Raw genomic sequence first — 144179 nt, forward strand, 5'->3', positions numbered from 1 at the left:
AGACCCGTCGTCTACGGCCCGAAACGCCAGAGGCTTAAAGCAGGCTATCCAAGGGTGCCTATCGGCAGCACAGACCCTCAGTCCATCGGCTGCCACCTCCACCCTGGCAAGGAACGCAGGAGGCTTGCGTCGGTAATCCAAGGGAGCTCCACGGCAGCACGGACCCAATGTCCGGCGGCCGCCACCTCCACGCCTGAATGACCCGATCTCCGCTGAGGCTGTCTCCCTTCACACCTCGGGTTTCTGACACCTCAGCTCTCCGCTCCTCGTGCTCGCCACGCTCTTCGCCGCCGTCCTCTCGCACACATCATGCGCAACGCTGGGCTGGCACGCGCAGCGCTCCGCTATCCGAAGCACGACTGTCGACACACCGCGTTCAAAAATCCCCGATGATTTGGTGTGCACCTCACATAGAGGCACTGGCGAGAGCTGCTTCATGCAATGATCATAATACGCGTTCTCGTCAGCATATGCAGGGCACTCAAGAAGGATATGTTCCACAGTTTAGATAGAACCGCACTTGTCACAAAGCGGACTGTTCATGTGACCGAAACGGTATCGCAAACCATTTGTAAGTGCATCGTTCGGGCGCAGTCTGTGATAGTGTTTCGAGATGGCGAGGAATTTTAGGTGGGAGTCTAATAATAATAATTGGTTTTTGGGGAAAGGAAATGGCGCATTATCTGTCTCATATATCTTTGGACACCTGAACCGCGCCGTAAGGGAAGGGATAAAGGAGGGAGTGAAAGAAGAAAGGAAGAATAGGTGCCGTAGTGGAGGGCTCCGGAATAATTTCGACCACCTGGGGATCTTTAACGTGCACTGACATCGCACAGCACTCGGGCGCCTTAGCGTTTTTCCTCCATAAAAACGCAGCCGCCGCGGTCGGGTTCGAACCCGGGAACTCCGGATCAGTAGTCGAGCGCCCGGAGTTCCCGGGTTCGAACCCGACCGCGGCGGCTGCGTTTTTATGGAGGAAAAACGCTAAGGCGCCCGTGTGCTGTGCGATGTCAGTGCACGTTAAAGATCCCCAGGTGGTCGAAATTATTCCGGAGCCCTCCACTACGGCACCTATTCTTCCTTTCTTCTTTCACTCCCTCCTTTATCCCTTCCCTTACGGCGCGGTTCAGGTGTCCAAAGATATATGAGACATACTGCGCCATTTCCTTTCCCCAAAAACCAATTATTATTATAAGACTCCCACCTAAAATTCCTCGCCATCTCGAAACACTATCACAGACTGCGCCCGAACGGGAGTCTTGATCTGTGATTTCGGGCGACTGAGTAAATGATAGGGATATGCCGGCAGCCTCGAGAGCCGATGCATTTATTCGCAAGCAGACCTTTTAGCCATTTGGGACGCGAACGAAGGTTTGCCGTAAGAAACGGCGACAGTTAACGGCACTGCAAGCTTCACTTCTAGGGGCGAGATTGGAGGATTAAACAGGAGGCTGGAATGAAGCATTAAAAAATTACAAAAACTATTTTGTGAGGAGTCCTTTTCATCAATGCAGAGGCGCGTGCTGTTTGGAGGCAGCATCTCTCCTTCGTGCGGATGCTGGAACCTACCAGCAGCGGCGTTCGCCGCCTACTTGAGTAAACCTCTTAATTTTCACGAACGTCTTGTCCTGCGGTTTTCTGGCATTGCATTCGCCTAAAAAATGATGCGGACAATATTTTGGAGAAAATTTTGAATCCCGAAAATGTCTGTTTAATTCGAGGCTAGCCTGCTAAGGGTAAATGTCTCTGCCGTTACCATGCGTTTTCCTTTCTGCTCCCAAAAGAGGCAAACGCGCTAGCAGTTCCCGCAGGGTGGTTTCCCTTCTAAAAAAAAACTCCGTTGCTGTTTTTAGAAACGGTCGCTCTCGATCCTCGCTGCTCAATCCTCCTGCTGGTGCTGAAAAGAAATAGTTTAAATGATATTTCAGACTTCAAGTGTGAATGCTTGGGTGAGTTGGGTGAGTTATTATTCACAAATAAAACAGCGCATCTGGGACAAACCACAGCAGAAGAAACAGAGATAGGCGCTCTTAAACTTTTGCGGCGTTGGAAACGATTCCGCTCTAGCGAAAATACACGCATCTGTGTGCGCACCCGCGGGAGTGTCACTGTGTGTGCGTGCGCGCGTGCGTTCGTTCGTGTGTGTGCGTGCGCCTGTGCGTGCGTGCTTGCGCGTGTGTTTGTGCGTGTGTGCGCGTGCGTGCTTATGTTGTGCGCATGTGTGTTTGTGTGTGTGCTTGCATGTGCATGCGTGTTTGTGCGTGTTTGTGTTTTGTGTGTGTTGTGCGTGTGTTTGTGCTTGTGTGTGTTTATGCGTGTGTTTGTGTGTGTGTGTGTTTGTGCGAGTGTGTTTGTGTTTGTGCGTGCGTGTGTTGTCTGCGTGTGTTTGTGTATGTAGGACAGGGTTAACTGGAGAGACATGGAAGAGGCCTTTGCCCGGCAGTAGGTGTAGTCATGCTGATGATGACGATGGTGACGTTGTGTGTCTGCTGTGTGCGTGTTTGTGTTTGTGCGTATGTGAGGTTGTGTGTGTGTTTGTGCGAGTGTGTTTGTGTTTGTGCGTGCGTGTGTTGTGTGCGTGTGTTTGTGTATGTAGGACAGGCTTAACTGGAGAGACATGGGAGAGGCCTTTGCCCGGCAGTAGGTGTAGTCATGCTGATGATGACGATGATGATGTTGGGTGTCTGCTGTGTGCGTGTTTGTGTTTGTGCGTTTGTGCGTATGTGAGGTTGTGTGTGTGTCTGTGCGTGTACGTGTGTGTGCGTGCAGACGCGCGCGTCGATGTATTGCTTTACGTATGCTTGTGCGTGAGAGGGGTAAGCTGTATGCGGATGTGTGCGAGCGTGTGCGAAGCCCTCTCCGTCAGGCCCCCGAGGATCGGGTGCACGCTCGGCACCCACCATTAAAAAGACATCTCCTATCAGCAGGCCTCCACCCACCACACACCCTCCATCTTCCAAAAGCCCTGCCCGCCCACCTCTACTGTCCACTCACCTTGAATCCTCCGCCTACAGGGAGTGCATGCAGCAGCGCAACAGGCAATCAACTGGGAAATCAAATTAATAATAAATCAGCGGAAAGCGATCATTGAGAATGCGAAATGCACAACCAGTACCGCTAACTCCATTCATCTCATCACATCGTTTTGATCACCTGTGTCATCTGTTCACATTCTTTTCTGCTATAATACGCGAGATGGCAGCAACGGTTGTCTCGTTGGACTTCGCGCGGAAAAAAGACACACGATTGCTCGCTTCTTGGATGCATTTATTCAGCAAGCCTATTTAATTTGCTATAATTGTGTACATTTGGTCATTGGAGCATCACTAAAAGCATGTAAATGAAGATCTGCTGTTGAGTTTTGCTACGCCAGCGCTTAGAAAGCATGCAAAATGATTCCACAGGACAAAGTCCTAGTGCTCGTGTTAATATGACTGCGTTCCAGACAATTCAGTGGTGTGAAAGGCCGGCGTGAATGTGCGTCTTTGTCTTCGCACAGTCTTGTGTTGAGGTACCTGCAGTGGTTCGCTGTACGGCGCCAACATAAGACATGGCAGAGAAGAGCATGCTCTTGGTATTTCTAATTGACAACCGCTGGCCGAGTTGTGAGAACGCGAACGCTAAGGACAAACAAGAAAAAAAGAGGAAAAATATGGCAGCCATTTTAATCGCATGCTTTTAAAAAATGCGACAGCAATTAGCGTAACGTTCTCAAATGTCTCATAATCATCAACAGCATCACTACGCCTACTGCCCGGCAAAAGCATATCCCATGTCTCTCCAACTAACCCCCTCCTTTGCCAGCTGCGGCCACCGTATCCCTGGCCACCTAACTTTCTGCCGCCCCCTGGTAGGCTTCCCTTCTCTTGGAATCCACTCTGTTACCCTTAAGGACCAGCGGTTATCTTGCCTTCGCACTACATGCCGTGCGCAAACCCATTTCTTCCTTATGATTTTGACTAGGATGTCACACCCAGACACTATAATGATAAATGGCCGTGAACTTGGCGCAAGGAAGTCGCTGACTACTTAAATAATTTCTTCGTTAACATCGCTTTTCGAATTCAAACGAAAAATGAGCTCATCGAAAAAAGAACTCATCGGGACACCGTCATTGACAGCATGTTCTACAGCCAACCGACGAGTCTGAAGTCTACAGTAGAGTTTTATGGCTCTACCAAAGATCAAGGCGTTAGACACCGATAATTTTCAGATTAGACCCGTCAAATATGTCCTCAGCATAATAACGCCTTCACTTGTGCATATACAACGTTTGTCTGTAAAGTTTCGAGACTGAGTTATTTTCTTCTCCAGAAATGATTCCCCAAAACAAACGTTGGTGCGTATGTGTAGCGGCATCTTTTCGGGCTAACCTCAGCTATTGGTATTAATTGCTGTGGCAGCCACTAGATGACACTACATGTAGAAAAATACGTTGTCACAAGTCGTCTGCGCATTCTACTGTGAGTGAATGTGGAGAGATGGACGTCCACCTCAAACAGCGTGTAAACATAACATTCTCTGTGAAGCTTGGCATGACAGCCACACAGACGTATGAGCTTGTTCGTGACGCTTACGGCAACGAGACATTATCGCGGGCATGAGTATTCGAGTGCACAAGAGGTTCGTTTCGGGGAGAACGTCGGTGGAAGACGTCACAAGGCAGGGGCGCCCTTCAACCTCACGGAATGAAAACAGCGTGGCTCGGATCAGGGAACTCGTACAGCAAGACCGCACCATTACAGTCCGCATGCTATCAGATACTTTCGACATTATTAAGAAAAGGTGCCACGAAATTTTGCGTGAGAACTTGGGGAAACGAAAGTGGAATGCCATACTTGTGGTGCACTCCCTCACACAGGACAAGACGGACACGCTTTAACAACCACATGAGTGGTTTTACCAATTAGATATGAAGTCTCGCAAGGCAGCGGCCTTGCTTCTATAAAAAACTTCTTGATTGATTGGAAACAGAGCTCAGTTTGTGCACTTTAACAACCACAATTCAGTGATTCATCCAATTAGATATGGAGTCCCGCAAGGCAGCGCCCTTGCGCCGCTATCATTTAAGGCCTATATAAATGACATTGAAGGCAAAGATAGTACAACAGATTTTATCATCTATGCTGACAATACTCTACTTATTCCTGGAACAAACATAGATAATTTATTACTGAAATGTAACAGAGTACTTGAAAAACTGTCTGTTTGGCCCAAAGCAAACCTACTGAAGATTAATGCAGCCAAAACAAAAGCAATGACTTTTGCGCTAGGAATGAAGAGGTTAAAACGAACGTTACAATTAAGTTCGAAAGTCTGGAAATAGAGGTTGTTGACGACAAGAAAAATCTTGGAGTATACTTTTCTTCTAGTTTAGGCTGGGATATTCATAAAAATTATCTATGCAGAAAACTGTCTTCAGTTACAGGAATTTTATCACGTTTGGTTTAAAAGCCAAACCATATAAACCACGCATTATTTAATTCCCATCGAAATTTTTGTACGTTGGTTTGGGGCACAGCAGCAAAGACAAATTTAACAGGCTTGTAATAAACACAAGCGAATAATTCCTCATATTGCGAACATGGAACAAATGGCGACTACAATAAGTACCATCATATTATTTGAAATACTTCGCGTTGAGGATATTTACGAATTTCGCCATTAAAAACATTTTACTTTTCCTCCCTTAGAACAATCAATCAACTAACGTCATTAGCATCTTTGCAGCGCCGTGACACTACGTACCTACAAGAAATAGTGAATTGCGGGAAATCCCGTGGTTCAAATGGAAATCCCATGGTTCCGAACATTTTATAAATGTCAAGCCCTGTCACAAAACCTCCCACTTATACTAAACAAAAATGCACTTAGGATTGAATAGAAAAGGTTTGAGGTCTCTTTTATTTTGTAAGTGACATATTCTGGCAACAGTTTGTTTTCTTACACTTTAATATGTTTTTTCTTCCCGTTCGTGTACTTCATTTCTTCAAATTTATTGTAGTGTTTCCACTTCTTGGAATGTGTTTTTTGGCGTGTGATGTTTGTCTTATGTTGTTAGAGGTAACATGTCTGTTTTAAATATATTATGTTGTTACTGGTACTGCTATGTAGCAATCTTCTTGGCCTTAGTCAAGCTTTTAGCCAAGGAGACCCTCGAGGCACTTTCTGGAAAATAAACTTTGAATTGAATTGAATTAACCCGTGTTTGTTCTCTCATCCTTTCTGCCCACTTCCGATCTCTTAATTGTACACCTAACATTTCTTTCCATGGCTTTCCATAAAACAACAGTTCACAATTAGTAGCGAGGTGCTGGAAGTTATAAGCGAATACGTCTACTTAAAACAGGTAGTGACTGCCGATCCGGATCATGAGAGGGAAATAACTAGAAGAATAAGAATCGGGCTGAGTGCATATGCAGGTTCTCTCGGATCATGATTGGCAGATTGGCAATACCGCTCAAGAGCAAAAGTATACAACAGCTTTATCTTACCGCAAGTCCAACTCTCTGGAAAAAATTTTGAAAATTGGAAACTTTTAGGACACTGTTATGCAAATATTTTACACAACAGTTCATTATTCTGATATATAGGAATATCTTTCTTTTAAAGTGTTTCCAGTGATCGCATCGAACAATTAAGACCGCCATAGAAAACCAATGGGGAACACTTTTGATGATAGCAAGAATGCCAATAGAAAAAAAAACAATACTGCCGTCGGGTGATCTGCGGATATAAGGATTGCTATAGTGGAATCTTGCATTATATAGAAAAAATTTGTTCATAAATGGTTTCCCGCTCAAAAATGGTTTTGCCCAGAATTGCTGAGTATCGTACTCTCCTATGGGCAGAAATGTGGAAGCTAACGGAAGATTCAGCTCTAATGTCTAATCAGTGTCTTCTTCTTCTTGCTATTTTGCCGCCAAAACTCCACTTCAAGCCGGTTCCTCGCCTTTATATGTTATTCGTGATTGAGCACCTTCTTGATTGTTCCAGTACCTTCCATTGACTTATATTGTAGAATTATACAAATCGACCCCCTAGTTCCACGAAAGTCATTATCTGGGGACGTATGCCTTCTAAAATTTTGGAGGCCCTTTGGAATTTTTCGTGGTGGGTCAACTGTGAACTTTTAAGGCTCCTTGCTTTTTAAACTTTTGGGGCGCCTCATCAGCTGTTTACAAGTGGCCATGCGGTGTTAATGACATCACAACCCGCTGAATTGCAGTCATAAATCGCGGGGAGCCCTCATACCACTCCTGGAGGAGTGGTGTAGCGCTTAAGCGATGCGTCACCGCCCGGGCACGTGGCTGTTTCAAATGACCACCAGTGGGGCATGTGAGATCTCGATTGCTCTTCCCGAGCTCACATAAGGATGATGCGCAGCACCATCGTGAGCAGATGGCAATTGCATTGAAGTTAGCAAGCTGGGTAGCTCCCTCACAATCCGGTGGCAGATTGCCGCCTTTCATGGTGGGAAGTTGTGATGGCTTCGCAGGGTCACATGACATCTCTCGCGCAATCGGAGAATTTCGTGGAGAATGCCAAATTTCGCGGTGCTCTTTGATTGGTGAGTTGAGGTCACCGGACCTTGGCCACGTCATCATAGAATCCACCAATCAGAAAATTTTGTAATGGAGAAGCAGGAAACTGCTGACAACAGCCTAAATGCGCATTAATAATGCTTCTTCCATGTGTGATCCTTTGTGATCGTTTCGGCCCTTCGTGCGTGTTCCGATGTTTGCTCCGAAAGTTCGAAACACAGGTTTGAAAAGAAGAAGAGCGATGAGTCAGGCTGTGTTTCGAAAAGGAGGAAGCAGCATTAGCAGGTACCTTTGGTCATGGAGCAACACGCCGGCGGCGGCGACGTACCCATCCTGCCCGTCAAGCCGAAAGGCAGAAGACGGCGGCCATCGAGCAAAATCGCTCCGGACGCGGTCACCGGGAGGTCGTACCAGAAGCGACCACTGGCGCCACTGGCCCCTGGGACTTCCTCCACACGTCGTGCACCTGTCTCTCCGCCCTTTCCAGGAAAGGACACGGACAACGAACGCCAGCAGGAACAGGTCAGATAACAAGCAGACGCGTGTGTTTCAATGTCTGATTTACATGCGAAACATAAGACACTGCGGAAATACTTGATGTTTGTCTCAGAATGTCTTCACCTACACGTTTTAGCTTCCGTGCAAGGCTTCCGCTGTGAAGAAGTCGTGATGCACGCCGTGGAAGTAGCCAATCACGTACAAGTGCTACAACATACAATGAAACTGGAAGAGAAGTAGAATGCGCTCTTTGCAACACACACGGGAAACTATTTTGCCGTGTCACAGCAGGTGCACGCTATGCATACTGTCAAATAGTTTCGGAAAACGCGCCAAATTCTAATCTTTCTAGAATCAGGGGATTTCAGATTGCGATTTATCACTAGTAAAAGATAGTTTGGAAAATACACAAATTATGTTTCACATAGCTTGCTTAGTTGAAAGCCATTCATTGTGCCTGCCATTTGGAAAAACAACGACACAAAAGCACTTTTTCCTCAACATCTCTCCTTTCTTATTGCATGTGGACCCTTTTACTTGCAGATGTAATTCTTGATACCATTTATCCAGGCCCTGCCACAAAATTTTTAACCGTGATTGAGAAATATATGATTAATTATGACCTCATGAAAAACAAAAGGCTAAAAATGAAGGAGACACGGGCCTTTAGAGGGAGGCCGTAGGTTTTGTTTTGGAGGGTTTAACAACCCAAAACTACTCAGGGCACCGGGAATTTCGACCACCTGGGGTTCTTTAACGTGCACTGACATCGCACAGTACACGAGCCTCTAGAATTTGCCCTCCATCGGAATTCGACCGCCGAAGCCGGGATCGAACCCGCGTCTTTTTGGTCAGCAGCCGAGCGCCATAACCACTGAGTCACCAGAGACTAGAGGAAGGTTGCAGTGTAAACACACTCTTTATGCGTGTATATGTAAACGAACTGTTTTTTAAAAGTACCAAACCGATATTTCCTTTTTTTTTGTTCTCAGCATCAGCGCCTGCCGGGCTCGATTGAGGACCTTTATCCTGTTAATATGCAGAAGAATCTGGACCATCTTAACAAACATGCTTTTAGAAAATTTTATTCCGGTCGTCATAGATGCACCCCTAGAAGTTAGAGTAAAAACATTACGACGTTTTTCGATGCTTCTTGCAAGCAGTGGAGGCAGTCATAGAAAGATATTGCCTTGCGCCAGGATAGGAACATACAGTGTATGCTAATTGGGCTATACCCTTGGAACAACTAAAAGCTCTGAATACTGTTATTTCTTTTTATAATCTGCACAATTAGCTTGATAAGCAGCCTAATGAAAATTCACGGATTTAACGCTCTAGCTGCTAAACGTGAAATCCTTTTAAGTACTGCCACATGGATTGCTTCGGCTACAAATTTCCGCGCGCTATCACCGCGGCAATGCGAAATAAAAGGCCATATGGATGTTTCGGAAACGTTAAATCTGAGAGCTGGCATTTTGCGGCTTCTGTGGGATACACGGCTCCACAGGTTTCTCTTGATGCTCAACCGGCTTTGGGTGTTGTCTTTCTGCGGCATTCGCAGAGCCTTTTGAGTGAAACGTAAATTTGCGGGCCACGGGATTCAATTCAATTCAATTCAATTCTTTTTATTATCATTTGTTCAGTACAGTACATAACATCACTGTCTGGATCCTTAGCCAAAGGCTAGTTATGGATCCATGCAATAAAAGCAAAGAGATTAGTGAGGACAAATGATTTCTACTGCTAGCCAAAATAATACACATAAGAATGGTGGAAAAATGCAAAGCGTACAAGCAAGATGGTTCAAATTACAGAAATACAAGAGGGCTCATGACAGAAAAACATATGAAGACAGGAACAGCATTTTTTATACAAAATAAACGCAGTTGCCTTAGAACTGATTATTCAATGACATATGAATGGCAAACCCAACATAGACACTACAGAGAATAATAAGACAATCACTAAGCGATTTGCATTGTAAATCAGGTAATTATTTGTGACAGAAAAAAGGTCTTTAGTGAAATATAAGGATTGGACGTTGCAAAGACTGCACAGGGGATTTTATTCCAAGTTTTTACCCCTTGATACTCGAAGCGGCGCTGGCCATAGTCATTGCGAGATGTAGGTACCAGAAATCTTCCCTGTGCTGCTGAACGGCTGTTAGATGGGGCTCTATGGAATGTGTTCAAAGGAAAGGGGGAGGTGCCGGAGAGGACTCTTAGTACGAGTAGTGCAACGCGAAAATCTCGAAGCTGCAATGCCGGCATTATTTGGAGTCTAAAAAACAAAGGGCGAGAAGGCGTATATGGTGTTGTGCAAGTCATTATTCTCAGTGCCCGCTTCTGCAGGCGTAAAACAGGTTCAATGTAAGTGATGTAAGTGAACCCCCATGATTCTATGCAGTAAGTTAATTGGGACTGAAAGAAGCTAAAGTATATTGTTTTTAGTGTGTGTATTTCGAAATGTCGCCGAGCTTTGGCCAGAACGAAACATGCATAAGATAGTTTGCTACGCAGTTTTTCGATATGCGGTTTCCAGTTTAATGTAGCGTCTAAGGTTACACCCAAGTACTGAATAGTCTTAACTTCTTCAATTTCTTTATCTCCTATCGTTATTGCGGAGCAGGTATTCTGGTATTTTTTATAAGGGGATGCAAATATAATATATTTAGTCTTGCCTATGTTCAAAGTGAGTCTATTTGTTAAAAACCATTTATTGACTCTCTGAAGTTCTGAGTTTAAAGTATGCTTGGCTGTTTCAACGGAATTAGCGGTCACCAACAATGAGGTGTCGTCGGCGTACATAATGGCACGGGTATTTATTAGGCAATCGGGTAAGTTGTTTATGTAAAGTGTAAAAAGTATAGGCCCCAGTACTGAGCCCTGCGGAACACCTACGGAAATAGAACGCGAACTTGACGCGTGTTCGTCAATAATAACACACTGCCGTCGACCAGTTAAATAGCTTCTAAAGAAATCGAGTGATACACCTCTGAACCCATATCGTTCTAGTTTCTTGCATAAAATATCGAGATCCACAGTGTCGAATGCCTTCTTAATATCTAGGAATACACCAACAGAAATATTGTTATTATTGAGTGCTTCATTGATTGAATCAGTTATAGAAAGCACAGCCGTGGTGGTCGATCTAAATTTCTGAAAACCATGTTGGGACGTTGACAGAATTGCATTTTTAGTCAGGAATTGCGTAATTCTTTTAGCCAATAGTTTTTCAAACAGAGTGTTGATACAGCTAAGGATTGAGATCGGCCTATAGTTTCCGAGTTCATTAGGATTCCCACTTTTGTAGATAGGGACTACCTTGGCGAGCTTCAAAATATCAGGATAGATGCCGGACAGAAACGCTTTATTAAATAAAGATGCTAAGGTGGCAGCTAGGACGCCACTGTTGTTTTTAATTATGGAAACCGGAATACCATCGAGACCCGTGGCCTTAGTAGCATCCATTGAATTAAGTGCACTCATTACTTCATCACTGCTTATTTCTATAAAACCGAAGGTCTTTTCAAGATACTCAGGCAGAGAAGGTTCGTCTGTGAGACCCATACTTAAACGTAAATCAGCACCCACTGAGCAGAAATGATCGTTAAACTGATCTGATAGCAGGTGTTTATCTGGGGAAAGGGCCAGGTCAGGAAGTATTCGATTTGATGGAGTAGGCTGAATTATCGAGTTCACTGTAGCCCGGAGTTTCTTAGAATTGCCGGCGCATGCGTTTATTTGGTTACCAAAATATAGCTTCTTCTGTACACGCATGGTAGCAACAGCTTTATTTCTATGAATCTTATACTGAGCACTATAATATGCGTTCCCTCTGTTTTGTTTCATTTTGGTGTGCCAGTGGTCGCGCGTTTTTATCATATTTAGCACAGCTGCTGTCATCCAAGGGCACACTGGATGTGTATAGTACGTTTTTTTCTGCGTAAAACTACAATCGTTTATCACAGCTTTGATTCTATCGACAAGGATGCAGCAGTGTTCATTGGCATTCATATCGGCGAGGTCTGCAAAGCTCATTTCAGAGAGCCTGAGTGCGCATTTTTGATAGTCAATTTTCTTCCTAAGCTCGCATGTGCTGTCAGAAGTTCTACGGCTATCTCTATCGTCTACGCGGTATAAGAAGGCAATCGCGAAGTGATCTGCCACTGCTGTATCATATGCCCCAGCCAAATAACAAGGTGGCACGAAATTGCATATCACATGGTCGAGGCATGTCGAGCTGGAACCTGCGATTCGGGTCGGAGTAGAGATAAGATTCGTAAATCCATATGAAAATAACAGGTCAGTGTATTCGCTGTGGTTGGCACCTAAAGTATCAATATTAGTATCGCCGACGATGATTGCTTTTTTGTTCTTATCGGTTACGTGTATAAAAACAGATTCAAGATCATTCACAAACTTACTACGATCTGCGTGGGGGGCTCTATAAACAACACCAACCATGACATCCTCAAGTTCAACAAATAGAAATTCCGAACTGCTACTGACGGATGCGTTAAGATGCAAGAAGCTATGCATCTGAAAGGGCACCTTGGATGGGATCCGATTGGAAGCCCAAATGCAAATATGAATACCAGCGCTCTCCGCAGTGCGCTGTTCTAATCTAAAACTGCGTTTCGAGGACGGAACAAAAATTGACATTTACAGTAAAGCTTAAGTTCTTTCCCACCTAAATTTCTGCCTTCCAGGCCGATGGGCAAGCCATCCAGCAAAATAAAAAGGTCACACCTTCGAAGAAGACGAGCAGTTCATCTAGGGCAAAGAAGCCTGACTTCCGTATCTACAGGCCACCAGGTAAGCCATCGTCGATGTGTTGCACGATGACTGTTACTGACCGCTGCCACCTTCTAGAATCTGCCTAGCAGTGTACAGGATAATACACAAGTGACAATGAGGTCGCCGACTCTGCCGTCGCCTAGAGTAGATCTAAACATGAAATCCTTTCCAATACTTGCGTAGCGGATTATGGAATCGCTAATACATGGTGCTGGCCGCAGTAACCAAATGTGTCAAGCAGGTCATGCTAAACAACACACCACAAAACCACACCACGAAGGCGCACCGCAATACACAGCACTGTTCTATATCTATTCAGTTCTGGTGGGTTTTAGTGCCAGTGTCCAAGAAAGTGGCATCTGTTCTGCCTCAAACCCAATCTATGGCTTCCCTCTGTCTTGCTTGGTGCCAATCGTTGTTTTTATTGCTATCTCATCTTTGTGAGCAGCGCCGTAAAGCTGCCGTCGTCGGCGCAATCTTGCGGCCTTAAGCGCGTGATGGACGCTATACAGAATAGCTTGCCTAAATCTGATTTTTATTTTTGTCATTGCTTGAACTGGGATGGTGACACCACAATCCTAGCTCATCCAAATATGAAAACAGAAGGGAACCTATCAAAGCGTTCGAGACTAGGTCTGCCGAAAAAGAAATTTGTGTCACCGCTGAATTCGTTTATCCCTTGGATAATGAATTTTAAGGGCTGGCGATATCGTAATGACCACAGGAGAAGAGTGCAATTTCTTGTACTTTTGGTTGTGAAGTTTTTCCTTGCTGTTGTAAACTTACATCTCGCTCTCAAACGTATGTTCTTGCAAACAAACGAGCTTTTTTTTTTTCGAAACAATAAAATCAGTCCTGTGTGCAGCCGCCGTGGTGGCTGAGTGGTTATGACTCTCGGCTGCCGGCCCGAAAGACGCGGGTTCGATCCCGGCCGCGGCGGTCGGATTTCGATGGAGGCGAAATTCTAGAGGCCCGTGTGCTGTGCGATGTCAGTGCACGTTAAAGAACCCCAGGTGTTCGAAATTTCCGGAGACCTTCACTACGGCGTCTCTCATAGCCTGAGTCGCTTTGGGACGTTAAACCCCCATAAACCATAAACCCAGTCCTGAGTGCGTGCTTAGTCTGTCTAATCTTTCACGTCGCTTAGTAAGCTCTACAGAGCGGTTTCCAGCACATTGCGCAATTCATTTAGACTCCGTTCGTGCCTCGTCACCTCGGTCAGCTAGGTTGCATAGCATACCGCACCTCCAAATTGTTGCAGAGGCTCATTTTGGGTCGAAGACGACAGGAAAACATTGTTGCTTTTGTACAAAAGCATCCTGTATTACTTTCAACGCTCATAAGGTCGATGTTGTCGCGCACCTTCTCCTTAACGCTTACAGGCTTATGACAGCGTTACAAGGCTGTCGAATTATTTCGCGAGTGGATTCAAGAAGAAGGACCTAATAAAATTCCTTCGACCTTCCCTCAGCATGCTGTGTACCCTGTATCAGACAACTTTTGAGAGCACCTAAACTGAATCTGCAATGTTGTTTAACCGCATAAAAGAATGAAATACAATTGCCCCTTAACTCGTAAAGGATCAGTGTTTTTCCCAATAAGCCACCTGAAACTAGAACGCGATATGCCTTCTCGCATTTTGTTAGTATCGAGCGAGTGCAATCCTGTTTCGAATAAAACAAATTTAACAAACGCCGAGCATCAGAATCCAATGGCATCCTGAGCAAGCGACGGAAAAATGCGCAAATAGTCGGCGTCCTAGATGCTCATGCGCAGTACTTTGACTATCGCCTTACTCATTTTCTTCGCGACAGCGCTGGCCACAGCCGGCAATAGCGGCCAGCCACTGCATGACAAAGAGGAACCGATGAAGAACGGTGCCACAAACAGCGGCTATGCAAGCGTCGGTGGCCAGAAAACTTGGACCCGACGCTCGTCAAGACCCAAAGTTTTCCGTTCCAAGGTGAGTGCGGCCGGTGGTCTCCATTACCGAGGGCGGTCACTCCAGATGTCAAGGATGCAGTAAGCAACGCGGGAAGGGAGATTTCCACGAGCCCTGTTCAAAATTGTTCTCGCATGGAGTAATCAAAACCGTTGGCTCTTATTGCACAAAGTGCCAGTGTCGCGCTGGTCGCTCATACTGCTCTAGCTTCAAAACGCTCCTTCGACGATGAACGTTTGAACTGGACGAGGTGTGTGCTGGACTTCTGTGTGTCCAATCACTTTTACGTCCGCTTGCACAGTGGGCCAGAGAAGGACTGCGCTTGTGGAAAGAGCATTCGAAAATCTTACGGACGTAAGGAAAATGATCGTGCTTATCTGACTTCCAATGCGTGCTTCAATTGCTTACGCATGTTGAAGGCAGGTTAGCTTTTTATCATTTGATTATATTTATTCTTGGCTCGGCTGGTTGAGGGAAGTGTGTCCAGAGTTTCTATTCCTCACCAACCTTTCCGACTATGCACATGCCTCATATCACTGAAAAATATTACAACACTGCATTTGAATGGTATTACCAAACGTTGATAAATAATTCTGAATGAATCGCATCGAAATGTTCAGAGCCGCGCGTTATCGCGTATAACGACATGTCACAAAATTTCTTGCACCCCGAACACATTATTTTAAACTCGGGGTTCAACCCGATTTCTCCCCGAAAATCCCCCTTCCAGAGAACACACAAGGGCAAGTGAATGAACGCTCGTTAAGATATACTATATATGAAACGGCATAGAGAGCATACGGTTTGCGGAACAAAGCTGAAAAGACCGCACGAAAATTAGGCGATATCATATGCGCTTATTCCAGAGGCAAGTTCTTGTAACGTTTATTACTGATGACGTATTTAACTCGACGATATGTTCGAAACGTGACTTTAGAAGCAAGAAGCCAAAACACGAATACTCAGTAGGCGTTTATTGGACATCATGCTCAAACTCTGTGCATGTTCACGACGTCCTGCTCCAGCGTTCTTGGCTGTTTAAAATTCCCTGTGTGATGTTTGATGTGTTTTTTCGCAGTGCAAAAGGCAGGCAGGCATTGCATGCTCGCGGAGTGCTCCATGAGAAAAAATTTATTTTGGTGAACAATATTTTCTGCGTAACCTGTCATTTGCGTCATTTTGAGCAATAAATAGAGCTTTCGTTTTCTGCACAATAACCACAAAAACGAGCGCTTATAGCAAATTGTGTCTGCGTTGAAAAGAGGGCCCGGAAAATTATTAAAATATTCGAAGAATAGTTACATTAGTACCCGAATTTGAGCTAAAAAATGTATTCCGATTTGCTCTCCCCAAATACCGGAAAAAAATTAACACTCAGAACGAAGGCTCTAGACATGAAACACGATACGCGAATAATTTCAACACGATTGCGCAGAAAGGATCCCGTTCAGCGGAGAAAGCGGCGTTGTCCCGTCGGCGTCGAGCGTTGTTGAGTCGCGAAACTGCGGATTGGCCGAATGGTGGAAATGGTTTGACGTCGCACGTGGAGCGGCGGAACTGAGAAGTGATTAGACCATTGCATAAATTGTGATCACAAAGCCCCAACATGACACAAACATCATTACGCCATCATCACCATCATCATAAGCCTGACTATACCCACTGCAGGGCAAAGGACACTCCCATGTCACTCCAATTAACCCTGTCCTTTGCCAGCTGCACCCACCCTATGCCTGCAAACTTCTTGATCTCATCCGCCCACCTAACGTTCTGACGTCCCATGCTGCGCTTGCCTTCTCTTGGAATCCACTCCGTTACCCTCAAGGACCAGCGGCTTCTGCATTACTACATGTAAACATATAAAGTAAATGAACTGCCATCTAAAGGAAATTGGGGTAATTGGTGGGTAATTCAACCTTAGGACAGCCAGTCGGACACGACATCCCTAGGCGCTCCAGGCACGGGCTTGGTTTGAGCGGGGTTTTACAGACATATAGGGAGATCTTTCCATTATCCGGCAGCTTGCTCTCTATGCTTTTGCGTATGTGTGTGATTAAAGACGCACCAATTAAGGGAGTATTCGTCAAGCGTGTAACAATGTGCACGTCGTTGAGGGGTGAGTGCACGCGGACGACTGTGTGCTTGTGGCGCATCGCATTGGTGAGTCATGTGATCGGGTAAAATTAGTAGAGCACCTGTTCAGGTAAAATGCTAAAGATATTGGGCAGAGTCGCTGACGGAACCCATTAAGGCTGTCGCGCCATAACCTTATAGGCAGAAATTAAGTGTCCCCAAACATTTTTTTAAACCCCGATATGGGTGGTCTATCAACAGCAGTGAGAGGAGTAAAAGCCTCGACTCAGAAACAAGTGGTTTGCGCCGTACCGGTCAAGGTCGACACCGTCCCGAAGGAAAAACAAACCGTGTAATGCTCCTTCGAAAATCATGGCCATTCGAAGTGTGATACTTCAAAGGCGCACTCGTTTGACAATGCGTAGTGTTTAATACCCATCTGTTTTATTAAACGCAAGAAACAACATAATAAAAAATTTTTTCATCGAGTTCGGATGATATTCCATGTTAATAATGCCGCTTACTGGTCGTAGTGTGCCTTAATCTTGGACTGCTGATTAACAGGGAACTTCTCAGTGTTGCAAGCTCAAATGTAGCTTCCATGTTCGTTAGCTTTTTAGCCGCAGCCTACTGAGACTGGTGTAGAAAAAACTTCCTTGCTGCTCGTACGCCGCACCCCCTTCCCACACACACCCGGTACCGTGAGCAACCCATTACGGAACTGGTTCCGATTCCTGAGCAGCCGGATCTAAATAAAAAACGCCGCCAAATCGCAGGATTTGGATGAGAGGCGCAGCCTCTCAGACCACACTGGAAGTGAGCTTTGAGAGCCACGAAAAGATCGGAAAAAATTCGTTCCGGACTGTTTAAACTCAAATTCGTTAAAACTCGAACTTTCTTGGATTTATACCCATTTATGAATTTACAGTACACCGATTTCTTCCCGCTCGCTCTGCCGTCTGCCGTTCCAACGGCCAGCCTTACAAGTGTATCCAGCCGCTTCGGACTATGAACTTCCTGTCTTTAGACTGCACCACGCGCTGGCAGCGCGAATGCGTTAAAGGGGCGAAAATAAGTTCGCCACCATTTGGAAGAAGAAGTAACGAGCGTTAGCTTTACTGGTCATGCGTAAAACGAAAGTCTTTCCGCATCCAGCGGGGCCAGTGAAGGAAACCTTGTGCGGTTCAGAAAAGTAACATAGCCTTTCCACCTAGCGGTACGATCGGCGCCTAGCGACATCTATCAGAGAAATTACGATGCACGTTAACCCGTTGTCGAGTTACACCCCATCAAGATACGTCCCAAACGGAATCTGTTTCGTTTGGCGGATCAAGGTAGGCCTAAAATTCGGGTTGCGGTGCGATATGGCAACGCTTCAATTAATAATTGCATGTTTGCAATGTTTAACTATTATTGTGGTTTTATTTCTGCACCACAACCCATAGGGTTTAATACCCGCCATCTTCGAAAAACCGAATCTATGCCGCCATTTCGTCTCCTGGCATCATACTGAGGGTAGGGGGTAAGGGGGAGGAATGGGAGGGCACAACCAAATTTAATGGCCGCCATTTAGGATTCCAGAAACCGAAACTATCCCGCCATTTCGTCCCGTGACGTCATACTCCCATAGTTCCACCTCTATTCACCATAATGGACCGGGACGTCATTACTGGCCCGCGGCAGGTGGTTGTTTTTACATTACTGTTGTATTTGGCGCTACAAATCTCAATACGGGATTTGCTGTTTCTAGATACTGCCACAGATGGCGCTGTGATCTCAGGGTGGTTGCAGACACCACGAAATCTCAAAACATGATTATTAGTTGCTGCCACAGATGGCGCTGTGATTTCAGGGTAGTAGCAGACCCCACGAAAGAAGTCAGAATGAGCCGCCTTCGTTGCCGCGATTTGGTGCCAAAAGAAGGCGAACACCGAGAAGGTTCACCCTCTAGCCAATGATTATGGGCATCGATAAATGGGGCAACGACTGACGTGGCACTTCGGCTTGTTGGTTTCTCATGACACAAACGTAGAACGCTCGAAGGTACCAGGACATAAGAAAGGAAGATCGATGGGACAGACGAACCTTGGCTAAAACCAGTTTGTAATTCAGCGCTCGTGTGTCCCATGTGTCTTCATTTCTTGGGTCCTCGTCCTTGAGTGCGCTGTACGCTTCCATCATTGTGGAATGACCACATGCGTGATGACTGTCAAGAAGTCACAAGTAAGCCGAAAAATTTAGCAGCAACTTCGAACGCAGCGCGAGCACTTATAAACTAGACGAGAGGCCGGTTTGTGCAATGTATTTTTCCTGCACATTCGGCACCGGGAGAGTACAGTAAAGTAGTGTACAATCGTGCGCCTTGCTAGTACAAAGATACATCACGGGACTTAAAGTGCTTCTGTTCGAGAGCGTGAGTTTCACTGGTCGCCTCTCGAGCTCCGGGTTTTGCTGATTCCACGTATACAATTTAAGATGGCGGCCTCCAAGTGGTTTCCATGGTAACCGAGGTAGTTACATAGTGGAATAAAATACTAACAGGCGTCAGCGTGATGCCCGAGCACCGTAACTCTGAACTCCACTATTTCGATCCGGTATGTATATCCCTGTTTGGCGGGCGTCAAAGTCAATTCTTTCCTGCCTAATTTTTGCCTTCCAGACTAAAAATCAAGCCATCCAGCTAAATGAGAAAGCCAGACCTTCGAAAAAGACTAGCGGTTCTATTAGGCCGGACAAGCCTGACTTGGCTATACACAGGCCACCAGGTAAGCCATCAACGTTGTGTTGGAAGGAAGCTTTTATTGGCCGCTGCTATCTTCGAGAATCTGCCTGGCAGTGTATAGATGAAAACACAACTTACCATGATATTGCCTTTCTGTCTCGTCGTTAAAGTAGGTTTAAGCATAAAATAGTTTTAACTGCTTTCGTAACGGATTACTGAGTGGATTATGGATGGTGCTAGCCGCTATTACTAAATATGTCAGGTGCAGGTTATGCTAAACCATACGACAACACTACACCACATAGGGGCGCACAGCAATACACAACACTGTTGTATATCGGCGCAATTCTGGTCGCTATTAGTGCAAGTGTCTGCAACAGTCGCATCGGTCCTGCTTCATACCCCGTCTCTCGCTTCGTTTTGCCTTGCTTGGTGCCAATCATTGTTTTTATTGCTATGTCATCTTCGTGAGCGGCGCCGTAAAGCTTTCTTCGGCACAGTCAAGAGACTTGCAGATCTGACGTCAAACTCGTGTGACGAACCCTATGCAGAATAGCCTGCCTAGATCTCCTTTTCATTTTTTTCATTGCTTGAACAGCGATGCTGACTCCACAATCCTAGCTCATGCAAAGGCGAAACCTGTAGGGGAACTTATCGATGCGTACGAGGCTAGGTCTGCCGGAAAACTGTCAGCACTGATTTCGTTCATATTTCAGATAATGAACTGTAACAGCTGCCGATATTTACTGACCGTTGGTGAAGGGTGCAATCTTGTACTTTTGCTTGGGAAGAGTTTGCTTCGTGTTGTAAAGTTATATTTCGGTACCAAACCTACGATCATGCATAAAACCGAGCTTTTTCTGAACAATAAAATCACACCTCAGTGCGCGCTTATTCTGTCTACTCTTTCTTACTTGTATGTGTTAGTCTCCTAGTAAGCCCTAGAAGGTGTCTGCACAATGCTTAATCCACTTACACTCCGTTCTTGCCTGTTTACCTGGGTCAGCTACGTTGCATAGCGCATCGAACCTCCGAGTTGTTGTGAAGCCTCTTTTTTGGGTCGGAGGCAATCGAAAAATGTAGTTGCTTATGTGTTAACACCTCCCGTAAAATTTTCAAGGCTGGTAAGGTCACCGTTTCCGCGCACCTTCACCTAATCCCCACATGCTTATGTCAATGTTACAAGGTTTTCGAATGATTTCGCAAGTGGGTTCAATAAGAAGGACTTAATAAAATTGCTTCGACCACCATTCAGGATGCTGCGTAACCTGCTTCAGACAACTTTTGAGAGCACCTAAGCTGGATCTGCAATGGTGTCTCACCGCATAGCAGAATGGGGTAGAATTGCCATTAACTCCTTAAGGACGTAGCGTTTTTGCCAATATTCGACCTAAAACTAGAACATGACGTGTTCTCACATTTTGCGGGTATCGAGCGAGTGCAATCCTCTATTTCGAAGAAATCAATTTTAAAAAAAATGCCACCGATTAGAGTGCAATGGTATCCTGAGCAAACGACCGAAAAGTGCGCAAACACTCGGCGTCCTTGATTCCTGCGCATGCGCACGTTTTTGATCATCACTTTATTCGGCATCTCCGTGCTAGCGTTGGCCACAGAGGACAACAGCGGCCAGTCACTGCATGACAAAGAGGAGCCAATGGTGAACGGTGCCGCAAACAGCGGCTATGCAAGAGTCAGTGGCCAGGAAACTTGGACTCCACGTTCGTCAAAGCCCAAAGTGATCCGCCGAAAGGTGAGTGTGACCAGACACGGGGTGCGTTTGTGCAAAGTGCTTTCGAAAATCGAACGGAGAGCACGATGACGAATTAAGCAAAAGAAAGGTGCTTAGTTTGACTTCCAATGCGTTCCCTGCTGAAGAAAGTTGTATGGTCGAATAAACAGTTTGTCATACAGATGTCCTGCAATTATGATATAACTGTCATTTTTTTTTGCAAAATCGTACATTCGTTATACAGTATCATACAAATTGTATGACATTTGTATGATGAAGTTTTTATGAGGTTGCTACGTCATACAACTTTTTCCAGCAAAGTCGCAAAGTGACGTATTTTTGAAGGCAGGTTAGCCTTTATGACTTGTTTGTTCGGCGGGTCGCCTAGATTGCGTCCAGTGTTAATGTTCCTCAACAACCTCTCCGAATATGTGCTTGCCTCAGGTCATTGAAATATACAACGGTGAATTTCAATGGTGTGACCAAACGTTGATCATTCTTTTCGAATGTATGACATCGAAATGAATTAGTGTTGAGGAAAACGTATAAAGTCCTGCGTTATGAGGGAAAACCAGAATTTGCGCAATTCTTGCGGTTAGGGCTCTCGGCTACTGATCTGGAGTTCCCAGTTTCGTACCCGACCGCGGCGGCTCCGTTTTTATGGAGGCAAAACGCTAAGGCGCCCATGTGCTGTGCGATGTCAGTGCAGGTTAAAGATCCCCAGGTGGTTGAAATTACTCTGGAGCCTTCCACTACGGCACATCTTTCTTTCTTCTTTCATTTCGTCCTTTATTCCTTCCCTTACGGCGCGGTTCAGGTGTCCAACGATGTATGAAACAGATACTGCGTCATTTAATTTCCCAAAAGAACAATTATTATTATTATTATTATTATTATTATTATTATTATTATTATTATTACGAATTATCGCGCCCTGAACACATATGTTAAGACTCGGCTTAAGACCGATTTTTTACGAAAATTCTGCTTTCGCAGAACACACAAGGAGAAGTGAATGTGGCTCAATGAGGTGTAGCACACACGAAGTGGCATATAGACCGTACGGTTTTGAGAAGAAAGCTGAAGACACCGCATGAAAATTAGGCGATATCCTGCGCATATTCTTGAGGAGTGTTCGTTCAACCGGTGATCTTAAGCCTCTTCTAACTCTCTTTACTCATGACGTGACTTAATCTGCCGATATGTTTGATACCTATCCTTTGAACCAAGACGCGAAAACACGCGTACTAACCAGGCGTTTATTGCACATGACAATCAAGCTCTATGCATGGTAACGGCGTACAACTCCAGGGTTCTTGGCCGTTTAGAATTCGTTCTGGAATGGCTGATGTCTGTTTTCGCCGTGTACAAGACAGGCCAGTCTTGCGTGCACGCGGAGGGCTGCAATTGAAAAAAATAATTTTTGTTAACAGTAATATTTTCTGCTTCTGCGGTAATATTTTCTGAGCAACCTGTCATTTTCTTGTTTATGGGACTTTGAGTAATATGTAGAGAATTATTTGTGCTGCACAAAAAACGCGCTTACAGAAAACTTTCTTTGGCTGGAAAAAAAAAGAAAGAACCTGGAAAATTATTCAAATTTTCGCTGAATAAGTTGATTTCCACCCGAATTTGAACTGAATAAAAAGGTCCGATTTGTACTTCCTGAATTCTGAAAAAAAAACGAAGGCCCTTGAGTATGGACGAGAATACCTGAATAATTTCAACGTGATAGCGTTGAGGGTCCCCTTCAGCGGAGAACGCGGCTTCGTTCACTCGGCGTCCGGCGTTGTTGAGCCGCGAAACGCCTGATTGGTGGAATGATAGAAAAGGTTTGATGTCACACGTGGGAACTGTGAAATTCAGAAGTGATTCAGATATCTCATCAATTGTGCTCACAAAGCCGCAACTTGGCACAAACGTCACTATGATATCTAGGCACATATAGTAAAGGAACAACGCTGCAATGAGGATTGGGGCAATTGGTGGGTGATCGAACCCCTTACTATAGGATAGCCAGTCAGACACGCTATCCCTAGTCTATGCTGGCACGTTCGTACGACTTGGTAAAAGCGGGATTTTAAAGATATGTTCTGAGGTTTTCCCATGATGTGGCAGTTTACTGTCGATGATTATATGCATGCGTGTTTAAAGGGCAGCTTACTGTCGATGATTATGCGTACGTGAGTGATTAAAGACGGCCCAATTAACGGAGTATTGGTCAAGCGTGTAACAAAGTGCACGGCGGTGAGAGGTGACTGGACGCGAACGACAGTATTGCCGCGAAGCTTGCTTTTTGTCTGATCTTCTTATCGCGGCAGGCACGCCGCATTATCAATTTTCTGGGACGCGAGACGCGACCAGAGTTATCTCGATTTTTCCTAGCCTCGCGCAAGTGTGCCTACTATGTTCTGGAACTTTCCTTGCCGCCTTTAAAATCGAGCACGGCTAAGAGCGGTGGGCATTCTGTTAGTCGTTAGTCGACGACCGCCGAGCACGTTCGCTGCTATCGCCGCCGCTGAGTTTTCAGAGCTGTTCTTAGTGGGTGTAAGCCAGCCTATTAAAGTATTCTCTTACGAGCTGCTCTGTGCCTTCCTCAAGACCGGACCCCAGTCGGTGCTACGTGACCCCGGCGGAGTTCCCGTCACCACCTCGTGACATCTGGTGGAGGTGCGGGGTACATGCACCCAACACAACCTGGACGATCCACCGTAGAGAACGAGAGCCAAGAAGATCCCGAGGTACGACACAGCCGCCGTCTTCAAGGCCTGCAAGCTCAGCACGGATTACTACCGGATCCTACTCGACAACGACAACAAGCTCCAGCGCCCACCATGACCGAGCTAGCGACGTCCACCCCTGTCATGCTCCACCAGCCACGGGTGACTCCAACCTTCCACGGCTACCCTGGCGACGACCCGGAAGATTGGATAGACAACTTTGAGCGCGTGGCTACGTTTAACAGGTGGGAAGATGACATGAAGCTCCGCTATGTTTTCTTTTCCCTTGACGGTCCTGCAAGAACGTGGTACGAAAACCACGAGACTACCTTGAAGACCTGGAAATTATTCAAGTCTGAAGTCGTGAAGGCGTTTACCAACATTCTCCGGAAGGAAAAGGCGCAGATGCTGCTGGACTCACGGATGCAGCACCCAAACGAAACTGTCAGCATGTACGTCGAAGAAATGCAGCGTCTTTTCCGCCGAGCTGACCCGAATATGACGGAGGAGAAGAAAACCGGATATCTAATGCGGGGCGTAAAGGAGTCTCTTTTCGCTGGCCTCGTACGAAATCCGCCCAAGACTGTCGCCGAATTCGCCGAAGAAGCGTCAACGATTGAGAAGACCCTGGACGCCCGCACAAGGCAGTACAACCGACCACCGCAGGTCTGCTCCAGCTTTCCGGACACGACGACTACAACCAGCGACTTGCGGGAGATCATCCGTGAAATTGCCCGCGAAGAACTACGCCGGCTGCTGCCATCATCTTCACAACCTCAAGTAGCGAGCCTGACGGAAGTCGTCCGTGAAGAAGTGCGGCATGCGCTTGGCTCCTCTTCTGCGACGACTGAACCTCAAGCTCCAGCCATGAGTTACGTCGCTGCAGTACGCAAGCCCGCGCGTCGACGTGCCACCCCAAGCCCTATTCGACGTGAGCCAGCAGTGCTGGACCGCCGCCCTCCGGGCCCCGCCCACCCGACCTACGAACAACGTTCGGGCCCAAGGAAATGCGACACCTGGAGAACCCGTGACAACCGTCCGCTGTGCTTCCACTGCGGGGAAGCCGGTCACGTCCTGCGTCACTGCCCGTTCCGACGCATCGGTCTTCGCGGATTCGCCGTTGACGCACCACGACCACGCTTCGGCCAACATCCACAAGAAATCGACGACTACCTGCGCCGCGACGAATACGTGTCGAGCCGATTTTCCCGCTCACCCTCGCCGCGAGCCTCGCGCTTCACGTCGCCCTGCCACAGCTACGCAGCGGCTGTGCGAGGAAGGTCCCCCAGCCCCCGTAGGGGAAACTGAAAACAGCAACCTTAGGAGGTGAGGTTGCTTACCGGCAAAAAAACGAAGACCCTCCAACGACGAGAACTCACGGCGACGCCGCACCGACGACGACACGACGCAACTTAGAGACCCCCAGGCCACCGACATCGACAAGCCCCTGCAGCCGCAGTCGCAATCACCGACCAAGCCGTGACCCGACGCCGAAAGTTACGTGCAACGCAAGAGCAAGGACTTCCGATCTAGAGGTGACTGTCGACGGCCGAAACGTTACTGCTCTAATCGACACGGGAGCTGACTATTCCGTGCTGAGTGGTTCCTTCGCCGACCGGATCAAGAAAGTGACGACGACTTGGGATGGCCCGCAGATACGCACAGCAGGCGGACACCTCATCACGCCATCAGGAAGGTGCACTGCCAGACTGACTGTCAACGGACACACATATCCGACAGTATTCGTCGTACTTCAGAAATGTTCCCGTGACGTCATTCTGGGGATGGACTTCTTGACACAGCACCGCGCAGTCATCGACCTCAAGTCCAAGTCCATCACGCTTTCGACGGACGAAGCTTTACCTCCGAAAACGACCCCAGAGCAGTCAAAGGCCCTCAGTGTTCTCGATGAAGAACTAACCATCCCACCCCGGTCCAGCGTCATCGTCCCCGTCTGTGCAAGAAATTTCGAAGACGCAGAAGACATCATCGAGGGAAACACGCAGTTGCTCTTAGACAGACGACTTGGCGTCGCAAGATGCATCGCTCATTTGCGGCATGGAAAAGCCGAAGTACTGGTCACGAACTTCAGCGAAGAATACCGACACCTCAACAGAGGCACTAAAATTGCGTTCTTGGACGAAGCAACTGATTTACTGGACGCCTTCATCATCTCCGACGAACCTGCAAATGACAGCCTAAAGCAAGACCATGCTCCCACGTTCGCCATCAACCCAGCATTACCCCGGGACCGACAAGAGAAAATCACCCTTCTTCTTCAAAGTTACAGCGAATGTTTCGCCTCGTCATCAAAGGTGCGACAAACGACGATAGCCAAACATCGAATTATAACCGACGAACACACCAGACCTCTCCGCCAAAGCCCTTACCGTGTGTCGCCGCGAGAACGACAGGCCATCCGGGACCAAGTAGAGGAAATGCTTCGCGACGACGTCATCCAACCTTCGAAGAGCCCATGGGCGGCACCGGTCGTTCTAGTGAGAAAGAAAGACGGTGCTCTTCGATTCTGCGTCGATTATCGGCGACTGAACAAGATTACGAAAAAAGACGTCTACCCCCTCCCGAGGATCGACGACACTCTGGACAGGCTCTGCCACGCCAAGTATTTCTCGTCGATGGATCTCAAGAGTGGATATTGGCAGATTGAAGTCGACGAAAGAGACCGTGAAAAGACTGCCTTCATCACACAGGACGGACTGTACGAGTTCAAAGTCATGCCATTTGGGCTTTGCTCCGCACCCGCAACTTTCCAAAGGGTAATGGACACAGTGTTGGCAGGCCTCAAGTGGCAAACCTGTCTCGTCTATCTAGACGACGTTGTAGTCTTCGCAGCGAGCTTCGAGGAACACCTCCGGAGGCTGAAGGCAGTACTCGACGCAATCAAGTTATCCGGACTTACCCTGAAGCCTGAAAAGTGCCGGTTTGCCTACCACGAACTATTGTTTCTCGGCCACATCATCAGCAAGGACGGCGTGCGCCCCGACCCGCAGAAGACAGCCGCCATTGCCAATTTCCCGCAGCCTCATGACAAGAAGGCGGTCCGCAGAAGGCGGTCCGCTTATTACAGACGCTTTGTGAGGAATTTTTCGCGCGTCGCGGAACCTCTGACCAAGCTCTCCAAGGCAGACGTACCATTCACATGGAATTCGGCACAAGCGGAAGCCTTCAATGAACGTCAGCGTCTCCTGCAGTCTCCACCGGTGCTAGGGCACTGTGACGAAAACGCCGAGACAGAAATCCATACCGACGCAAGCAGCTTTGGTCTAGGCGCCGTGCTCGTCCAGAAAAACGAAGGAGTCGAAAAAGTAATGGCATATGCAAGTCGTTCATTGTCGAAAGCAGAAGCGAACTATTCGACCACTGAAAAGGAGTGCCTTGCGATCGTCTGCGCTACATCGAAGTTCCGTCCCTACTTGTATGGACGCCCGTTCAAGGTTGTGAGCGACCACCATGCATTGTGCTGGCTGGCTAACTTGAAGGACCCCTCTGGCCGTCTCGCTCGATGGAGCTTGCGCCTCCAAGAATTCGACGTCACGGTGGTCTACAAGTCTTGGCGAAAGCACTCCGACGCTGACTGCCTGTCACGAGCCCCTGTCGACACGCCGCCAAAAGACGATGACGACGACGCTTTCCTTGGACTGCTAAGTTCCAGCGACTTCGCACGACAGCAGCAATCTGATCCTGACCTACAGCGCCTGCACGAGTATCTTGAGGGGAAGTCTCCTTCACCTCCTGCCCTCTTCAGGCGTGGACTATCGTCCTACTGTCTGCAACAGGGAATCGTCGTGAAGAAGAATTTCTCACCGAACAAGGCCGCCTACCTTCTCGTCGTCCCGAAGAGCCTTCGGGAGGAAATTCTGCAGGCTTCGCATGACGAACCAATGGCTGGCCACCTCGGGTTTACTCGCCGAATCCTCCACCGAATCCAAGAGAGATACTACTGGCCTCGTCTATCCTCCGACGTCGCGCACTACGTTAAGAGTTGTCGTGAATGCCAACGCCGGAAAACGCCACCGAAAAGACCAGCAGGGTTCCTGCAGCCGATTCGACCGCCATCAAGACCTTTCCAGGAGGTCGGTATGGACCTACTTGGCCCCTTCCCAACATCAACGATGGGCAACAAGTGGATTATTGTGGCGACCGATTATCTCACCAGGTACGCCGAAGCAAAGACCCTCCCGAACGGCACAGCAGCAGAAGTCGCCAAATTCTTCGTCGAATCCATTCTTTTACGACACGGCGCCCCCGAAATACTGATAACAGACAGGGGGACAGCGTTCACGGCGGAGCTAACCCAGGCCATTCTGCAGCACAGCCATACAAGTCACCGGAGAACAACTGCGTACCATCCGCAGACAAACGGGCTTACAGAACGCCTCAACAAGACCATCGCCGATATGCTTTCTATGTACGTAGACGCAGAACACAAGACATGGGACGTCATTCTTCCCTATGTGGTGTTCGCCTACAACACCACTGTGCAAGAGTCCACCCAAATGACACCATTTATTCTCGTCCACGTGAGGGAGGCCACGACCACACTCGACGCCATGCTGCCCGACGTTACCGACGAAAGTAAGCTCGACGTCGCAGCCTACCTGCAGCGCGCAGAACAAGCTCGACGACTTGCCCGTGAGAGAATACAAGACCAGCAGCGCACCGACGCCCGACGCTACAATCTTCGAAGACGCGCAGTGCAATACAAGCCAGGCGATAGAGTTTGGGTTTGGTCGCCGATTCGCCGCCGCGGACTCAGTGAAAAACTTCTGCGCCGCTATTTCGGCCCGTACAGGATTCTTCGCAGACTGGGTAATCTGGACTATGAAGTCGTCCCTGACTGAGTTACAGCATCCCAGAGACGCCGCACACGCTCAGAAGTTGTCTACGTCGCCCGTCTGAAGCCTTACTATTCGCGCTAATGACTCTTTGTGTTTACATTATGAGTATTTATTTTGTATGCTCTGTATCTTTATGTCCGTTATCCCTGTTTTTAAGCATCGGGTCGATGCTTCTTTAAGGGGGGAGTAATGCCGCGAAGCTTGGTTTTTGTCTGATCTTCTTATCGCGGAAGGCACGCCGCATTATCAATTTTCTGGGACGCGAGACGCGACCAGAGTTATCTCGATTTTTCCTAGCCTCGCGCAACTGTGCCTACTATGTTCTGGAACTTTCCTTGCCGCCTTTAAAATCGAGCACGGCTAAGAGCGGCGGGCATTCTGTTAGTCAACGACCGCCGAGCACGTTCGCTGCTATCGCCGCCGCTGAGTTTTCAGAGCTGTTCTTAGTGGGCGTAAGCCAGCCTATTAAAGTATTCTCTTACGAGCTGCTCTGTGCCTTCCTCAAGACCGGACCCCAGTCGGTGCTACGTGACCCCGGCGGAGTTCCCGTCACCACCTCGTGACAGCATGCTTGTGGCATGTCACATTGGTGAGTCATGTGATCGGGGAACATTAGCACGTGCTCGGAAGAAATGCTTGTGTAAGTGTAGTCGCTGAAGAGACCAATTAAAGATATCGCTCCATAACCTGAAAGGCGGAGATTAAGTGTCCCCCAACTTATTTTTTATTTAATCGCAATAGAGGCGGTCTATCAACAGTAGTGACCGATGTAATAGGCTCGACGTCGCAGCAAATGATGTGCGCCATACCGGCCGGGCTCGACACCGTCCCAGTGGTGAAAACTTCGTTTATTGCTTGCTTCGAAGATGCTGGCCATACTATTAGGAGCTTGAAACGTGAAAGGTGTACTCGTTTTACAATGTGTTCTGTTGGAGGCATCCTTGTCTGTTTTATTCAAAGCAGGAAAGAGCATAACTACAAATTTTTTCATCGAGTTACCATGTTATTTCATGTTAAGATCGCCGCTTACTGCTCATAGTGTGCCTGAATGTTCAGCTGCTGGTTAACAGGGCACCTTTTTCACAGTGTTGCAAGTTCAAATGGTGCTTCGTTGGACATTAGCTTTTTAGCCGCAGCGTACCGAGACTGGTGTAGAATTAAACCCCTTGGCAGCTCCTTCTGCCCCCCCCCCCCCCCTCTCCACGCACACACACCCAATACCGTAAGCATACCATTACGGAACAAGGTTCCGGTTCTTGAGCATCCGATGCAGGTAAAAAGATGCCACCAAATCGCAAAATTTGAATGGGAGGCGCAGCCTCTCAGACCACAGTGGAAGTGTGCGTTGAGAGCAACGAACAGATGGAAACAAATTCGTTTAGGACTGTTGAAACTGAAATTTGTTAAAACTCAATCTGTCTTGTGTTTATATCTATTTAGGAATTTATAGTAAACCGATATATTCGCTGCTCGCTTGGCCTTCTGCAGTTACAACTGGCAGCCTTAAAAGTGTAGCCAGCCGATTTGGACTGTGAACTTGCTTTCTTAAGACTGCACCACGCGGTGACACCGTGTATGCTTAAAGGGATGAGCAAGTAAGAATTACTGTGCTACCTTGCTGCCACGCAGTGTGAAAACAGTGCGAACACCGAAGAGGTTAACCTCCTGGGCAATAACCATGTGTATCGATAAATGGTCGAACGAGTGACGTGGCAGTTGGGCTTCTCAGTTTCTCACGAAAGAAGACAACAGCGCACAAAGGGACGTCGATACAGGAAAGGAAGGCACATGTGATCAGTTGGCGCTAACTTACTATCAGTGTTTTACAACCCGTTTGTAAGTCATGGCTTGTGTGTCCAGTGTGTCTTCCTTTCTTAAGTCTTCGTCCCTCAGTGCGCTACGCTTGCGTCATGGTGGAATGGCCACATGCGTGATGACAGTTGGGAAGTTTAAAAGTAGGCAAAAAAAATGCCTCCTGGGTGAGGCGTGGTCACTTTTTGGTGGTGTGCATATCACGGGACCTCGGAATCTAGAAGGACTTTAAGGAGACGTTTCTGCAGCTAGAAAATAAATTTTACGCGTGCGAACAAGCAACAAATCTTGTTCGAAACTAAATAACGGTCTGCGGACATGATATCTGTTGACACTCAGGGCGCCGCGGTGGCTTGATGGTTATGGCGCTCGCCTGCTAACCCGAAACATGCGGGTTCGATCCCGGCCGCGGCAGCTGAATTTCGATGGAGGCGAACTTCTAGAGGCCCGTGTACTGTGCGATGTTTGTGCACATAGAAGAACCCCAGGTGGTCGAAATTTCCGGAGCCCTTCACTACGGCATCCCTCATAGACTGAGTCGCTTTGGGACGTTAAACCTCAATAAAGCAAAGAAATCTTTGATACACTTGGTTCCACGGCTAATGAAGATATTCAGCAAGGTTTTGAGTGGTTTGAACTGTAGAGGGCAATGAGTTCTTAAAGAATATGAAGCAAACATTTTGAGCGGCACAGGCTAGCCGGCAAGTGCAATGGCGCAATGTTCATACTCAATTAGCAAGGATAACTACTAGCTCGCAAATGCACTCAGATGACAAGGCTTCGGGAAGAGTGTTGGCTAGCCGCAGAATATAAGCGAGGCGATTCGAACATAATCGTTGCCAGAAAAATAGTATGTAAACGATTGCTTTAAAGCGGCTAAGGGAAACTATACAATTGGAACCAGTCTTTGAAGATTACTTCACAAATGCTTTTAGGAAAGAGTGATATACTATTACGGCCTTGCATACAAAAGATTGAGTGGGGGAGGGGGCTAATAAATTTTCCGATTTCAATTTGTCGAGAATGACGACAGTGGATAACGTGGTCAGCTTGCGCGAAGGTGTCCAATTCAGTACCAGGTGTAGTTCATGATATTCGACTAGCAGAATCGCGGTGTCAGTAACTAGTGACGGCTGACCGGGAGGGGCGTGGAACGCCGAATGGATCGAAAGTCACTAGCATCAGAAAAGATGGTTTAGTTTGCTTTACGGGAGTTTAGCGTCCCAAAGCGACTCAGGCTATGAGAGACGCCGTAGTGAAGGGCTTCGGGAATTTCGACCACCAGGGGTTCTTTAACGTACACTGACATCGCACAGTACACGGGCCTCTAGAATTTTGCCTCCATCGAAATTCGACCGCCGCGGCCGGGACTGAACCCGCGTCTTTCGGCGCAGCCGAGCGCTATAACCACTCAGCCACCGCGGCGGCTGCATCAGAAAAGAGACGCAGCAGTGGGTGAGGCACCGTCGGTAGCAATTACCGAAAAAGTCCGTTGTAAAACTGAACACTTCGCAGGCATGTGAGAGGAAGATAGAGTATTTTGTAGTTTGCTTTTAACCGCTTCTATTCTTCTGCTTGATCGTCTGTGTCCACGAACGAACAGACACGTACTAATTTAACAGTATATTTGAACACAGCGCAAGCACTTTAGACGAGGGGACGGTTTGTGCAATGTATTTTTCTTGTACATTCCGTCCCGGGAGACTACAGTAAAGTAGTGTACAATAGTGTGCCTTGCTAGTGCAAAGATACACCACGTGACTTCTAGTGCTTCTGTTTTAGACCGTAAGCTTCACTGGTCGCGTTTCGAGGTCCGGATTATGCTGTCTCCATGGGTAGAATCAAAGATCGCGGCCTCCAAGTGGTTGCCATGTTAACCGAGGTGGTTACATAGTGGACTAAAATTTTAACAAGCGGCAGCTTTATACCAGAGCACCATAACTCAGAACTCAGCTGCTACAGCTGCTTTTGCTGCCAGGAAGAACGAGAGAAAAACTTAAGACAAGAAGAAAAATCTTTAGACACGGCGTCATCTCATTGTCATACTGTTGTTGTAGAGCTTCAATTTTTTGCGCGACTTGTAGTGAAATGATACCTCACACAGCGGAAGCAGATCGAGCATTCTTTTTGCCTCCACAATAATTGCTGGTGAACTGGGCGCTGCACCGGTGTAGAACAACAGATCGTTCTGGCAGACACCGACACTTTCTGCACTGTAAAGCGAAGCACGTATACTTCAAGAGCGTTCTGTATTGACGTAATTAGTGTTCTTTCACAATTTTTTTACAGTGCGACGAATTCAACGATAGAAAGAAGTGCCCTAGAAGGATGCTCACTGCTGAAGCATGCTTTCGTGCTCACATATGGTCGAATCTTGATGCATCTGCAGTTGCTCGATGCAATGCTTTCAATTGATAGTCATGCGTGGCTGTGGTTCCGTCCTGCGCCTCGAGTTTTTTCGCACTCGTGACGCAGATTATTGTCCTCTGCACGACAAAGGGTGGTTTATAACCAGCAACTAATTATCAGTGGCGCGCACTGGATTCTTTCCTTCACAACACGTGAGGTTAGTTTGAAAAGCGCGAGCGCAGAAGACAACGGACTAGAGCAGAGGGAGGATGACGCGGACGGAAGCGCTGAACTATCGACATTTATTAGTGGGAAAGCATTACTAGGCTATGTCGGCGCCGGAAGTGTCCGCAAAACGTGGACGCAAAATGTGTCCTCAGAATGTTTCGTCTGATGTGGCGTTATCAGCTGGTGGCATCAACAGTCGTGGCCCAATGTGTGTGACACTTTGCAGAAAAATGGTGTATCAGTACAGTGTCACCGCCATGTGAGTTATGGTCGTGTGAGTCATGTCATGAGGCATGACTCACAGGCATGGTCAGAGGAAAGGTGTTGAGCCATGGTCACGAAAAGTGCTCAGTCATAGGCTACCAAAAATTATGATTCAAGAGTCATGGGTCACAAAATGGGTCAAAGAAGTGCTGAGTCATGGGTCACAAAATAGGCCAAAAAAAGTTTTAAGGCGCGGTTGAGGTGCCCATCGAGATGTGCAGAACTTGGAGCTACGGCGTCCTTTCCTGTGTTCAAAAATGTTTCCCTTATTGAAAACATATGCTCTTACATTCCTCCACGTCGGCAGACTTAAGTGCCCTAAAAATTTTTTTTCCTGTCAGGAACTGCGAAGTACAAATACGTTGTCCCCGTGTCTCTTTAAATAAAAGCTTATAGTTCAGTGCTTACGTCTACGCCACCTTCCTTCTACTCTCGACTGTTGTCTTTTAACGCAACAGCGTTAAGGCTCCCGTTTTGCAGAAAATCTGGCCTCGTCATCGGCGCCGCTGTTGTGCGCGCGAAATTCCCGGAGAAGCAACCAAGATCACGTGACCCTGTGGCATCATCACAAGCTGCTCGCCAGATTGTGAGCAAACTGACGACGGTGGCAGGTAGCAGTTAAGCTAATGATTGGCCTCGAGAAATTGCCCAGGAGGCGCAACCAGGGTCGCTCATGCCCCAACGATGGCAGCACCTGCCATCGCAGGGCCCTCTGTTAACTGCTGCACCTCTGTACTGCAAGAGTGATACGAGTACTCACAGTGATCTACGAATGTAAACTCGAGAATAGCCGATTCCGCATTATATGGGCGTCAACCGACTAAAGCTATCGCTTCGTACCCTTAAGTATCCCCTCAAATTTTTGCACCGGATTATCAAAGATGATGGAAGAGCAACAAGCCCAACAGCAAGGGTTGAAAAGTGCGGACATCTATTAAAGGCTGAGGGCAATAAACTTTAAACGTATCGTTGTGGCATATTTCATGAATTTCTATTGCACTTATCAAGACACGTGAGATTGTTGAGGAAAACGCTCTTCGCACTTTCCTGGCTCTGCTTCAAGTGACGTCAGGATTGTTGTATTTTCGGGTGAAGTTCTAACAACCGATCATGTCTCAAAGCTCCGCGCATTGAGGTCTCGTCGGTGAGGGCACTGTTCGTGTTTTGTAAGCAGCCTTCACAAGTCTTGCATACTCTCCATCGATGAAATCGGCCTTAATCATCTTACTCACCTTGAGGCCGGATGATTTCCGAAACCAATGCTTGTTTCAGCAACATGAACGTGAAGAGCATATATAAGCTTAGGTGATCATGACAGAGCCGCTGCCAAGAAGGCTGGAGCTATACAAAGCAATAAAAGTGGCTGTAATACCTTAAAATTGTAAGCTTTCACATAATCTTGTCCGTCTTCACTGACGTCTTCACTCTGCAAGAATTTTTATAATGGTGGGCAGAAAACTACGACATGCATCACTGATTAGAATAATAAGCGCGGCGGACGCCGCTGGGCGATTTTTTATAAGGTACCCTTGCTGAGTGCAAATCATTACGTCATCCAGAATTGCAGATGCGTGAATGTATGATAGCGTTAGACTGTCAGGCACGTGGGGCGACAATGGGGTAGGCGCTTCTCATTACACTGCAGCAATCGTCGGTGTGTGCCAGATTTTGTAAGATCGGATCATTTTAAATAGAAGGCGCAGTGATCGGATCACCAGGGAAGTTACGGAGGCAACTGAGAGAACGTGAACTGCTTCCGGCTCCATAAGGGATATTTGTATTATACTGTGGCACAATTAACTGAAGTTTTGGCGTAAGCGGCATGCAGATGAGGTGGTGCCACGTGTGCATTTGTTTTTTTTTTATTTGATGAAGGGGGTGGCATACGGTTAGCTGTCCCAATAAGTCAAATTCTATTTGTTATCCTTCCTCCTTTTGCCTTCCTTTATGTGCTGCGCAAACGTGCTCAGTCGTTTCCCCATAGATAAAAGGTGTAACCGCAAGATGGCAAACACCTGTACGGCCAATGGCAGATTATTGTCCAGTGTGTGCAGCATTTGCTCTTGATTACCTTTCTGGGAAAGCTGGCGATGACCGGAACTTTCAGTGCCTACATAGCACGAAGCACAGCAGCGCGGTTTACGCCAACGTCTGACAGAAGCTATGAATGCCAAATGTCATTTGGATATTATGCATGTAGGTGACATACATTTGGAAGGCTTTTAAATTGACGATGAATGGTATATATTTGGAATCTCAGTCAGTAGCCCCTTGTGCTTCTCTTCGTTCAGTGTCGACGAGTGCTTCTGAAAAGACCTGGCGGGTTGGAGAAACAAGGACCAGACGGCGGCCTCTCCTCTGGAGCGACATACTACAGGTCACCCCTTGTGGCACGCAACGCTCTTCAGGGTGGCACCATTCTTGAGTTTGCTTTGAAGGGTAAGCTGTTGGGTCATCGAGAGGAACATATTCAGTGTAGACTGTACGGATTCATAGCAGAAATGGGGGCTAGTAGGTTGTTATTAAATATAAGCGTAAGACTGGCGCTTGAAGGGACCATGAAACACTATTGCAGCACATTGTTTTTCCTCTTAGTTGCATACAGTAAGTTATAATGAAGCTATCAGTATCGATCGTACCGCGTATATAACAATATTTGACATTTTTATTAGCCCGCAAAACCAAATTTATTGCGCTGTTGGTGTCATCACACAGGGCGGTTTTTAGCAGTGGGTATGACATGATGGGTTGGGAGCTTGATTGGACAAACAGTATATATTTTGCAAATTGTGTCAATAAATTAAGATGAGTTCTGTGACATTTGCGTTTCATATTATATCAACGAAACCAACACCTTTGCCTTACGTAAAAACACTACAAAGCAAGTAAAACAATCAGAAAGCACCACCAGAGGCTATGGTTATTGTTTTTCATCGAAGGACTGCACGTCTCTGTACACATCTATGATCTAGCACACAGCACTTATGGTTGCTGTCTATATATCTGAGAACGGCTTGGAGGAATTGATCTGATCGAGCCACTTCATTCTACAAGGGTTCGTTTCCGTCCCAAAGAAGGACGCAAAGAAAAAAGCAGATACCAGTGCACATCGTCAGCTTGTGAACAATCACAGGGCGGCGGCGTTAGATGGCGCCACGTTCCCGTTAACAACGCGTGCGTCTTGCTTGCCGTGATCAATCAGTGCGTTCGTAGTGGCGGCCCACGGCTATGCTAAATGTATTTGTTAACTTGTCACTCCGTCGCAATATTTTGCGCTCGAGTTCGGATAAGTCATTGAAGGCGATTGTTCACTGCTCCCTTCCGCGCCACTGAAGGGACGATGCAGCATCGCTGGGCCAGCTTGGCGTCCACATCGTTCTTGCAACCACAGAAACGACGCTGCCAGCCTTGGCAAAAACTAGTTGGAGTTAACAGGCAACGATGGTGTACAAATTTCTGCGACGTGTTCAGGCAGGTTGTTTTCATTGGTCCCACCCAGTGGCGCCATTGGAAAAGTGAAGTGGGAATGTGGAGCACCGCGAAAATTGAGTTGAGAGCTGCATTTTGTTTGCTTGTATCTTGAAATTTGCTCAGTGTATAACTCCCGTTCCTACGTGCCTATTGCTGTAATTCTCCTTGAGTCATCATCTGTTTGAAATAAAGAATTCACCTGAAGCATAGCCGGCATCGCTTCAAACAGTGCTTCACAGTCCCTTTAATGCGTGGACATAGAAAAGAATCAGAAAGGACGAGCGCTCCTTCTGCCGGATTTTTTTCTATGTCCACATTTTAAACAGTAGCCTTATATTTCTACTATACGGTTGCCATGAAAATAAAATTGGCGCTTTTTTTCTGCCTGACGATCGCGCGGCTTCGGAGCATTTCGAGAAGCCGAGTGCGGCTGTTCAGAACTGCTGACGTATACCCGTTCCAGCTTAGAGTGTGGAATCGTATTAGGATCTCAAACATTAAAAGTCATTCAAACGTTGCGAGCAATGCTTTTTGGAAGTTCGTCTGTTGGAGTCATTGCGTTGGGCAAATTTGCAGAAGTTGTTTAAGCCAATTTCACAATATGCCACACCCTGAGAGACTCATTCAGTATTTCCGCTGAAAGCGTTCACTCCATTTTCATCTTATTCTTTTGTACCAACGTAATTACATGCGTGACTGTTAGGATCGCATTTATTTCTCATGTTTGAGCAGGGCATATTGCCTCGGTACATGTTTGTCAGCTCATGTAAACACCGCTCGCGTGATCACTCTTTCCATTTTTTCTCCGTTCAATGACTCACAGTGTGCATATACTATATGGCCAAAGAGGCAAGTTCGTGAAGCAGTTCTTAAGGGTAAACAGCGCGAAAGGCGTAGACGGAAAGCAGAGGAAACACGGGACAAGCGCTGCAGAAATTTACGCAGAGATAACATTGAGTGGCGTTGTCTCCGCAGATCCAGACACCCTTAAGCCATGGCAAGTGAACGAGCTTGTCGACGCGGTCCTGTGCATTGGAATACAGAACGTCGAAAACGCTGAGAAGGCAGCCGAATTTTGCGCTGGCATCATCGCGGTAAGATAAAAAAAAGCCATACTCTCATGCTAGGAATATCTAAACTCGCACATTCATTCACCAGTTGTCCGGAGGCTCATTTTGGCTCTTTTGTTGTTTTTACAAAGACAGCCTAGAAGAAATTTTATCTATGCCATTCTCAATCGTGAGGCTGGTCACTGCGATCTGCGTTAAGTGTTACGGCGCTTCACAAGGTTAATCAGCCCATTACTCTTGCTTGCTCCTTACCTGTCGTTCAGTACACGCAAGGCGCCAACGCACTGCTATAGCGTCGTAGACGCTGAACCGATTGCACCTAAGGGCAGAATGTAGGCCCCGCAGATTACATTTATTATGAATCATATTTAATACCACTTTTTTCTACACTTACCACACATAGCTAATTTGCATTAACTGAACTGGTTTTATAATTTTATTAGATATTTACAATTTTAGTAATAATTTCTCAGTTTCATGTACTTCTGCTGTTTCTTTAATCACTTGTAACATTATATACCGTGTAGATACATGCCCAGACATTTCGGACAAGCGTATTTTAGAAAGGGCACCGTTTATGAACGCAATATTTGGAATATCGTAAGAATACACCGTGACAATCAATATATTCCGAGATCAACCCTCGGAACGCTTGTACCTTTCTGCTGTTTATTGTCTCTCCATTGGTTCTCTATGGCAGGTGTTAACTACATAGTGTGAACGCAGGGTAAACTTTAAATGCAAGATTTTCATACGCATCGGACGATGGACAATTCCCATCATTGTGCTCATAACCGTATCTTACAACAACATTCCAAAGTTGCCACACAATTAAGAAGAGTGGTGTCCAAGAAAGCTGGACTTGTGTGCCATTCTAGTTCAGTGGCTTTATAACTTTGTGTTTATAAAGCTGCTAAGGCATCATCCTCATCATCACCAGCCTGACTACGCCAACTGCAAAGGCCTCTCCCATGTCTCTCCAATTAGCCCTCTCCTTCGCCAGCTGCGGCCACCCTATCCAAAGTTCTCAACCTCATTCGCCCACCTAAAGTTCTGCCGCCCCCTGCTACGCTTGCCTTCTCTTGGAATCCACTCCGTTACCCTTTACGTACAACAGTTATCTTGACTTCGCATTGCATGCCCTGTCCAAGCCCATTTCTTCCTCTTGATATCGACTAGGTTGTCCTTAACCACGTTTGTTCCCTCACCCACTCGGCCCTCTTCCGGTCTTTTAACGTTATACCTACCATTTTTCTTTCCATAGCGTAAGCCATGAATTCTTTTTTGTTCCAATAGTAGCAGGTGAAGTGGAACAAAAACTATTTTCTGCGACATTCAAGGTCAAAGGTGGGATACATGTTTCCTTCAACCTCTGGCCAGAAACGACACGCACTGAAATATCTGGTTAGAAGCCGCAAGACGTGTAGTGAGCACCGCAGTCAATATTACGCTTTTTTCTTGTAGCCAGGTTTATATGAACTGTCTTGTAACTGTTTCGCGCATTTCTAAGTGAAGTACTTAAGATCAAGGTTTACCTTACGCTTTCATGTCACGCTGAAGCAAATCAACGATATCCCGATTGCCTGCAGGGCGTTAACTCTGACCATGCTGCCAGCACTGAATGTGAGACCTGCGTCTAAGGTGGCAAATCAGACACGTGCATTCTTAGGAAGGCACAATATGGTGCGCACTCCGGGGAGACACTGTTATTAATGGGCTTCTGGCACTTGGGGTTTACCTGTCGCAGCACTTCTCAAGAACCCCTGGCTGTCCGCCCAACACGCTCAATGGCCCTAAGCAATGCTTTCGATAGATATTTGCACGCAAAAGACTCGTTGATCATCTGGCCCGCAGAGTGTCAAGGGTTTTTAGAATCCAGCCGGGGACAAGTGTCGCTGTCAGTAGCCAGCAAGAGCAAATACTTGACCCATACAGACTTACAGATCGTCTCTAACTGTCCATCTAACACCACAACAAAGCTTTAAAAGTAACAGCGCAGTAGTGCATACATCACACGCCCCAAACGGAGCATGAAAAATAGAGCGCAATGGATTGTAATGGCCGATAAGGCATGGCGTCTACCTTTTATGCTCCGCTGCGGGGCTGTTAGAGAATCAGATGAGCTTAGATAAGTGCCCTGTTTTCTTTCTGCATTATCGTTAGTAAAGAAATTCGGCTGGGTCAAATCTCCAATGCCTTAAGACATGCTATCGCACCATTTGCTATCAAAGGAGCCCTGTTATGTCTTTACTGAATGGAGGAAAGCGATATGAGTCGTTGAGTAGTCTTCAGAATATTTCCGCTATTCAAGGTAGATAAAAACTTTCTTTTTTGCACTTGAGGCGGCGCTGCAGCCATATTTCCTCCAGTGTGGGCTCAGAGTTATCGGTGGATTTTTGTTTTCTATTTGAAACTGCTTTGAAGAGAAGCGTCCACAATGTCGAAGACAACATTGTCGCAGCCAAGCTTTCACAGTCTGGCGCATTTTCACAGGGCCTGGTCATTCTTGCAAAGCATCACGCTAAGTCTGCCCCTAACTTGCTGTGGATGCAGTCTGCGGAGCCCCAGGGATAGAGCTGGCAAAAAAATTGAATTTTAGGGGTACTGTGAAGAAATAGAATTAGTTGATAAATATATATCGATGTGCAGAGCCTCGCTATGTCACAGGTAAAGAACTTAGATTTCAAACTCCATATTCCATACGTGCACACGCATGAAAAAATTGTTTTCAAGAATTCCTCACCAAAATGTCAGGTGATACCTTTCACGTATTAGAGCTGAAAGAGATTCGGAAGTTCTCTTGAATACAGCCAAATGGTGACAAACATTCGCTTAACAGAGCTGCCGAATTGTTCAATATATTTAAATCAAGGTAACAGCAGTGCCCACCTGAATTTGTTCATATTTTCAATTCCTAATGAGGATGATACAAGCTTTTAACCGCTTAGACGATAAGTGCATTTCCGAGCTCAGTTCTTTTCAAAAGCGGCATGTATCAGTGTTTTTGCGCTGTATATTCCACCGGAACCCTGCCGGACACGAGTCGCTGCTTGCGTTGCCTTTCCTTGGTGTCGCAGAGAGAGAAGGTGGGCAGGTTCGATTCAAGCCTGCTGTACACCTGCACTCAGTGGTTCGAACACAGGGACGTTGCACTGGCGAGGGACCCTACCTCAGATCTTGGGGTTCCGCCGGCCGAAGAACCTCGCCACCGCTGGACGGTCTTCGTCACTTTCTTGGCGGAGCTCGTAATTGCAGTGACAGCAAAGGGGAAGACCACGGAGATCAAGTCCAAGCACCGAGGCCGCACCTTCTGCCTGGTGGCGCTGTTTTGTGAATGCTGCAAGCAAATGCTGCAGTCGTCTGCATTGCAAAGACTCGCCGAGGTCAGTGCTCGCGTACCTAAGCCTCTACGTGCAAATGGCACTGCGTGGTTGCAGTGCAGAATTATCTTGCAACAGTAGACCTGCGTGGAGAGGTGTTTGCTTATTTGGTTCACAATACTACAGGCCTTAGTTAAGTCTAAGCAGGAGTGGTGAAAAATACAAAATACATTTCAAGCAAGCGCGAAACAACTAATACGTCAACCAAGCAGAATAATATAGAAAGCAAATCAAGAATATAGCGCGTACTGTCACGTTCAATAAATCTTGCAACGCGTCCGGAGAGCACCGACAGAGGTTTTCGCTTCACATTAAATAAACACGCTTTTGCACAGCCCTTGCGGTTGGCACGAACATTTAGTGCACATTGCTTAATGCATATATGACTGAACGTGCAAATTTCCAGCCACACTCGGCGAAACTGCTTCGCGAACAGGCCTGCTACCATGTGAAGTCCGTTGCAGCTCACATTCTGCGTAAAAGTACCCGTACAAAGCGTCTTGAAATTACTGACACCAAACATTTCTTCCGGAGGCAAACTCCAATTCAGATTATAACACGAAAAAAAATTACTTCAGCGTGTATGCGGCCCGAGAATGTGCTGCACATAATACTGATGATTTAGTCGTATTATACGCATCTGAATGGCTTAATATACGAAGGCGTTGCTATATGTTACGCGTAGGTCAAAATTCTTTGCATGTACATCTAGTGGTTTAATTTTCTGCACATTGCTAATTTAGTTACCTTTTGCTACCATAAAATCGTGCGAGAATCACGTCTTCAATGCTTGCAAAAAAAAAAAAACTAATTTGATACCCAATTACTCGATTTTTCCAAGCGACTGATATCCTCATTTATTTCCAGTTACAAAACACTAACGCATGACGGAGCTTTCTCAACGTAATAGTAATATGCGCTAGTTTCATCTTTTTACCTTCAAGGTACAAATTCCTCCTCCTAAAGCATAGCGTCTAGACTACATGCAATACAGCTTATTCGCCAGTTTGTTGTACACACAACTTTGCTGGTCCGCCTAAGCAGATAGCGTTTTTGGCGGGCCTAGTATTTGGTGGATAGGTCAGCGGTTACAAAGTCACAATGTTTACACAGTGCAGTAATCAGGCAACAGGATCCTATTTCGTCCGACAAAAAAATTAAATCAAAAGAGAAAAAGCCTGTAATACTTGAAAAGCACAGAAAACAATGTCAGACACATGAGGTTTAAAAACAGTGATAAGATATAAGATGATAAGAAATAGTTTTCTGTTTAACAGAAGCTATAGTTTAGCTTCTTACCGTATATACTACAGGCTTTCCCACTGGATTTATTCTTATTGCCAGTGCAAATAATCTGAGCGCCAACATATGTAATCTGCATGCCATATAACTTATTCTTAGCGCTAAGCACTTAATCTAAGCGCCAGCGCAATTAATTCAAAGGCTAACTCGAACAATGCGAGCGCCAACCAATTTAATCCGAGTGCCGACGCAACAAATACAACCGCCAGCGGCTTTAATCCGTGTGCCAACCAATTTAATCCACATGCGGAAAACAAATACGGTTGAAGACTAAAGCACGGAACACGAATGCCAGAAATATGGTGATATTGAGATAATTTTCGAGACCATGCGACGCGTAAGCGTCACATTCCTCAAGCAGTATACAGGCTGTCCCAGCTATCTTTAGCCAGAGTTTAGAAATACGCCGAGGCCCTCTAAGACTACGCGAACAAATACAATGTGCTGGCTGTTGTATGGAGCAAGCCACACTATTATTGTGTTGTGCTTAGTAGCGTAATTAGTCGATAATAATTAACCAACTTTGCAAGCAACGTAAATGAGTGAAAAAGGTCAATGAGAAAGTTGTAGAATGGTCCGAAAAACTTCCGCTTGAATAGTTTTAACTCTCCATCTATTACGTATCAGCTTTTTTTCGCTCACTGCAAATGCCCGCGAAATGCAAAAAATACCACGTGACATGCCCTCTTGCGCGTCGCGATTGCAGTGCCCTCAGATATTCCGTATAGGAACTAACAGATCATTTCGCCCAGTAGCTGCATTTATCCCAGATAATTTAGCACAGAGGTGCATTTAGCCCGATGTCACCGGGACTACACTTACCATAAGCAAAGCTTTCCCTGTTTTACTTCTGGAAGATGGAGTTCCCCTGTTTCTATTAGGTTCCTTGCTTCTATTAGGAATAGGTGGTCGTAAAACTTGTCAAGAAATGATTCAGCTGCATCAGAGGGTTAGTAGATAACATAATGCAATAATGAAAATCCCCATTAAAATAGTTACAAAATCAGGGTCCTTGTGATAAGGCATTTAACCTAAGACGCACAGGTGAAAATTTAAAAATTGGTTTTCGGGGAAAGGAAATGGTACAGCATCTGTCTCACATATCGGCGGACACCTGAACAGCACTGTAATGGAAGGGATAAAGGAGGGAGTGAAAGAAGAAAGGAACAGAGAGGTGCCGTAGTGGAGGGCTCCGGAATAATTTCGACCACCTGAGGATCTTTAACGTGCACTGACATCGCACAGCACACGGGCGCCTATGCCTTTCGCCTCCATATCGAAACGCTATCGGCGTGGTCGGGTTCGAGCCCGGGAACACCGGATCAGTAGGCGAGCGCCATAAACACTGAGCCACCGCGGTGGGTAGAGGCACAGGTGTAAATCAGAGTTCGCGATAACTACCTCACCCCTATGTCGGCAATAAAGATGTTGCCTGTGCCCTGTTAGTCCGGTAGAAGAATTTCATGCTGACATGGTTCATCGTAGAACGAATACCAGGCTACAGTGATGACAACGTGCGGAGGAAGAGCTCGTACAGGGCCGTCCAAAATATGTGAGATCACGGCGGAGCGTGGCCGCGCTCCGCGGAGCGTCAGCGCATCGAAGCTATGCAGCGCAGGCGCATAGGAGACCGGAAGTAGTGCTTCGTGTCGTCTGCTATAGTGCGGAGTGCTTGCTTTGCTGGGAAGCGCACCTAAATGAACGCGCTGAGAGGGCGTTTCGGGATAGTGCACGTCACTCACCGCAGCGTGTTGCTGGTTTCACGTACTACAACTCAGCGACCTGTGTTACCAGTACTTTGATATCGGTTAAATGCTGGCGTTGTTTCAAATTTTTAACTTCAAGTTTGGAGTGGTTTATGTTGTCAAACATCCCAGAGTGACTCATGCTATGGGAGACGTCGACGTAGTGGAGGGCTTCAGATTATTTTGGCCCCAGCCTTTTCTTACCATGCGCTGATATAGCGCATTAAATTATCGTCTTTCGTCTCGCCTCCGTCAAAACTGAGGCGCAGCAACTGAGACTGAACTTGGTTCCACCGACTGAGTAGTCGGGCGCTCCCCATAGATTAGCGATGCCTAGCTACCTTTCTAACTCAGCTACCTTTTTTTGCTGACATTGAAAAACTGTTGAATTCCTGAAACATAAACAAAATCATGAATTTTACCTGCTTTTCGCGCAATTTTCTAGACATTTTCTACGCATATCTTCGCTGTGGTTTTTAATGCGAAAGCATTATACTGCTCGTCAGCAACTCAACCTGGCGGCTTTGGCCAAGAAAGGTACCGAAACCTCATGACGTCATAATGGTCTCGCGTGCTGTCAGCAGTAGACCATAAGACAATAATCGGTGGGCATAGGCAGTGATGAAATTACACAAAACGAAGCAGTAGTAGTTACTAATTTAGGGATAGTGATAGTTTTGGAATGATAAAGGGCGTTTCCGATTAAGTTTAATGCCATTAATGCCAATAGGACTTTCCTTTAAAGTTCTTTATGGTAGATACCTTTACGGTGAAGGCCTTGAGTGTAAATTACTTTCTGGTAAAGTCCTTTAGGATAAAGGTCTTTAGGTAGTATGCTATTAGGTCAAAGACGGTTATGTTTAGGGCATTAATATAAAGCCTTTAGGTCAAAAGGTGCTTTCGCATACACAGCATGTAAGGACCTTTAGTGCCCACCGTGACTTTGTTTAACTGCAGCCAAGACTTTCAGAATGGTCTCGACGGAACTACAGCTATATGATAGCTCACCTTCTAAAGTCGCAGGTCTCGAACTCCGAATTTATTTTCATCGACAGGCGCTGCAGCTGTCACCCACCTCCCCTACACAGATTCCCCGTAGAGCATAAGCCATAGAAGAAGTGACGAGTGCACGTGTGCACATGTGTGTTGCGAGCAGAAAAAAAAGTCCGGAAGAAGGCCAGTTCGGAAATGGCGTGGGTGACCTGCAACACGCTCAGTCTTCTGGCAGTCTGCCGAATCTGAATATTGGAGGCAGTGTTTGGAACCGTAATGCAGTGCGTAATAGAAGCCCAGAGTGGGGAGTCCGACCAGGAGCAAGCGAAAGTTACGCAGGGAAGAGGAAACGGGCTTCGCTGGTAGAAATTTTGCGCCATTGCTTCAAAGGACTGGCTGCGCGATAGCAATGCCGCGATGTCGCATATAATGCTGTATCGACCTTGACCCGTTGAGGATGCTTGCGCATCAATGGTTGCGAGTGCAGGCACACAATCTTAAGATATATGAAGTGATGGTGTAGACGACGCGCTGCGCTGAGCTGCTGTGGCGTAACCGGAGGACGGACCAAACAGTAGCGGCTACGCGTTCTGGGATTGCGACTGGAAGGTGCTGCTGGAAGGTGCTGCTAAGCCGATGAAAGATCTGTTTGGAGCACTTGCCGAGGTGTCGACTATCTGAGGTAGCAATCAAGGCTGTTCAGTGTGAGCCTGCGCCGTGGGCACAGCATGACTGTTGAGCGGGTGTGGTACATTCAGGAGAGTAGAGGAAACAATTGTGAGGAGCTGCTTTCCTCGATTTGTGAAACCCGGCATTGCTGACGAAAGGCGGAGCTACATTGTTGCGGAACGCGCGATAAGTTTCGTTGTGGCAGGGAAGATTGCTTTCGATTGTAGGCCCCTCCTCGGAAATTCCTGACAGTACATCGAGGCACTTCCGCTGTCTACTGTGACGTTTAGCAGAGGAGGACAAACTGCTTGGGAGGCTGCTTATTGTGAAGCTCGGAGCGTGGTTGCGGTATCAGCTTCGGTTAATCCCGCGATGTCTAACTCCATGGTGTCTCAAGAGAGCAGACCACAGTTTGTTGTACGGCGTTGGACATGGAGCCGGTGAGACTAGGTTTTGCAGAAGTTCGAGCGAAAGCGTGCAAAGCACCAAGTCGTGCTTGTACGCTTGTTTGACTATGCTGTTCGGGAACACGGATGACTCGAAGTTCCGTAACCACGATCCGACGCCGCACTAGCAGACGGCGAGTAGCGGTGGTGTCATCTCAGGCACCGGCCAGTTTGCCAACGCAGCGCGAAGGCGGGAGAAGGCGTTCAAGGTTAACCGAGTGTAGCGTAGTTTCAGCGAGTGCTAGCAGGGTGTGTTGCCATGCCGTTGCTGACGCCAGGAAGGTTGGGCGAGCCGCTGGCATCCTCTGTACAGGTCGGAGAGGGTTGAAGGGACTTGTTAGGACCAGATACCACCCTCTGTAGAAGCTGGAACAATGATAGACCAGCTCCGACAGTTCTGGGTTTCGAACTGGCACCTTTATTACGCTGCTCCCGCTGCGTGCTCTAGCGCCGCCCTCATCGCTGTCCACGGGCGTCGTCCTGATCGCGGCACGAAGGGCTTTACAGCCTCTTGACCTTCATAGTCTTCTGAAACATCGCGGCAGAAGGCTTCAGACTTTCCTCAACGCCATCAGAAAGTAAGAGTTTGCAGGCATAAAAAAACATTCCGACACCGTAACCAGTTTATGGGCACATCAGAGCAAGATTCTTTCATCACTACAGTGCGACTGTGTACGACTAGGTACCCCCTTTGCCAAAAGTGGCTGAAATGTATTCGGATATGAAAACCTTTGTCGGGGCATCATTCAAATGGGTCGATAGATTTTCGAGAAACTTCCTGAAATAACAGCGGCCATGGCTGTAGCGCTAAGACTAATTAGAGCTAGACTGGTGAAGCCTCCCTTTTCCAGTGGGTGTACTTTTGGAGCTGCTACACTGTGTACCACATACCGTAGACCGTCACAACTGTGAGAATGGATTGGGAGCATTATGTGTCCACTCGCGCATTTTTTTTTGCAGTTGGAGTGTCTTCGGCGCGTTCTGAAGAAGGCGGGCCGGAGTGTCGTTCGTGTTGCTCCCCGTCGCATGGAGGCCCTGGCGGGATGCATGCGAGAGGCATTCGTTGACGCGCAAGCCTCTCCGGAAGTGACGCTCGTGCTGCTGGAACTTCTGGAGCTGCGTGCCTCACGATGGAAGTTCACAGCCGCGCAAAGGCTCTACTACTCACCGCAGTGCGACCCGGAGCCGAAGACGAAGTATTGAGTGCCCTCAATCTCCACTCAAGGGAAAACACCCCTACAATGGAAAGCGGACTGAGGGATGCGAACCGAAGCTGTATTACGGAGGCCGGGAAACCTCACTTATTTTCTTTTTCTTTGTCTTCAAAGTAATTGAAACATTTTCATTTTTCGGCCAGAGTTCAGATGCTACGAACACAAGGAAGTAACATGCAGTGCGTGAAATAATTTTGATTCAAGTGACTAATTTATCCGCCTATTTATTGGTCGTTTGAGAGAATTTTCAGCAAATCTGATTCAGGAAGTGTCCGGAAAAACCTTTTGAGCAGTCAAAAGACAATAAAACCATGTGCATTTTTCAAGTTTCGTTACAGAAATTGCGTTCAAACCATGATTAGGCGTCTGAGCTGAATAACAAGCTCAGTATAGCCTTTCGATAGCTACTCCAGCCTTTGAGCTCACAGAATGCACATCACATTACTTTGGGGGATTAGATAGGGCGGCTTCGCGGCCGTTAGCGCTCGCGGTGTCCTGCATCGGCATGGCTTTGCCGCCCGTAGGTTAGAGAGGTGGGCTGCTCTGTGCTGATTACGACGGCTCCTGGCTTCATTCTAGGATATGCGGCAAGCTGCAGGAACTCTCGTTGCAGTATCGTCTGGCATAACAGGACCTTCTTCTTGTTCTTCTTCGTTCTCTTAAAAAATGGCACATACCCACATGGGGGGATTGGCAAGGGGTACTGGCATAAACAAGGAAATTTTAATTGGACATTACGACAGAATTTTAGCACCAAGCGTTTATTTTGAAAAATGTAGAAATAAAATCGACAGAAGAATATTTATAGTAAAATAACTGACATCATTTTGGTGAAAAGCGAAGACCTCGAATCATTTTTTAAAAAATTAGCATATTAACCTGCCAGCGGCAATTATGTAATCATGGAGAATCTCAGAAATTGAACCCAATGCAAATCTTTTGGTGCTCCCGCCGAACGATAATAACCGTGGCAGAGATAACGGGAGCCTTGAACTGAGGAGAGGGACCTCTAGGCCAATCTTTCTCTGAAGTGCAAACTGTGGAGAGTAGAGGAGAAAATGGCCTACAGATTCAACATCCCCGCATGCGTCACATAGGTTTGTCGGTGTCGACCCACACTTGAATGGATATAAATCAAAACTTGGAATCCTGCACGACAACCGCCTAATTGATACCTCACACAGCCTGGTTTTGCACGAATAATATGCTAAGTGCTCATAATCAGTGCTATTTAGTAAGAGATCACATAACCTGGCTGATATGTGTTGGAACCGCTGAAACCTGGAAATTGCCAGGAGGCTGAAATTCGGGATAGGATCTGTCTCTGACCTGTCAGGAGCCGACCTTGCTGAGGAATCAGCCACCTCATTTGAATTGATACCTGAATGGCCAGGGACACAGACAAAACGGACCTCCTTCAAGATGCATGGGACAAAAAATCGCAGGAAACGGCTCAGAAAATCTTTTTCTTGTGTCTCAAAGGAGACTAAACTGACAATCAGCGAGGATAATAACGTGAAACACAAGACATGAAATTTTGTGCAGGGCGCAGGGCCATTCCAAGAGCCAAAAATTCCGCAAAGAATATAGGAATATAATCTGGGACGCAGACAGAACAGCTCCAGGCCAAATCCTGCGAAAAGATGCCAACTGCAGCATTTTGGCAGCTGACGGAGGCATCGATGGAAAGCACCGTATGACAGGGGTATTCCTCTAAGTGATCAGAAAGAAGACAGTTTTGAAATATTTGCGCACATGTGTTTCGCATGAGATTGCAAAATGTGGTGAAAATGGAATTCCACTGCAAAGAACTGAGATCAACACCAATCGGTGTTAGAAGGTTCTGCGTCAACTAACTTGTGGCATTTGATGCCGTGGCCATTGATGAGAAAATAAGGCCGGGCTGAGACACAAAAATAGGAGTACTGACATCAGTCACCGGGTCCAACGACCTGAGGAAAGTTCGCACCTTGAGTATTTGAAAGCGGGAATTTAGATAAGGGATACGGGCTTCCAGATAAAGCAGGATGTTTTAAATTGATTTTGGGAGACCAAGGCAGAAATGTAGAGCGCGCTTTTCCAGTAAGATTAAGGGATGAATCATGTAGTTTGCGCTACCAAAGAACAGAATGCAACCACGTTCAAGTGTAGGTCTTACTTAGGCTTTGTATAGTAACAATGATGTGTCGCGGCGCATACCAAACTTTTTATTGGCGATTCTTGTCAGCCGGCCTAGAGCGCGTTCTTCTTTAGACACAATGTTCTTTATATGAAGGCTCCAATCTAATGCTGGGTGATAAGCAACACCTACATATTTAACGGATTCCACTTGTGGAATCTGGTTACAGCGATGGACTAATGAACTGTTCAAAGGCCTGTCTGGAGGATATACTAAAACGCCGCATTTGTCAACATTCAGGGACAAATTAACAGCGTGCAACCATACTGTAAGAGCATCCAAATATCCCTTCAGAATCTTGTAAAGGGAATGGATATCCCCGGCCGAAGCGAGAAAAGCTATGTCATCTGCCTACACAAAAACTGTTATATCAGGACGAATGGGGATGCCACTGACCAAAATATTAAAAACCAGCGGGGACAGCACCGATCCTTGAGGCACACTTCTTGAATGATAATGTGCAATAGAACATACTGTTCCCTCTGTGCAGTAAAACTATCTGTCCTTCCGAAATTCAGATATCCACGCATAAATGATAAACGCAGGTTGGAGGATGTAACTGAGCAAGTCTGTTAGGTATTATATTATGTTCTACACTTTCATTGGCCTTTGCTAAATCAAGAGTCACCAAAGCTGAAACTTCCGTTCTGCGTAGCGTAAGCCGAATTTTGCTCTCTAGATCCACATGCGCGGACCATATAGAGCATCCGCGACGAAAGCCAATCTGGGCTTAGCTGACATCGTTTACGTCATGAACTTGTTTTGTAAGGCGACTGTGCACTATTTTTTTATTAATATCAGTAAATATACAGTCACGCAATTGACCATATATTATCTAAGACGTATCCTTTTTCAGCATCTTTCATCAATAAAATTATTTTCGCTGTCTTCCAAATGCTGGGAATCCGTGCATTTCCCAACGAAGCATTGACCATATCCAAGCGGTCGCTTGTAAAATCCTGGGCTAAAATTGTATTCATACCAACAGTGACACCATCTAGTTCAGGAGCTGCAGGATGCAACGTTGCCAGGACTGAGAGGAGCTCTGATGCGTCAACCTCGGTATAATCCGAAGAGGGTGAGATTGTGCACAAAGGGACGTTTATCTGCGTCTGGAAACGTAACGTCAATCCCTGAGCAATATGCTCCAGGGTTTCCTGAGCCTTTTGTGGTGATAACACTGTTGAACTAGTGAGAAGATGGACTGCAGAATGTTTGTCACGTTCGATTAATCAATACAGGGCCTTCTGATTAAGAGGATTTGAAAGATGTGTTGAAATTTTGGTTATACTCCTCTTAACTTTTGTAATTCTTCTTTTGAAAGATCAGAAAAGAATTTGTAATTTAACCAATTAGCTGGACTCTGGTCGCAGGATAGCCTCTTCCAGGCCGCTTTTCAGCGGCCATAGGCCTTCTCATATTCTTCTGCCCACAAAGGAGACGGCTGTTTATTAGAGGCTACTGCGGGCACAGTAAATATTGAGTGGTCTACTGCATTTTGCAAAAATGAAACCGTCTGCTGCGCTCTGTCATCCCGGATTTCACTAACTATAGAGGAGAGTGAGGCGGACATCAGATTTTTATAAATAATATGGTTGACAAATTTATGGGTTAGACAACTAGTTTTGAGCGGAGATGACAGGATAGTGAACGTTATACGAAAGTGGTCAATAGATGTACCCGAATCCCGTGTCGAGCAATCAGTCACATCTAGCCTCCCTGCTGATAATGTTAAGTCAATGGCTGAGTGAGCAACCCCTCGCATAAAGGTTATTTTTCTGGAATTGCAGCAGCGTACAGCATTTGCAGAGAGCCACGGCCAGAGAAGCTGGCTGCAGGAATTACTACGACTTCCCCAGTCACTATGGTGAGAGTTAAAATCTGCTGCGATGACTGCACTGCTTGTGCAAGTCACCAAGCTGTCTAAACAGTCTGTCCAGAAAATAGACATTAGCAATTGTAATATCGACAGAATGCGGAAATTAAATATTGAACGCTAAAAGCTCCCAGTCAGGGAGAATTTTCTTACAGATAGATGCCTGATGAGATAAAAGTTTAGATAGCATGGTTACCAGTCCACCTCCCCTGCCAACATTTCGATCTCCCCTGATAATTCGAAAGTTTCTCATTGAAAATGATTTATAACGTGAGAACCACATTTCTTGTAAAATCACAATATCAGGTTTATGTTTGCGAATAAGTACGTCTAGATCTGGAAGAGAAGACAATACGGAGAGGAAATTCCATTGTAACACTTTGAAACCAGCCATCATTACTGGCCAACTGAAGAAGCAGAAACCGCCTCTTGAAGGATATCAACATGGGGAAGAAGTTTTGGTGGTCCTTTTTTAGCTTTCTTTTGTGGAGAACTAAAATTAGATGGTGACGAGGAACCACGGCGCTTCTGCTTAGGGCACGACATTTCGACATCTGTTGTGCAGATATCAGTGCGACATGCACTGATGGAACAGAGATGTTAGGTGGGCCTAGGGAGCATCAGGAGGTGATGTTGAGCGGCTAGCACTAGCTGTACAAGCTGAAACAGATGCAGACGTTGCTGCCGGAACGGATGCTGATGGTGACAAAGATTGAACTGCAACAAACTGAGCCAACGTCTTAGAAAAAGTGTTTAGCATTTACACAACCACATTATCAAGGGAGTTTTCTGCTGTGGTCACAATTAGGCAGTCAAGTTGGATTCAGTGTAAGCATCGGCTCTTGAGCGCCGCTTCTCTTTGATGATATCCAACAAGCTACGTTCTTCACTACGTTTTGCGCAGTCGGCATCATCAGCTGAGTGGATGTTGCTGCAGAGGCAACAATGAGGCTACTCTAAGGTGCAGTTATGAGCAGAATGACCTTCTCCACATAAACGGCAGCGGGTCTCCGACTTGCATGCTTTGCCGCTATGCCCGAATCACCAGCAGTTGGTGCATTGAAGAGGGCGGGGTTCCAGAGTGTCCACACGGTAAACAATCGGCCAGATTTTTAGTTCAGCAAGGGCAGGAAGAGCCAGCAAAAGTTGTTATTACAGAGTCAGTAGCAACACGTAGAGCCGTTTACCTCTCTACTGCAGCGGCAGACTTAAAGGACCCCAACTCCTGCATCCTGAAATTTTTCTAGAATTTCTTGTGGGGACGATGCTGGGTCGACAGCTCGTACGATATCCTTGACACATGCAAGCTGTTCGGGTAGGAATGCTTTCACCGGCAGTGAGCCGAAAATTTTGCACTAAAGCATGTCTGCAACACAAGCGATGTCTGAAGACGTACACAATGCTTCTACGGCCCAATGGACGCATTTCAGAGATCTGCAGATATGGGCTGTCAATGATGTTAGCTCCTGTTGAATTAGTTTGGGGGTTTCCATTTTGATCGCCCCCTCGCCGATTGGGGCGAGTGCCACGGCAATTGCATCAATGCCTTTTTTTTTTGAAGGACTCAAGCGGCAGGCTTTGGGCCATGGCAAGCTGGCAAACCAAGCTTCCAACCCTCCACCTGGGGAGGTCCACGACATCTCTCAGCAAAATGCACCCTCAGGTTCACATGAACTGCTTCTTAACCTACGCATTGGCCAAAACCCCTCCAACGTAGTACGGGCTCACCAATAATGAACAAGCCGGAACCACCAGGAGAAGCAGAGAACAGCAGCAGCCAGCAAGGACACGTCAGCGAACTCTCCAGTGGTCAATGTCTTTTCCGAATATTCTTCCAACACGAACGAGCAAACGCTCTCAACTTCTTCTCCAAGGCTTAAGTCAGCGCTTCGCGTTTTGAAGAGGTGGCATTTCTGCCGCGTGATACGGTCTCACCCTCCTCGTCTTGGGATGTTGAATCGCCTCTATGAATAGCGCAATAAGATGGAGTGGGGTGAGAAGAGATCAGTGTCGAACCTCTGTAGTTTGTGGTTATGCAGTCTAAGTGCGCAATCAAAGGGGTGCATCTTGAAAACGTATGAATTTTATTTGCGCAGAAAACCTGTGAAGAAAAATATAGATCATATGCAGTCGGTCGGTACCACTCTTGATGCACTCTCCATAATTCACTTCACAATTCCTGTTTTTTTTTCAGGACTGCCATTTTTTCTTGTAGCAAATGCGCAGAGTATTGATTACATCTCGCACATGCTTGTCCACAACAGTGACGTCGGCTCCGTCTTTGGTCTGTTAATGAAAGAAACACATTAATTTCAGTGAAGTCCACTCCTAATTTCTATTATCGGAACAAAAATTGCAACGAATAGTTCTACACGGATGTGGGCTATTCCTTGCGCTTTATTGTGTTCGTACTCCGTGCGGTACAGAGATGAACAAATCACCTCACTTTTACATTTCCTGCCTCGCCTCCCTTTTAGCACCTTTTCTTGCCTTCACCCTCAGCAATATTGCTTTAAATCATTAGCTTTCATTGGCCTCAGCCGCATTATTTTATTTTATTCCTGTTCTCTCTCAATCCACATGTTATGATGATTTTATATTCAGCAGCATTCGCCGACGGAGTGCCAGAATAAGGACACCGCATGTCAAGACCTACTAAAAATGTCATTAAAGCAATTTTACTACCACCACCCTATGTAATATTAGCTGCCTTGTTGATACACGAAAGTTTATAGGCCAGGCGAACTAGACATTTTCCTTATATTCTTACTTGGATATTTCTATATCGTATCGCATAAAGTAAATTCAATTTACACGATCGGTTTCACCTCGCAGAATTTATTGAAAATTTAAAAATGGTTGTGAGGAAAGGGAATGACGCAGTAACGGTATCGCATGCCTTGGTGGACATCCGAACCGTGCCGTGAGGTAAGGGACAAAGGAGGGAGTGAATGAAAAAAGGGAGAAAGTGGTGCCGTAGTGGAGGTCTCCGAAAAATTTTGTCCCGCGTTTGTCCGCTTATGAGCGGAAATGCGAAAGCCTTTCACTGTCGTCTCTTTCACCCTCCGTTATTAATTTTTATTATATTTCTTTTTATCACTTAGTTACCCTTTGCACACTCTTTTAATTTTTGTTTTCTTATTGTTTTTGGTGTTTTTATTTTTGTATTTACATTTTTACTTTATATTTATTATTCTTTATTTTTGTTTTCACTTATTCATCTATTTTCGTATTTTTACTTATTATTTACTATTTTCATTTGCTTTAACGCAATTTTATATTTGTTTTGATTGACAGGAGGAGCGGACACTTATAGACGTTTCCTGAAGATAGATCTTGCACACGCTCATGAGCCAACAAAGGCTTTCGCCTTAGTAATTTCGACCACCTGGGGATCTTTAACGTGCACTGATATCGCGCAGCACACAGGCGCCTTTTGCGTTTCGCCTCCATCGAAACGCGGCCGCCGCAATAGGGTTCGAACCCGGGTACGCGAGCTCTGTAGACGAGCACTTTAATCGCTGAACCACCGCAGGTGGTCACAAATTATTTAGAGTTTTTTTTTTACACTTTATGAAGGCGATTCTGAACACTTTGAGTGGGAAGGCCCTTGTGTGTTGTTTTATTGTGGGGCACAAGCTTCTATGTTTACTGCTCGGTCCTGCATAAGAATATAGACTGACAAAATATGTGATCTAGAGACAAAATAATTTGTTCAAATAAAACAATGCGTGCAACCAAATATTCTCTAACAGCGAAATTATGGCATAGGTTGAGATTACAATTCCTAAATGTTTATTACCATGGAAGAGCCGCCGCGCTGGCTCAGCGGTTACGGCGCTCGGCTGCTGGCCCGAAAGACGTGGGTTCGATCCCGGCCGTGGCGGTCGAATTTCGATGGAGGGGAAATTCTAGAGGCCCGTGCACTGTGCGATGTGAGTGCATGTTAAAGAACCCCAGGTGGTCGAAATTTCCGGAGACCTTCACTACGGCGTCCCTCATAGCCTCAGTCGCTTTGGGACGTTAAACCCCCATAAACCATAAACCAAACCATTACCAGGGAAAGAGAAATGTTCATGTCACTATCCGCACAGCCATGATCCCACACTAGGCCATTAATTTGCCCAGAGCGCGATGGGCAGTGTTTCTTGACAAGCCAAAAAAAAAATGCCGTTGCATGCAATTCTGTCTTGCCCCATTTCCAGAAATCTGTCACTTGGGTTCACTCTGTTCGAGCTCATGAAACTGACATCTCGCCTAAATATGACGGCAGTCCTATGTTTCTGTTTGGTTCCCTTCGTAAATCGCAAGGCACATCACCAGTTCTACAGGAGGCTCCTTGTTCAACCAAGAAAAAACGGTAAAAGCAGCCAAGTAGGTGACATGCTGTACGGAAAAGTATATTATTTCGTTTTTTTCGTAGCCTGCTGTCAAGGTTTTGTGGCATTTTCCAGGAAATGCGTAGTGATGACATGCATTTTTAAGAAAGTCGGGCGGATGGATTAATATTGACAGGACAGTGTCAAATGCGTCGATATAGAACGTGGATATTTCGCCGTATTGGGCGTTGAAGGGCAAATAGGATTTGTTTCCGTATCTCGCGAATCTGACTTTCTAAGAAGACTCCACACTACGATTATTGTATTCTGGTGAATAAGGACTTTTGTCTGCGCTTGTTTGTGTACAGCTGATTGACAGAGACCACAGCGCAAAAAGAACGAAGACAAGAAGGAGCAGACAAGACGGGACGGGCGCTACTCGTCTTAGCTTGTGTGTTCCTTCTGGGCTTCGTTCTTTTCACGAAGTGGTTACCGTCAGTTGTATTCTGTATTCTATGTACGGCCCATATTGGTGTTAGCAGGTGGTTACGAGTCTCCACTGATGATGGCTGCTAAATAATAACCGCTGCTGTCCGCTGTATGCACAAGCGTTCAGACTACTACTTGTCTCATTATTTGAGCTAAGTATGCAACATGTTTTAGTGCGAGAGCAATGTTCGCCTCCTGACCTGGAAAATGCGGTGTGTGATGAAGCCTTTGAGACTAGTCACGTGATTCGGGAAAACGCGCGAAATACACAAAACTTAATAATTGGCGATGGCTATGCTTATTTGGAGTAGTGGGGTCATCAACAAAAGTGGCAATAGGCCTTGAGGTTGACGGCCCTTATAGTAAAGGCCTTCAGGTGAACGGTCTTAAGGCCGAACGCCTTCAAGGTAAACGCCGTCAGGGTAACGATCGCTGTCAAAAGTCTTATGGTAAAGACCTCCATGTGGAAGGCATTCAGGGCAAATGCCTTCCTGGTAAAGACTTAAGTTAAAGGCATATAGATCAAAGGCCTTAATGGTACAGACCTTTAGGTGAAGGCCTTTAGATCAAACGTCTTTATGTCAAAGCCTTTATTGTTAAAAAATTTACCGTAAAGGTCTTTAGGTCAAAGGATGCTTGCGCATTCACAGCACGTAACGACTTTCAGTGCCCGCCTTAACTTTTTTCTTCAGTATCACTAAAGGAAGGACAAGCCGCAACTGCTGGCGTTATCTGCGTGAAGACAGGAAATCTCTGTCAAGCCTCCGCTAGTAGAGGCCTTACTCTCCGCAAGCTCCAACCACCACTAATCCACCAACTTCCAGCCTCCATAAGGCCTACACCCAATAGAAGCCCAAGCAGAAGCGGAACAAGAAAAAACATTTATGGGCGATCAATTGGATTGATGAGTAGGAAACTCGATAGAATGCTTTTTTCAATCTACTCCAGTTCTGATTCTATTACAATCTTGATTTCATTGTCTTCCACTCCCCAATGTATCCCGATTCTGATTCTATTCCTGTCCTGACTATGTAACTGTGCAAAATGACATTCATAGATCGCGGCTTGTCCTGATACCACCACCAACGCTGTAGCGCTGCTGTTAAGCGATGCAGCACTGCACTGATATTTGGCTGTTTCAAACAGAGCAACCGGTTGGGTTTCTGAGACCCAGGTTGCTCTTCCGGAGACGGAGATATCGAATTCAAAGACGCAGTGGAAAAACCAGGTGCCCTAGCGGAACACCACCCATCAGCCACCTCTCCACCCTCCCAGCTAAGTGTTGCCCACCAAAACCACCACCCATCCCTCCAGAAAATTTTGTGAAGCCTCGCTTAGAGTACAAACGTTCATGAAGTCGAAATTTCGAAGTAATCATGAAGCCTAAGTCGAACTCTTCTCGCAGCTTTCTCGCACGAGCTTTCACGATAGGCCTTCAGTTTTTTTTTTCTGTAGATTTCTCTTTGTAATGTCGCCAAAAATAATACAAGGTGGTACATGCCGTTGGTAATGCGTGATTGCAGACATTATGTCCGTAGTAGCACGTAGTTTATTATTGTAAAATAACTAACTTTGTCATTGTTCTTTTGGGGCACAAGTTTTGTATGGCGGACTCAGGGGTATTAACGTAGTAGGCGAACCCTAATTTTGATATTTTTAAATCGGAGTTCTCCTCCGAAGGACCGAATGAATTGTGCGATAAAAAACGAGCCCATGCCGAAACTGACGAATGATGCGACACATGTAGCCTAGCCGCACTTTACGCTGGTTTAACGCGTTTAAAGACCAACAAACATAAGTGTTCCTAGGGCGTACGGCCGTTGTTTCGGAAATAAACTGCGGGACCAACGCAGTGCACAGCGCAGTCGAGCATGTGAAGCGGCAGGGAATGTTAGCAGCCGTTATTGCTTCCTCTGCTTTAATATCGCCTCATGCAGCATGCGTCTGTATGACTGCGCCGTGCCAAGTTTCTGACTCAGAAGCACCTTCAGAGAAAGCTACGAGTCACGTGTGCGCCTCATAATTTAGAATCTGGGGCATGCGAGTGGAAATGTTTACATATTCTTAAAGGATTTTTGGCTGGGAAATTACCACAGGAGCCCGTCAAGAATAATCTGAAGGGGATGTTAATTTGTCATACATTTCCTTGCAGGTAAGATATTTAAAATCTGCACTTTATGATATACACAGTTATCATGAGCACCTCCATCTTGGGAAGGTGGCACCGTCGAGTGACCAGGCTGGAAATGATCGCCATGCTGGTATGCGCGATTGCATTCGCGATTGCATGATGGTGACTTCTAGCCGCATATCCCGAGTTTCGGCGGTGCGCGTCTGTGTAAAGCCTCTGAGCAGCAAGTGTAACTGGCTCACTTGGCCAGTGGACACCTCAATCGCGGTGTGAGTGAGCGGCGGCGTCCACCTACAGACTGACGCAGTTATGCGTCTTTACTTTTCTCAAAACCAGCGCAACTGCTAGACTCCGTTGATTTTGAGGAAAGGAAAAGCGCATAACTGGCTCCCTCGGGCAGTGGACACTTCAATCGCACTTTGAGGAACATGGCAGTGGTGTCCACCTTCAAAACACCGCGCTTTCACACAATGTTTCGTTCTTAGCGATGCGAAGACGCCAGCCATTTTTTCGCGAGCGAAAAGTCCCCTGGCTTGAAGCGGGGCTACACCGCTTTCGGCTCATGCGGCGCGTCTATTTCGGTGTCGGATGGTTTTAGGCGTTACTCCGCTTTCGACATCTCAAACCACAGGGCTGATTTAGAAACTCCGAAAACTGGCTTTGCCTTCAATTCCGCGATGTAATATTTTGCCCTGAAATGAAAGAACTTCATGAGGTAAAAATAGTTAACAAATGCTCTTTAAGTATACAAACTACCGGAGACATTATGTACGCCATGCCGTGCAATGCGCCTGCACGGATGCACTTCAATATATTCAGGGAGTTTTCAGTGAACAGTCTAAAGAGATTCGTATGCAACCATACGCATAAGGAGGGAGAAGGAGGCGTCTTGTATTGGTAATGGTGATAGTGACTGCTTACTGCAGAGAACGGAGAACCGACTGTGTCAGTAATATTAATACGCATTCACACCACATGTGCACCCACTGAGGCTGTCTCAGCGCCTCGTTAGAGAACAGTCTGTCAGTACATTTTTGGTGTTCGGAAACTAAATAGATGCTTTTCTACAAATGTAGTGAAAACGCAACGCAGAATGTGTCTAATTTATCCCTGTCCATTCCTTTTATTACATTGCTGCTTCACGCTTTACTGTCTAATTTCTAGTGCAGTCGGGGACAAATGTCTCTGGACCACGTGCTCCGTGAATGAAGCCCAAAGGTACAATAATAACCGGTGGAAAAGCCATGTGTAGAAGAAAAAGAAAAAATTGAGTTTAACCCCCCTCCCCCCTAAGTATATGGTCTCCAGCCGCAAACTAATAGAGCAGCTAACGGCTTCGTTGACTAACGCGTGGCGAAGAAACTTTTGTCCCCAACTGTACATCACGAGGTTTGCAAACGGAAAGCCGTGTCGAGATAATTGGTGGGACGCATGGTCATAAAAGCTTCAGCGATATTATTGGGGCTCACCTGTTGAGCTAACTTCCAAGCTTCATCCAGCACTGGAATGCCCATCTTCACAAATAAGTCCAAAAGCCAAAGGTTGCACTCCGCACCAGATCCGTGGGAAGTCCTATCTGCTGCCGTTTCTATAAAAGCGTTGTAAATGGCACCGGAACAGAGCGCGCCGTCGTAAACGGTGACCTGAAATTATACCGCATAAAAAGTTAATATTGCCCTTTATCTCGCGCTAATTAATTTGAAGCATGACTGAAAGTTGATGAGCGAAGTTGGCGAGCGAATATGGGGAAAATACGCTGTACATTCACTCACATATCGAAAGTCTGATTCGGGCCAGTTGACCCCGATGACAAACGAAGACTGCGCGAAAGGCAACTGAAAATATTAACTAATCTAAACCTCGCTTTTAAACTCGCATTCCACCTTTTTGAAGAAACGTAAGTTGCATGGAACATTTCTTGATTGCAGATGCTTTTGAAGACGTTTATGTCATATGTTACGCGAAAGGAAGGGCGACACCTGGCAAGGTGTAATAAGAATGCCAAGTTCCATCATCATTTTTTTTAAACGCGAAAGCATTATGCGGCTCATGCGCACCGGAACAACATGTCGGCGTAGATCAGCAGCAGTGGTCCTAGAAGCTGCAGATGATGTCACCGTCGTACCAAATAAAGATATTTCGAAAGTGCGCGGAATTGAACAAAGAACCTTCAGATTTGGGGGCAAGCACGCAACCCTTAGGCCACAAAACCACATTGCTTGTAGGCGAACAAAGGTGAACCTTGTATATGCGTCGCCGTACAACCGCGTCCTAGTGGGTAGACGCGTCATTGAAAGTTCAGTTTAGTTTATGGGGGTTTAATTTCCCAATGCGACTCAGGTTATGAGAGACGCCGTAGTGAAGGGCTCCGGAAATTTCGACCACCTGGGGTTCTTTAACGTGCACTGACGTCGCACAGTACACGGGCCTCTAGAATTTCGCCTCCATCAAAATTCGACCGCCGCGGCCGGGATCTAACTCGCGTCTTTCAGGCCAGCAGCCGAGTGCCATAACCATTCAGTCACCTCGGCGGCTGACGCGCCATTGAAAGGAAGAGAAAAAAATTTAAAAATGAAGTCGAATTCTAAAAAAATGCAAACTAAATAAAACAACTGCTTCCGCTTTCAAAGCTGCTTAGTAGTATTAAGTGCCACCCGCAATTTTGTTTTTGACAATCTACATCGCACACAACCTCATTCAATGGCACCTTGCTGCTACTCTAGACGATGACGAGAGTGAAAAAGAACAGCGCGAACAGACGAAAAGCGATGCAAAGAGTGGACATCGTTAGCATTGACACACAACTAAAGGTCTAATAAAAAAACTCGGAATATGTGCATAACACCGCAAAATAAGAGCGACACGCAACATCAAAACAGAAGAAAATAGTCAGGCGTGTCCAGGTATGCCGATTCTTTTTGATGGAGGACGATCGATGTCAAAAAATTTCAAGGGCAGACCATATCTGCAAGAATAAGCGCACGTGCATCAGTGACCGATCGATTGTCATGCGTGAGAAAGAATCGGCATATCTGGACGACGCGCCTGAGTTATTTCTTCTGTTCTGACGTTATTTCATTCGCGTTAGGCTGTAGTACAGCCAAGCGCTGTTTCAAGGGTATCACGTTCGTTGCGGCTAAATGAACAAAGAACTTCTTCCTGGCTAGGGGGCCGCTAAGTCTGCAGCAAACATGACGGTGCAGTACCGAGGCACCCTTCCGCTAGCTATGCTCATGTAGTTATTGCAGCGTTCTCGCTAAAAATAAATAGTATTAGAGAAATTTGACCCGAGTTGGGTAAGCCTGAGCTTATCACTTCTAATCGATTTAGGCTGTAACAAATTTAGTTTTCTTATAGAGCGCTCAGTTGCGAGTGAAAGCTCGTGGTGTCCGTTCTTTGTTTCATCTTATGTATGTGTACACTTTCTTTTCCTAGATGGATTACAATGTTACTCTACAGTCTGTATTGCAAGTAAAGTAATTGTGGAGCAAGCTGAGTGCGGCTTTACTTGGCGACGGCTAATTGTTAAATTCCTTAAGGATACTTTACACAGCCGCACCTGAGTTACTATTCAATTCCTATGCGTGACCATTACGTGTCGGCAAAGGTGCTATGTAATTGGTGAAAGGCGACTAAAATGCGGCATAAATCATCTTGTGCAGCATTAACATTAATTGCCTAATCATGGAACGCAGAAATGAATTGCTTCCTAGTGTTTTCTAGCAATCGGTACTGCCAGGAAATTAATTTTTTACTTGCCTTTTTTAGCACACACTAACGAAGTTGCTCCCTGAAAATCGCTGTAAGCTCTGCGCTTTCGGCCGGCCTGAGATAGTGGTCATTAGCACTATTGAATAAGTACTGTTGAAGACTTGTGCCGCGAAGCTGTGCTTGCGTGCCTGAAAAAGTGCATTAAAATCCCAATGTAAGAGATAAAAGCTGGTGACGTTGGCAGGATTTGAAACTACACAATGTATTCAATATTAGGCGATTGAATACGATGCAAATCGCCCTGCTGTGTATTTCGTTGTTTCACCTACGCTATTTTGTCCGCCATCAATGTTAAAATTTTTTCAGTTTCATAATATTATGCGCGATATTTTTAGAGCAATCTAACTTGCCAACCGTTCATAATTTCGCGGTTGGGAAAACTGAGCTTCTGCCACCCACGATAAGGAAGTCGAGAGCGGCGCACCGCAGCTGCCTCGGTGCTCCAGGCGCTCCACTGACGCCTCGAAACGGACGACAGGCAGCCGCAGACGACCCCCTTCTTCACGAAGGCCTCGCTCCTCAGCATGGTGCCGCTCTTGAAGTCGAACAATGCGGACCAGTGGACGCCCGCTTTCTTGCGCGGGGGCACCAGGGAGAACGCACTCAGGTTTCCCTTCTCGCTCACCGTCTCAGTGCAACCCTCGTTGGTCACAAGCAGACAAACCCAACACTGTTCTTCATTCGGCCTTGCCATTGTGGTGTTGTTTCTTCGTCTCGTTCACGTGGAGAGCGCATTCGTGCGCTTACATCTTTTGTAGCGCTGGCAGAGAATTGTCCTTTCTTCGTCCTTGCTAAAGGGGCACCTATAAATGAGAAAATTGACAAAAGGTCCTTGATCACTACAGCATCGAAAGCACCCACTAAACCTAGTGAAATCGTAGGAAAATTGCAAATGAATAGATGCTCAAAGTTCGCGGCCATGACGGATACAGCTGAACCCACATACAGCCAGCCGAACCTGACGGCAGCGCGGGTTGCGTTCGTTACATCGGAAGTTTCCAGTAACTGGACTGCAAACTAGACCTTTACGGTGGTTCCAAGCTCTCAAGAGCAGTCGCATACCCCTCGCTGTTAGCGCTGCTACCCACAAACTGCTTTGGGGAAGCGCTATAACTATTCGCGCTGGAAGCCTCCATGGCGGCTGGTTGTAGGTCGGCATCCTCGTCATCGCCTCTATCATATTCTTGGCACTCAGACAGTGTTCGTAGTTACAACTCTGTAATACGTTTGTCAGTCAATGAATGTCCGATGTCTGCGTCATCACCGGCAACATCAGGTCGATCTAGTTGTGCATCGACGACGCGTTGCCACAAATCTATACACGCGTCCAATGATGTGGGCGTTCGACAGTGCCCGCTGTAGTTTATGGGATTACAAACTGTGTCTTTGAGAAATAATTCTTGGCCACTGCGCAGTAATTTCAACCCACAAAAATTTATTCCACGGCGGGGAACAGAGTTACCCAAGCTGTGACGTCGACATCACGTCAGTCAATTGCTATCAGTATGCACTGGTCAGGAGGAGCCGTCTGGTTCGTCGAGTTCGGTGGCAGAAGAGCGTGGTGACCGCAGTCGGAGAAAGCAGCATGTGATGCTCCACACGGTTTTCGACCACGGACAGGCCGTTCCTGTTTTTTTTCTTCTGTGCTACTCGGCGAACAAGTCACCTGTCATCCCCTTGCCCCCTCTAAGTAGCGGCACACCTGTCGAAAACAAAATTCGCTCATCGCCCAGCCGCTTGTGTCGTGCGCACGAGCGCGTAGCTGTCACTGTAGCGTGACTTGCTAGTCTTCCCGAGGACGCACGCGCCTACTCGCAACCGTCCATTGGTCGTGCATAAAAGACGTTTACGCGTAGCTTGTGCACTTTAACGCGACAGCATATACAACTCATTCGTTCGAAAAGCCGTCGGCGTAGTAGTAGTCGGCACCGCGTGTCGGAAATAATCGGGGGCTCCGTAAACAAAAATCGTATCATGATAATTTGTGGTTCTAGCGATTGGTGTTTGACAGGTTATGTCGATTTAACAAAATCATTGTAATGGACTAATTCAGTAATAATATAAATGAAAAAAAGTGAAAAAAGGGGGTTCGAAGGTGTAATAATGCTCAGACTGAAAAGCCAATGCTGGATGATGCAAATTAAGAAATGTAAAATGAAAAATGCGTTCAACGGTATCAAACTGCTCGAAATGGAAAGCATAACCCACTACGCTATCGCGTCATACCATCAAGGCGGGGCTTAAGTGTCGTCTGAAATTTTTAACCAGCGCCAGGCGCCGCCTTTTACGGCACGCATATTTCACGGCTTCATCTGTCGAAAAGTTTCACCGGCATTCTGTACATGCATTTTTTTTTGCTTTTAAGGGGTCGCATTGTTGTTTTCTTAGATAGGAGGAGGAAGGGGTGTCATAGAGGCCAAGAGGAGTTCTTCGCTCTCCGCACCTGAGAGAAACCAGGGTTTCCGACTACGGTGACTGTGTTACAAAGCGTCCCCGTTCGCTGTAACCGAGTTATGCGGCCACACTTACTCGTTGTATCTGAGATGCGATGCCGTAGGCCTAATACATATTTTGGTGGTATCCCCACTCTAGTTCGTAATAAGCGAGCGTTCGTTATAACTGCGGCGCTTATGAGTGGGCTCGGCTGTATATTACAAACGGCACTTTGGTTAAATAAGTGTTGAGAGTTAACTTGAAAATGTCACTTTCCTTCGCTTTCAACAGAAGTCACTGTCAGACTAAATGACACATCTTGTTATGTGCTACCATTACGACCACTGTTTCTTTTGGAGAATAAGGCGGCACAATATGGGAAGTCCGTTTAGACTCGATCCAACTTCTTTAGTTTTGCGATAATGCATCAAGCATTGCCAATCACTCTGTTCCCTCTTCGGTATTGAGTCAAGAGTACAAATGGCATTGGCGTGGCTAAGCGTGAGCGAAACAAAAAAAGCCAAGCATTGAAACAGAAAAAAAGATGCGGTATTTTACCTGTCTAGATTATCATTTATGCAAATCTATTTTATTCCTGGACAACCCCAAAAGGAGATCTGGTTCAAGTTGAAAGCGTAATTATCAACAGCGCAAGTATGAACGTGACCTTGTGGCTGCCAAACAAAATAAGCAGCTTTCTTAAACCGTTCTCTTAAAAAAAGCAATTGAAATCGTACTGAACTGGACCTCAAGCCTGGGGCTTCAGCTGGTCCGGCACTGCCACTCCATAGCTCTGACAAACAAAACTTTCTTGCACTGGTAATCATGAAACGCATTTGGGTACCACCATTGTGTCTGTAATGAAGTTTGCACAGCGCCCCACTTGTGGCCGCCGCATTATCCACACTTACGCACAGTAACAGGCGACGCACTTCAAGCCCGAATGCGCATCTTCATGACTGGAGCACATAAAAAGGGGGCAACGAAAATAAGACAAAAGACAGTTCACTAGTCTAATTCCTCAAGAACATCCCTCCACTGGAACATCGAGTGGGCAAAAAGCATTGCTTCGGAAACAATGAGTTCAACATTACCGTCCAGCACGCGCGTTTTACGCAGGCTGGGCAAGAGAAGAGGAAAATCAAGTAAAATGTTGATTAGGACGAGGCGCCGTGATATATAGCAGGAGGGAATAGGTTTGAGCGTGTTGGTTAACTGCTACGCAGAAAGTATAGCGCATTAACTACAGAGGACGAGGGAGGCGCAGGTGGCACGTGGCAATTTTGTCCTTCTTGTTTCCCCTTGCGGACCGGAGGTGCGTATGTATGCTCCCTGAACTGCAATAAACTTTTGTTGAAAGTAGCACTTATCCTGCCCTTGCCTCATCCTCAGTAGATACCGGGCTATGATTTCTGCGCAAAGATATGGGGGGTTGAGGGGATATAAAATGGAGTTTCTTTTAAATATTTTTCTCTGCAATGCTGTAGCCTAAGGGCTGCTCTTTGGAGTCTTTAATATAAGAAAATTTACTTTCTTATTTATTGTATCGCATCAAAAGCACGCAATGGCCTGTATGCAGATGTTTCAAACGTTGTGTATTGCCCCAGGACGCGTGATGCACACCGCACAATTTATATATGTGCAGTAAATAATTTATTCTTGCATTCTTTATGCTGAGCGATTTCGATATCGGTTTCTGAGCGCCGGGGTGTGCTGCGACGTCACGATCAGGGAAGAGCAGACGCCCCGGTCACATGGGTCCCAAAATGTAGTGACGCATGTATCGTGGCGTCGTCTGCTCTCGCGCACATGCTGTGCATAGCAGCGCCTTTCGAAATCATAAGCCGACAAACTTGGTCGGTACAGAGAATCTGCGATATGCTAAGAAAAACCAAACGAGCGAGGAACGAAACTGAGCCCTTAAACCAAGCGGCTCGCTTCGGTCATCTCAATCGGCATACCGCGTATGCCAGCACAGTTTCTGCGTTGTATTTAGCTTTGCCGAACCGACGCCTATGCTCAGTGGACGTTTGTGTCTGTGGCCCGTAGCTGACCCTGGTCACGTTACAGAGGCACGATGCCCCACTTTTCCTGCCGACCAATACCCGTCTCTTTCCTCACTTCCCTCCGCCCGGGCTACGAGACTTCTGAGGGTCCCGTGGCTGCTGATTACGAGATCTGTTGCTTTTTCAGCAAGTAGTCCATGCACTCGCTAAATGAATGCTTCCAGGCAATTGCACAGGATTCAGCATTTACTGCACGGGTACGTAACTGCCCTAGGAATGCGCCCATGACGACGACTGCACCTCGGCGCTACTTTTGTTTACACATACCTACATATGTATACAGGCAGCAAGTGCGCGTTAGTTCGGCATGAAATGCAAGCTGTGTTCTATTTAGGTTGGACAAGGTCTTCTCTTTTGCGCCGGTTGTGCGTTTACTTGTTTGTGCAGTGCGATAACTTTGCAAGAATTGCCGAAGAAGAATAGGAGCGCCAGCCTGGTCTTTTCACACATAAGCGTGATTCCAACACGGTAGGAAATACTTCTGTGATATGTGCTTGCGTGTGGATAAAAATGCACCTATGGGGTGGAAACTGAGCACGCGCCTCCCGTTCAAAAGGACCGAGCTCCGGATCGCACTGCTGATGCTAATCGTCACCGGATTTTTTTTAAAAAAAAGATGTGAGCGCCGATGGGACTGAATAACCAGGCCTGGGTTGCGACCTGATCTCGCGGCCAGTTCTGACAACCCACACTGTCTCCAGAAACGAATTTGCCGTCCCTGGTGTTGTACTTCGCCGCAACTGCTTATATGAATACATGAATTAACCGCCTGCCCTCATCCCCCGTGGCAGAGTAGCAACTGACCAAGGCGCCTATTGTACCTGTTACGCAGCAGAAGGAGCTAAGGACTTGTGGCCCCGGACAGATGGCCATATAAAATTGAACCTGGCAGCGTTCAACGTTAATACTTCACACATTGAGGCTACCCTAGAATCGCGATAATACGGGCTGGTTGGTACATCTTGACGGAAAAGAAGTAACCGCGCTTTTTAAACACTGGACAGACAGCGAGCCAGGTGTCTGTCTCGTTCTCTGTTCTGTCTTCAAAATGCGCTGCTACTTCTTTTCCCTCAGGCTAGCCTAGTAGTGCTGTTTGAAGAAGTAAACGGTATTAGGTGGGGTGTCATAAGGCTTAGTGAAGTTAGGAGGACCGAGCAAACAGATGCACTGCTAATAGCCGGGCATGTACTAAGCTATCGGGGTTTAGCGGACAGACGGGAACGGTGTTAGATCGCTGTTTAATTATACATAGGTGGTAACGTAGAGGAACTCTGTAGCATTAACGAGACATAAGCAGTTATCGCTTAACATAAGGTACAAATTAAAGGTGGTAAAGACCTACGTGCCTACATCCGATCTTGATAGCCAGGCAGTCGAAACCAATATGAACGCGTGGAACCGGCAATGAGAGTAAAAACACACTACACTGTATTCATGGGCGACTTCAATGGCAAGACAGCTAAGAAGCAGGCAGGAGACCAGGCAATCCTTAACTCTACCATTGCTTCTGGGAATATCAGGATGGAGTTAGTTGTAGAGTTCGCAGCAAAAAAAATTATTCGCAGATCACCAAAACCTCTTCCGCGAATGCGACAACCGGAAGTGGACGGGGAAGAGCCCAAGTAGGCACACTTTCAATGAAGTTGAGTTCATATGCATGATGCGCACACACTGGCATTGGGCAGAATGTAGAGATGTTCGGCGAGGTTTGAGGTAGTGACCACAGGATGGTAAGATCTTGAATTACTCCAGACTTACAGGGAGAACGGAGGAAACTATTAAGGAAGGAGCCCTTCAAACAATAAGGGGTAAGACAGAAGTAGACAAAATCAGGAACTCCCCACATGACAGATATTCTTCTCAAACCAAAGACGATGCGCTTACGGTTCAGGCAATTAATGATAATCTGAAACATATCATTACAGAGTGCACATTAGGTGCAGGGGTTAGGATAGCTGCTGGTAGGCTCTCTTAGGATGCGAAATATCGAGTAAAAAAATGTGAAAGGCCGAAAACATCTAAACCCATACACAGAACACAACAAGCACAGCTTCCAAAGAGAATCACTAGTGGAACGTAACCGACATAGCTGAGTATAATATGCAAAGAATCGAGCATGCGCCTCAATTGGAGGTAGCCTAAATGTGGTCGGCAGTGAACTAGGGTTAGGAAAAATCATATCTACGCGCTAAGAGACAAAATGGACAATAAAATTACTAATGTGGATAAGATAGTTGATGTAGACGAGGAGTTCGGCACAGACCATAACAGTAGCCGAAATAATCAGGGCGTTAATGATGGAGGCAAGGGTGCAAAGGAATTGAAATTCCGCCGCTACCGAAAGAAAGTAAGGACAGGCTTACAAGAAATGCAAACAGGGAACTCAGCTGACCAGAATGACGTAACTACAGATCTCTTGCAGGACGCTAATGAGATTGTACTAGAAAAACGGGCCGTCTTGTACGCGGAATGCCTCATGATATTGTGCGTACCAGAATCTTGGAAGAACGCTAATATAATCTTAATCAATATGGGGGCTGGGACCTTTCGTCAGGTCATTGGTACCTTTAGCCCCAGTCTCCACTGGCTATGACGAGGAAATAAAGTTCATTCAGTCAGTGAGCAAGGGGCGTCAGGAGCACGAAAAATTAGACATGTGAGCCTGCTGTCGTTTGCTTACAAGTTATTTACTGACATAATTGCTAATATACTCAGATCAACCTTACACTCCGGCCAACTAAAGGATCAGGCTGGCTTACGTGTAGCATATTCCATATAAAAGGCTATATTCGCACAATCAGTAAGGCGATTGAAGATTGCGCAGATCATAACCAACTGTATTCGAGTAAAGCCTTCATAGATTACTAGAAAGCATTTGACTGAATCGAAACCTAAGCAGTCCTGCTCGTATTACAGAGCCAAGGTGCAGGATAATCAAAAGAAGTTCACTACATCAGATGACGACCCACTCCCTTTGGTTCCAGTGGCAACAATTTGAAGCGGTAGCTTTATCCTTCACGCTGTTTTGTTTTCACGTTACGCGAAATCACTCATTGGCGCCGGATATTGCAGAAGTTAAAAGATGCATATTTAATAATTCCACGGCAGTCAGAAAGTGGGAAACAAGAAATAATGAGGAGCAATGGGTTGTTCGCGCTGAAGCACCAAACGTGCGGGCCCGAGCTTTTAGAGCTAAAGCTCTACTGCTCCCGTACAAAGCTTAAGGTCAAGTGGCAATGAAACTTGACCTTCAAGCCAGGAGAAGCGGAGGCTTGGCTCTGACGTCATGACACGTGCCTCGCCACAGCTGCATATGCGGAGCCGACGACACTGTCGCAACTGCCGGAAATCGCATGACACGCCGTTCGTTATATAAACGCGTGTGGCGTGTGCTTACCTCCACATAAAGCCATAGATGAGCAACGCGCCGGAGATAGGCGTGCAAGCCAAACAATTGATATGCAATAAAGTGTCATCAAAGCTAAACCATGCCTGACCATGCATACAGAGCTTTCGCTCGTCTTACTAGGTTCAGGTGGGTTGAACCGAAGATATTTTTTTTATTTAATACATTGTTGTTACACACCATAAAGAAAGGTAGATTCCTCACAGCACTCGGCTATATCGCGCTTGCGGGTAGCGTTAGCCTTTCAAGTCGTTTAAGTTGTATAGACTCTCTTACTGCGGGGAGAGAGAGAGAGATGGTTTATTGACTTGAAAGGCAGAGTGGTTCACCTGAAAAATATCTGGCCTGCTACTCTGCACTGGAGGACGGGATGAGAAGAAAAAAGAGGGTCACGATGGGGGATGATGATGATTTGAGGAGGCAGATGAAAAAATACATAAAAATAAAAAAAAACAAGGCACACTTTCCAATATCACAAACGCGAGTCATGGTCCGTGTCGCTTAAAAAGCGCGAGAAAAACAGTACAGTGCAACATGGATAATTTCATTGAAACTGGGTTTCTGCCACTACACAACTTACTGCACGAGCCGGTAAAAAAATAAGTGCGTGATTAAACAAGGAAAATGTATGCGCCGCTTTTATTCTTTCCGCGCTGTCCTGAAATTTCGAACCCTTTTCATTCACGTAAAAAAAGAGTGAGTCTTTGATGACAAACGCTACTCGGATATGTGGATTATGAGCGAAAAAATACATTATCATGTAATAACTCAGTTTAGGCACCTCTGACATTTCCTAATTATATTTAAGAAACCGCAAAGATCAATAGAACTGTCATACAGTCGGAGCTTTGTTATTCATGCTAAAGAGGAAATAGCAATTAGTGAGGCAATATTTTCAACTCAGCTCTCCTGGCAGGAATTTCTGTCAGGAATGGGTTTCAATAATTAATTAAGCTCTTCACTTTCTGCATTCTACAAAGCGCAGCATATAAGAAAATTCTCTATATCAAAGCCAGCATATGTTGAACTTACCTGAGTTATGCGCTCCGTATCTTTTAGGCAGGTGGCTGAAATTAAAGGAACTTCTAGAAATGCATGAAACAAGTTGCACAAAAGAGCCAAAAAAGCTTTTCGAAATTACGCGCTCTTAAGAAGGTACGGCTAAGAAAGTTCACATAGAACCCAGCACACCTGTGCTCGAGGTACGAAATTTAAGCTGCACACAAAGAGTGTACCCAAAGAAATCGCGTCGACGAATGCAGAGGCGATCGTTGAGCGTCGAAAGGAGGCATTAAACAGGACACACTGCTAAGATAAGGGGCTATTCCTGACTCACTTGCAGCAACTGCGAACTCAACGGCGCTTAAAGATAAGGTAGGAAGACAAGCTTTGAGGTCGCGGTATTTATCGCAGCTCTTCACTTGTGTCATATCGTCAAGTTATCAGCGGACGCTGTTGTTGCTAGAAATACGTGCAGAACAAAGCCGCAAGGCAGTGTTGTTACACAAGAACCGACACAATTGCTGCCTGACATGACAGAAAGGCTTCCAAGCCTGCGTCAGTTACCGCTTAGCAACAGTGCTTTCCACCATCCGAGGTGTTGGTCCCGTGCCACTCTATTCACGACCCAAATCCTCTGGTGAACATCGTTGTCACAGCAATTGCTCCTCGGATGCCGATTGCCACTCTTCTGTAAATGATGCTTGAATGGCTCATAGGACCAAAGGTGCTCTGAGTGTCGACCGCGTGAGTGAGGACGCGCCTTGTCAAAGTGTTTGAGTGCCTCCCAAGCTCCCTTGGGTTTACCTTCCGGTAAGACGTCATTTTGTGGCATACTTTTCACTGCTGATCATTTGTTAGCTTCCTTAGCTCCTTCAACAAGTGCACAGAATACGTCGTATTAAACCAACTTTTGTTTTGTACAATCGAAAATGAAACCTTAGCGCAGTTATAGCTCTGCTTTCCTGCCTTCTACAAGAACCGTTTTATATCGTACTGGCGTTGGTGTGACTGGTGCCACTCGCGCAGTCGTAATATTCTCTAACCCAACAATCTTGTCACTATCTGCTAGCCAGGGCCAAAGGGAGTCCTTGCGGGATTCACTCCAGAATGTTTTATCGCTGCTGAAGTGATGTGGGTAGGCGTGTCAATAAGCCGCGGTACTATTATCATGAGGCTGCGGTGCAGATATTGCCATTTCTTCTCTACCCATTGAGAGAAGCCCTAAAGCTTCTGTCATTCTTCTAGCGGGACACTTGAATATCAGGCCAGTGGGTTCCCATTGGCCACTGAAAGAACGCACATGAGTTGTAAGTTTCCTTTTGTGAGCCGCGACAAAACAACCCCCAACGAGTTTCGGTCTCTCTTCACTCTCAAGGTACGCGACGAGTGCTCTACCTGCACGGAGGTAAAGTGCGTAATCGGCTTTCTCGAATGTGTAAACATTGGCACTGAAGTATAAAAGCCGAGCTTTGAAGCCTGCTCTCGTAAGCGACGAAAAAAATGGGAAAACAATGCGCAGTTTCATAGCAGAGTAGCTGGGCTCTTTCAGCTTACTAATGAATTCCCTCATTACTTTTCCTGCATTGCGTACATGTTCTTTCCCCTCGATGCCGTGTGCCATATCTCAGCGACGTTTCGTCGGGCACCGCGTGCGTTTGTTGGAGCTGTGCTCTTCGTTCCTGTCGTTCTCGTCCTCTGCAGCTTAATGCGCATGAGGGTACACTCAGTATGTTGCGCGTTCTCTCTTTGGTCTGCATCATCGCTCGTCCCAGTTTCAGAGCGGCACCACTGCCCGTTGTGGGAGATATCCGAGAGTGCCTTGGCTTGGCAGAGAGGCTGTAGAAGGCAGAGAAGGGGCAGGCTGTAGAACGAATCTTAGGCTGCTCAAGATGCGTCCTGCTAAAGAGTCCGTGCTGTTTGTGTCGCGCTATCTTATGCTCCAGTTACACAGGGACCAAGAACACAAGGTTATGTATTGAACGCAGATGCATGTCTCGCTCTTGCGATATACAAGTGGTTTCTACGGGTAGTTAAAGCGTAACGCATGATGACCTGTCCTTTTTATGCTTTTTTGGTTACGTCACACAGTATATCACAACAATCAGCTTCCCACTTCGTGCTTTACCTGTGATCTGTATAGAGCAAACGTTGCACGTAACCTGAGATCAAGTTTTAAAAAAAGTGATGAATCGCACAGCCGTGAAACCATTGGCATACAGTAACCATTGCATAGCGCAGCTTACAATATATTTTTATTTTCTGCCTAATTGGTTCATTAGTGATGATTAATTTGGAGATTTTGTTATATACTTTTTCGGTCTAATCGCATCTCGTGAAGTTGTACAGAAAGATGCAAAACACTCGACTGATTTTTTTTAGAAACATCCTTCTTCGTCGCCCATTTTTTTCCGGCATTAAAAGAAAGCCTGCTGAATATAACGAAATCCATGTCACTGCGCTCTTGCGCTACCGTATTCTAGTGCCGTCAAACATACTTTTAATGAACCAATCGTGCTCGCTGACCGTCTCAAAGGGAGCGGCCGTCAATCCTATGAGTAACAAGTAAAAAATTGCGATGGGAACTTGAGACTGCTTATGTACTTTGAGTGCGAAAGCATTGTCTCATGGTGAGCTCTGTTCCGTGGTTTCGTGAACGTTTCCTTCTGTTCTAATGACACGCCTACTTATTGGCATACAGTCGTAAAGAAACGCATACATCAGGTACACCTTTATTCGCCAAGAAACACCACGATCTTGTGGTGTATGAGTTGCGTGCTCGCATCGCGGTTTGAAGGCCCTTGCTTAATTTTCCGCACCTTGGGGAGAAATTTTATTTTTCTTTGTTATACACATCACTATCTTATGCTTTAGTGATGACGTCACGGGAAGTGTGGTGACGTCACGGGGAGGTTTTGCAAGCTGATCAACCCAGCTGTGTTTCGTTGCCGCTTAGCATTATAATGCTTCCGCATTAATAAAATCTTCGTGTCAGTCGACTTGCGGCGGCCGGCCTGTGACTTATCGGAGTGTGGCACGCGAAGGTGCTGATGCACTTTTGAGCCCATGCTTACTGCGGCATCGGCGCCGCACTTCGATGTGATCAGCTCGCACGCTTCGTTCAAAACATGTTTGAGGACATTATAGTAAATTTGCGCGAAGGCGGAGACACTTGTTTTTTTCATATTTCGTGTGCCTTCTTTAACTCTAGGAAATAAGGATTCAGGGAAGGTACAGTCTGCGTCACCCTTGTGTGGAGCGCTCGGGCGGTGCGCTTCCGTGCCAACAAATCCATACCTTATCGAAGCCATTAGGTTCTTTTTTTTTTCTTTCTTCCCTGGCTTTGACACAGAAAATTGCACATAACAAACAATAGGCAACACTTGCTCGGAAGTAGTGCCAATTAGACCCGCTAACAAAGTAGACACGAGCACTTTGCCCAGGGCTGCACCAGGGGCGGCTCGGTAATTTCCGTTTTTGTTACGAGGTACGCACTGCTCGAGCACTTCACATCAAGGTGATGCGGACTGTACTCTGCTATAAAAAGTTAATCTTTGTGTTTTTGGATCCTATTTACAACTTAATTAAATACGCCGTGATCTCGAACGAATATACTATTACTTGCATAATTTTCGCTCATTAACTAAGCAGGTGGAGTGTGAAAAATACTGTTAAGTTGCACCGCACGACAGCAAACACTATGTCCTTGGTTTCAGTCTTATGCGGAGTACCATTTTTTTCCAAATTTGAGCTGAAGTTACATGGGCATGCCAGCGGAAAAGCTATTGGTTTCAGTCGAAATTTGTGTAACCTACAATGGACCTATGGACCGGCCTGATTTTGTGTCCCCTGCGTCTGGTGCGGGTGCTTGCTAACGAAGCTCGTGCACCGCACCCCACTTCGTAGTTCGAGCCCGGTATATAGTCCTGACCGTGGCGTTTTCTTGTAGCCCTCAGCTGAAGCTTAGATTCGCGCTAGCCGACGTCGGCAAGGCCAATCCTTGCAATTCAGCCTCTTATCCGAGGAACCGGGGACATCTAGGACATACGTAACCAAGGCTTCTCAGTCGCAACAAACCCACCTTGCGACAGCGCCGAGGATAATCAACGTGCCTGTCACGACAAGAATTGTAGCCCCGTTCCGTCACGATGGCCTTGACGATGCTGAAGACAGGGTCCAGCACTATGAACATGTAGCCCGGCATAAAGGGTGGACTCCCGACCAATGCCTGCAGAGGCTCTGCTTCTCCTTTGATGCAACAGCGAAATACTGGTTCGAGAATCACGAGGCTTCATTGACGTCATTGGAGACGGGTAAGAGCGGACTGGAAGCAAGTTGTGAGGCAGCGCCGGAGACAGCATGCTGACGATCTGCCCCAAGCTCGTAACCAGTGCCTAGCGGAGAGCGTAAAAAGCCTCGTCGAGGACGGGCTGCGTCTGAGTGCCCGCACTGACCCTCAGGCTACTGAAGATAAAAGGTGAAGGCCTTGGCTAATCTAGGGGAATGTGGACTGACATCTTTGGAGGCCTTGTACGCAATCCCTCGACTACAGTGGCCGGATTCGTCCCGAAGCGACTAACATCTAGCGCGCCTTGGTCACACGAACAAACCAATATTAGCGACTAAGCACCCTTTCGGCCGTTTCAAGCCTTGCGGTGTTGGCCTCGCCGATGTTCATGAAACAATTTTCGAAGTTGTCTTCGAGAAGCTGAAAAGGATCTTTGCGTCTCCTGAGCAGACTGCATCTGTCTCCATAGCGATTCCCAGCTGTGGCTGCAGCCGAACACCCAGCTTTGAACTATGCTGTCGCCATCCATCGTCGCCTCCGTCCAGCGCCAGTACCAGCGTGCTGCTGATTCCGGTTGAAAACGTCGCGAGTTCCTGCTGCAGAATGATGCACGCCCGGAGCTGCTGGGACGCAGGAACACCGAAATCTGGAAGACCACAATACATTATGCTGGGCGAGTTGGTATTTCACTTCCATAACTACAGCGCATTTGACGGCACAGAGAAGACACACGACAGGACTGCAGACAATCCACCGTATCAAATACGGTGGGCCTCACCACGCGTGTCGCTTATGTCGGTACCGAGTACTTGGCCTTTAAGTTTCAACCAAGCTGATCCGCGCCCCCACTGAGGTGAACAGCCCTGAGAGGTACAGGGCTACTTTCTACGTTCTCCATCACAGATGCCAGCTCCCCATCGTGCTTACTGGTCGCCGCCGTCAAGCCGCCCAGCCCCCTCCACCCCCCCCCCCCTCTCCTGGAGGGTCTCGGCGTGAGAGCGTTGCTCTACTTCGTCATCAGGAAAACTCAGTACGGCAGCTCCTGGAGGTGGCGTTGCCGGATTCCGAAGAAGCAGAGAGCCTCCGCGTACTTTGGACTCTCGGAGCACGAACGATCTCACCTTGGAAACGAAAACGAGTCCGCGGAATCTAGCAATGTAAATGTTGTAATTGACGGTAGCGACGTAACGGCGCTCGTCGACACCGGCATCAGTTAAATGGTCTTCAGCGAGAACTTCGCTCGCCGCCTTTGCAACGTCACTACCCAGTGGGACGGCCCAACCATACGAACCGCGGCAGGCCACCTCCTCAATCAGTTTGGCAGGTGCACTGCCCGCATCGAGATTCACAGTGACACGTGCACCGCCATATTTCTATTTTGAAGAATAGCTCCCATGATGTTAGTCTGGACACTCTCCGTGAGTATTGCACAGTAAGCGATGTAGGTCGGAAAAAGTTGACCCTTCGAGCGCGTTCCTGATCGCCGCTACCTCACCGGACATGCCGCGCTGCGCTGAAAGTGCACTTGTGCACTTGCTGCCGTAATCGACAGTTTTCCTGCCGGCCAGACTCCGTACAACTGCATGTGACAAAGACATTCTGGAAGGAAGTGTCCAGGTTCTACTTACGAGGGGAATTGTTGTTGCGAGAAGGGTAGCAAATGCTCAACGAGGGCGCCATCTTCGTGATCAACTTTAGCAATGAGGCGCAGCAGCTGACGAAAGGGGCAATTGTAGCCTAAAGCGAAGAAATTAGCGGCGCTCGCGACACTCTTGCGCTTCCTGAGGAAAGTACCCCACCCGGGTCGCGCGACAATGTGACCTTGCCCCTGAATATCAACGCAATCTTTGAGTCGGCCCCGACGCGCGAACTGCTCTTCCTTTAACATCGGTACCCCGAATGTTTTGCGACGGCATCCTGAGTTTGCCACACGCCTGTCGCAAAGCATAAAATTATTGTCGACGAAGCAATGCACCCGATTCTTCAACCGACGTACCAAGTTTCCTTAAAGGAAAGGGAAACAATACAAGAACAATTGCTGAAATCATCCAGCCATCCAGGACGTATATCCCTTACCTCGCCTCGACGACATCCTCGACCGGCTTAGTCCCTCCCGCTTAGTCCCTCCGCCGTAGGCTCCTTTTGCCATCAGTTTAGCTTCATTAAAAAGAGAGGTAGTGTAACGGCTTAAAGAGACTAAGACGAAGCGCGACCGCCGCGTGCTGGAGACGAGGTTACTGCTCTTCGGGACTGTCCTGATTTTGTGTCCCCTGCTTTGACCTGTTCTCGCCGCCCGCAACTACACGAAGCCGTGACAATCAATCCCTCGAAATAAAGGAATCGGGAGGAGGAGAGGTGAGACGGTGAATTCAAAACACAATTGCGCAGCAGACCCGAATGAATTGCAAGCAACTGCAAAAGCACCCCCCCCCCCCCCCCCACAGGTAGCGAATTTAATGTAATTTCCGTGGAATGACATAAACCTGACTTGACATCCTTTCTTGCGTCTCTGTCGCGAGACTAAAACTCTAACGCCACATGCAAATGGTTCTAGTGAGGATTCGCATGGGGAGAGGCTCAGCTATAGACCCAGCGGCGGCGGATCGCTGTGCGACCTGCCGAAGCCTAAACCCATGTCCGCCTCCATCCGGCACTGTGTGTTCCGTCTGCGGTCACCTATGAATGAAATACTGGCAGCTGCGCTCAAGAATCGTATTAAGGAAGAAGAAAATTGTCGGCAACTTTTTTTAGTGAAATAAGGAAAATTAGCCTTATTTCAGACCATTTAATGACAAAACTCGTCCTGAGGGGGGCAGAATTCAGCGGCCCCCTGCGCAAGAGCTCCTGATAAAAGCAGCTCGTAATCGGGTAGTTGAATTCCTCCATGCCGAATTCTCTGCAGATGGGAAGATTTTACAGGGTGTTAAAGAAATAACCGCAACTTTGCTGTAATGTCCGACATGAATTTTTTAACCTTTAAACTGGCTTTTATTTTGTCAAAGGCTGAACACTATAAATATACCTATAAAGGTGAGATAATTGGCCTAAATGAGCTTTCTTTAAAATCACGTTTCTGCATGGCACTTAGCTGATGCAACAAAGAATTTGCTAACAATTTTAAAGGAAAACCTAGCTAGGTGCATATAGTATCAAACGTAGCAGATGCTTGTTTGTGGTTCACTATAATTCAAAAAATTCTGTTTTAAAAAACTACCTGTCCATCGCTTTGGGCGCTAGCACATTATATCTGAGTAGTTATGACACTGCCCCGAGATTCTGTCAGTGAATCAACTCGATGAGTGAAAGCTTGACCTCTTTACGAGCTTAGAAAGAACTATTGAAAAGATTCGATGACTGGCATCGTTCAAAACTCGCTTTCAATTGATAAAATTGTAAGACCTGCATCATGGTGGAATACCAAGAACCCAATCTAATAAATCACAAATGTTTTCACAAGGGCCTCACTGACGCCATGTCGGTGATGTAGACCGCCTCTCAAGAAATAATAAGCAAACATCAAATTATTGCTTAATCACGCTGAAAATATTACAGTTCATGTTCAAGACAACGAGCTTAACAGCTGCGTTGCTTGCACCTCTACTGTTTTGTAAACGCGGCGATTGTGGCCACTTCTCACTGTTTTACCATAAACATTCGTTAGCTTATCCTTCATAGCGCCTAAATATCATGTTCATACTGAAGGAGCTGTCTATTCGGGAATATAATAGTCCTATAGGACTAGTAAATATCCTGTTCTAGCTCGCCAGCTCGCTTCTTCTAGGATCGAGTTGATTTGGGGTTGGATTTCAAGCAAACAGCCAGACAATGGATAAGTGAAACATGTGAAACAGGAGCTGTGCTTTACAAAACTTCTACAATACAGAAACAAGTTCATTCAAAGGTAACCTACGTCACAAACTTAGGTAACAAAGAGGACTAAACTTATCACTCAGCAATCCAAGCTAACAGAATAAGTTACACATGACCTCGCTGGTCACATTTTAACGGTTTCCCGAAATCCGGGGACCGTCTACCTCATTCGACGAAGCCTGACCCAGAATCGCCTGACTCTACGCACACACCAAGCAAGAGATTTGTGAAAGTGGGTAGCGGCGCCGAGAAAGAGAGCAGGCGCCGAGCACGCGTTAAGCTGCATCTTTCTCCCCCTGCTTTATCGAGAAGGCTCGAACCATCTCGAACCGTTTGTCAGCGCACGTCACTTTGCCACGGTCGGGGGGGGGGGGGGTAGGAGGAGCAGGGCCGTGAGCTGGGACGTGCTTACGGGAGTTCTCACCTTCGAGTGTTGTTGTTGTTGTTAGCCTTTCACAAGATGGCACATACCCACACTGGGGTATCTGCCAAAGATCGAGAGGCATAGGTCGCTATTCACCTGAACTGGATTGTGCTCGAGAAAGCTCGCTTCTTGTTTGAAAATAAAGTCCAGTTTTGATGGAAAAGTACTTCCAACCAGGGAGCAAAGCAGATATAAGGAAGGACATATAGAGTATCATCGGCTGCGCTGAAGTATCAGGTACTCAGACACAAGCATTATGACGAACCTCTGCAGAGGCAGAGTAATATATTACACTTTGACCTGCAAAAGAGCATTTAGGCCTGTCTCGAATAAACCATGAATTCTGTTCATTATTGCCACAATGTTAGCCATTTACTGGTGCCGCCATGCTGTGCGAGAGCACCCGCTGGTCTTCCTTGCCTTTCCCGGTTCGTGCGCTACTTCGCTGTCTGTCTGCTTTGTTGGTCCTGGTGTGCCCTTCTGCGCTGTCTGCCGGCTTTCGGTGACATTTTGGTGGAGGTGCCGGGACTTTCCCAACGGACGAAGAGCTCCCGGGAGCCTGCGACGACGCCCAGCTACACCCCGTGGAGACGACACCTGTCCACAAGGCAAGCCGCCGCTTGCGATTATTGGATCCTGAATTTCGACCCCTGAGGGCACTACCCGCGCAGTGATGTCCACTGCGGCAAGCCAGACCACCCAGAATGCCTTCAGTTCCCCACCGCTGCTTCTCCATGCGCCTCGCAATCCCGCGTTGCTTCATGGCAACAAGTTCGAAGACGTGGAAGACTTGTTGGCCAGCTACAACCGGGTCGCTGCGTTTAATCTGTGGGATGAGGACCGCAAGCTACACAATGTCTATTTTGCCATGGAAGACTCCGCCAAGACTTGGTCTGAAAACCACGAGTCCGCTATCCTCACTTGGTTAGACTACTGGCGGCAGTTGCTCGACACCTTCGGCAGCAACGAACGGAAGCAGCGAGCTGAAGTCGCCCTGCAGTCCCGAGCGCAGCCGCCAAATGAGAGCGTCGCCATGTTCGTAGAAGACATGGCGCGGCTCTTCAACCGCGCAGATCCTACCATGTCTGAAACGAAGAAGGTGCGTGATATTATGCGAGGATTGAAAGATCAGCTTTTCGTAGGACTTGTGCGCGAGTCTCTTAGCACAGTGGTTGACATTGCTCGGGAGGCGACAAGCATGGAGCGCGCCTTGCAGCAGAGGTTCGCGCATTACGGCCGTCCGGCAAATATAGCTGCTATGGACGCCAACATGCCGCTGCCCGGCACCGAGAGTGAGGCCCTCGGTGAGCTTCTCAGAATCATTGTGCGGAAAGAACCACAGAAGCTTCGCCCTGTCGAGCAACACCCGGGTGTCGGAGCCATCTCGGATGTCATTCGTGACGAAGTCCGTCGAGCGGTGCAGCTAATGGCCTGTTCCCAGCCGCCTCCTGAGCTGTATGCCATGAGGTACAGTGAAGCGTAACGCAGCTCTGCGCCAGCACCACCAGCGTTTGTGTAGCGTGAGCTACACTGGCAGAGGCTGAGCAGTTTCGCGCAGCTCCTGGAGAGCCGTGCTGCGCATGCGCGAGGGGCAGTGACGTCACACGGCGCATAGCTGTCGCGCCGGAGCCACCGCAGCCGGAGCACCGCGCGCCCCTCGGCGGTCATAGCCACGTCGTAGCCGCGGCAGACGCACATGCGCCGGCGCGTGCCCGGATGTGCGCCTCTGTTGCGCAGTAGCCGAGTCTGACGCTGCGCCGGAGCCGCTTGATAGCGCTTCTCAGTTTGTGCGCCTGCGCAGAGGTATCAGTGGGGGAGCGGGGCGTTTGCCAGCGTGGTATAGCCATGGAGGACAGCGAAATTGATGCTCAGCGGCAATTGATGCTCAGCGGCTCAGAGTAGCTCACGCTACGTATATCCAGGCATAGCCGAGCTAAGCCACTGCTAATTTTATTACCCTGTTCCTCCTGCACCGCACTAACGCTTCTCGACTTCGCCTGCTCTCTCTGACGCATGACCACCGCTCAAAGCACACGCGTGGCGCACATCAAACAACCGGCCCTTGTGCTTCCAATGCGGTGAAGCTGGCCGCATACTGCGCCACTGCCCGTGTCGTCGGATGGGCCTGCGAGGATTTCCACCAGACGCACCCCGCCCACCCTATGGTGAACGATCCCGTTAAATTGAGCAGTACTTGACAGCCAGCGTCCCCCCTGCGCCTTCGCCACAGCGTCCGTTCAGGTCACCGTTGTCCCGTCGGTTCACTTCCCTAGGTCAGCAGCCGTCCATCCGGAGTCCTTTAGTCCACGCCGGGAAAGCTGAAGACGGGGACCTCGGGGGCTAGGGCCGCCACTGCTCCGCAATTCGAACAAGATCATCCACTCGCCGACTTGACCCTTCAACCCGATCTTCCACCCCCTGCTCCGACCACCTTCCGACACCCAGAACAACCTATGTTCGACGCCCCATTTCGACGAACACGTCGACCCTTCATTCCGGAGCCTTCCATGACGTGCGTTCCAGGAAAAGAGGTTGTTTCCGACGAAATACCTGTCCTCGGTGACAACCACCAAGTGAGTGTCCTCGTCAATACCCGCGCAGATTTCTCCGTTATTAGTCGTGGTCTTGCTACCCTAACACCCACTCGGACCGCTGGCGGCCATGTGGCGGTGCCGCTCCGCGTCTGCACCGCTACGATAGAGAATCGTGGTATCATCTTCATTGATTGCTTGGCTGTGCTGGCTCAGTGTTCCAAGGACCTGATCCTCGGTCTCGATTTTCTTCGCAAAAGAGGTACTGTCATCGACCTCCGCGAACTCATGGTGACATTCTTCGTCCCAAACGCCATAGCCAACGAACGTGCGCAAGGCCGACCCGTTTTTAGCGTGTCCAATGACCACATCACTCTACCACCGCGTGCAAGTTTGTTTTTTACGGTGGATTGCGACTACCCCAGCGCGTTCAACGGCATCGCAGAAGCATACCTGTCTTTACTGCTGAACCAAGAATTCTACATCGCATGGGGCGTCGTTGCCCTGCAGAAACAGAGAACTCAGCCTCCAGTTACGAACTTAAGCGCCGAATAACACCACATGGCGAAAAATATAGCCATCGCCTATTTCGATAAAATTAGCGAGCCCGCCACCCACTGCGCGTTGTCAGCGTCCCGGGACATCCCTACAAGAGGACCTAGTCGAACAGTTAAGGCTGACGTTAAACCTGCTTTTAACCCTGATCAGCATCGCCGCTTGCAAACCATCCTTCACTCGATTCATGACTGCTTTGCGACTACCTCTAGAGTCATCATCATCATCATCAGCCTTACTACACCAACTGCAGGGCAAAGGCCTCTCTCATGTCTCTCCAATTATCCCTGTTTTTTGCCAGCTGCATCCCTTTGCCTTCAAACTTCTTAATCTCATCCGCCCACCTACCCTTCTCCCAACCCCTGCTACGCTTACTTTCCCTTGGAATCCACTCCGTCACCCTTAAGGACCAGCGGTTATCTTGCCTTTGCATTACATGCCCTGCCCAAGCCCATTTCATCTTCTTGATTTCGACTGGGATGTCATTAAACCGCGTTTTTCCCTCACCCGCTCTGCCCGCTTCCGGTCTCTTAATGTTATACCTATCATTTTTCTTTCCCTGGCTCGCTGCGTTGTCGTTAACTTAAGCTGAACTCTTTTCGTTAGCCTCCACGTTTCTGCCCCGTAGGTGAGTAGCGGTAATATACAGCTGTTGCACACTTTTCTCTTGAGTGAAATTGGTAACCTCCCATTCACGATCTGAGAGAACCTGCCATATGCGCTCCACCCCATTCTTATCCTTCTAGTCATTTCCCTCTCATGATCCGGATCAGCTGTCACTACGTGCCCTAAGTAGCTGTAATCCTTTACCACTTCCAGCACCTCGCTGTCAATTATTAACTGCTGTTCCCTTGCTAGACTGTTGACCATTACTTTGGTTTCCTGCATGTTAATTTTTAGGCCCCCGCTCTGCTCTGCCTGTCTAACTCATTGTTCATGTTTTGCAGTTCACCTCCTGAGTGAATCAGCAAGGCAATGTCAGTAGTGAATCGCAGATTCATTAGGAATTCTCCATTAACTTTTATCTCCAACTTTTCCCAATTCAGGCCTCGGAATAGCTCCTGTGAAAAGGCGAAGAGTAGCATTGGCGAGATCGTGTCTCCTTGCCTGACGCCCTTCCTTATTGGAATTTTATTGCTGGCTTTATGGAGGACAATGGTAGCGGTGCAGTTGCTATATATATCTTCCAGTGTTTTCACATAAGGCTCTTCTACACCCTGATTACGTAATGCCTGTATGACTGCTGAAGTTTCCACTGAGTCGAATGCTTTCTCGTAATCAATGAAGGTTATATATAGAGGTTGGTTATATTCTGCGCATTTCTCTATCACCTGATTGATAGTGTGAATATGATCTATTGTGGAATATCCTTTACGAAAGCCTGCCTGATCATTTGGTTGATTGTAGTCTAAGGTTGTCATGGCTCTATTAGCGGTTACCTTAGTAAATACCTTGTAGGCAACAGACAGTAAGTTGATCGGTCTGTAATTTTCCAAGTCCTTGGCGTCTCCTTTCTTATGAATTCAGATAACGTTTGTATTCTTCCAAGCTTCTGGTACGGTCGAGGTCATAAGGCATTGCGTATACAGGGTGGCTAGTTTTTCTTGCCCGATCTCCCCTCCATGCTTCAACAGATCTGCTATCACCTGATCCTCCCCAGCTGCTCTAAAGTCAGGCAGGCGTCTATAACGAAACATCGCATCATAGTTGGTGGCAGTGAGCGGCCTATCCGTCAACACACCTATCGAGTGTATACGGCTGCAGGCTGACGAAATGCTCGGGGATGATGTCATGCAACCATATACACGCACAAGGGCTTCTCCCGTTGTGCTGGTCGCCATGAAGGACGGGACACTCAGATTTCTTGTCGACTGTCGAGGACTTAAAAATTACCAAAGAGGACATTTACCCGTTACCTCGAATTGATGACACTTTCAAACGGCTGCGTCATGCCCGCTACTTTTCTTCTCCTGACCTCTGCAGTCGGTACTGGCAGATTGAGCCGATGAACAGGACCGCGAGTAGACAGCGTTCGTTACTCCAGACGGGTTGTACGAGTTCGAGGTGCTCCCCTTCGGCTTGTGTTCCGCTCCTGCCACCTTCCAAAGAATGATGAACACTGTCCTCGCTGGCCTCAAAAGGCAGTCCTGCCTTGTCTAGCTTGATGATGATGTCATTTTTTATGCCACATACGACGAGCATCTCAAGCGCTTGAGCGCAGTACTGGAGGCCATACGATCAGCCGGCCTCTCGATCAAAGCATAAAAACGTCACTTTGCGTTCCAACGGCTGAATTTTCTGGTTCATGTCGTGAGCACTGAAGGTGTTAGCCCTGGCCACGACAAGACGGCTGCCGTCGCTGCGTTTTCGGCTCCCGGTTATAAGCGTGGTTGCGCCGTTTTTGGGGTCTCTGCGCCTGTTACCGACGTTCTGTGCGAGACTCCTCCCTACTAGCTGAGCCTCTAACTCGCTTGACAAAGGACGACCAACCTTTCATCTGGGCCCAAGAACAGCAGACGGCCTTCGACGACCTCAAGAACCACCTCCAAACTACGCCAATTCTTGGCCACTTCTACGAGGCGGCGGACACGGAACTACACACCGATGCCAGCAACGTTCGTCTGGGTGTCAACCTCGTTCTGTGGCAAGATGGTGTTGAGCGCGTGATTGTTTATGCAGCCGCACTCTGTCGCGATCTGAAGCGAGTTATTCTACCACGGAAAAAGAGTGCCTTGCTGTCGTTTGGGCGGTAACGAAATTCCGCTCATACGTGTATGGTCGCCCGTTTTGAGTAGTGAGCGATCACCACTCGCTTTGTTGGCTCGCGAACCTTAAAGACCCATCGGGGAGGCTGGCGCGTTGGAGTATCCGCTTGCAAGAATTCGATGTTACCATCGTGTACAAGTCTGGCAACAAACACAGCGACGCAGACTGACTATCCGGCGCTCATCCCCCGTACACCACTGCTGACACGGAAGACGATCCCGCGTTTCTTGGAGCTTTAACCACGTCCGTCCTAGCTGAACAGCGAGATGACGCCGAGCTACGACCCCTCATACAGTACCTCGAAGGCCGCACCTCGTCGCCGCCCCGCTTCTTCACACGCGGGCTATCGTCGTTCTGCTTGCGGGGTGGCATCCTCTACAAGAGAGAGTACGCTTCCACGGACATTCCGTACCTGCTCGTGGTTCCAACAGTGCTTCTAGACGAAGTTCTGCACGCATGCTACGACGACCTTTCTTCCGGCCACCTCGGCTTTTCTCACACGTTCTCGGATACGGCAGAAGTATAACTGGCCCGTCGCTTGCAACAGTTTTACAGCGCTATGTTAAGTCTTGCCGCGAGTGCCAACGTCGGAGGACGCCACCTGTGAAGCCGGCCGGCTTTTGAGGCCCCATAGATCCGCCTCGAATTCTTTTCCACTAGGTCGGCATGAACTTATTGCAACCATTTCCGACATCATCATTTACCAATTGGTACATTATAGTTGCCACCGGCTACCTCAAGAGGTATTGTGAGACGAAAGCCCTTCCCTGCGGCACTGCTGCCGACATTGCGAACTTTTTCAACTTTAACATTGTCCTCCGTCACGGCGCTCCTACGGTCGTTTTGGCTGATAGAGGCACTGCTTTTAAATCAGCCCTTGCCCAGGAAGTTATGCGTCTCAGTGGCACCAGTCACCGTCGAACAACGGCCTACCATCCTCAAACAAATGGACGTACTGAGCGGCTCAATGAGGCCATTGCCGACATGCTTTCCATGTACGTCGACGCCGACCATAAAAACTGGGACCAGATGTTGCCTTACGTCACGTTCGCCTATAACACTGCTTTTCAGCAGACGACGCGCTTCACTCCGTTCCGTTTGGTGCACGGTCGCAAAGCCACGACTATTCTGGACGCAATGTTACTGCCAGATGTTGCACGTACCTCCGCCGCTGGCGCTGAAGAGTTCTTTGGGCACGCAGAAGCCGCCCGCCAGGAAGCTAGACAGGGAACCCGTACCCAGCAGGAAAGCGATGTTCAACGTTACAACCTTCACCGGGCGGTGCTTTACCATCCCGGCGATCAAGTTTCGGTTTGGACCCCAATCCGTCGGCGTGGTCGCTCCGAGCAACTTCTGCGCAGCTACTTCGGCCCCTACGAGGTACTGCGCAAACTTAGTGACGTTAACTACGAAGTGCTCCTGCAAGAGTCTGTTCGCTCCTCCAGGCGGCAGGAGGCATCCGAAATCGTCCACGTTGCCAGGATGAAGCCCTACCACGCCCGCTAGGACTTCTTTTGCCAAGACCGGCGCCACAGATATTATTCCGGCTTCCCGTGATTCCGCGGCATCGGGGCGATGCCCTTTCCAAGAGGAGGGGCAATGCCACAGTGTTTGCCATTTACTGGCGCCGCCATGCGTTGCGAGAGCACCCGCTGGTCTTTCCCGGCTCGTGAGTTGGTTCGCTGAGTGTGTCTACTTTGCTAGTCCTGGTGTGCCCTTCAGCCCTTTCTGCCGGCTTTCGGTGACAATATGCACGCAAGTTGGGCTTTCCCTAATTTAAGCTCTGTATAGTTCATCGGTACAAATTTTTATGAAGCTCCTTGGCTTTTGCTTTCTTCTCTTTGCAGCTTTCTGATGCAAATATCTAAGAATGTCACTTTCTGCAATAGTTCTGTACAATTTGCTGATTTATCCAATTTAAAAAAATCCCTGTTGAGTATATGGATAACGTGCGTTGTCCACTAGGTACTTTATGTAAATGCAGGCCTTTGTTGCTTATCATAGATAACTATTTTAACCCCGAATACTCCACTGAATACCACAACTGTAATAGATTGCGCTTCTCATAAATAGGCGCGCAAACCATATTCTCCGTATTCAATTATATTTGGCATTTATCGCACGAGTTATACGCCAAATCTGCCCTTCCTACAGCGGTCCTTCATCGCCCTCAGTGCTATATAACGCAATCAGCTAAAAGATAAATTTTTAGAAAACTTGAACTACCTGCATTACTATGAATTACATATAAAATGATGCTCTAGGACCCTTTGTTCGACATAGAAAAACGCATTTTGCACTCAGTCTCTAGAATAAAGAAAAATGAATTTCAAAATCAAATTTGAATCTCCCTAGAAAAGCATTTTTGCAAGAAGCTTTTAACTGTGCCTTAATGCACTTTAAACAATGTCACGCTGATCTTCCTATTTTTATCCGCGGTAAGATATAATGCTCGAACACTTTTTATTCTTGTCACGCAATCGTAAATCTCATATTAACAGCCATTGAGAGCAGGATATATACTGGTGGCTATGTCGCCGCATAATATGATCCAACATTTGGCAAGACACAGGCATAAGATTAGCTGTAATATGTGGTAAAGATTACGTTATTTTGGTACTAATTCAGAATCATTTTACGAATAATAACATTTAGATATAGTCGGAAGTTTAAGTCAACCTGAGTGAGAACTTTGGGCACTTTATATTAAACTTCTGTCGGGGATAGTAAAGACTGACGCAAGAAACTAAATGAAAGACCAGCATGATGTCGCAGTATGTCGCAACTAAATGAATTCAGGAGGAGAAGGAGGAGGAGGATGGGCAGGGAGGTTAACCAAAAGAATAGCCAGTTTGCTGCCCTGCACGACGGGAAAGGGGTGAGGGGAGAAAAAGATGAAGGAGAAAAGGAAATTAAAGTCACTATGCTAAGTCACGGCGTTCAGTAAAGCCACAGCCCATCGTGCAAGCCGGAAGTCCTCAAAAACCAGAACAGTGCCTTGGAGGCCTTCACCGCCGACGACCGCCGCGGCCAGTGGCCGAGAATCTTGTTTCCGTCGGTGGGCGCAGGTCTAGATACTCCAGTGCACGGCAGAGAGACTGTCTATATTTAGAACTGCATGTGCCATGTAGCGGCTGAAGCATTTCGCAGAAAAGGGCATAAAACTATACTCTACTACTGGTTTCGTGTGCGCTCTCATGCTACATAACTGGGTCCAACTAATTAAATTGAGCTAATTTTCCTGTATGTGTTATCGACGAGGAATCGCAACGCATTCCAATGCAGCATGGTATACTTCATGATGCTATCTCAAAAATGTAAAAGCCCTAATTTCTGTTCGCTGACTGAAATCGCAGTGCGTTTCCACTCGCAAGTGAATGATAGAGGCCTTGACAGATGGCTGCAATTACTTTAATCTTTTCTTCTTAGCACAAAATAGTTCGTTAGCGTTTCTTGAGACTCATGAGCCTTCCCTTTCCTTTAAGCGTACCGGACAGCGAATAAATGTTTTTTTTTATCAATTTTTTTCCCAACTTAATCCTCACTCCACCTACGCAGGTTTCATCTTCTACAAAAGGACGACGAAGGCAATGGTGTGTGAAATATCCTCCTTGGAGCAGTTGACCGCACCGCATCCAAGATGGATAGTAGTGGAAGTGAGAAAAAATCATTCGCCGAAAGTGGAATGAAAATATCCAAAAATGAGGCTACAAAGTGGTCAGCGCTGTGGCAATCTGCAAAACAGATGGTCGCTGACGTCACCAAGAGTCTGGGAGGCCGTGGAGAAACATGCGAAGAAGCGACCAAGCCGCTCTGCGAGGTGTTCCTGGTATTTAGTCGGTCCATTGGTGTCCCTCGAGCTGCTACGTGCTCAGCGGCCTCTAGTGCGGAATCGTTGCAACGGTCGTTCATGCATTGGAAAGTACTCATTAAGTTCTCCAACGGACAGTCATGCGTTTATGAAGCGATTCAAAAGAATAATGTGCTTACAGGTCGTTGCGAGCTGTCCAGAGGTCTGTCATCAGAGGACGACAAGGTGACAATGGTATGAGAGATTATTGTTATAACTAAATAATAAGCAAGAAGTTTAGCGTTAGCTACATTGCTAACTGGATTACAAAGTGAATAGTAGGACTTGACTGTAAACAAGCATTTTTAGAAGTGGAAAAGAGCTGTTTCCAGGCATATATATGACCTGTCGGCAAATGCCGTCACATTTACCATTTGCTAGATCAAATTATTATTTGCCTAATGTACAGAGGAAATAATTTTTCTTACATAAATATCCACCAAGGGCGGCCAGAAACACAGCTTCACTGACCAAGGAATATAGTGACGTTCTCATTATGCTTGTAAAATGAGGGTCATTTTAAAACAATTAGAATGTGAGACCGCTTTGCTCGCCCTGTGTTTGCTTCTTGAAACCACCGCGCTTCTGTGCCGACTTCAGTTTTCTATCAACTTAAGTAGAAATCAAGCGATACATATCAGGTCGTACAGATAAAAGCAACAGTGCAGGGCTTTTAGGTTGATTATAAAATACCTATGTAATTTTTTTTATACGGTCATTGTTTCCATGTAAAAGAGGGTGGGGTTCGCAGCCTGAGTAGCTGCAGGGGTGATGGTTGTTCTCAAATATTGGACGAATATCTTTAGAATGAAAACTCGCACTAAAGGCACAAGCTTAAGTTCCAACAGGCAGGACAAGAACCAGATACGCACTAGAGGTACATTTAAATCAACATAAAAAGAGTGACATCAAAGAGCAAGCAAAGGGACAAAGAGGTTCCCTTTTTCGAAAGGTCTTGGCCACGTTTTATCCATAGCGCTTGCCAAAAATTAAATAATTCTTATGATTTCATCACATTACCCTCCATGCGTTTTGGATTATGTTATTGTTTGAATATTCTGTTTCTGTATTTTAAAGCGTGTTTTCCTAAATGTATACTTAGAAGTCAAAATTTGTGGCGCTTGAATGCAGCTGTTTAAAATTTTTCCCCAGTTCTCAATTCAACGCACATTCCACGTAAATACTTACAATCTCAAACTGAAAGTTCGGAAAACTTTTCTATTTCGAACAGTGCCTACAAGACCGACGAACCACGAAGTGTTCTTCCCGCGCAAGCAAAACCACTCGTGGACTACTAACTTGAATTTGTTCCTTCACAGGTTTCTCTAGGGGAGTTTGACATTCCACATTCAGCCATATACGAAGCCTTTCTAAGCATGGACACAGACCCAGAATACCACCCGGTATTGAACAACTGCCAGACGTGGGTCGTAAATTTACTCGAAAAGGCTGGCATCAGGGTCCCAAAGGAGCTCAGAACGTTTGCACAACAGGTATACATTTTCTTTTGTTTTATACACGTCGCATGGTACTTAAATATGCCGCGACCATGCACACATACTGACTTTGATAGCCGAATCAAGGAGGTCGGCGGAGAAAAAAAAGATTGCTGTAATCACTACTGGGTACGCGGTAGAACTGGTACAATAATTCATTCACACCGATCGTCCATATAAGACCATGTGCTCTGCTGCGGCTTTCTATTTTCCTCTTCCGAACCTATTGCTATAACCTTGCCTTCGATTTTCTCTTTTTCAAAGCACTCTTCGAAAAAATAAGGAACATAACCTACTCGGCCGTGTACACGCTGTAGGTTATGTTAGGCTATGCAAGCATGGTACGCTTTTAGACACTGGTGTTCTTTTCACTTTACTGCTCGCCAGGTGAGCAACGATCTAGACTGTTAGTCAGATGAGCTCTGCAGTTTGTGTGCGGAAGCTGCTGCTACGAAAATGTGGCCAGGGGCGCAAAGCGCCAAAAGTCGGGACGTAGGTGCACCAAGTGCACTGTCCTCCTGGAATAGAAGCGACCGATGGCTGCCTGTCCTCAAACCGTAAAGGGAGCCAGAGACGCCATGCGCGCTGCCCGTTTCACGGTTGAAGTTGCTGAAGCTGCATTTTGGATTATCCCTGCCATTTGTCTGGTAGAAACTGCGCCACCTTAGCGACACTTAAATTTATTCAGGCTGAACACTTCAGTTCTGTCGAGTAGCAGATCTCCGCCACCAATCACGCAAGCTGCCACAATAGTCGTCAATTGCCAGTGTCATCATTTTCACTGCAGATCAATGCCTGAATGAGTTTTTGAAGTCGCGTATCCTACCTCTTTAATTACTGGTTTCAACGCGGATGTAGAATGTCTTGCAGAGAACCCTGTAGCGCTCCTGCCCTCTTGAGGTAAGCGTCTCCGCGTTGTGGTTAGCGCAGCACGTAAAGGAATGGTCCGGATCACCATGAGCACCACATGAAGAACACAGCGGTGACTCCACCAGACCTGCCTTATGTATCCACACTTCGATACGAGAAGAAACCGTGCGAATGCGGTGTAGTAGGGTATCTTCAGGCCTCTATAATCGCTTGGTCACATAAGGATGGTTTGGTGGATAACACTGAGGTCTGGAATGACTGAGAACAATTTTGCTTGCAAAAACAGCGCTTTATGGGTGAGGTAGTCCGCCATACCTGACGCCTATGAGCGAAGCTACCCACCGAAAACTTGTTCAAAATCAACTGGGGCGGTGCGACCAGCGGCCAAAGGGGCTCGGCGAAAACCCGATTGACGCCACCATCATCCATGAACAGTCGTATAATGTGCTACGGCTTTTCCCAAGACACTTCATGCTCACGCTGACACTCGAAAACAAATTAAACTGTAGACTGCAACTGGAACTACTTTGAATGCTTGGGAATATTCACATATTGCAAATTCTTGAACAGGATAAAAGTATAAAACGCAATTTTATTTATTCGTTTTCGAATATTTTCTTTATAATGACACTTGTAAAAATTTTCGCAGTAATACTTCGTAGTACACAAAATATGCATGGATACATTTTATGGCGCTCAGTAAATGTCTTTGCATGGGACATAGGGTAAAATACTACAGGCTATAATTTTTTTTTTCAAAAAAAATCTGCAAAGGCTTGTGAACCGCTTCCTGTACGGAAAGTCTGAGGATGTAGGAAAGATTGTAGCTTATAAATTGTGAATAATAACAACACACACTCTAAGGTGGTATGAATCCACTGTAAAATTTTCATGCACTTCCTAGCAATATATATTAATTTACTCAGAACGAAATTCGGGAAAGCTAGCATTATGGTTAAGAGCGCCTTTCCAGGAAAGACCTCATAAAAGCTGCTGTATGTACAACTGCAGTAAAATTGCACATCATATTTTAAAGTATCAAAGAGTATTTATATCGTTTACAATACCTGAAAATTATATATAATCCACAAAACTGTTTTGTAATCAACGTCCAAAATTTTCTTGCTTCGGTGCTTTGACGACTTTTCATCAAAGATCAATCCATGTCCGCTAAATCTGATTCGGTTAATGATGTATTGCTTAGTATGCAATTTAACCTTTACCGTAGAGTGTCAAATATATGTTACAGGTTATTAATTTTTATAGCTACAGTCTTCCGAAGTTAGCGAAAAGAAATTTCTGTGGCTCGCACAATTTAAAATGAATAAAATCAGCACACTGAACAAAGTGACTTAAAATCGTTTCGTTGCGATATGTACAGTCTTTCTCAAAAGTGGTAAGCCCAAGGGGCCCGCTTCTTAGCCCTAAAGCGTGGCTCCTCTTGCATACTAAGTGACTCACGAAGGAGGGAGGCACTCAAGTCCTCAACCCTCCCAAGCTTAGGACTGTCATATATGCATAAGAGCCGCGATACACCGCTTGGAAGCAAACCCTTTGGGCTACATACATTTGACAAAGACTGTACATGCGACTTGGTGAAGGGTGATTTCTTTAGGCATCGGAGAGCGAATATCTATGCCCTGTGTACATTGCAGGACGCAGAAGAGGGCGGGGGGTGGGGGGGGGAGAGGGGGTAGAAAAGGATTCCATAACCCGCGTTCTCTTTTCTCGTGCTGCTTAGTGCCCCACACTCTCTAGTTGAGCATCGACGAGCCCAGGTCCAGAATACCATATAAAAAATTTGGACCTTTGACCTTGCTGATGATTTACGGGCATACACAAGGATGTTGCAGTTATTTAACTCTTCATATGTTCTCTCGAACATTGCAGATCCAAAGCCTGTTCAGCACTGGTGACAAAAGCAAGACATTTGACTTCGTCGCGGAAACCGTCAGCATTGCCGTGCAACGCTCCGGCCGCAAGCGTTCATGGTGGCCGAACAGAACAATAAACGGCGACACGTGAAGGAAGTGCCTCGCCTTTGGTACTCATTCTGTACATACCCTTTCAGGGCAAGATAACGGCGCTGCCAACACAAGAACAAATGTATATTCTTTTTCGTGCGTTAAACGCCCTTTTAAATAAAAACCTGATTTTCTGTTTTTTAATACTGATCAGTTACCGAAGCACGGAATATTTCAGATTTCACGCCCACGGAGACATAAAAGAAAACTAAATAAAAGAACACAAGACTTTTCCCGACACATTCAATTGGAAAAGAAACAGCTTTCATTTTTCGCTCGTGAATGTCGAAGAAAATTTAAGCTACGTTATAACAAGCTTTGTATGATCAAACAACCGTTTTATATGACTACGCATCAAATGCAGTGACTAGGGTAGCCCAATAGCTACCAAAGAAATCGATTAGGAATAAGACACGTATAGTGAATGACGCAGTGTGCATAATTGTAAATTGCCATAGTCTGAAAAAAAAAAGGTAAATGAATTTCATTCATTGCTAGGAATGACTTTACCGCCTATTGTGATAGGAACAGATTCCGGGCTAATTAAATCTGTAAGCGATTATAAAATATTCCCCCTTAGTAGAAGGGGTCTCGCAAAGACCGCAACACATATGGCGGGGGCGTATTTGTATTCGTACGTGACAGCCTCAAAAGTACTTACATTAGTGTGAGCAACGGCGCTTGCGAAACAGTTTGGTGTAAAGTGTCACTGCCGAACGGTTCATCTGTGGCTGTTGGTGCATTTTATAGACCGCCTGGGATTAGCAGTGATGAGCCTTTATTTGAAGTGAATGATATCCTACTAAGCTTAGGCACCATATATCACCATCTTGACGGGAATTTCAACCTTCCAAATATAGGGTGAACCGACTTGCAAACGACATTTAGCAGCACAAATCTCCGGTAATGAGCCTTCCGCGAACTGATTCACGGTCATTCCCTGTTTCAGTTTGTACACACTTCAACAAGAATTTGGTTGAGCCGTGCAAATGTATTAGATCTACTTTTCTCAAATGATTGTGGTTTTGTGTGTTCAATTATTACAGCTCCCGGCATATGTGACCACCAAGCGGTTATAGAAAAATTATCCTGTGCTGCAGCTCGCCACTGCCATTTTCAGCCACATGATGTTTTTTTTTACGAAAGGCGTGACTACTGCTCCATCTAGCATGCAGTAGACGTTTTTTTTCCCGGAATTCCAAATGCTCGGCAGGTCCATTGTCATGAACACCGCATGGAATCTTTTCAAAGCAAAATTACTGTTTCTGACACAGGCGTTCATCCCATGCCACGTCGTTTCTGCAAAACGGCGAAACGATTAGCGGTGGATGAACAAGAAACTTCGGGGTCTGATAAACAAAAGTCGCCGTTTATTCCTTACGTACAATCGGCCGCAAAGCCCTTTACTTCATTTTACGTTTAAAGAACAAAATAAGATTCTCAGTAAAGTGACGAGGAGGGCACAAAGCCTGTACAGATGAGAGTCAGAATAAACCCAATAGAGGTATGGAAATATACAAAAAGTCAGAAGTGCATCAAAAGTATTATTCCTTATGTTATCGATGACGCAGACTATGCTGAAATGCCTGAAAGGCAGATAATTTTAATTCATATTTTCAGTCAGTGTTCTCACAACCCGCTGGTACGATAATCGAGGTACCAGAAGCTTCTAGTTTCACAGGAATTAATCACATAACCGTTACGGAGCATGGCATTACGTTACTGCTGCAGAAGATCAAGGTAGCCTCTGCACCTGGCACAGATTATATTTCCAATCACGTCTCAAAGAACTAAGCTCCTTCGGTTTCGCCTTACTTGAAACAGTTGTTCACGAAGTCCCTTAAACAGGGTAAACTACCCTTTGATTGGAAGCGAGCTAATCTAGTTCTCATACAGAAAACTGGAAATAGAGCAACCACCAGTAACTACAGGCATATAAGTCTAACAAGCGTAGTCAACAAAACTCTTGAACATATAATCTAAGCTAACTTAATTGATCATCTTTATAGCACTATCTTTTTTTTTTTGAAGAACTGAACATGGGTTCAGAAATGATTTCTCATGCGACGAACAACAGACAGAATTTACCCACAATATTGCTGAACTCTTAAACTGAGGTAATAAAGTAGCTAGCATATTCTAAGACTATAAAAAAGCCTTGGGTTCGGTATCACATAGTCCTTTAATGCAGAAGGTGTCTGCCCTTAAAAAACCGAACGCATTGCTCACATCGCTAATGACGTGTCTGAGTGAAAGAAAGCAATGCGCTGTGCTAGATGGGGTCAATTCATCAGAAACACGAGTTTACCAGGTGCTCCGCAAGACTCGGTTTTAAAGCCGTTTCTAGTTTTGATCTATATCAATGATCTGCAAGCACAAGTGTCCAGTTCAGATTGGATGCAGACAACTGCTGTGTGTACCACAGTATTCTTGGTGAAACAAATTCGGAACTGCTGCAAAAAGATCCTGATTACATTTGTTCCTGGTGCCAGGATTGGAACATGCCCAGGAATCTGTCGAAATGCCCCACATTCACGTTCACGAAGAAAAGGAAGCCCTAAAACAATATCCTACTTTCTGAGCTGTGTACGAGTGACTGCAGTTTCAGAGTGCAAATATTTGGGAGTTATGATCGCAAGCGACATGTCTTGGAACACCCACGTAAACGACTTATCATCGAAAGTCAACCGCACGCTCAACATTATCTGAAGAAATTTCTGGAAAGCCCCTCTTGAACTTGAAGAATTATTTATTGTAAGTGATTAATATGCGTCCGATATTGGAATATGGTTTTTGTGCATGGGATCCCTAACATGAAGCAAAACAAAAATGAACTTCGCCGAGTGCAGAAACGCGCAGCCCGTTTTGTTTCAGGCGACTATGATTTCAGAGAAAGTACTGCAACAGTTCGGAATAATTCTCGCTGGCGACTACTAGAAAACAGGAGGAAATATCTCCCATTGTCTCTTTTATAACATATATTAGGAAAGAAGAGGAACTGACAGAGGCATATACATTAAAACGCCAACAGTTGTGTCTCATCGAACCGATCACTCTATGAAACTCTTGGAATACAGGTGTACAGTCCATATACCTTTTTTATACCTTTTTTTCCGAAAACAATCCACGGATGGAATGAATTACCACAACACATTGTTACTGCTCCTGCCTCAACTTGCTCTGCAGACATGCAGCGTTTCATGTCTAGCTTTTAATGCATTTTTTGTGATGAATGCTTCTGGTGCAGATTGGTATTTTCTTTCGCTTTGGTTGTGATGTATATTTCTAGACTGTGGAGAGCGCGCGTATTAAATACATGTAACGGTATCCTTTTCATTTCTTAGATGTTCGAAGTAAAGTATCGTTAACCTGTCAACCGCAGCGGTGGCCAAGTGGTTGAGCATCCGCCTCGCATGCGGGAGGTGCGGGGTTCGATCCCCTGTGCCGCCGGTTACCCACCGGTGATACAATGGGTACAAGCTTTCCCCTGGTCTGGTGCTCGGCTTATTTAGGGTGAAATGCTTGGGAAATGGGTCTTTGACCCCACCTTGAGAAAAAGAAAAAATACCTTGTGACATGGCGCTCTTTGGCCTTAGCTGCCCTTGCGCCATAAAAATCCATCATCATCATCATCACGTTAACCTGTCAATGACTGTGGTGCCTGTATGTACTTAGTACTCTTGATTCTCGTTTTTTTTTCTCTACTACCCCCTACAATAATGCCCATTAGGGCGCTGTAGGTATTGTAATTAAATAAATAAAAATAAATTGATCCACGAGCGTTGAAAATGATTCGCTCTTGGAAAACAAAACGACCAGATACAAGTTCACGGTGACCAAGAAAAACATTTTTTCGCAGAAAAACAGGATCCCTGGAGACATTGTGAGTACAGCACAACGACGTTCGCTAAGTTCCACTCTACTACGGTTCCTATTCCAGAGTGTAGATGGCGCACTACATTAAATACTGCCTTAGAAAGCTAGGCTCCTTAGGAAGAGCCAGTAAATTTGTCGTGCATTGATGTAATTTGGCATAACACAGCGGTCGCAGGAACATTATAGCGGCGACTACTGTTAGCGACCCATTCCAGCCGTGGGTGTGGACGCTGGCGTCGAGCAATAGCGCAAAATATCGCGTGGTCACTTGAAGGTGCTTTCACCACGGAACAATCACAAGACTCATGTAACTGCTCTGATTGGTTCTCAGAATAATGTCATCGTCACTCACGTGACCTATTCGATGCTTTCGGTTGCTTCTCGGAAACATTGTGGTCATTCACGTGTTCTGGAGATGTCTCTGATTTGTTCGCATAATTCGTGACTACAATAAAAAAAGCACAAAGACGAGTTGATAGTTCCTCCCCAAATCTATTCATTGGTGACATCGTCAATCACCCTCAACAGCCGTGCTCTACTCACGTATTATAGACAATCGTACTTGTCCTGCCAGTTTCTTATAGCCGGATACAACTTAAGAAAGAAAGCGACAGTAACTCATCACAGCAGGCCTCCAACCAATGGGCCGAGCTGTTATCACGACGACACACCCGACCGCGTTGCACCTCCGCGCCCGTTCAAACCACGTCATCTCGCAAATAGTTGCGAATGAAGTGGTTATTTAGAACAACAATAAATATCGTCACCACAGTTCAGCAATTAAAAGGACGTATTTACCAACAGAAATAGTTTTAAGAAAGAAAGGGAGCGCGCCTGGTGGATGAATGCTCGACGTTTCTGCCGGACGCATCTCACACCGCAAGACAGAGTATAAGAGTAGATTTCATTGCTGTAAAGTTATTAGTTTTTACACATTTATTGATACAATTTCGCCGAAAAGGTTCTCCACCTCTGCGTTCCTGTTTCGGCTTTGAGCCGAGCAGTGCACTTCAAGCATTCTTAAGGAAGGCCGGCCGCGCTCGCGATGCTCGACTTCGCGTGTTAGTAGAGAAGCAGCTTCCTGAACCTAGACGTCTTCACTGTCCATGAGTAGCAGGCACTGTTTCTACACTCAACGATCCCGACTGCAGGATTTTATTGGAGATCACTGAAAATCGACATCCATACCTGGGCTCTATTTGCGACATCACTCGCTGTTGAGACATACTTGTCGAGATTGTAGATCAATAAAAAATGAAATGCAAAAGCTTCCACCCCCGGTAAGCGTTTCTGGCACTTGGAATGGAAAGGCTAGAAAAGTCGCATTTAGGCTAATTGTTTCCCAGTGATAATGGTGGTGCCAGGGCTTGTTTTGTGTCATACGAAATCCTTATATTACGGAATAACATGCGAAGTGCCTGCATAATTAATTTAACGACCTCCAGCGTGCGCAAGCTAAGCCGTGCTACCTCGCACAACGTGCGTGCAAACGCTCAGCTTCAGCCCCGACGGGCAGCTCGTTGCCTCCTGTTGTGTGTGTGTTTTTTGTAGCCTTTAATTATTTACTACGAACAGCTGCCAACTCATTGCCAACTGACCCAACAAGAAGTTGTCCTATAAACAAAGCATGCCGGGCCAGTTTTAGTGCGCTATCACTTATAGTGGCCATTAATTCCAGCATTCAGCCGTTGTGTGTTTGTTTACCTGAAGCCTGCTTTGTGGCAGGCTTTCTGCCTGGCCTCCGGATTGTGGGCAACCAGCCAAGGTGTATGTATATATACACCTGGCAGATTGGGATGACGTCACAAAGTAACGTGACCTAGGTGGGAGGTAGACGATAAACAATGAAAAACACTGGTCACAGGACGCCAGCGCAACTAATCAGATTTCGCCTAACTACGCAAATCTACCGTCATATTTTGTTTCTAACAGCTTCCATTTTCTTCTCCGGAGCAAGTCGAAAGAAGGGCGCCCTGACGACGTAATATAAAGAGCCTATATAAAGGGATAGTTTACATAATACAAACAGCTGAATCGTTTTAGGACGACCCTCTCAGAGCAATTTTTGTGCGGTCCGGACCGACTCAGGAGTAGAGCTTCAAAAGAGTAATCCATCGGAGAGGTGGCACGATGCGTCACACTGCGATTGACGGACTCGACCACGCCACCTGCTCGCACGGTCTGAACCATTTAGCGACAGTGGTGCAGCTGCTTCATCCGGGGGGAACGCTAATTCTAACGTACACTCTGCCGCACCAATAAGATGGATCGTCTATAATTTTCGTTTTCGGGAGAGGGAAGGGGGGGTTACAAGTATAAACCTGTGAACAATTAATATGGTCTCTTTGTGCATATGGTATACTTTCCGTCTCACCACTCTCTGTTCCGCGCAATAATTCCTCAGGTTTTAGCAGAAATACGACGTATGATAGGCCGATTATAGGATTAATAGCATTAAGGAAAAACCAGTTTAACTTGCAATCATGTATTTATACTTTCGCCTATAATGTTATCTATAGTTTCATTATCATTACACGCGCTTTGATCTTTTCACATCATCATAAAGGGAGCTCCGGCCGATGTATACAGGTTCACTGTAATGTTCTCTAGCTGTGTTATATCTCTGTATTGTATTTGTTTCGTTGAAGCTCTAGAGAATACGCTTGAGAGGAACATCTCCGTTATATAGGGAGTTAAGTTTTTATATGCCGGATTTTTAAAAATTTCTGCCTAAAATACTGGCCTAATCGTGTACAAACACCGCTCACAAGGTAGAATATTATTGCCTAAGTTGTTTGAGATTTCAATAAACATGGGTACTTTGGTGTATTTGGTGGAATTAGCCAGAAACCGTTTTCGTCTACGAGTACAGTTTTTGGAGACGCGAGCCAAGCAGTCGGTCTCACAGGCTGCGCCATCTGCCGCACGGCGATGCAAACGTCTCGGCTCGGTGGGTGGGAGAGAATCGCGCTCTCTTCGAAGATGGGATTCGTCTGCCCGCCGGAATTATGTCACAAGGAACATCGCTGCTTCTGCTACTAAATTCCGCGGTGAAAAAGTGACACTGCACACAGTAATAACTGATAACTTGTCACTCGTGAGTTTCATCTTCATTTGGGTGTACTCTTTGCGATACCATATGGTTTTTGTGGTTCAACGTCCGTAAGCTGCATACGGGCTATGAAAGGCACCATAGTGCAAAGCTTCGGAATAGTTTCCAGCATCCAATGTTCATTAACGCGCTGTAACGTGCATTTCAGCTCATTTCACAAGGGCGCTCATGTATTTCGCTTCAGTCAAAGTGCTCTGATGCTACGTGGATGACACTCCACCGTCTGAAAAGGACACACCTTAGGTCGCAGGAAGCTGCGCCTACAATTCGAAGTGCCCTCCTGCGGCGTAAATACATCTGTGTAACCTTTCTTCATATGGTCTGAAGACCAATGCCTTCATGTGGTCCGTGACTTCTGAGCACGTGTCCTCAATGCGCTGCTTGAGTTCGGTACAGTTTTGTACTCGACCACGGCTGTACACACGGCTTTTCAAATACCCCCGTAAAAAAACTCGCACGGAGTTAAATCATGCGAACGGGGAGGCCATGGCATATTGGACGATCTTCGTCCCATCCACATGTTCGGGAAAGTTTCGTCAAGCCGGTGCCGGACAAGTGTTGCGTAGTGAGCGGGAGCCCCGTCCTGCTGAAATACGCAGACCTCTTTCTGCATATGCGTCTCCTCTAATTCTGGAAAGGGTTTACTCTGGAGCATATCCAGATACGGCTCTGCAGTGATTGTCTCTTCGAAAAAAAAAAAGGACCCACGAGGCCTTCTCTCCACAGTCCGCACCAAACTACGGTCCGTGGAGAGTGAGCATTCCTTGTGGAAAAAAATCTCCGTTTGTTCGGCGCCTAAAATTTTGTAAAATTTGTTTGTTTACTCGGCCGTCGAGATGAAAAACGGCTCCATCTGAAAATAACAAAAACTGGGGTGTCCACTGGTGGCTATCCTTGGTTGCTCCGCGCAACAGAAGGCAAGGCGGCGCTCCTTGTCATCTTTTGAGAGATCATGCATGGTTCGCATTCTGTACGGATAGTAGCCCCTCCTTTTCAGTGCACAACTAACAGCTGCCGGCGATAGTCCAAACAACAGAGCAGAGCGCTTGGAGGACAAGTGCGGATCGGAAGAAAATGCCCCTTCAAGGGCATCAGCAATGCTGCGATGCGTTTTGCCTTTGTCGGATTTCTTCTTCCTCTTGAGACTGCCTTTTTCTTCTAAGGTTTTTTAGATCTCAGTATGGCCCTTTCAGAAGGAGGACGACGCCGATGAAATTTTGCTTTGAATTTGGTGCGCACGCAGTGAATTGAGCCGGATTCGAGGAGCCACGACACACACCTTCTCGTTCGATCAGTACGACGGCATATCTCACACTCGTCAGAAAATGATACGTATCAAACAGAACACAAAATGGTTAGTCCTTCCCACGGGGATAGAACAGAACAAGTCGTCGGAACAGACCAACCGTCGAAAGCAGACGACACCCAAATGAGCATGAAATTCACAAGCGACGACTTATCAGTTATTATTGTGTGCAGTGCTGTTGGTGTCACTTTTTCACTGCGGAATTTAGTAGCAGAAGCAGCGATGTTCCTTGTGACTAATTCCGGCGGGCAGACGAATACCATCTTCGAAAAGAGCGCGATTGTCTCCCACCCACCGAGCCGAGGCGTTTGCATCACCGTCCGGTAGATGGCGTAGCCTGCGAGACCTGCTGCTTGGCTCGCGTCTGCAAAAATTGTACTCGTAGCCGAAATCAGTTTTTCTCTAATTTCACCATATGCAGGCAAGTACAGATGTTTATTTAGATCTCTAACAGCTTAGGCGATAATATTCCACCTTGTGAGCGGTGCTTGCACTCGATTAGGCCAGTATTTTCGATAAATTATTTCGATAAACTATTTTTCCCAAATGCATCGGTCAGAATCCCTTGGGAGTATTATCTCCATGTCCCCGTCTGTAAACCATGCCCTAGAATGCAATTCCAATGTCAAGCGCTTCTTTCAACGCTATCTCCCTAAGCCTCTTGTCCGAGCACAGCTGCCGCTCTCATTCGCAGTACACTTAGTGTGATCGTTCCTTGTAGTTTTCTTTCTCGCCCATGTGCCTCCCAGTTTTGGGTTGTTAACGTGGTTATATTACCGCGCACTAATAACAAGTATAAAAGCTTACGCCAATCAGCATGCTCTGTTCAAGATCATGTCAGAGCTGTCTTAACCAGGTCTTAACTGCATTACACTTCAAAAAATGACGGATAATTTAGCGTGGTTAGGCCATTTGCGAATTATGTGCCCCAGCATTTCGATTTTGATTCTCTCGTTGCTCGTTCTCTGCCATACATTCATAGAGCACTAGGGGTTGTCATACCCCTCGTGGCGCAATGGTGCAGCGGTTAAGCAATGCTCCACTGCACTACAATGGACAATGCTGCCAACGGTGGGGCTTGTGAGACCAAGGTTGCTTTTCGCAAGTGATGTCGCACGACAAGCCATTAATTGAGATGCCACCTGTCACGATGGGCAGTCTGCTCACAATTAATTGGACATGTTGTGATGATGGCACAAGTCACGTGACCTTGGTGGCCCACCTGCCACCCAAGTGGGTGCACCCACCCACCCAGGTCTTGAAAGTGGTGGAGGGACCGGACAAACAACAGCGAAATTGGCGACTGGGGGCTCTAATGCTAGCTCACTAAACTACCCAAAGAAGCAACCTGGCTGGCAGGTAGGCCAGCTAGGTCACGTGACCTTGTGACGCAATCACGACCTGCCCACACAGAGGGACCGCAGAGACAACGGCTAAGCGAGTTAAGGCTCTAGTGATGGCGAGCTAGAAATCAGTTCCGACCGCCAAACGTGTGAAGCTTCGCAGAAGACGAAGAAGGAAGGTTTACTGAGGTGAAGAAGAAGAAGATCGGAACAAATGCACAAGGACAGCAACGCTCAAAGGTGAGCGAGCGCAATAACCGATTATCCCGGTGTAGTCCATGCAAGGGTTATTGGCAGTTCCATTTAGTTAGTGATGTCAGGTGCTGAAAATGCGTTTAGTGAGGGTGGCTGTGCGTCCTAGGCAAGCCACAATTATTCAAGCGTAGGTGCAGACTTCGCAACAAGGGTGTGCTTTTAGCCTTCCAGTTATAAACGAATTCCCTTCGTTACTAACCTCGTAATCAGAGCCAGCTGCAAAATCTACGGTCTGACTCTGGCCACAATGGCGGGACGTGATTTTGCAGAGAAAGGTTTACGTCGGGAACGGTCCCACATATGCGGCCGCGGAATTCGGCCTTGTTTGATATACTGAGCTTTCGCTAAAAACTTGCGACCAACTCACCAAGATCACTTTTCGCGTCTCCAGGGCGCTTTTCTCCCCAACAGTAGGAATGATTTACATAACGGAAAACCTGCTGTTGACCACAAAGAAGTCTTCTGTTCCCAACTCTCCAAAGCAAAAAAAAAAATATTGAAGAGCATTTAAAACAACTTACGTGCTGTGACTGCGAAAGCATTTGTGTGCCATCGTGGACTACTAGTTGACTTTATTTGTTTATTAGCTTGTACTAGTTGGCATTAGTACTAAAGTCTGAAAGGCCTCTCCGGGAAAGCGTTTAGGTGAAAAGCCTTAGGGTGGAGGCCATTAGGACAGACCACACGACATACGCGTTCATTGAAGTGTCGCTTTAACAGACCCACCACAACACTACCAGTTTAGCTTACGTCATTTCCAGCCTGACGACGTCACTTCCGGTCCCGGGACTATGGTGACATCATACTGAATTGTCGAGGCCTGAGTTCGAAACCCATTTCGGAAGAATTTTTTTAATTTCTTTCCTTACTATGTAGGCGCTGCCGATAAAGTCAGGAGGTCACGGGGCGAGGAGGTTTCGGCTCGTTTCTCGTGGACGCTCGGTCGACGCCGGATTTTCTAACTGACGAGCCATATACAGTCGAACCTATACTTATAACGAACCTGATGGTCACGCGGATCGCGTTCATTGTATCCGAGGTTCTTAGTAAGTGGGCTTCTCTTGTTACAGCCAAAAATACAAAGTGACACAGTGTAAGTCCAATATGTATGCGTGTCTGTTTTTCCAAACTAGAGCCTATTACGGCTCTTTCCAAGCTCTCCAGAGCAGTCCCGTGCTCCTCGCCGATAGCGTTGGTACCTAAGCTGCTTTAGGGACGCTACATAACTAATCGCGGCGGAAGCCTGAACGGCAGCTGGGGGTAGGTCGACCTTCTGGTCATCGTCTTGATCGCATACAATGGGAGTGTGTTTGCACTTCGCGTACTAACATTTTCTTCACTGCATGGCTCTCCAAAGTCGACGTGATCATCGGCATCAACGAAGTCATCCCAGGAGCGACATTCGTTTTGACTAGCTGCGCTTCGACGACGTGTTGCCAGAATCTAAATGCGTCCAATAACGACAGCGTCTTCCATCATTGCTGGAATATAGCGCGCGAACAGGACCTTATATTTGCTCTTAAACCACTCGGCGACCAAGCCGCCTCTCATTACCTTACCTCCTCTAAATCTATGTCTAGTGGTACAGTCGTAGAAAGAAAAATTGTTGCGCATCGTCCAGGTTTTTGCGTCGTGCCTGTATCGTACCAGAATGTCGCTTCCATGGCACTGAGCCTTTGCAGGGTCTTCCCCATGACACACGGCCACCGGTCGCTGCCGTCCATGCTCGTGCACACGGCAGTTATAAAGCGGAGCGTACTGAACTTTTTCTCCACTGCAGTACTAAGCCCCGCCTTTCAAGGCACGCGTTTTTGACGGCCGCATCCGGCAAAAAGTTTGTACGGCGTTAAATACATGCCGTATTATTTTTCCGCCTTTCGATGGTGGCTAATTTCCTTGTCTCGGAGGCTTGAAGGTGCTCGTCACTCTCCGCTCCTGCAACCCAGGTCCAACTGTATGGAACAAATTTCCAGTTCAAACTGCATCAGTTCGAGATGCACCAGTTGAGAACCAGCTCGATATCAATGGGCTCCTGTTCAATCAGCTGTTAATTTGATCAATAAACGAGTTTTATTAGTGAGGATTTTCATCTGGAAAGAACCGGGTTTTTTCGATCCCCAGGGCCCATTTTACAGGGCGTCCTCGTTCGCCGTAACCGATTTGTGTGAACTCACTTTTTCTTGTATCTAAGATGCAATGCCACTGCCGAAATATATATTTTGACGTTAACACTGCCCTCATTTGTAATAAGCGAGCGTTGGTTATAAATGCGGCCGTTTTAAGCGGGCTCAACTGTAATGCTTTGGCATTAGTAGAACTTACGCCGTATTTGTTGTTTTTTTGATGAAGGAAAGGAATTTTGTGTTTGGACAGGACGTAAGGAATGGTGCTGACAGGAGGAGCGCTGCCGCAATTTTCGATGTTCGACATGTGTTACCACGTGGCACCGAGGTTTGTGCTTCAAAACTACTTTTAGCGGCGTCCTAGTTGGCAAAATAAGCAGTGCTGTATATTTCACTCTTCACCTAAAACATGCAGTCATGTACAGTCCTCATTATTCTGGTTATTTCGCTACTAAATTTGAGAATGTCTTTGGGATATTAGACGCAACGAGGAAAACTAGTTCGGAAACAGAAAAGAACTGTGCTTCTCACGTATAAGGAGGGATCAAATCAAATATTTATTTCATGTATAAGATAATGCATGAAAGGGGTGAGGAAAATAGCTGCCCCAAAGGCAACTTGACTGACACGCTAACCCAGTCGTTTTGAATCAATGATTGAATGCTCAAATGTTTTTTAAATATTATATTACTCACGGCTGCACGTGTTATATATTTGAGAAGTGCGGCTATTTTGGTCACTGGCGCGAAGTTTTCCCAACAAGAAATGACCCGGAACAAGACGGCGGTCAAAGGAAGACCATGCCGTCGCAGTCCTTCTCTGTCTACGTTCAGCCGTTCAGTTTTTTTTTGTTGCTTACTTTAAACGTTAAACTCCAAGATTTACAATTTTATCTCTTTTGGTAGCGTGAAACACAACTTTTTTTCGCCTGTGGTACCTGCAGCATGGCCACAAAAAAAGCCATTCCAACGTCGCAGGAAATAACAAACGCAGAGAACAGGATCTGTGCACAAACCCCAGCCGAAGGGTGTGCTACAAACCGACGACTCACTATTCGGTGACCGCTTACTGAGCTGTTGCGTGCGTCCGTAGGGAGAGGCCTTTCCGCCACGGCTTCATGACCGGCTACAACACGCGCTGCAGTAAACTGCAGCATTTTTATTATCTACCCCATCGGACACTTCGAAGGTGGGTGCTTAGCAACGCGTGTAGCAGAGGAAACTATAAGTGGTCTGAGAATAAAACAGCTCTCGCAGCAACCTAAATCCAAACTTAAAGCACTCTGTATTGCATTCGAGCGCAACTGTAGTCGACTACTGCTATCTGCGACCCTTTCACTATTGACACGGTGGGACACACGCGCAGAGGCCGAAGAGGAACGGCGAAACAAGCGGGAGAGCTACGCAACACCATGGCGGGCTTCTACCTCCAGGAATACGCTAGGACCACGGACGGATTTTTGAACGTCGTGGAAGTGGTGAGCGCAGAGCAGCGACAGGCTCGGCAAGCGTGAACGACGAAGCGCGAGCGGACAGGTGTCGTTGCACATCACGCTGAAGGGGACGCCCGGAGCTCCGATCTGCCATGCACTCGCTGCCGGATCTCTGCCTAGCGAATGATTGCGGCTGCAATAACCGCGCTTCCTTCACCGTACAGGAGCCGCGAGGACGTGCGGCACGACGTACTTTGTCCTAATATCCCTGAAGGAACTAAAGCTGGCAACATCTCTTGAAGTCTAGAGCTTTCCTCGTCCCCTGCCTCACTTTCAAATGGTTGATCCTCCCATTGCTCGAAGCATCGCAGTCGTGTGACAGATTTTTCCGCTGGCCGCAGCCGCAGGCGCCATTTTTGGAGCTCTGGCTGCCACGAGGGTTCGTTACTAAGAAGTTTTGAAGTGACAGTGTCTGACGATGGCTGCGCCTTTTTATGCGGATATGCCTAGCGGCTTATCAGCTTTCCGGAAGAAAGGCGAAAGGGCGCTGGGAAGGAACTTCTCAATTCTACTTGGAAGGTCAACACGGCTCGCCGAAATGCTTAATTTCACGCACGCACGCACGCACGCACGCACGAGCACAGGACCAAATAACACACGCACGAACAAAAATTACACAGGGCACTTAAGAGTAATTCTTCGAAGGTGGAAGCATTAATTCTTTGATTCTTAATTTGTCCTTCCATTCTAATGACGCACTCGGTCATTAGCACACAGTTGTAAAGAAACGCATATATTGGGTGCAGCATTATTCGCCAGAAAGCAAGGTGGTCTAGTGTCCTATAGATTATTGTCTGACTTTACTATCTGAAGGTCTCGGTTCAGTTCCGTGCACCCACTGAAGAAATCTTTTCCTTTGTTCACAGGCCCCATGCACGTGTATGCGCCCTCCTAAACACACTAGCGGACACGCGCATGCATGCCCAAAAAGAAACACACACGCGGGAGCAGAAGCGCGAACCGGAAACAATGCATTCTCGCTCGGTCCGAATTTTGCCGTGGAGACAAAGAAATCGCCCCAAGAGCTTGCTAAATCGCGTATGTCAAATGTCCCAGCCAGCTGCCGAGGACCAAGCTGAGGGTGTAGAGTCTGAACATCCTGTCTCGATGTAAGCAGTTCGAATAGAATATTTAATGGTGAAGATTGCTGCTTACTTAGTGGAACATTGCTTAAGTTTTTTGCCAGCGCTTTAAGAAGGCTGTTTTGCCGTTTTTCGAAATTTCATGTTCAGTGCTAGAGGAAATAAAGCTATTTCTACGCTCTTTATCTGTAAGCCTAAGCAATGTGGGCTCACAACTCAAGCAAATAACTTATGTAAGACTTTTAGTCTCTGTAGGGAGATGATGTCAATATAAAATAAAACGCAAAATAATCTGAAAGTTTTCTGCTGTACGAAAGGGCACACGCCGGACGTTCTCTTTGATGGTGCTCCTTTTGGAGTATGACACTACACACAAGTCAGACGCCTTATTCCGACAAGACAAACTTAACTTTTTAACAATCAAAGATCCGTTCCTTATATAAAAAAAATTCGGGAAAAGTATTGGACTTCCTCAAGACCGAGCCAAATATTTAAGGGCGTTTTTAAGGATCTTTGCTATATAAACCAGACGGAGGCCTGCTTAAGTGCGTCGAAGGCTGCGGTGAAAAATTAGGAGTAGCCGAATACCAGAAAGCTAAAGGAGTTCCTGTACACAAGGTTGTACATCTTTCAGCTTTCTATTTCCTCTCTACTTCTATCAGCCAGCGAGCCAAACCATAACTGCGGAAACAGCGAGTGTGTATTGAGCCCTGCCTAGCACCGGTACTGAGTAACTTGTGCTTAGCACGTGTTGAGAGTCCTCAATGAGCGCCTGATTGATTCGAAAGTAACAAGAACATTCAGGTATGTTGATCATTTTCGAATCGTTGTCGACAGTGCCTGGCATAGCGAGAAAAAAGTATCCTCAGATGTAATAGGCGTTTTTAAGGAACACACCCATCTACTTCGACAGACTGTTGAAATTCCATGTAAAACAGAATGTTGTTTCCTGGATACAAAAACGGCGTTTGAAAAAGGCACACATGCTCGAGCGATGTGCCTGGAATTAATAAATATTTTCTTTCATGTCATTCGGTACACTCCAGTGTAATAAAAAATTTATTGTAAATACTTGTTTTAAGAAGGCGCGGGAAAAGGGGTGTGAACACTTGACGAACAGAAGTTTATATCTCTGTCACACGGGCATTTCAAAGGCCCTCGAACCGACATTCTATCGACTCAAAGGCGATCGAGCGCTGGTAGACGGGCAGTTTCAATGGCCAACGAGTCAATAGTCTATCGAGTCAACGGAGCAGTGCGGAACTGCATCGAGATATCGAGAGCCTTCGAGCGCTGCCTATGGTTGCTAGCGTTGCTTCGGGCGGCGCCAAGCGCACTTTCCTACACGATATATTCACGGTAAAAAAGCATGAACAAACATTATTCGCCTAAACTCTAATTCAAGTAGTCTGTACAATGGTTATAAAACTCTATCAGACTGGCTTTAAGCGCATTAATTTCGCGTTGCGGTCTTTGCGTTGCTTGCATACTTAGCGTTGACAACATGGCGGTGCCCTGACCGCCCGCTTCACAGCGATAAAAGCTTCGTCGCTAATACCTCAAAGCAATATCGTGTTCTAAACTGTTGTATTCGCCTTCGATTTGCGCATTCTTACCCTTGCATAAAGTTTCAAGAGACAAATAGCTTTTGTTTCTCAGATATCAAGGCGATTTCCCAGGTGTTAAGCCTGACGAAGCAGCGCTCCGACGCAGGTGGACTTGCTTGGTTCTGGCTCGTCTTGTATTAGAGTGGCTACAGCAGTGTCTGCATTTGTCTGTCGCGTACGTGCAATCATAAAGGTTTTAAACAACATGCACGTATGCGTGTATTTAGGCATTTATAATACATTTATCAAATATTTTTGGTATTTTGGCAAAATCAAAAGTAGCGATTGTGGCGCCACACAAGCTTGGCGTAAGAAACGAGAACCATTTAAATGGCTATTGAGATTTGCCGTGTAGCAGCGACACAACTCCTTCGAGTTCGATGGCGATTGAGAATTTCGAAGGCCCTCGACTCGATGGCCACTGAAACTGGCCTCGGGACAGGGGTATTGCAGAAGGAAGTCAGACGGTTACTAAATTCGAGGGGACACTTAATCTCCACCTGAGATTGTGACGTGATAGCTTAATGGTTTAATTCTCATACGGGCAGAATATAATTCTCTACATTTATAGATCCCTGGGAGTCCTCATATTCCTCCTGTCACAGCAGTGCAACGGTTAATCGATGCGCCAGTGCCCTGCAAGGGCAGGTGCTCCAAGCGGGGGGCCTTGTGTGGCCCAGGTTGCTCTTCCCGAGTGACCAATGATTATTTAACTGCCACCTGCCACGGTGGGCAGTATGCTCACTCTCCAGTGCGCAGGTTGGATGATGCCGCGAGGTCACGTGACCTAGGTGGCCCACCTGGCGCCTTTGTTGATCTCCGAGCACCGCCTGCCAAAGCCATGCTCGGGATTTTTTGCTCACAGCGCCGACGCTGGATTTTTTCGACAACGGGACCTATGACGCTATCGCGTGAAAAATCTTATCCTAAAGCTATTTTGTTCTCAGTATCCGAAGATCTGATCCGTAAGAGTCATTCTCCAGGTTAAACCCTGGCTGAGAAGTAAAAGGAGACTGCAGATGTTTCTTTTATGCACAATATATAATGCCCTTTTCCCTTTTCCTGTTTTCTTGTAATATTTGTTCATGTCTTCTTTCGCTTTTCGATCTGCCTTTCTAGTGCAATTTTGTTCCTTTTCTCGCTTTTTAAGCTTTCACGCTATGTGATTTATTTTGCATTTGGTACTATATACCTGCCGCTTTTGTGTTCTGGTTTTGCTTTTTGTAACCCACTACGATGCTTCGGCGATTTAGGGTATGCGAAATAAATGAATAAATAAATAAATAAATAAATATTTCACATAACTTGAATAAATAAGTATATGAGAGATGCAACAAACTGGCAAACTATGTAAGATCTATGTAAGATGAAATCAGTTTCCTGTAAAGAAGCAAACCTGCACGAAGAAGCGCCAGCATAAATTTATTGATTGTGCAGAAGTCATTGTTAACTCCCTCGGCGTTGTCTTGCAGTAAAGTCGGCATAAGCCATACCAGGAAGTGCTTACATGGGGCGGAGCGGAGGGTCTCGCAAACATTAAAAAACCCTGAAAACGCTAAAAGAAACCTCGTCGAACATGGTGCGCACTGCCAGGTGTATTAAGTTCGACTTTTAATAAATGCAACGTCACTAGCAAAATAGAAAACAATTAATACTGGAGATCGCGTAAGATGGAAAAACAAAAAGCCTGAAAGATGAATGAGTGAGTGTTTCCCTCTGTATCGCTATCAAAGAAATACACGCACGAAGTTAAAGCCTCGGGGTGCTTGCCAACGGTTAGACAAGTGGACTCATCTTCGTCTGTTAAAGCGCTCATCATTAGCGGTGTTTACTTCGAAGAGAAGGGCTGTGTGAGCGGGAGGATGGCCTGAAATGGAATGACATGTTTTGTCTTGATGGCGCGAACAAAAATTAGTACGTTTAATGGAAACAGCCTCGCTGTGTAGTGTTCATCATCTTCGCAGTGCATATAAACGAACCAGAACCTGCATTGAGTTAAAATCAGTTGAAAGCGCATGTGGTAAATTCTTTCCTCCGTCCTTGAGTTAAGAAAGCTATATTTGTCGTTCTGAGCAACCAACTGGTCCAAACAGCTACCCTGACGGTGCATGGGCATCTGTCCTCGAATTGAGGGAGTGCCTTTTAGCCAGTTCCGCGGTAGGTGCCGCCACCACCGGAGCTCGAGAGGAGCCGGAGAGAAAAGTGGTGTCTCCATTGGACGAGGAGGATGTAAATGTTTCTATTTGTATTCATTTAGGAGCCTCACATCATCCACTGTTTGCTTGAACCTTCCTGAGGTGCTTGCACGTGGAGAATGGTGTGGCGGCACCAGATGAGGCCAGCGAGCGCAAAGTTTACCGTCCTTGCAGCTCATCGGCTTCCTCTTGTGGGCATTGTACTGGGCACTGGGGGCCACAACTTGGAGCGAGCAGTTCCTCCATAGCGCCGCCTTCGCAGTCGCCTCCAACGGCGGCATTTTCCTGCTCTCCTCGTCATTCAGCATCCCCACGGCGCTCATGATGCCCCGGATGTGTTACGTGAGTACATGCCGCAGTGTACACCCTATTCTTACTAGATAAGGAACACCAGCTTGAGGGTGCAGCGCTTCAGAGACTTCCCATATTTTATCCCCTTCGAGCAAAAGAAGTGACAGTGTTAGGAGCTTACAAACCATACCGACACTATGCCAAGCAAACCTGGGGGTAAATATTGACTGGCAGGTTGCTATTCTTTGCAAGCTTTCTGCGAATATAGTGAACCCCAAGTTGCCCGAAGCCAATTTCGGCGACAAACCTTGGCACTAGGCATAGTACAGGCCACCATACATCTGTAAAATCAGCTCGAAGGGCGCATTGGGAGTACATTGGCGCCATTTACGAGAGGACTGCTCGAAACACCACCTTATGGTGCAAAACATTTCCATAGCTCATACTTTGCTTCTCACATCTAATAAAAATTGATCGCGACACTCGAGTGTTGTAGACAAGTTTGACGACATCGTTACAAGTTTGCCTGCAACATTTCGCATTTGTGAAAGCCGAAAACTGTGGGAATATTTTCTGCTGTGTCGTCCCTATGAGGAACCACACCCCGAAAAGAACAGTGTCGCCATCGACGTTCGCTTTGTTCTGAGTCGAGGTAGAAAGCTCTGCAGTTCATCTGCTCGCAAAGACACCGTCGCTTTCGTGGGTTGGTACCACAGCGCACATATGGGTCTTGCAACGCGGACTCGTTTGTAATGTGCTATATGCAGTGACTTCCGCGTGGAGACGAGGCTATGGCCACGTGAAGCTTTCACTCTCACTTCTTCGCGTCTAGTGAGGGTGAGAAGACTGTTATTTTACGTTGCTCCACATCACCTGGTCACCTGTTTGCGCAAGTCCGCTGTGAGGAGTCTCTCCTTCTCGGTGTTTATGTTCCGCGGGGTCAGATATTGGAAGGTGACATCACGCAACTGTCCCCAACACGCTCCAGACGCAATATTATCTCCCCTGAACAAAGGTGGGAAGGTGATTAGATAAAATTGAACGCCAACCGGTACTCCGCGAATTCTTGCACTCGCCTTGGCATTATCGTGCATGCGCGAATGAAGCCGTGTACATTTGAATTCCTGATACCGCTTCTACACCATGCGATAACTTTCCATCTTCTCCGGCTGAGATTTTTCGAGTTATAAAATTATAAAACCTGCCCCCCCCCCCCCCCCCCTCTAGCTACATGATACTTGTTAACTTTGGTCCAGCAAAAGCTAGTTATTATCAAAGCAGCCAGCGGCACTGACTAAATGTAAACCACACCCTCTTCTTGCCAATATGATGACATCATTCGCACGATTTCAACATTTGTAGTTAAATTTGCTCTTGTCACAAAGTGCTACAGAAATTTTATTTCAAGGTTGCAGCTGAAGCTTTCTTCCCAGTTTCCTAGGGCAGAAAATTAAAGTATCCCGAATAAAAGGCGCTTTCATACCCCTGATTAAGTTCAGGACCCCACACAATCTGTACACTGATAAAACAGCACCATAGAAATCTAACATGAATAGCTCGCTTTCGATGTTCAGAGAAATAGAGTAAAACTAACACGCAATAGCAAACACTCAGAGTAGAATCCTTCACGCTCACGACAGTTTTATACGAGGACACAGAAACACAAAAAGAAAATTAGTACATGAGCAATAACAGATTACATGTAACACTCGTTCACTCAAGACTCAAATTGAAAAAAATGTTTATTTATATCAAAGCACGCGTGAAAGCACGCTGTCCACACCGCTTACCATCCGCATTCCAGCGGTGTTAATAATTTCGTACCCCATTCTCTTTTCAGTACAGCACGTTTCACCTCGTAGCGGCTGCTTGTTACGTCTTCGGCGGTGTAGGAAGCCTCAGGAACTCTTCATTTGTTGACGGGGTGAGTGGCACAGCGTGCATTCATGACTAGTACATTAGTAATGTGAGAACCAAAATGACTGTCTTCGAAAATAGAGACATCAGAACAAGCTGATATCGCCAGTGAATTGAACGATGCATCCTCTACCTTTAACGGCAAGAAAACAGCGCATTAATGGACTGAGGCGTTCTCTCATCGTTTCCTTTGCACAGCCTCTGGATCTCTGAGCCTCTTCTAGCAAGCCAACAAAGCTGCGATTTTTCTCTCTTTGGGACAGAATTGGCTCCTGTTACGGCCGGAGGCTTAAACCACGTCATAATACGTGCCAGAGTTTGAAACGAAAATTCATTTACAGGCTTCCTGAAAACTCAGGCGGGAGGTAATTGAGAAAACATCGATGCTTTCATATCCTGGAGAGCAGCGCGCAGTCCATATGCTCGTACCTGTGCATATTTTCTGTCGTGAATGCGCTCCTGAAACACGGTGAACTGAGTAGGGGAAAAATGCCGCGATAACGGGATGAATACCTGTTGTTTTATTTCACCGTCCAGAAAAAGCGCCAAACATCGAATTCCTTTGTTACTATTCCTCAACACCCTCCGTAAGCTCGTTGGGCCCGTCGGAACCTCTGCTATAAGTGTGCCTAAAAGAAGGCTTTCAGCAGCTTGTGGCCAGGCTTGTAATTAGTCACTACAGTTCTGTTATTGCGCTGAATAAAATCTGCAAGGGGCAGTACATGGTCGAAGCAGGGCGAAGCGGACGGTGATTAAGTGTTTTTGCATTTCCCCACCAATCTAAATAGAATGACTTTCACACGGTTCATGTATATTTCCGCAGCGCAGCATAGAGAATTAGTTTGCTAAGAAGCCAGACACCCACTACCACCAAAGGTTTCTTGTAAGTCGTTACCTAAACTGAATTAACGCTTGTACAAAACAAAAGTCATCGCTATCATCATCATCATCAGCCTGACTACAACCACTGCAGGGCAAAGGCCTCTCCCATGTCTCTCTAATTAACCCGGTCCTTTGCCAGCGGCGCCCACCCTTGCCTGCGAGCTTCTTAGTCTCATTCACCCACCTAACCTTCTTCGGCTCCCTGCTACGCTTGCCTTCTCTTGGAATCCACTCCGTTACTCTTAAGGACCAGCGGTTGTCTTGCCTTGGCATCACATGCACTGCTCAATGCCATTTCCTCCTCTTGATTTTCACTTGGATGTCATTAGCCCACGTTTGTTCCCTCACCCACTATGCCCACTTCCGGTCTTTTAACGTTACATCTATCATTTTTCTTTCCATGGCTCGCTGCGTTGTCCTTAACTTAAACTGAACGCTTTTCGTTAGCCTCCACATTTCTGCCCCGTAGGTGAGTACCCGCAAGGTACAGCTGTCGTAAAATTTCCTCTTGAGGGAATTGGTAAACTGCTATTCATAATCAGAGGGAACCTGCCATATGCGCTCCACCCCCTTCTTATCCTTCTAGTTATTTCCCTCTCATGATCCAGATCAGCTGTCACTACCTGGCCTAAGTAGTATTCTTTTACCACTTCCAAGACCTCGCTTCCAATTGTGACCTACTGTTGCCTTGCAAGGCTTTTGATCATTACTTTGGTTTCTGCATGTTAATTGTTACACCACCCACTTTGCTCTGCCTGTCTAAATCATCGATCATGCTTTGAAATTAATCTCCTAAGTGACTCAGCAAGGAAATGTCATCAGCGAATCGCAGATTATTTAAGTATTCTCTATTAACTCTTATCCCCAACTGTTCACAATTCAGGCCTCTGAATACCTCCTGTAAACAGGGGTGAATAACATTGGCGAGATCGTATCTCCTTGGCTGACGCCCTTCCTTATTGAAAATTTATTGCTCACTTTATGGAGGACTATGTTAGCTGTGCAGTTGATATAGATATACTGTTACAGTATTTTCACATAAGGCTCTTCTACACCCTGATTCCGCAATGCCTGTATGACAGCTTAGGTTTCCACAGAGTCGAATGCTTGCCCGTAATCAATGAAGGCTATATATAGAGGTTTGTTATATTCTGCGCATTTCTCTGTCACCTGATTGATAGTGTGAATATGATCTATTGTTGGGTATCCTTTACGAATGCCTGCCTGATCATTTGGATGATTAAAGTCTAAGGTTTCCTTGACTCTATTATCGATTACCTTAGTAAATGCCTTATGGGCAATGGACAGCATGCTGATCGGTCTGTAATTTGTCAAGTCCTTGGTGTCTCCTTTCTTATGAACTAAGATGACTTTTGCGTACTTCCAAGCTTCTGTTACGGACGAGGTCAGGAAGCATTGTGTATACAGGGTGGCTAATTTTTCTAACACGATCTCCCCTCCGTCTTTTAAAAGATCTGCTTTTACCTGATCTTCACCAGCTGCTTTCCCCTTTGGCAATGCTCCTAAAACTTTCTTTACTTCCTATTTCTTTACTGGCGGGATGACGCATTGCTCTGCTCTACTGTCTCATTACCGCTGTGATTACATTCACTACTCTATAGATTTGAGTAGAACTTTTCGGCTACTTTAGCTGTCGCGTCCATATTGCTACTGACATTGCCCTACTTGTCTTTAGCATACATCTTATTTCTACCAATGCCTTGTTTCCTCTTCACCGCTTTCAGGCTACCTCCATTCTTCAGAGCATGCTCGATCCTCTTCATATTGAAATTCCTTATATCGGCTACATTGCGCTTATTTATTAACTTCGATAGCTCTGCTAGTTCAATTCTGTCTGTAGGGTTAGAAGCCCTCATGCTTTGGTGTTTCTTAAGATCGTTCGTCTCCTGAGATAGCTTGCCGGTATCCTGTCGAACCGTCGTACCGCATTCTTCTACTGTGCCCTCCTTAATGATAGTTGTCAGATTATCGTTCATTGTATGGACATTAAGATCATCTTCCTCAGTTAAAGCCGAATACCTGTTCTGCTGAGATATCCTGAATTCCTATATTTTCCCTATTATCGCTAACTCGTTAATTGACTTCCTCTTCACTAGCTTCTCCCGTGCCCTCCTCAAGTCTAAGCTAATTCGAGACCTTACCATTCGGTGGTCGCTACAGCGCACCTTTCCGAGGACGTCCACATCCTAAACGAAAACAAAAGCGGTAGTGTTTAACACAGGTAATCCAGAGTACACGTTCGAAAGCACGGTTGGCTGATGATTTTGCTTTGCTTGGTCGTCGGCACGTCTCGCGACATTACAACTTTTGTCCGTAAAGTTTCGAGATTTATTTATTTTCTTCTCTAGAAATGATTGCCCAAAACAAATGTTGATGCTTGTGTGTAGCGCAATTATTTCTGGCTAACCTGAGCTATTTACGTTAATTGATGTGGCAGCCACTAGATGGCACTGCATTTAGAAAAATACATTGTCACTAGCCATATGTGCATTCTACTGTGAGTGAATGTGGAGAGATAGACATCCACCTCGAACAGCATGTAAACATAAAATTCTGTGTGAAACTTGGCAAGACAGCCACAGAGACGTATAAGCTTCTTCGTGGGGCTTACGGCAACAAAACATTGTCGCGTGCGCGAGTTTTCGAGTGGCAGAAGAGGTTTTTTCGGGAAGAACATCGGTGGAAGACGACACAAGGCAGGGGCGCCCTTCAACCTCAAGGAATGAACAGCATGACTCGGATCAGGGAAACCGTACAGCAAGACCGCACCATTACAATCTGCATGCTATCTGATGCTCTCGACATTAGTAAGACAACCTACTACCAAATTTTGCATGAGAACTTGGGGAAACGAAACTTGAAAGCCAGACTTGTGCCGCACTCCCTCACACAGGACCAGGAGGACACGCGGGCATCAGTGAGCGCTGATCTGTTCTTAGGATGCTGCATTGGTCGACAGCATCATTTATGAAGACGAAACATGGTGTTTTCAATAAAATCATCAAATAAAGAGGCAGAGTGCCGAATGGCGGTCCACAACCTCTTCGGCGTAGAGAAAGGTGCGGCGACAGAAGACCAAAACAAAGACGATGATGACAGTTTTTTCGATGACAGAGGTGTCATACACCACGAGTTCGTCCTACAAGAGCAGGCTGTTTATCATGAGTTTTATATCTGCGTGCTCCAACACATGCGTGATCAAGTGTGACTCCGTCGCCCTGTCTTATGGGCTTTCTCCACGATAACGCAAGACTGTACACTGCCCTCAGCGTGACAAAATTTCTCCCAAAGCACAGCATTACTGTAGTTCCCTATCCGCCATACTCGCCTGACCTCTCCCCACGATATTGTTTCCTGTTTCCGCGTGTAGAGAGAGCCCTAAAATGTCGCTGGAAATCGGGTGCATGGAGGCCATTCAAGAAGCCACGACAACGGAGCTGACAGTCCTGCCAAAAGAAGCGTTTTACATGTGTTTCCAAGACCTCAAGAAGGGTTGGAAGGTCTGTATAGACTGAAAGGAGACTATTTCGAAGGGGTGCTGCAAAAATTATTTCAATGTTAAATGCATTTTTTTTTAATGGGCTCAGTCTCGGAACGTTACGGACAAAGGTTCTAAAGCTAGTTTAAGCTCTGATCGAGGTTAAGCTCATCTGATCTGCACGCGCCGCAGATAGAAAGTGGTGAAGACGACGATGTGTAATTCACCGCGTGAGACTGACTTGCAGTTTAACATGAGGACTGATCGTCTGCGGCGAAAGCACAGTGCTCTCGTGCAGTTGCCAGCGCAGCCAATGTGTTCGCGCACCCGCGGGTTCGAAACAAAGTCGCGGCAATATTTTATTTCTGCATGGGCTGTTGCTATGCTAGGTTTCGCCAAGATCACCGTCAAGGTCAGGCTTCGCACAGTCTCGGTGAGCCGGTTAGACTTCGTGAAGTTGCACTTTTGCACTAAAAAGAAAACAGATGCAAACGATAGCCGTCATGTGAAGTAAAGACATGTGTTAAATTCGTGCACAGTCTATCCTTGTCAGACAGTCTATAAGTGGCAAACAAAAAGCTCGAGATGACATGTATTGCAAGGTAAAGCATAGAAAAAAAATTACGTCGGGAACAGCTCGATAGCCGCTAGGACGGCAGGCAAGTTTCATGAGGCATAGACAGAAATTTCAGATAGAGCTCTTCTCAATGTTCGGAACTCGCCGGGGAACTGCTTCGAGTGCCAGCAGAAACTTATTACATCGTTCGGGAGAGCACTACTAAGTAGATGCAGGAATGGAGAGATCAGCCCTCGCTGCTTCTGAGATACCAGTAGACTCGGAGCACAGGCTGGTTTGCAAGTACGCGATTTGTGCTTGCGATGTATTCTTTTTAAGCTGGCCAGGCGAGTAGTTTGCTATATCTGCAGGAGATGATGAAGTTCGAGGTGGCACAACAGCACGACGTCTTGAGGACCGTGCATGAAAAAGATCTTGAACATTTTCAGCTTCTACGTGGGCGGCCTCGTAGACACAGCGCTATTTTTGTGTGATGTAGATTGTAGGGGGACGGTTTGAACCGCTTATGTCGTCAGTTTCGGCTTCAGGTCATAAAATACCGCGGAGGCGAGCAGGCGCTTTCTCGTTCTTTTATCGGGCAGAATTATTTTAATATTTTATCAGCCATAAAATTCACGCGCTGGCTGAAAGCAAGTGACGTTACCAGACCGGAGCATTCTTATTGGTTGAAAGAAAGTGACCTTACCAGACCGGAAATGACTTTGCTCCCGGTAAAGGCATCAACAGATAATGACTCTATTGCATTGCCGGCACAACGGAATTAAAGGGGCCACGACAGCCTATTTTCACGCATGCCCTGCTTATTGCATTTAATTCTCAACTTGTTAAATTGAAATTCCCCCAAGTTTCAGTTGATTTTGTGCGGCAAATATTTTTACAACGAATTTTTTTTTTGCCGTTTCTTCTGCGAACTGCTTGAGAGTCTGGCAACCTCTGGTCACTGACGTCATAGGGGCATACCCGCTCCTCGTCGTCTGCTGCGCGCTGTTGAGATGCTTGCATGCGCACCGTAGACGCGATCGCTCGAAAGTTTCCTTTCGTTAGCTTATTGAAGTAAAATATATTTTCACTCTTTTGTTTTCGCAAGCCGTCAGCTTAGTAAGCGACCTGAGTGATCCTTAAGAAAGCGACCTGCTTGTGGTACCCCTTTTCTGATTGCTGAGGAAACAGAAATCGATGAATACCTTCTTTATTATTTATGCTCATAAACATGTTATTTTTATGTTATGAGTGTGGTTTCTTTTGAGTAGTCAAGTACTCTCGTATGTGAAAAGCGGCACGTGCCGTGCACGCCTTCCCTGATGTGTGCCGTGAAAGCCGCGCCGTTTTGTAGCTGGCTACCAATTTCTTCTCCGCTATTCATCGGCACGACAATTAAATTCAAATTATCACAAGGTGACACTAGAGTAATCTCGAGGTACCAAAGGTGCCGAGAAAAGGGCCGAATGAGACGGCTTCCCCGCTTAATGTGTGCATTGTAGGTCAAACATATAATCCCTTCGGTTCCTAGAACCATTTTGCAGGAACCAAGCCGCTTGCAAAACCCTACGCGACTCGAATGCTTTCATTGCCCGCACCGATGAATAGTCGCCGCCGTCTAAATGAGTGTTTGAAAATAATACTACATAATTTAGGGTTTATTGTGCGGCGCATTGTGGCCTGGGAATGCGCCGATCACCACTGCAGCCCCGCGCTGGGATTGTTTACATAGCTGTGCGCAAACAGTACTGCTCGTTTGCTTGGCATAAAACGCAACGTGGGCTCTCCTTACCTTATATATTACGTAGTATTGCTCACAAATTGTAGTTTTACTCATTTACACACTATGATAACACTGCAATAAGCGCCGCTGATGAAATATCGGCTGCTTGGGAAGCGCTTTGCGCAGGACCGACGCTTCGCACTGATTGTATCTGCTTCGTCTTATGTCATCAGTATTTGATTTTAAAGAGCTTTAGCTGAAAATATGTTCGGAAATTACTTGAATTAATGAAAACAACCAGATTTGTAGTCCACAGTCGACGCCGACGGCTGCCGGCTGCCTTCAGCACATGGTGTGCAGACCGGGTCACATTTCGGCACTTCCCCCTTATTGCACTCGCTTCCTGCGATGTAGGCAGTCGTCGCTCTCAGGGCACTGAAGCCAAAACTACGCTCGACACCTATTTTCAGGCGCTAAAACTTGCGAATGCGCTCTCCGCAATCGCCTAAATCGCACACACGAATCCTGCGCACTCGCTAGGCCTCGTCACGAAAGGGGCCGGCGGTCCACCGTTGGCCGAAATTCAAGCATCTGGCAAGGGTTCCCTGCTGATTAGTAATAAAATGTGGAGATGTGAGATGCAACCGCTCGTTTCGCTTTTTTCGATAAGGATAAGGTACACGAGCGCACTTTTTCGGGCTGTCTATTCACCAGGCGTGAAGCTTTCGCTCGGCCGCACAAGTACTGGCGAAGGCGACGAGCGGCACCGTCGTGCGGCGTTTTCTGCCCGTATCGCTGAATTGCCTCGCCGATAGGTTCTATATGCGCAGGCACCGAATGAAAGCACATCTTCGTTGGTTCATGCACATCGCGTATATGTCGCCGTGGCTAGGATCAAGTACAATAAGTTTTAAAATTCTGAAGTTTATAGAATGTCATACCAACAAGTCCCACGCCACACTCTGCCAGTTCCCACTAAGTTCACTGTTTACGCTGCTGCGATACGGGGTCGTTGGTCGTGCTGGCGTCGTCGTCGGTCTAGCTTGACAGACCAGTGCGTCAGCGATGGCATTTGCATACCGACCAGTGAACCGACCGCCGATCGCCGTCCGATCGGCCTAGTGTAACCGGACCCTATACCTAAACAGAAGAATAACTGCGTTACTATTATTTACGGTTTTGCGACACCAGTCGCTCATATATGGGGGACGACTGCTGCTTCGATCGCCCGCGGAAGTACAAAGGACAAGAGACCTCGCTGCGCACATTGCAGCAACGAGAGCAGACGACGTTGCTCCGTGTACGCCCTGGCGACGTCACGAGCGCATTCAATATGGCGGTCGCTGCCGGTGGGAGGAGTTTCCCGTTCTCAGTTTCGATCGCATTTTTTGGAATATACAGCGCGTCCAGGGCACCAAAATTTCGGAAACTGAATCATAAGCTATTGTATTAGTTACTGAAGCACAAAACTACAATATGAAGAAGGACCATGTCATGGCCCATTTAAGTGTCCCTGTGAAGTTTTTACTTCCACGAACTGAGGCCCGATTAATGAGTTTTCCTCTTTTTTCGCTCTTTTTGCAGCTCACTGCCACTATCGGAGGGGCGTTCCACACCGCGCATTTCGTGTATTCCTTGCGCGGCCCACCACTTCAGCTTCCGCCGTCGTAGGCCTGCCTGCCCCGCAGCTTAGAAGGCCTCGTTACTGCAGGCTACAAATTCAGCTCATGCGTGCAGTTGCCGACACGTATCAGCTCTATATATCGAGATTAAACATTTGTAGGACGAGCAAACCTGTAACTGAGAAGATATATAAGATGTATGAACAACGTTTATCACAATCTGCACCGCACATGTGTCACGACTGACAGACTTGGAAATATAACAAATGCGTTGTTTAAATTTAACGTGATTAAACTGACACCCCTCAACGAGAAATAAAAAATTTGTGGAGAACTTATTCAAAACGTTCTGCATTGTTCCAGTTAAGGCTTCAGGCCAGAAAAAAGCAAGACATGGGCGGTTGTGAACTGTTTATTTATCTCTCTTTCCAAAATAAAATACTCAGTTTGCAATCGAACAAACACGCCACTTGAATAGCAGTATTACAGTGCAGCTATCATAACGGAAAGAATTACAGCCGATTTAGCTCGGCCAAATGCGAAGCATGGGCGCTAGCACGTCAGGGTTCATTTCTCTTCCGGTCCATGGCTAGGGGTTTCGAGTTGAGGCTACAGGCAAAGATCGACGAAATCGGTGATTGGAGACCTTAGCGGTAGCGCACGATAATATTTCGGTACCGCTTATATCACGTTAAGAAGGCACTGGGATAGCGATGTGTTCCGGATGCACTGCGCACGTATGGAAGTTAATGAAGACGACGGCATGTAATGCACACAGAGAAAGGTAGATAGATAAACAGAGGGGGGGAAAGGCAGGGATCTTAACAAGTGATGCTTCCAGTTGGCTACCCTGCACTGGGGAAGAGAACGAGGGGATTAAAAAGGGAAGAGAGAAGAAACGGGAAAGACAGTCACAATCTTTCAATCAATGCAGTCGTTCGTAAAAAATGAAACAGTGCCTTGTAAGCCTTGATGGCAGTCGACTGTTATGGCCACGGACCGATGATCTTGTCCCCTGTGAAGGGGCTAGAGCGAAAGAGTGGCTGTTAAGCAGGAGGAATGATCGGTTGCGGCGACAGCATATAGTGCTGTCGTGCACTGGCCAACGAAGCCGATCATTTCGTGCCACATTAACGGATATATTTTATTTCTGCAGGCCTGCCTGGTGTCAGACTAACAGACAAAGTTTTTTTTTTCAAGACTGGAAGCCTTTGTGCTAGCCGACTGAGAAAAAAACCCTTCTAACTGCTCTTAGGCAGACAAAATTAAGCAGCTCAAGAGAATGCACAAGAAAATGGGATATTCGGTAGAGAAGTACACGACTGCAAAGAAAAGGCGGGTGTCTCCATGCTCTGCAGACTTTGGTAACTGGCGAAACCGCGCGAGTTGAGCGTCAGAATAAGATTGTTCGCCGCAGTAGAGATGGTGGCAGTGCACCTTGAACCAGCGCACTTGGTCTCAGGGCCGGTATACATGCGGTGCGACTAGTGGATGGCGTACTTCAAGAGTGTGGACCCGGCGTGAAGTGGTTTCATGGAAGCAGCATCGAAGCTAGCTCGGGACTAGGCTTGGCCAGGTATCCAAGGAACCCAGCTTCGTCCTCGGGCAGCAGACGAACCTCCCTCCTCCGCGACTCAAGCTTTGCTGTGAGACTGCCGTTCCGCCACCCGACACGAGGTAGACGCAACATTCAGCCTCTGGTCCGAAGTGTGACCGCCATGCTGCTCCTGCACACAGGGCGACGTCCCGCTAGAGCGTAGCTTCTCTTATTTCCTCCATTCGATATTTTCAGATCTATGTCACATTTTCCCCGTTTGACGCACTCACATTATACGGGTACACCATGCTGCTGTCCGCTCACCACAAGGGCCGCACTACAAAGTGATTCTGTAGGAAACTAAAAAGAGTAACAGTGGTACTGCGGCATGAAGGCCAGTGCTGCCGTACCCAACTGACGACACTCACTGGTCACTGCACCATAAACATTTACGAATACAAATGACTGCCATTAGTTATTACTAACCTAAAACAACGTGATACGTTGATAATAAGGAGACGAACTGAGCATAATACTAGGACAGCGGGCTATAAAGGCGTGTTATTACTTCAGCAACGGGCACAAAAAAAAAACTGCAGATCATGGAGGGTACTCTCACGAGAAATGTGTGAGAAGCCTGCCTAAGGAAATCTGCAGAGAATACTTCACTGCATTGACACTCTTGTCTTATAATGTCAATTTGTTAAGAAATAATATGATGCCCATGGAAATCGGCATACAAACCCTGAGAACACAGTGCCCAAGTTGTGCTCCGTTTAGTGAAAAGGAAAGCATGGAATTCACTCACACTGAGAAAAACTCGCAAGGCCCTTCTCCGTGGATTTTTTTTTCAAATTGAATGCACGAATATCATTCTTCTTTTGTCTCAATGTCATGCCAAAAATGTCCACAAAAACTCCAGTTAAATTGGTTTACTCACTTCGGCACGGCGCTTTGCCAAAGTTTCTTTGGAATTATCATCCGGGCTTCGACTAGTCATGAAAACTGAGAAATTAATACCACCTTCATCAACTATAGCATCAAGTACACAACACCACTCCTTTCTTGTGTTTACATTTTTGTCACTAATATTTAAAATGAATAGGTGCCATCGCAAAACTTTAAAGACGCTTCAGCACCGCCTTAAGAGTGAAACGCGATAGCGATAGCTCTGCATGCCGTACACATGACGGCATCACTCTGCCCTGCTCCAAGAAGCCCCCGAGCGCAATTGAAACTGAGTGCCGCTTCCTCTAGGACGAACGTTGACGCCACACTCACCCACAGCGCTCCTGGTGGCCTCCACGAGAAGTGGAAAGCTTCCGTTCTCTCAAGCTTCGCAAGGCCTCGGCCGCTGGTGTTGCGGGGATTTTTCAGGCACTAACAAAGCGACAGACCCGCGTCAGCCCTAGGACGCCGACGACGACGACGCTGGCTTTTCCGTCTTACGGGCTCCTTAATGCTCCCGCGTTAAAAGAGCGTTGTAATTATCTCGTGCCATCTGAAAAACATAGGGGTGTCACAGCAAAAAAAAAACACGTTTTGCGGGTGCACTCATTTCCAGTGTGTGTAAAAATGTCCAGCGAGCTTCCCGCAGCTTGAAGTGGGTTGAAAGCAAGTAGTGGCTAAATAGCTGTCTTATATTGGTTTCCCCGGCACTGGCGGCAGCAGCGAGATTTCTCGTCGACCTTTTTATTGGCAGAAGCAGCCATCGCATATGATCACAACAGTGCAATTTTTCCTCCTTTGTCTTGACTCGGGCGCTTCGGTCTACGAAATTTTTCAACAGATGATATGTCAACTGGGAGAACGAGAAAGCTACAGCAGTGCTAAGCCCCTAAGAAAGAATACACTGTAGAATAATGAATAGTTGGGCGAATTGGTATGCATTGTTTTGATAGAAAACAGCCTGACAGTGTTTCCTCGTTCTGGATCCTTCGTTCGTTCGCGCAGATTTTTGGTAAAAAAAAAGAATACCTGAAAGCTGCTCGCAGAGGTGATGCGTGCGTAAAAAGGTCAAAGTTTTATACACCGCCAGCAGTTTTTAAGCGCTCTCCGATAGCACCAGTCACAGATACCAAACTCTGCCACATCATACCTTCAAGCTACTATGGGTGGTGGATAAACTTCTGGTAAGATACAGCATTTCCAAGAGTACTAAAAAATCAGCTGCACTAGTCACTGATTTAATGCAGCTTACTGTGGCGAATATGTGGCCAGAATATAGAAAGTGTGTCCAAGTTAATACCCACGGGTATTTTTCACAAAAGGCATTAACAGCGGTTTTTGATATTTGTTTCTTTATAACATACTGCTGCCCTCACTTTGAGGCCGTAACAGGATAGGGTTCAGATGGGACTGAAGAAGCACAGAAAAAAACAGCAGAGAAGAAGCACAGAAGCAGCACAGAAGAAGAAATGGCAATGTTGTTAAAAAATCTTCAAGTATCTCCTCGAGCATGTGGCATCTGTTGCACAATTTTTGAATCAACATTTCCACTCTGCGATCAAAGGCGGGAAAAGAAAAATAATAATATATCACCACGGAATCTTTATATAGTTAATGTTTGGCATGTTTCGTTCTTTTGACGCGCTCACCAGGAGATTTTCCTATACATTTTAGAACAAAAAGAGAAATCAGCCGCTGCTGAGCTTATGGTACGGCGGGAAGCGATTTCTCACAGCTGTGGAGCGGCATATCAAGCATAGTGCGTAGTTTTTGGCTCTAAACCTGCGCTCCAAGTTCTGAAATTCATTTGCTGCGAAGCTACTTCCAGTTTTGGGATTGGACGCCGTTCAGCTGCATATAATAAATTCTGTTCAGATAAAGGCCACCGTATTGTCTTCCACTAGATCGTGAGACATTGCGGGCTGCACGATAATGACAATGCTAACGAAGAACCAAAGACTCAGCAATGGCTTACGAACTGCAGTGCCGTTTTTAAGATCAGACGTCACCGGCCTTCGTTCCGGTTTTATGAGGACTGAGCCAGCGAGACACCGGGCTCACCCGGACACTAAACATATGCGTCCTAAGAGGCTGAATCCGTCTGTGACTTCTCGCATTGATAACGCGTACAGAAGCCTCAGGCGACATTCGTATCAAATTCCGCGTGAGCCCACATTGTTGACTCTACGGTTCTTTACTGTCATTCCAAACTAGACCTCAAACTGACAGACATGAAAAAAACGCAGTAGCAAGGCGAGCAGTCGCAGGTAAATCGCGTTCAACGATAATGGCACAGCGCCCCTTCAGCGCCTTCAACATTCGCGTCCGGCACGGCTGGCAATCCTTGTTAACGCCCCACTGTCCTGTAGTTTCGAGTTCCGGCGCAACGCGCGCTCTGGGGGCAAGTCGAAGTAATGTTACTAACAGGAAATCTCTCGCGACATCTACTGCTCGCCTCGGAAAGCAAGCGGTAGTGCTAGACGGGTAAATGACGCGAAGTTCAAATTTTATGCTCTGTAGCAGAGTTTTATATGAATTTATGATTTTTTTTAAATCGCACAGGCAGCACCATGTATTCTCGTGGCAGTGGTAACACGCACCGGATGCGTACTACTCGCGGCCTGGATGAGGGTACCTTAGACCACAGCAGTAGCTCGACAAGGCCAGTAGGTTAAGCCCTCGGCCGCGTCTCCGCCCACTAAAAAAAGAAAAGTTCGAATCATCACTTTTCTAAAAACAAATGAATATGCGCATTGCAGTACATGTAATCACCATCATTACCAGCCTGACTACGTTCAATACACGACGCACATCTACCTCTCCCATATCTCTCCTTTAAAAACCTGGTCCTATGGCAGCAGCGGCCCCTTTATCCCCACAAACTTCATTATCTCATCTTCTCACCTGACTTTCAGCCGACCCCTGCTAAGCTTGCGTTCTCTTGGAATCCACTCCGTTACACCTTAGCGACAATGGGCTATCGTACCTTAATATAACATGCCTTGCCCAAGCCCATTTTTTCTTGACTTAGAGTACGATGTCATTAATTCACTCGGCTGCCTGAACCTTTCTAATCTCTCCTGTTTCTCAACGTTGCCCTTGTCATTGTCCTTACCATAGCCTGGTGCGCTGTCCTCAATTTAAGTTCAACCTTTTTCGTCGGCCTCCGCGTTTCTGACCCACAGGAGAGTACCGGTGAGGTCCTGGTAAGTGCTATTCACAATTGCAGATTGCCGGCCAAATGCACTCCATCCGTTATAATTCTCCCTAGTTATTTCAACTTGTCGCTCCGGATCTGCGGTCACTACCTGCTCGAAGTAGATGCATTCTTTTATCACTTCCAGCGCCTCGCTGCCTATATCGCGAACTGCTGTTCCGTTTTGAGACAGCTGGACATTAGTTTTGTGCATAATGATGTTCAGACCCGCCGTTGTGCAATGCCTGTATAGGTCATTGACCGTGTTTGATTTTTCTTACTTTATTTCTTAATGCATACGCATGTCATTCATGACTTTGCAATTCGTCCCCTGAGCTATTTAGCAACACAACGTCATCACAGAATTGCAGATTTCTTAGATATACTCCAATACCTGCTATCCCCAACTCTCCCAAACCTATGATCTCTGAATACCTCCAGCACACACGCGGTGAATAGCACAAGAGAGGTTTGGCCTCCCTGCTAGGCACACTTAATTATTGGAATTTGATCAATATTTCTATGGAAATCTTCGGTCACTGCGCAGCCGCTGTACAGTCCTAATGATGAAATGACTGCTGAGGCTTCCACTGAAACAATATAAAACAGCAATATATATATATATATATATATATATATATATATATATATATATATATATATATATATATATATATATATATATATATATATATATATATATATATATATATATATATATATATATATATATGTATATTGCTGTTATAAATTGCTTCAGTGGAAGCCTCAGCAGTCATTCGACTGAAAACCCTGATGAAGGACGGTCCACCGTCTGAAACCGTTGGTGAATAAACTAAACATAATCGTACAGTTGTGACCTTTTCACTATATATATATATATATATATATATATATATATATATATATATATATATATATATATATATATATGAGTTGGTTAGATTCTGCACATTTGTGTACTACGCGGATGACATTGTGAATGTGGTCTATGTCAAGTAGCCTTTATGAAAATCAGCCTGTGCATTTGGTTGATTGAAACCTAGGGTAAATACATTTGTACGAAAGGAACAGCAGCTGATCGGACCCTAAGATTTCAATTCCTTGACGTCGGCTTTCTAAATCGCTAAGCTAATGTTGTCTAGCCCTGTTGCCAGCAATACCTTTATTGATCAGGAATCTCACACCTAGTTCTCGCCAATCCGCTGAACCACAGTAGCATACGGTATATATATAAAAAACGGGACATTTGAGCTGGGTATGACGCGGTAGTGTTAATTAGTTAATGCCCATATATGCAGCACTGGTAATTCTCGACGTTAGGTTCATAGGTAGTTGGAGTCCTCATACCACTCCTCCCAGTGGCCGAGCAGTTAAGCGATGCGCCTCGGCCTCCTCATCGCAGGTGGTGCCACAGGTGGGGCTTGTGAGACTCGGGTCGATCTTCCTGAGCGATCTGTTGCGACCAATCTTTAATTTAACTGCAGTAGCTGACATGGTGTTCAGTTTGCTCACAGTCCGATCGGCAGGTTGTGATGACGCCACACGGTCACATGACCTAGGTGGCCCACTTAGGTCGCCGGAGCGGTCGGTTGCCCCGGCTACTCTGGCAGCGAGGCTTCATACGGTCGCTAACGCCGACGCTGACACCGGACAAGTTTTTCTTCGACATGGGGGTACCAGTGCTGTCGCTCTAAAAGGGAGTGAAAGGGGACGAGAGGTTGATGCTTTCGAGGACTAACTGGCTTGCCACAAACGTTCGTCATTTTCCGAACTAATTGCTAAGATTTCACTGTTCCTCTTGTAGGAAAGAGTGAATCAGCCTTCGGAAGCAACCTTTTAAAAAAAAAGGCAAATTAAGCGAGATTCCTCGTGGTAATTAGGTGCGATACATTTTCTGACAACACGGCTCACACATTCCTTAATAAAGAGGCGGAACTAAACAGAAATAAATACACTGGATTTTGATGTAATCTCCTTTGGGTTGGGAGCACTGCGCGGATATGACCAGGCCACCTGCGTAGATGGCCCAGAACAGAAAAACAAAGCCTCTTATACGAAGCGCACGGATTGCTTGTGTTTACCGCTTGCATTTTTCCCGAACACATTGCAGTTTAGAGCAAAGCACAACGATTTTGCAGTCATATGCTCTAGCAACGAGCTGCAGCAATCCTTAAAGCATGCACACAGCGGTCCAAATTGCGTCTTCAGCCAAAGAAGAATTGCTGAACCATGCACTTTACGCCCGGTACCAAACAACCGTGACTCATTTTTATTTTTTGCTCGCAAAAGGGACATGCTCAGTAACTGGCAGCTGCACATTGCAGCATGCTGAAAATAAAAAATGTAGAAGCCCGCGGGTCGCTTCGCGTTTCGTTTCTGGTGGGCAGCGTCAACGCGGAATTGGCTGTGCCATTCTCACCGTCTCGCTAATTGTCGCCGATCCTTACAGAGCATAACGTAAGATCGTAAACAAACGGGAACGAATTGGAATTCCACATACTTGCTTAAAGATGAGTCTTACAACACACAGTTGACACAGTTTGAAGCGCGTCGTACACATTTACGCGCGTTCTCAGCTGCCGATCGCTACGATATCACGATATCACTGGGCCTTTTTTTTTTCAATAAAGAAGAATCTGTCCGCTGCGGCTCAGAGAGCGACGATGCTCTCACCGGCTGCAGGTGACACCCTGCGCTTCGGAAAAACGAGCCCAATCATGATAGAGGCCCTTCGGAAGATTTTTGTGTGCTGGTATGTTGGGCTTCCCCCCTCCTCCCCCTCCCTTCGACAGTGTTTTTTATCGGCAGTTAGAGCATTGAGCTTGCACTGGCACTTATTGGTGGCAAGAGGCGTGGCATGTACAAACTTAGGGAATAAAAGCGGTTTACAGCGGTTTTCTGGTTTACAGTTACCTATATACTGCTCCCTAGTGAACGATACTCCCTCCCTAAGCCATTTTTTTTCTTACAGTACTATAACATGAGCTGGCCGTTTAGCACTGTATATGCTTCATCTGTCGTGCGAACCTCACTAAGCCCGATGACTTTCTATTTAATGCCCGCTAGTTCCGCAAGCGCACTACTGGGCTAGTCTACTAAATGAGGTTCTAGAGTTAAGCGTTGCCAGGTTCACCTGCCAATAACGGCCTGTCCGGAGCCAGAGATTCTCAGCACCCTCCAGTGCGTCATAGGTCTGACCACCGACTTGATCATTTGGTCCACAACCGCTGGGTACTGCAGGGCCAGGGTTAGTTGCTGTACTCATATAGAAGGTGATCGCCTAGTACTGTACTCGAGTGGCCAATCTTGTTGTCATGAAAGGTGCGTCTTTGGCTCTGGTTGCCATGATCAGGTCACACCTCAGGCCTGGTATTCAGTTCCTTCAACACTATGATTTTCTGCTTCTTTTTCTTTATCCGCTAAAAAATTGCGACGGAGCCAGGATTCGAACCATGGTCCTCTTGAACGCGAGGCTGATGTTGAACTCTGTTGCATCGCTGCATGTAATAATATAAAGTTCAGTCTGATATCCACAAGTTCCCAACTTTGGCAACCTCCACTGCCAAGGCAGAAAGGCCTAACCACAATCTCGCGGTGCCACTGGCTCTGGAGTCATCTGTTGCGTCGCTTCTTTTTGCATCCGCGCCTAACGCGCGTTTTGTTTCGGGGCTCAATTTTCGTGAATATAAAGTGCTGTTTTGATATAACAAATGCGGTAGTCCGCCACAAACTGCTTGAACGAACGAAACACTCACGCTAAAAAGTGCAACAAATTTTCACCGCTAGTTAAGTACATAACCAAACACCCCGCCAGAGAAGCCTCGCGCCCTGCCAACAGTGAAGACCAAACACACTTAACAGATGTAAAACGTGTGGAATCCCTTCATTACAAAAAAAACTGTTTACAGGTCGACATAATGATAGGAAACGATTTAAGGTGTACGATTGCAGCAGTTATAACAACATAAACAATGACCTTCACGATTTTCAACACCTACGCTTTCCAGGAGTTCACGACTGCACCACTGAATAATTACCTCAGATACCTAAACAAGAAGTTCAGGCGACTATTAACGCCAAAGACAACGTATCTGCTCCCCTGTTTAATAGAATAAAAAGTGTATAGGCAATAAAAGGCGCCTTTTCAATGCAGCTTAAACAACAAGCAGAACCAGTTCTTGTGAGCAAAGCCACAACGCAGCAAAGCCATCTACGAGAATGTCAGAAAAAGAAATAAAAGTTTCTTCGAACTAATCACTCAAGCATGCTTAAGGACAATAAAAAATACCTTTGAAGTGCCTTAACTCCTCCAAAAGGTCCGCCAGGGGCAACATTGGCAACCTGGAAAACACACCGTCAGGGAATAGTTTGTTCTCCAACAAAGCGCCTTTTCTTTCAGTCAGCAGCCATTTCAGCAGAGACTGAGTCAATCATCACTGAAAGCACAAGACCATTATATTAACAGCTGATGACACTAAAAAACATTATTGACAGCATGTCACCATTGTCAAGACATTTAGCTCATCCTGCAAACAGAACGCTAAAAAAAGAAAACTTTCACGACTGCTATTGTGGGTTGCTGTTCACACGCAGTGATATCATGAAGCGAGATATCAAATGAAAACGAAACTTAAAAGGTTATTCCGGTCGTTTTACCCTCATGATCCCCATAAAATTAACAGAGCTAAACAGGACGACTCTTTAAGGAACGAGGAGGACCCTGTACTTGGCTTAGAACTTTCGCTTGAGCAATGCTGGGCACAACAAGCGGAATACTTCAAAATATCTATTGTCGAAATGCTTCATGCTCGGCGAGAATTTCCAAAGCTGTTTATACAAGCTTTATTTGGTTAGTCAAATGTACCGAAGATGGTTTTATTTGAGGTGTTGCTGCAGGGACAAATTAATGGTCAATTTCTGGAAGTGACAAGGCATCTGCCGTAGTGCGGTCACGCGGTTCTTACGCTTTAGTCACGAGGTGCCAACGGCAGCGTGTTTCTATTTCCGTTTAGAATTGCACCGTTACTCTTTGTGTCGCTATCAGCAGAGGTAATCTGCGTGGGGCAGGAATCTGGCAGTTTCTTATTCCCATACCATTTGCTTAACTATATCCCAGATTAACGAATTTACCCTCGATTAAATATAAGGGTAAAATTGAACACGCGAGATAAAAAATGTGTGTTTTCACGCGGTTTGTAAGGCAGCGGATGATTACAAAGTGAATTTTTTTCTGTCGCAGCACGTCTCCCCGATATCGCCCATATATTGGGTCATAACCTAACCGCGCGCTGCTCCTGCCTAAACTTGCCCAATGGAGATAGCGACCCGAGCATTGGTCGTATAATAAAAGTTTTCCTCTGTTTATCCTCGACAAAAGCGCTTTCAGTTCAGCCACCAAAAGAGACGGAGGAAGCGCAGAGTCTTTCCTAATATTAAGTACAGCTATTTTTCTCGAACATTGCTTTGATGCTCGAATTTTATGAAGAATCAATGTAAAGGAGCTCAGTGACGTCGAGAAGACATACAAGACATACAAGAAGGCATACACTGCTGATCAGCTTCGCCTCCAGGTACACTATATGCTTGGTTTTACCGGTTTTAGCCGAATATTTACCTCTAGCATTTTGCACACAAAGTTGACTGCACGCGCACGAGGCTTAGAATGTTGGCGCGCAAAAGGTTACGCTGCTAAGTTTGACTTATGTAGCCAGGGCACGGTAAAACCGCTATTCACGGTGACATTAAGTTACTTTAAAAGGGAATAAAACAGCCACAAAGAAGTTTCACCTACATTGCGCGTGGCGGCACGTACGTTTAATCACCTCATGCAAATCCATGCCACGACTTCTGCCAGGCTCATTCTCGCAACGTGGAATCTCTCGCGTAGTTCCCAATGCCAAACTGCACATTTACATACTATGCGCGGATCTTCCTACTAGACACTTGTTGCTGCCAGTGCCTAGTTTGCCAAATAAGGCTCCCGCAGAGTAACCATACCTTTGTTGTGGGTCCTTGTCGTGGCGTGAACAGATTGCTCGGCTCCACTCTGGCAACGGGGACTCCTGGACTGCGAACTGTTCTTACAGATGGAAAGTTACCCGAACGAAATTACTCCGTCACTGTTCAAATGGTGGCTCATAATCTCACCTTACTTTCTCTCAACTCGGTCATTCTTGCTGCAGTGTGAATTGTTCTCATTGCAGAGGACCAGTGTTCAGTCTGTCGGCGAACAACGAATCAACTCCCAAACTGGTGCAATTTCCTCCAGACGTATAAGAACCCCGTCGTATCACAGAAACACATCACGTATTTTCGTGCTTGCAGAGTAACGTTCTTTCACGCGAGCTCTTGTCGCCGACTGTGCGGTATGCAGTGTAAGACGGTCCATCGGTGGATGTTCAAGCTTGGCATGCCCGTAACAGATTTTATGTTACCCAAGAACGGGATGTGAAAAAAAAACAAAAATCTCTAGTACAAAACAGAGATGAAGTTTACGTGCCTTCTTGCAAGACAGTGCGTTCTGCTAATTTTAGCATACTTGCTCTTAAGTGGGAACATGAATTTTCTGTGCCCCTACCCGCCAGCGCTGAGGCACTTCTAGACTTAATCGTTTTGCACAACTGAACTCAAGCGGGGAAGGAATGACTCCAAAGATATTTTAGACATTTTTATTGTGAGCCACGGTCTCCTTTGCCGAAATCAGCTTGATGACACATATGAACACGAGGTTATGTTAAATCTGAAATTAGTCATGCTCGCAGAACAAACAAAGACACGCGCAGTCACGAATTTCACACGGGCCAACGACGTTGCCAATTGAGACTTGTTAGACAGCTCGTTTTCTGATTTTGTTGCTTTGTGTAAATCAATTGCTCTGTCGATGACTGTGTTCCCTATTATCAGAGAAAGTGCGTATAGAAATTTCTAATGACTGTAACAACGAGTACGGAATAGCAATCCCTGGCCGATTAATGAAGTTATTCGGCTATAGCGCTAAAAAGAGGTAAACAAACCCAGCTGTCTCTTTCAGCAGCTAACAAAAGTAAAATCTATATGTTAATTACACACACAGATGGAGCATTGCATACTAAGGAAACAAGGAATACTAGTTAAACGGCTCCGCGAATAATTTCCTGCTGAGCGCACAAGAAAAGGTCTTTCGGCAATCATCTCTTAACAAGACACCAACATGGAGCGTGTATATAAGAGGTGAAACAATGCCATTAGAGCTCCCAATCGGATCAGGCTACAATCAGTCTTGCTTGCCCTTTGCACTGACAATGAACGATTGTCGGAAATCTCTCAACTCAGTGGCATACTGTCCGCCAATTGATACTGATAATGTATCTGAACAAGACACTTTGGCGCTTCTGCTCTACGTTGGCACAAACCATGTCTCCAGGTGCCGATGGCATCCGATGGCATAATTAGGGCTTTCTTCGTTAGGTACGCTGAGTGGTGCAGTAACTTCATTCGTACTATCGTCCACCTTTCGTTGTTTAGAGCCGATATTCCCTTTGATTGGAAGTGCAGGAAAATGACATTCGTATTTAAATCAGATAATTCCACAGTACTTGCGTCATATAGGTTGATGTAATTTTCTGTAAATTTTATGCGGCTCTTGAGCACATCACTTTAAATTATACCACGAAGTTTCTTGAAAAAATAACGCGCTAAATTGAGAGTATGGGCTCCGCTCATAGAGCTACTTCACGCCTTCCAAGTAGCAATTCACGTTCCAACCCGAATCGAGATAGTTATTCTTGATTTTAAGAAAAGTTATTCGATCGCTTTCACGCCCTAAGCTTCTGCCAGAACTCTACCCTCTGTAAAATAAAATGACGAAAGATTTCGTGTGATTAGGCCACACGGCAATTCGGTGCACAAACATTTCGGTTTTAATTTAGGTTTCGCTCTTCAAGTCAAGTAAGCCACACACAAGATGGTCGAAATCGCTAAGCGTGACCATAGTGCTAGAGCATTAAAACTGCAGGGGGGCATATAAGCTCCGCCTTATATGTATGTCGGGATAGCGTTAATGGGTCAATGCCCATATATGCTGAATTGGTCATACCCTAATTTGCTTTCGTAGATGGCTGAGAGCCCTTATAACATTCCTGGCGCAGTGGCGCAGCGCTTAAGCGATGCGCCACTGCCCTGCGATGGCAGGTGCTGCCACCGATATGCTTGTGCGACCGAGGTTGCTCTTTGCGAGTAATCACTCGCGACCAATCATTAAAATGCCACGTGCCACTGTACCTGTCGGGATTTAAGAGAGAACAGATGGCCCTGTTGTTAGGTTAACATTTTGCAATTAAGCGTGACACGCAAAATGAAGGAAAATAAAAAAGACACAATGAAGCTTGAGAGCCGAAAAATGACGTTTGTAGTCACCACTCGTCGAATCTTGTTTCTTCGCCCTTGTCTCATTTGTCTCAAGAAACTTCGAGGCGTTCAAAGATTTATTTTTAGCCCTAAAAACTACGTAGTTATAACGTAACAAGATTTTTATTGTTTTTTTTATTTATGACGTCATTGTTTAGTTCGCCTCGCTCTTCGAAGATACCGCTGGCTCCGCACCTTAAGTCGCCATGTATTGAACGCATGGGCTTCTATGCAAGCAGCACTACCACTCTTGCGGTAGCGCTGGGGACTGCTTTAGCACCAAGGTGTATTAATATGACAGGTGTATAAATGGTGCCGCTTGTCCTGTGCTCCGAACGTTCAGAAGTAAGTCTCGCAGTTTTTCTGGTTTCCAACAGATGGCGACGTTGAGGAGAGGGGCTCCGGCCGTTCACATTTGCTTGCGGCGAGAGCGTCGTAGAGCGTAAATTGTATTGAGCACAGACTTCCTTGCTACCTGCTGTAGTGTTGTACGTTGGCTAAGTTATGATTTTGTTTTCGTGGTGGGTGCGTATGGTGCTGTGGCCGGTGCTCTGCTGCATTTACGATGTGCCAAAAGCGCGTAGGTTCACTTAAAAAACAGGTTACAAGTGCAAAAATAAAGTTTCGCTGTTTTTTCTCACCGAAGGACGAAGAATTACTGAAAGTGTAAAAATGCCACTCTATATAAAAGCCGTTCTCTGCGACATTCGTTCCTTATTCGAAAAGCATTTTGAGCCTTATCTCGATTCTAAAATGTGGGCCTTGTAAAAGGGTCACGTATACTCGTACGTTTACAGCACGTCCAATAGCTCTTGCGAAAGATGCGGTGCCAAAAGGTTTCCCGACTGCTCTGCCCAACTGTCGATAGTGAACAAGGAACGAAAAGCCTGCTGTTAGGTATGATTTTCCGGTGCGAAAGAAACGTGCAAGCTGGCCTGCAAGCTAATTCATTATTAGCTGCTTAAGCAAATGTGGCGTTCAACACAAACGTCGTTTTATTTTTTTAAGAATAAAAAGTCATGAAAATACCAACACACAGATAGCAGCACACAATAAACCTGCGGAGCAATGATATGCATTCAGTCGGACAGTATATTCACAGCTCACGACAATTTCACTGAACACAATAAAGTAATCGAAACACGCCAATGAATTGCAAGAGAATATTAATAGAGATGACTGCTAGCACAAAATCCATCACAACAGACGGTAGAATGTAGGCTAGAGAGGGATCTAAGGCATCATGATCTGATCCCGAAGGGGACGTGCTCGGCTTATATATTAGAGCTGAAACGGTGCAAAAATGCTTGGCTGGTTTAAAATCCTTGTATCAGCCTTCATTCCTGGCTAATCCAAAATTCATGTGGAGCAGCGCTTGCGCAGTCTACTTAGATATTCTATTTCGCTGCTCTGGTTCAGTGAGCGGTACCTGGCTGAACACTTGTTCGACGTCGGCGTTTCATAAGGGTAACGGCCACAAAGAGGGCCAGCTCAGACATCAGTGGGAGCATAGTCTAGGGTTCGACGAAAGCTCGTCCGGTCAGGCAGGAAACTGATGAACTTGAAGGTCACTGACCATGTCGAGGCTACGACTGACGTTTCGGAACCCGTGCGGGTCATAATCTCGACATGGTCAGTGACCTCCAACTTCATCAGTGGGAACGTCGGCTTGCCAGCAAGATTTTTCGCGTTTTTCATGCTTACCTATAGTTCATTTTGAACCGGGTCCCGTCTGCCAGATCGTCGACTTTCATTTAGTGTCGGCGGTTCTCAGATTCTATTGCATAATTTGAATTTGTTGCTACAAAACCACTGAATGAACAATGAAAAAAATCGGTGGAGTAGTTTGAGGTTGTTGTTTTTTGGTTCGGGAAGACGCAGGTCACTGGGAAGCTTTAGGATCTCAGGAAGTCTCTTCAGCTACATTTAATGTATGCCGATATAACGCTCTGGCCCCTACCCAGCAGAAAGCGTTCGTCAGAGATGCTGAGGGAGGATATTTCTGGGCTGTTGGGAAAAATAACTACCATACCGCATGCCTGAAATGTAGTATGTGCTGTTCCCATTCGCCGTTGTCGTTCTGCGTAGCTGCAGGCATTACAACCCTTGTCATTAACGCAATCACACCTGAAATAACTTTCTAATCTAGCACGAAAGGATCCGGAGCCTTGCACAGGAGCTCGTTCATTCGCTGAAATTCACCGATAAGTGGGCTTACAAAAACACAAAAAGCAAATTTTGCTCATCAGAGTATATTTTCATAATGTGAATTCTTGCTGCGTATCAGCGTTCTCTACTTTTCAATGCATCAAAATGGTATTGCAGTGCAGCCCACTGATTCACGATTCATCGCAAGGCAGGTGCAATGCTGAGCCATCTTGATGCACAGAAGCTGGTCGGTGTCTGTGCGAGAATAAGGCCATCAGAAGATGTCCAGCACTACCACGATCATCTTGGACTATATCACGAATAATTTTAGTGCCAACACCCGAGGCCCGGAATACTTTTTCCCGTACTCTCGCTGAATTTTTGGGGAACGTGTGCTCTATTTCAAAGTTTGGCGAAGAATTGAGAGAGCTCTTTAATGAAAAAGCGAGATTTATCCGGCGTGAAACTGACACGCTACTGTGCGTAGGGGAGGGAGCTGGGGACTAAAGATGTAAGAAGGGTGCTAGAAAACAGTGCCATCAATGATGAGAGTCGTAACACAATAGTTCACCGCATATGGCTTCTTTGAATGAGACCACAGTCAAGTTCTGTTCATGTACTGCGGAGAAATCAAGTGTTCCGGAAATTTAGACTTTGTCTCAAACAAAATTAGCGTCTACATAGGTAAATAAGAATATTATTCCGAGTCGCTGATGTCTGTAGCAGCCTAAAGGATATAATAAAGAGTCCACTGTGAGTGACACTTGGGTGACGGACTGCATGCATTGTTCATAGTGCGCACGTTCGCTGGCGTACGCTGGACACACGAAGAGAACACAGTCTCAATTGAGCCACAGTTGCCCCAATACAGACTGTCTGCTTGCTTGAAACGGTATCGTAGACTGCTCGTAAATGCATAATTAAGACGCAGAATATGATAAATTCTTCAAGATGTCGCGTAAGCCCGAGTGGTAGTCTTTATTTGAGCTGTGAGTCGATGGAATGGAGTAATGATGACTTGGTGAGTTACAGAGGCAGTTCTTTTCATCCTGGGTATATCGTTTGACGAGTTGGGACGCATCTGATTTTGCGAAGATGCGATTGTAGTTGCTGCGCTGTAGACCTCTGCGGGCCTATTCATCTGCTGTATCGTTGGCCGGGATACGCGTAAAAGAATTCTAGTACAAGGCAGTCAGTGTGGGGGACGCACACACAGTAGAACAACGCATTTTCTGCCTTGATTTTTGTGTAAAGGTTGTTGGGTTGCTGACCCGTCTGCCCCGGCGCCCACACATTTCACACCAGGTATGCTATCAGCCAACATCGCTTCAAAAGAGAAAATAGCTTCTCTGCATCGATCGCTGGCTCAAATCCAAGAAAAGTTGTCACAAAATCACTCAAAATATCTATTAGAGATCATGACTATTTTTGCTTTATCTTTACATAGGCGCAGGAAAAAAAGGTAACCCAAAAATAGCCTCACAGCCAAAAGCAAAATTTTGATGCCAAATCGGAAAAATAGTAGCCCAATTTGGCTCATTATATCCCAATATGGAAACCCTGGTTTTAGATCGTGCCTAGCCGCACTCACTGTTCGCCGATTTCATACCTTTTGTATATCCGACTCCATTACAAATATCCACATATATTACTCTAAGAGAAGGTTTTTTTTTTAAAAAAACGCATTCAAACGATCTGAAACAAAAAATAATTACACATTGATTTAGGGTGTATTAAATTCCCATTGATCCGACGAAATTGACGACAGTTGTAACAGCGCGTACGCGCATTGGTGTGCACATCATGCCTCAGTGAATAGTGCAAACTCCAAGTCATATTAAAAATGCAAAGGTCTCTAGGTGGGACGCACGCGCTGCAGAAATGTTTGTGCTCGAGGATGCCAAATATTACCTTACAAAGTGCCTTTTTTCCTTAACGTGGTCGTTGTAAGAAGCAGGTACTGAAAACATGCTTCAATTCACATTCCTACATTGTCGAATAGTTCACTTTTTATGGTGGAACAACACAACTTACCAGTAGTTGTGACAGTGGAATCTGTAAACACGTGAAAATTATTAGTGTATTATTGTGGACCTCAGAAGTGTGGCTTATAAATTTTGGTCGAATATAACATGCGAAATACACTCCAGACTGTTGTATGTAGTCCTGGCGTTGAAGGATTATAGACATGCAATTTTTGCTTGCATGATGTTTTCTCGAAAATGTTGCGTAAGACGATAATATACAAGAATCACCGCGTGATAACCTACAATCTTGCATTACACAATACATCTAACAATTTATGAAAAATTACGTTCACAAACCCTTTCCTATTTTTGATGTTTTTGCCCAGAATTGTCGGGTATGTATGGCAAGAACTCCTCGGAACCGAAACAAATTACCTCAAAAGGCTCCTTCTGGAATCCTGGCATATCCAAACCACCCCGAAAAATATCAACCGCACAAAAGGAAACCTGCCCCCAGTATATGCCCAGGCGCTTCGCTCTTCAACTAAACGAAAAAAAGTCGCCATTCACCACCTGCCCTTAGTCACCTCTGATGAAGCAGCCGAGACGGCTTCGAAACGTTGGGTTCAAGTTAAAATTTTTGGTTGGAGATGTGCAGTTCATTATAAGTCTTCAAACCCAACCAGATAGGCAAATCTGTCAAAATGCTTAGTTTATAATCTATCCATGCAGACTTCGGGCTGGAAGCTATGCAGCTTGCCAACAAGTACATCAGGACCATGCAAGGCATCTCGGTGTTCAAGACACACCTGGTATTCGCCAAGAAATGCAAAGAAACCAAGGTTGTACCCCAGAGCCTACGACTACGACGCCTGGTCCCCACACCGGAAGGACGAAGCATCATCAAAAAGGCAGAACAGCACCTAGTGACGGCACGGATACATGAGTGCCGTCGCGTGATTAGGAAGAAAAAATCGACGCCTTCTTCGCCCGCCGTCAACTCGAGCACAAGGTGCCCAACCTAGTAACGTCTATCGAGGCATTTGTCAAATAAACCGCATCATCAGAAGCCGACAAACACCGCACCAAGCAGACAGAGAAGTTGTCGAAACTTCAACGCCGGCCCGAACAACCCCCACCGGACCATTCTGACCTGGTCGCCAACTTCAACAGGAAGCTCACAACAGCCAAAACGTCAATCCTAGCCAAGGGACACAAATTCAACCTCCAGGTGAACAGACCCCTCTTTCCAGCAATCGTGTCTGCGCTTGAAGTTGGTATCCGGCAACTGGAACCTGGTGTACGAGAAGAGGTCAGGCTCAAAACAATTGGTGTACTTAATTCAGTGCAAGCACACCGAAAAGAATCAAACCTAACACCGGATGAAAGGCAAGCCCTGCAAGGCATCAAGACAGACACCAACATAGTGATCCTCCCAGCGGATAAGGGCAACACAACAGCCTTTCTGGACAGACGGGAGTACGAAGAGAAAATATCCACCTTACTCAGCAGTCAAAAATATGAAAAATTGAAGAACTCCACAACCACTACCCAAGCAAGGCTAAACCAAACATTGAAAGAAGTATTCCAAAAACACCCCCCCTTCCGAAACCTCTAGCTTAAGTTATTTAGCAACAACGGATCGGCTCCAGCATTCTACGCCCTGCCCAAAGTCCACAAACCGGGGATCCCTTTGCGCCCGATTGTCAACTTCCGGTGTTCTCCTCTTCACTCGTTGTCAGAATACCTTCACAAACTCATGTCCCCAATCGCAGGAAAAACAGCGACCCATATCCGTCATACCAGTCACTTCATCGAACTGGTGTCCCAAGCCACCCCTGAGGCCGACGAATGCCTTGTCTCCTTCGACGTGGTGTCCCTTTTCACAAACATCCCCGTGAAGCTTGCGGTGACCGCTACCCGAGACGCCCTACAAAGCGACAACACACTGCGCACGAACCCCGCTGAGTGTAAATGATGTGTGCCGCCTACTGGAGTTGTGCCTATCAAACAGATACTTCTCGTCAAACGGGGAATTTCACCGACAAGTGAAAGGAACACCAATGGGAGCATCCATCTCTGTCGTAATGGCCACTTTAACCATGGAACACATCGAACAACGAGCCCTCAACTCATTCCACCCGAAACCAAAGCTTTTCCTCAGGGACGCTGACGACTCCTTCGCCGTCATCAAAAGATCTGAGACTCAAAATTTCCCTCGTCATTTAAACTCCGTAGAACCTGATATTCAGTTCACGCTGGAGGTGGAACAAGAAAACTCCCTGTCGTTGTTGGACGTCCTCGTGTCCCAAAACCACAATACCATTCAATTCTCCGTATACCTCAAACCAACTCACTCAGGTCGGTATCTCCACTTCTCTTCGTACCACCCGACAGTCCATAAAGCATCAGTGGTGAAGACGCTGTTCAGAAGAGTTGAGACACACTGCAGCACAGAACTTGACAGAAAAAAAGAACAACGCACGATATTCAAAGAGCTCATCATGAACGGCTACCCAAAAGACTTTATTCAAAAAACCATTCGTCGTCAAAAACACAACATTCGTCAAGAAATCAACACAGAAAGACCAACGCCACCACCAAATTACGTCACTTTACCTTATGTCGGAGCTGTCAGAGAAACCATCGTCCGAATCGTGAAAAAAATCGGGCCTTCAGGTTGCGCACAAACCCACAAACACTGTTGCGCTTTGCCTGCCTGTTTCCAAAGACCAGCCGCTGAGAGAAAGAACTCAATGCATTGTCTATAGAATTCCGTGCGCTGACTGCGACGCAAGCTACGTCGGCGAAACCAAAAATTTGAAAGAAAGAATTTGGCAAGATAAAAACGACGTCCGCAAATTCGCAAGAGAGCGCAATCCAGTAGCCGAAAATTCCGGGGACTCCGACCATACAATCAACTTCGAAGAAACCTGCAT

At 46.4% G+C, this 144179-nt stretch overlaps 4 protein-coding genes across 6 annotated transcripts; 3 read left to right on the forward strand and 1 right to left on the reverse strand.

The window, feature by feature from the left end:
* Window positions 1-7841: 7841 nt before the first annotated feature.
* On the forward strand, window positions 7842-48123 carry LOC144102587 (uncharacterized). The gene is made up of 9 exons (XM_077635818.1): window positions 7842-8066; window positions 12754-12859; window positions 14656-14804; window positions 19516-19621; window positions 21183-21331; window positions 35834-35981; window positions 37989-38107; window positions 41161-41466; window positions 47579-48123. The coding sequence occupies exons 1-9, from the start codon at window positions 7842-7844 to the stop codon at window positions 47819-47821; spliced, it is 1551 nt and encodes a 516-aa protein (XP_077491944.1). The 3' UTR covers window positions 47822-48123.
* A 5831-nt stretch (window positions 48124-53954) lies between these two features.
* On the reverse strand, window positions 53955-71794 carry LOC144101987 (uncharacterized). Its single transcript, XM_077635226.1, has 4 exons — window positions 71535-71794; window positions 63022-63400; window positions 60296-60469; window positions 53955-54173 (listed from the first exon to the last, which is right to left on the reverse strand). The coding sequence occupies exons 2-4, from the start codon at window positions 63289-63291 to the stop codon at window positions 54078-54080; spliced, it is 540 nt and encodes a 179-aa protein (XP_077491352.1). The 5' UTR covers window positions 63292-63400; window positions 71535-71794; the 3' UTR covers window positions 53955-54077.
* A 191-nt stretch (window positions 71795-71985) lies between these two features.
* LOC144101985 (uncharacterized) lies at window positions 71986-94203 on the forward strand. Of its 3 annotated transcripts, XM_077635224.1 has the most exons (5): window positions 71986-72314; window positions 89494-89852; window positions 89927-89980; window positions 91105-91278; window positions 94042-94203. In XM_077635224.1, exons 2-5 carry the CDS (start codon window positions 89637-89639, stop codon window positions 94174-94176), a joined length of 579 nt encoding a protein of 192 aa, XP_077491350.1. In that variant the 5' UTR covers window positions 71986-72314; window positions 89494-89636; the 3' UTR covers window positions 94177-94203. The 3 variants fall into 3 exon arrangements, with proteins under 3 accessions (XP_077491350.1, XP_077491349.1, XP_077491351.1); XM_077635223.1 differs by having other exon boundaries at window positions 71989-72314; window positions 89494-89980; XM_077635225.1 differs by lacking the exons at window positions 89494-89852; window positions 89927-89980 and having other exon boundaries at window positions 71989-72314.
* A 9809-nt stretch (window positions 94204-104012) lies between these two features.
* LOC144100517 (uncharacterized) lies at window positions 104013-123355 on the forward strand. The gene is made up of 5 exons (XM_077633448.1): window positions 104013-104052; window positions 107556-107667; window positions 112741-112908; window positions 114698-114781; window positions 123019-123355. Exons 1-5 carry the CDS (start codon window positions 104027-104029, stop codon window positions 123103-123105), a joined length of 477 nt encoding a protein of 158 aa, XP_077489574.1. The 5' UTR covers window positions 104013-104026; the 3' UTR covers window positions 123106-123355.
* Window positions 123356-144179: the final 20824 nt, after the last annotated feature.

The sequence above is a fragment of the Amblyomma americanum genome, chromosome 8 (genome assembly GCF_052857255.1).
Source record: "Amblyomma americanum isolate KBUSLIRL-KWMA chromosome 8, ASM5285725v1, whole genome shotgun sequence".
NCBI classification, from domain to species: domain Eukaryota; kingdom Metazoa; phylum Arthropoda; class Arachnida; order Ixodida; family Ixodidae; genus Amblyomma; species Amblyomma americanum.

Bases quoted from the DNA above. Each gene is read 5' to 3' on its own strand.
- LOC144102587 (XM_077635818.1), top strand. From the start codon at position 7,842: ATGGAGCAACACGCCGGCGGCGGCGACGTACCCATCCTGCCCGTCAAG. The intron at 14,805-19,515 runs GTGAGTGCGGCC...TTTGCCTTCCAG, and splicing joins CCAAAGTTTTCCGTTCCAAG to ACTAAAAATCAAGCCATCCA. The intron at 21,332-35,833 runs GTGAGTGTGACC...CTCTTCGTTCAG, and splicing joins CCAAAGTGATCCGCCGAAAG to TGTCGACGAGTGCTTCTGAA.
- LOC144101987 (XM_077635226.1), bottom strand. From the start codon at position 63,291: ATGGCAAGGCCGAATGAAGAACAGTGTTGGGTTTGTCTGCTTGTGACC. The intron at 60,470-63,021 runs GTGCGCCGCTCT...GTATAATTTCAG, and splicing joins GGAGCACCGAGGCAGCTGCG to GTCACCGTTTACGACGGCGC. The intron at 54,174-60,295 runs GTGAGCCCCAAT...TTTCATTAACAG, and splicing joins CTTGGAAGTTAGCTCAACAG to ACCAAAGACGGAGCCGACGT.
- LOC144101985 (XM_077635223.1), top strand. From the start codon at position 89,576: ATGGATAGTAGTGGAAGTGAGAAAAAATCATTCGCCGAAAGTGGAATG. The intron at 89,981-91,104 runs GTATGAGAGATT...GTTCCTTCACAG, and splicing joins AGGACGACAAGGTGACAATG to GTTTCTCTAGGGGAGTTTGA. The intron at 91,279-94,041 runs GTATACATTTTC...CGAACATTGCAG, and splicing joins TCAGAACGTTTGCACAACAG to ATCCAAAGCCTGTTCAGCAC.
- LOC144100517 (XM_077633448.1), top strand. From the start codon at position 104,027: ATGCACAAGGACAGCAACGCTCAAAG. The intron at 104,053-107,555 runs GTGAGCGAGCGC...ACACACGCGCAG, and splicing joins AAGGACAGCAACGCTCAAAG to AGGCCGAAGAGGAACGGCGA. The intron at 107,668-112,740 runs GTGAGCGCAGAG...CCGTCCTTGCAG, and splicing joins TTTTGAACGTCGTGGAAGTG to CTCATCGGCTTCCTCTTGTG.